Source organism: Dama dama, chromosome 13, assembly GCF_033118175.1.
Source record: "Dama dama isolate Ldn47 chromosome 13, ASM3311817v1, whole genome shotgun sequence".
NCBI lineage: Eukaryota > Metazoa > Chordata > Mammalia > Artiodactyla > Cervidae > Dama > Dama dama.
Window position 1 is genome coordinate 22709872 of NC_083693.1, and position 121896 is coordinate 22831767.

Consider the following 121896-nt stretch of genomic DNA (forward strand, 5'->3'; position numbering starts at 1 on the left):
CAGAGAACAAACAGGTGGTTGCTGGGGGGTGGCGAGTGAAATAGGTGGCAGAGATTAAGAGGTAGAGATATCCAGTCGCAAAATAAATGCGAACGTTCACAACAAGGGCAGAAACTCATAAGAGGAGATTTGCAAGAAATGTGGGGAGGCTTTCACAGTGATATGACGGCAGCGCCCCAGGGATGGCATTCAGTGGCAGGGAGACAGGGGCGCCAGGTGTCTCCGTGCAGAGACAGTTGTGCAGAATAAAGAATGACCCTGCGTCCTGTACAGTTTTCTAATGTACTTAGAGATAGTCGCAGAGGTGAAAAGTCTGCACACAGTATCAGAGCTTGAAACCTAACTCCACTTTAGATACAAAAACAAGGAATTTTTTTTTACATAGTTTTCCAGGAATGCAACTACTATTTGAAAAAAAATGATTTGCCTCATTTATTAAGCAACTGTGCCAAAAGTTGTTCACCATTTCGGAAAATCCTGTTCCCTACAGTATCATAGGATCCTGCTTGCCAGTAAACACACCTGAATAGGTGTGCATCTAAAGAAATTGTGTTCATGGTAATCCTACCAATGTGCATGAATATAAAAGCCCTGATTTTAAAAGGTCAAGTATTGTTAAAGTTTCAAAATTACTCAGTTGAATATTATGTTACATCTTAAAAACTTGAATTCATTCACTGAAACTCTTCTACTTCATTATTCAATATAAAATATTTTCTTATAAATATTTCTTGCTATTTCTCCCTTATACAACAGTGACGCTTTATTCTTTTAGTTAGTGGGTGGGTAGGTTATATAAACTACAAGTTTCCATTCAGAAGAGTAGACAGGACACAACTATATACTTGCCCTGGGAAGGGGGCAGGTCTGGTACGTACCAGCCACCACCACCTCATGTAGATCACTGCAGGGCCTAGATGGTTAGTTTTTGTCTCTCTCTACATTACAGGAATATTATAAAAAGAAACAAGATGGTCAGTAAGTTCTGTAGCAGATTCACTGTACAAGAATTCGGTGAAACGATCTTTTATTAGCTCTTTTTACAAATGAAGAAACAGAGGCTTTGAGAAGCCAGGCCAGGCATCACCTAGTGCATCCCTGGTAGCCCCATCTCCATCCTCAGCATCCTGGCCCAACTGCTTATGGCCCACCCAGGACCGCCCTGGTTTGGGATAAATCCCAAGAGAGGTAAACAGCATCACAACAACACAGCTCCCGGGCTAGGGACAGATCATTCATTCTCTACTACTAGTCAGAGTTCCCCAGAGAACAGAACCAATAGATGATCCCATGGGCTGTAGCCCAGCAGGCTCTTCTGTCCCTGGAATTCTCCAGGCAAGAATACTAGAGTGGGTATTCTTCTAGTATTTCCTTCTCCAGAGGATCTTCCCAACCTAGGGATCGAACAGAGTTTTCCCTCATTCTGAGCAGATTTTATACCGCCTGAGCCACCAAGGAAGCCCAATAGATACATGGATAAATAATAGAGATAGACCGATTAGACAGATGACAGGTAGATAACAGGTAAGACCGAGAGAGACAGATTATACAGATTTTTGTTCTTGTTGTCATTCAGGTGCTGAGAGTGTTCCACTCTGCCACCCCAAAGCTCCTCTGTCCTCCACTGTCTTCTGGAGTCATGCTCAGATTCATGCTCACTGAGTCGGTGATGCTATCTCACCATCTCATCCTCTGCCACCCTCTTCTCCTTTTGCCTTCAATCTTTCCCAGCATCAGGGTCTTTTCCAGTTCTTTGCACCAGGTGGCCACAGTATTGGAGCATCAGCTTCAGCAACAGTCCTTCCAACGAAGATTCGGGACTGATTTCCTTTAGGATGGACTGGTTTGATCACCTTACTGTCTGAGGGGTTCTCAAGAGTCTTTTCCAACACCACAATTCGAATTATAGGGATTGGTTTATACAGTTACAGATGCTGAGAAGCCCCAAAATCTACCTGCAAGCTGGAGAAGCAGGAAAGCCTGTGGTGCAATCCAGCCCAAGTTCAAGGGACTGAGAATCAAGGGCCGACGGTGAAAGTTCCGGTCAGGATCCAAAGGCAGAAAAACCAAGAGTGCCAGCGTCTAAGGGCAAGAGAAGTTGGATGTTTCGCCTCCAGCAGAGAGCAAATTTGCTCTTCTCCAACCTTTTCATTCTGTTCAGGTCCTCACCAGATAGGAAAGTGCCCACCAGCACTGGTGAGGGGCGTCTTCTTACCCAGCCCACTGACTCTCACCCTTCTCTTCTGGAAACACCGTCACAGACACACCCAGAGAGACCATTTTCCCAGCGACCTGGGCATCCCTTAGCTCAGTCAAGTTGACAGGAAAGTCACCCATCATACACTTACTTAGTCATTCAACAGTCATCTGTCGATTCTGACTCTTCCTCACCAGCCAGGAGACTGAAGACTGGTCCAGAACACATACCCTACCCTCTGGGGTCAGTACATACCAGCAAAAGAGAGAAATAGATGGAAAAAAAAAAATAGATAACCAATAAGGACCTATTTATAGCACAGGGGACTATATTTAATATTTTGTAATAACTGGTAAGAGAAAAAATCTGATAAAGAATACATACATAAAACTGAATCACTTTTCTGTACATCTGAAACTAACAGAACATTGTAAATCAACTATATTTCAATTAAAAAAAAAAAAGTGACTCTCCAGTTTGAAAGCTTAACCAGCCATATGAACAAAGAATACTGAAGAGGAGTAATAAATGCTTACCTGGTTCACAGCAGGGACTCTATATGATCTCAGGCAGATGGACCAGTTCTCCTCTTCCAGGTAAGACAGCTACATCTGGGCACAGCTTGGGGATACAACATTTTGACCTCAGGTGCTTTGTCTGGGTCCATCCATGAGCCGGCTCATCAGGCAAGTTAGCAATGCTCCAGCCCAGAGCTTTGGGGCTCTGTTGACTTGGACTACAATGGGCTTGACGTCCTAAAGCCTGAGACAAATTTAGGGGAGGAAGTACCCCCTGCGAGCCCATCTCAGGCCAAGATATTGAGCATCAGAAACACATTTTTTTAATCTGAAGCTCCATGAAGCAAAAAAACCTGAGGCAGCATAAATCTCAGGGAGAGCAACTGTTAAACAAGATTAGCCAGGAGAAGTTAGGCTAATGATGCTACAGCAGGATCTTTTCATCCATGGTCCAAAAATAGATCCATGATCTCAACTGAATTGGATAGAGCTGGGGACAAAATAGTTCAAAAGGTCTTCAGCAGCAGCTTCTCAGAATGAGGGCAATCAGACTTTGGGAAGCAAGTTCTAAAATGGTGTTTGTTCCCTTGACAGCGGGCAGGTAAAGTCTTGGGGGAAGTGTAGCTTTCCGAACCCCAGGGAACAAACTGGAGGTCACTGTGGAATTATTTACACTTCATGGGTGGCTCTAGTAGTAAAGAACCCACCTGTCAACGCAGGAGACCCAGCAGACCGCAGGTTCGATTCCTGGGTCAGAAAGATTCCTTGGAGGAGGGCATGGCAACCCACTCCAGTGTTCTTGCCTGGAGAATCCCATGGACAGAAGCTGGTGGGCTACGGTCCATAGTGTTGCACAGAGTTGTGCACAACTGAAGCGGCTGAGCACGCATGCACAGTCACCAGGGCCAGTTTTAGCACAGATGATTTAAGCCTAGAGACAGCCCCAGCATCCATTCATCTCCATCTGCACCAACCTTCCCCTGGCACATTTCTCAGAAGAACCATTTACAGGTCACAAAGTGACCCAACATCAGTTGCATCTTTGGTCCAGCAAAAAGCTCTCTGCCCAAAACCCTTATTTAAATTTTGTCCCAAATATCTCACTTTCTGTTTAAAAAAAAAAAAAAAAAAGTTGTTTTAGTTAAGACAACTTGTAACTGAAACCACTATTTCTAATTTTTGCCAGAGAGTTATTGACTAATTGGTGCATCCAAAAGCTGGTTTTAGTCAGTTCTGGCCTCAGGGGGATGTGCCCCACCCCCACCCCCGCCTCACTTGTGTTCCAGGCACAGGACTGTTTCATGAGCAACCCCAGGCTCTCGAAAGCCAAGCCTTCCCTATAAATTCTGAAAGAAAAGACCGGCCTGGGTGACTGCATCACCCCAGCCCGTGTTCCCAGACAACCCACAGGCATCTTGTTCTGCATATGTCTCCGCAAAGGCTCAACACTGAGGACCTGCCAACAGCTGAAAGTTATAAATAGGACAGTTAGAGAGGCTGGGGGATGGAGGAGCAAACTCTAATAAGCCTTCAGATGCAAGGGGCCAAGAAGGCTCTTTGGAGGGACAAAGAAGGAAAATACCATGGTGTGCTTCTAAAACCAAACAGAACAGTACAAGCAAACTTCATCTATCGAATCTGTTGGTCTCAGGGAATTGAGTGTTACAGAGGGATTTCTCTAATGTAGTGATGTCACTTGGGGAATGTCACTTCCTCAAGTAAGATCCTATTTGGCTAAGTGGCTGGGGTGGGGGGTGGGTACACCAGTAAGCCCTGTAGAACAGGAGTTCTACAGGAAACTTGAACCTCAGCTTGAAGCGGGACCTTAAGGTGGTATGCGCACGGTAGGGCCAGTGATTAACACTGGGGTGACCGGTAAACATCTATTATGATGCTAATCTCCCCACCTAGGTCCCAGCTCCATCTCCACCCTTCATGCTACCCAATCCCCGGTGCCAACTACAGCGCCTGGTGTGTCGTTGGCGCTCACCATTTCATGCACTTCCTCACTCCATCGTGTGCGCTTTCCTGGTGGCTCAGAAGGTAAAGAGTCTGCCTGCAATGCAGGAGACATGAGTTCAATCCTTGAACTGGGAAGATGCCCTGGAGAAGGAAATGGCACCCCACTCCGGTATTCTTGCCTGGGAAGCCCCATGGACAAAGGAGCCTGGAGGGTTAGAGTCCGTGGGGTCGCAAAGAGTCAGACACGACTGAGCGACCAACATACACCCAGGCTCCACCACGCGTCCTTGTCACTCAGGGATTTCATGGTGCTGAGATTCTGTGTCCCCTTCTGTTCCTCTTAGGCATTTCAAAGGCCCATCTTAGCTTCATAGCCCAGCTCCTCGCAGACCACCTGGCTCGCTCATGGAACAACTGAATTGCTCCCCAAGAAAGACACACATAATTTAAAGATCCCCGTTATGATGCTCTTCTATTATGTACATTAACAATTGAGGATTTCTCTGTTTCTCCATGATGTCATATATTCCCTCCTTACCAGTATCTTCGGCTTGGGAAATATATGAGTCATCTATTCCCTTTTTAAAAGGACCCGGGAGAGCTGAACTACAGGAATAATGAGAAACTGTGTGAAGGAGAAGCAATCCTCTTGTATCTTTCTCAAATTGCTTCCTTAGGCATTGTTTCCTGACATGTCAGGGTTGGGGAGTTTTTCATGCTTGTAAGCGTCTCCACTCTGGGACCACCCCCCACTTCCTCTTACAAGAAGGTGAATCTCGGGATCTTAGGATCCACCTTGAAGCCTAGGAAGCAGATTCTTCCTTTTGTCCCCGATAGTAGTGAGGCTTATTCTTAGACTGTGAGTGGTCTCGGATTCCAGGCTTGCCCGCAATCCAGGGAGTCAGCGCCCTGGATGTCAGTTCCCCTCGCTCCACGTGGCCGACCCCGTGCCCCGGCGTGAAGCCAGAACATCCAAAACAAGAAAAGTAACACTGGCCTGCCAGCGTGTCCCCCAGGCCTGAAAAGACTAGAGGGTGGGACCAAAGAAAGGGGGGCAGATCTGAATGCATCCGCCCCCCAAACCGAGGGCAGGAGGACTCACGGATTTCACCTGTGTTCTTCACATTACATTTTACGGTAAGTTCAGCTTAATCACCATCCAGTATGTACTCACACTTATTCTGATACTTTCATGTGTCAGCTTGGCCAAGCTACAGTCCCCAGGGATTCAAACATAATCTAGGTGTCCCTGTGAGGGTTTTCTGGAAATGAGATTAAAGTCTATCATCCGTTTGTTTGGTTTTTTTTAAACTTTTGTTCACTTTATTTTTTTTCTCACTTAAATTAATTTATCTTAATTGGAGGCTAATTACTTTACAATATTGTGGTGGTTTTTGCCATCCATTGCCATGAATCAGCCATGGGTGTACATGTGTTCCCCATCCCAAACCCCCCTCCCTCACTGTATTTTTTAATGGAAGTATAATTGATTTACAACGTTGTGTTAGTTTCAGGTGTACACTAAAGTGATTCCGCTTTATATACATACATATTCTTTGTCTGGAGAAGGAAATGGCAACCCACTCCAGTATTCTTGCCAGGCAAATCCCATGTCAGGCTACAGTCCATGGGGTCACAAAGAGTCAGACCCAACTTAGTTACTAACCAACGAACAATCCCTTATAGGTTATTACAGAATATAGTTCCCTGGGATGTACAGTAGGTCTTTGCTGGTGATCTATTTTATATATAGTAGTGTGTGTCTGTTAGTCCCAAGCTCCTAATTTCTCCCTCCTCCCTTTCCACTTCGGTAACCATAAGATTGTTTTCTGTCTGTGGGTCTATCTCTGTATATAAATTCATTTGTATCATTTTTTTTAGATTCCAAATATAAGTGATGCCGTGTGACATCTGTCTTTGAATAAGTGGTCTGGATCCATCAATTGAAAGGCCTTAAGGGCAGAGCTCAGACTTCCCTTAAAGAAACCTACTGCTGTAGGGAGAAGTCAATTCTGACTCCACGTTGAAACTGTTTCCTTGACTTATTTTCCATTGCTCCTGTTAGTATAATCACGCATAAAGGATTATGTGTGATTATACTCAGAGGACCCCGCCCCTCTGCCTGCCTGTCACACTGAAGTGCCTTTGTTCAGAACCCTGTCCACCTGTAGATGGCAGGAAGGGAGAAACTAACAGGGCCCCTGCCTGAGACTTGCCATCCTAGGAGATGCTCGAGAGATGAATGGCCTTTTCTTCACTTTGTTTCCTCATCTCTGATCCATAAAAGAACTTGGCATCCAGATCCCAACACGATGGTTATTTTGAGAGGTCGTTAGTCTGCCATCTCCCTGGTCAGCTGGCTTTCTGAATGCAGTCGTATTCCTTGCTTCAGCACCCCGTCCATTGGGTTCATTGGCCTGTCATGCAGCAAGCAGAGTGAGCTTGGCCTCGGTAACACTGCCTGTATACAGAAGCTTCAGCTTGTGCCTGAGAGGTCCAGCCTGCTCCTCCTCCTGAGAACTCCCTAGGCAGCCCCTACAGTTCTGTCAACCAGTTCTCCAAAACCAATCAATCTGTTTATAAAGATGGCCTTCCCCAGCCGCTCAGTGGTATAGAATCCACCCACAAGGCAGGAGACACGGGTTTGATCCCTGGGTTGGGAAGATCCCCTGCAGGAGGGCATGGCAACCCACCCAGTATTCTTGCCTGGAGAATCCCATGGACAGAGGAGCCTGGTGAGCTACAGTCCATAGGGTCACAAAAGAGTCAGACATGACTTAGCAACTACACAACAAATATATAAAGATATATATATACACAGATATGTATTTTTATACAGATACCGTTATGAATGCTGTTTATAGATAGAAATCAATAGATAGACACACACATCTCCTACTGGTTTGATTTCTCTCATGGACCCCCGATTGCTACCCATGGTTCTTGTGTGTGTGTAATATCATTTCCTTCTGCCTCGGATCATTTAATGCATGCGTGCTAACTCAATTCAGTCATGTCCAACTCTTTGCAACCGTTTGGACTGTAGCCCACCAGGCTCTTCTGCCCATGGGTGTACATACTTACAAATAAGTGGATACTCAAGACACTACTTATTCTTCCTATTTATAATGAACTTCTATATATTCGATGTTGGTCCAGACCTCAAAATCAATTTTATACATTATTAAAGGATCATAAGTTGCCATTTGAAAAACTATACAATAGTGAGACTTCATACACCCCACTGGGAGGTCTGGGAATTAGAAAAGATAACTTCCTCAAAGGAGTTATTGAGGGAAAATGTACCCAGGCTATAGTGATGGTCCCACCCACATCACATGAGCAAGGCTCTGCAGGGCAGCCTCTGGGTAAAGGGGGATTCCTACCTCCAGGGGAGGGGTTACCCAAGAGACAGAGAGAAAGGCAGAGGCACTGAAGCGCTCCCAGGCCATTCTCCCCAGGAACGGAGACCAGGCCAATTGAATTCTCGACAGAAACACATGGAGACAGCATCCTGCAGCCAGGGGACAAGGCGTTGGCAGTGGAATGGCACTCTTCTTGGCGGCAGGCTTCCCACCGAGACAAGAACTCCAAGGACCTCACCGGCTGGGTGGCTGGCTCAGTGCAGGTAGGTTTAGTTGTTCACATACATCCAGGTGAAGGGTGCCAAAGAATAGTAATGGGGAAAGAAATCTGAGGGTTTCGTTTTTCATGGGCCCAATCTGAACCAATTGCGTTAAAAAGAAAAGAAAGCTGTCAGAAGTTGCAAATAACACAGACCACGCTACCTAGTTTACACAGAAAAGGAGTGAGGTCCTGACAAACTGATGGCGGGGCCGGAGGAGCAGACCCGGAGCCGAGCTTCTGGAATATACTCCGGACGGCCAGCTGCTGCCTGGGTTACGGCCAGGTAACGGGGACACCACGGTCCTGGCCACCTGTGCGGAGCCGCTTCCCATGCTGCTCGGGCTCCGGACCTCGGGCGCAGCCGTCACAGCCCACACCTCCCGCAATCACCCTCTCCTTCCCAGTCTCACGGGCTGCGACGTTTGGGGGCAGCCAGAGCCAAGCTGCAAGGACTGCGGGTGATGGAGCCCTCAGCTGGGCTGCCTCTAGGATGGGCCACAGCCGCTCACACCCCACTTCCTGCTTGGGAACCTAGGCACACACAGCAAAGCAAGATGACAAACAAAAACCCAGAAACTTTGGGCCTCATAGCCTACCTGCTGCAAAAATCTTAGAAGAAATGATATCAGATATAAGATCTATACACTGTATTTGGGGCACAGTCAGTAGAAGGAGGAAGGCAGAAGGCTTTGTTTTGTGTGAGAACTAAACATATGGATTAAAAGGAAATAAGGAGATGCTTCTTGGGGATCAGAAAATAATGCAACTATCTTGGACAGAGGGGTGCTGTTTTCAAAGACAACCAGAATTCTTTTTATTTTCACCTCCCAAACCTTCCCTCCAGCCGACCTGCAAATCATCAACACAGATGAATTTAATGACCCAGGCTGTGGAGGCAGATGGCCTGAGCTTGAATCCTGGCCTCACCACTTAAGCTGTGTGACTTTGGACAAATTCTTAACCTCTCTGTGCCTCTCTTTCCTTTTCTGGGGGCGGAGCGGGGGGAGGAAGAAATGAATAGAAAAGAAAAGAGCATTGCATTTATCTCCCGAAGTGAGTTAATATATGAAGCTCTTAGCAGAGTGCCCAGCCTCTAGTAACAATCAGTAATTATTAGTTGTTGCTATGATAGATTATATGGGCTTCCTAGGTGGTGCTAATGGTAAAGAACCCACCTGCCAATGCAGGAGACATCAGAGACACAGGTTGGACCCCTGGGTCCAGAAGATCCCCTGGAGGAGGGCTTGGCAACCCACTCCAGTATTCTCGCCTGGAGAATCCCATGGACAGAGGAGCCTGGCGGGCTATCGTCCGTAGGGTCACAAAGAGTCAGGCATGACTGAAGCTTCTTAGCACTCACACACGATAAATTACATAAATTACATAACCACTCCAAACTGAAACTCTCAGTCACAAAAGGGCAGGAACCCGAATCGGATGGGCCTGAGAAGGTGGCATCAGTCTTAATACATTTTCACTCATGCAAAGGATACACTCACCAGCACCATGTCAGGCAGATAGAAAATTGAGGTCCTCTGAGAACTTAGGAGCACACGTCGGTGTCCATGGGATCCCACACCCTCTTATCTCCAGCTTAGGCCAGGAATGGGCAACTGCACGCCCCACCCCAGAGTGAAGATCCTGGAGGAGAGATGACAGACAGCTTCGCTTGCTGATGGGTTGCTCCCTTTTAGCTATGATTGCTTCCTGGGGGCATGTACCTGGGTAACAAAGGCCACATTCATGACCAGCTCCGGGATTCAGTTCCACAGGCAAGTACCTCATGTGGGTGTGACATTAGTGGTCCAGTGCTGGGTGTCTGGGGCCGTGACCACATAGTTAAGTCATCAGCAACAGTCCACGCATCTGTGTAAAGGATTATTTCACCAAACTTGGGGGTCAGTGTATTTTATGGCCAGGGTCCCAATGTAGTCAGTGCATTGGGCAGAGTTTTCTCTGCCATGGGTCATCAGCAATTTAGCTCCATTAGAGTGGAGTGAGTGGGACATCCCAGGGGATTTTCCCATCTCAAGGAGGGCTGTTTCACCCATGCTCTCATCAGTGGCCAGTGTTACAGGAAGACCCTCCTCAAAGCATCGGTTTGAGTCAAGCAGTAGGTGAGCCTGTGTTGCAGGCTAACGTAGACAGCCACCTCTTCAGGATGGCTGAAGTCTCCAGGCCAGGTTTGGCCTTTAACTGGATGCCATTTCCATCTCACGGTGGAATATTCTAGAATTTGTGCCACCTTATGGGAATTGAGTTCCCCCAAGTGTTCCAGGAGAACGCAGGACAATGAAAGGCATGCTCGTTGCAAGAGGAGCCGACTGGAGGTATAAAGGAAGCAAACATACCTCAGGCATGCCCAAGGTCACTCATCAAGTGCAGTGGCAGCCACTCCAAAACAAGCAGATGGGTTTGCTGCAGCAGAAATCACTATGGAGGGGCTGCTGATCGGGAAGAGAAGGTTTGAGCTCTTCTAACTACAGGAAAAATCTGCAAGATTGTTACATTTTGTGGCTGAGAGCTGGAGGACTAAAAGAAAGGGACCACGCCGTCATCTGAGAATTGTCATAGATTTAAATATTCATATTATTTAAAAATACTAAATAAACATTCAACTGGAGAATTTTTAAGCCCAAGGATAGTAGATGAGAAGACATGATAAAACAGAACTCAGAGAAATTAACCACTGTAGAAATGAGCGGGAATTCCAAGACCAGGTTCTACAGACTTGCATTTGGGTAGAGAAACCTCTGAAAATCCTAATACCAAAAAGAGAGAGAGAGACCACAAAAAATATATAGGAATGAAAAACAAGACAGAAGAACAGATATGCAAGGGTTTTTTTTTAACTATAAGAGAGTAAGGTGGTACAACTCTATGTTAGTATATTTCACAGTCTCCAAGAAGTAGATCATTTTCTGGGAAAACACACATTACTAAATTTGTCTCAAAGAGAAGTGAAAAAATTGCAATGACCAGCAAGCATGGAAGAAAGCAAACAAGTTTCGAAAAACTGCCTCCCCAAAAAAGGCGTTGGGGTCAGACTGTTGTCACAGCTTGTTCTTTCAAATGTTCATGGAACAGATAATTCTCCCATTATGTAAACTGTTCCAAAGTAGAGAAAAAGAAGGAATATGCTCTCGTTTATTTTATAAATCTAACATGGCATTAAGAATAAAACCTACGAAAGGATATAGCAGAGAAGCGAATAAAGTCATTTCAACAATAAAGATGCGAAGCTTCTAATTAAATCCTAAGTAGACACGAGCACACACACTGAATTCAACAGCACAATGGAGGACAATGTCGGCTGCTGGGGAGACACGCAGATTGCACACACACTCCTGCCACGTGCCCCGCTAAGGATGCTGGCGCTTGTTGGGGGGCAAACAGCACCTGCTGGGAGGCGGGGGGTGCCTTACCCAAAAGAGCAGCCCACGGAGCAAGGACCGCCCACCCCGCCCCCAGCAAAGCGCAAAGCTGGGTCTGTGGGTGACCGGACAGGGGATAAAAAGAGCCGTGTCTCCAGCACCTGGGAAAGGGGTCGGGAAGCTCCACAGTCCCCCATATATCTCCTCTATGTGCCCGACAAGGTCCCCAGCATTCTCATGTCTGACACAGAGCGCCCACACCAGTCAGGACGGGAGCGGGGGCAGTCCCGGCGAGCGAAGGCCTTTCCGAGTGCCCACCCCAGGGCTCTGGAGAGGGAGGGGAGGACAAACAGGAGAACCAGAGACCCCAGCATGAGCAAAGAGGGAGGCAAAGAGACGGGATTTGTGCTGAATCTGAGACCAAAGAGTTAATGTGGGCTGAACTGAGTCACGGGGAGGAAGCTGAGTGCCCCAGAACCAGCAGAAGAGGCAATCCAGAGACAGTCTGGCTGAAAGAAGTGCCCAACAAGCTACTTATAATTGTCTTTTTTTTTAAGTCACGTCACATATACGGGATCTTAGTCCCCCAGCCAGGGATCAAACTCTCACCCTCTACATTGGAAGCATGGAATCTTAACCACTGGACCACGGGGGAAGTCCCTTGTCTTCTCTTCACCATCTGTGTTTTCCTGATTTGCTACGACAGGCATCTTATTTTTATAAACGGAAAAAAAATTTAAGATTGAAACTGACACTGTGGATTGTGTGGAAAGGAAAAGTATGCCATTTAGGGCATGTTTGAAGGAGTCTATGATATTGTGCCCCGAGAAGATTTAGAGGGTGTTTATCATCACATACCTACAGAGGTAGGCTTTGTAACTGTCAACTCCATAAAAATGCAAACTATAAATAACCATCATAAACCCTGAAGAAAATATAGGCTTACTCCAGGATCTTGCAGATGCCGGGACAATGGCCATTGATTTCGAACGTCAGGGAGACAGATCCCAGGTTCAAGGAAGGAAAACCTCGGTCCGCCGGGGCAGCCCAGCGTGGATCAGTCTCCAGGTTAGACAGCTACAACTCCATCTCCCCCCAGGCAGGTATGGGTGATGTGCGGACTCCTCAACGGGCAGAGACACCCCACCCTGGCCCCTGCTACCCACCCAGCCTCAGCACCCACGCCGTTCCTCTAGCTGCTGCCCACATTCTCAGTCTTCCGCCAGGTCCAGGATGGACCCAGAACCCCCTCGCCAAGCTCCCTGCATCACCACTCAAGAATCCCTTCCATTTTCCTGAATGCCTCCTTACCCGTCCAAGTCACATTTTGCCCTTCCCTCCCTGTTCTCTCCTAGTGGCCTGGGCACGCCTCCCTCCCAACCCTGTGACATTTTCTCGCCATTGGCTTCCACTAGGCTGTGAGTCCCCCGGGGGTTAGGACCTCTGATCTTTCAACTCTGAATCCCTAGGACCACGCCTGGCACACAGCAGGCTCTCAGCAAGCACTGGCTGGCTGACTGAATAACCACATCATCCAAGGTTCTTTTTTTTAATCCACACAGGGAACAATATCCTGAATGTGTTTGGCGGCAGCGAAAACCCTGCTTGCCCACTAACCCTCTTGCAATTCTCGATGCCCCATAAATCAATCGAGGTGGACATGATTATTGCGCACTTTGGTTAATTGCAAACCCAATCATTTCCCATTAAAAAGAATGGCATTTTACATAAAGTTGAAACGAGCCACTGGTTTTGAAAGTGCATGCAATGTGGTTTTCTGATGGGCAGAGGAACTTCAGGGAAATATTTATTGTGCTCACGGATGACATTCTAGCTATTGTCCACATTCCTCTTTATGGCAGCATAAAGATTACTTTTTACGGTCAGGATGGCTGACATCTTCATCAAATCCCCTAATGTGCGCATTCACCGAGGATCATTTGTGTCAATGAGTAACATTCAGCAACATTCAACAAAGGTTTATTGAGTGCCTGCTACGAGCTGGGCTCTGAGTACCGGGATTTGTCTCCAAAGCTTTCAAATCTGCTAAAAATATTCTCCATTTCACCAGCAGGCAGGCCAAAAAAAAAAAAACAAGTTTGCTCTCGTCTCCTCTCTGGGGCCCACTGGGTGAAAATGCGCCTAGAGCTGCCCAGAGAAATAAAACCTTCCTTCAAGGACCGTCCGGATCTCCTGAAGGGTTGTTTGCAGCTGGCTGCGGGGAACACAGGCTCAGTCTCTAAGCACCTGAGCTGTGGGGCATGCTGCAACCCTTCAGCCCTGGAGACCTGCCTGGCCCCCTCCCAGAGACAGACTGCCACCAGCCCTGGCCTGGCCCTGGGTCCACATTCAAGGTCACCTTCAAGGCAGGGAGACAACACACTTAACGCACACCTCTGAGGCGCATCTTCTTCATCAGCTGATGGGATAGTACCACCTTACCTCCCAAGAATGTGATGAAAGTCAAATATAAAATCTGTCTGACTTCCCTGGTGGTCCAGTGGTTAAGACTCCAAGCATCCCCTGCAGGGGGCACAGGTTCAATCCCTGGTTGGGGAACTAAGATTCCCCACGTGCCGAGGGGCACAGCCAAAAAAGCTTTTAAAAAGAAACAAATAAAAACTATGAAAAATAAACTACCTAGGTTACTGCAAGTCATCAAGGAGATGTCCGTAAAAGGTTCATCTCACCTAGCCCGGGGCTCTGTGATGACCGAGAGGAATGGGATGGAGGGAGGGGAGGGAGGCTCAGGAGTGAAGGGAGATATATGTATATACATAATTATGACTGACTCTCGTTGTTGTATGGCAGAAACCAACATAATGTTGTAAAGCAATTTTCCTCCAATTAAAATAATTTTTTAAAGGCTCATCTTTTTGTATTTCTCCCAACCATACAATGGCCAGATAAGACCTCACCCTCCCCCAACCTCAGGCTGTCACACCAAAGTGTCAGGGAAATGGAGAAAAGAGGACGGACAGAGGGGAAGCATATTAGAAGGAGACTCAGCTGGCCTTGGTGACAGGCCAAGCGTAGGAAGCGAGGGAAAGAGAAGGTTTGATGCTGGTGCCAAGGCTTTAGCTATCTGACCATGGAGATGGTGATACCAGGGACCCCAACCTGGGGAGGGCCAACCTGGCTCTGAGAGCTCTCAGCTCTGGCTTTTGCTGTTAACCTCTGTCCCACCTCACATCCTTCTTCATTCACCAGATCCATCCCCTTTGCAACCACGGTGTTTCCTCCTCCAGGAAGCCTTCCTTACCATCAAAGAGGGAAGGGAGCCTCTTTCCTATAGTATTGTGTTGGTTCACAACCTCAGATATGCAGATGATACCACTCAAATGGCAGAAAGTGAGGAGGAACTAAAGAGCCTATTGATGAGGGTGAAAGAGGAAAGTGAAAAAGCTGGCTTGAAACTCAACATTCAAAAAGCTAATATCTTGGCATCCAAGTCCATCACTTCATGGCAAATAGAAGGGGAAAAGTGGAAGCAATGACAGATTTTATTTTCTTGGCCTCCAAAATCACTGCAGACAGTGACTGCAGCCATGAATTTAAAAGACATTTGCTCCTTGGAAGAAAATCTTTGACAAACCTAGACAGCATATTAAAAAGCAGAGACATCACTTTGGTGACAAAGGTTTGTATAGTCAAAGCTATGGTTTCTCCAGATCAATTCAGTTCAGTCACTCAGTTTTGTCCGACTCTTTGCAACCCCATGGACTGCAGCACGCCAGGCTTCCCTGTCCATCACCAATTCCCAGAGCTTGCTCAAACTCATGTCCATCGAGTCGGTGATGACGTCCAACCATCTCCTCCTCTGTCGTCCCCTTCTCCTCCTGCCTTCAATCTTTCCCAGCATCAGGGTCTTTTCCAGTGAGTCAGTTCTTTGCATCAGGTGGCCAAAGTATTGGCGCTTCAGCTTCAGCATCAGTCCTTCCAGTGAATATTGAGGGTTGATTTCCTTTAGGACTAACTGGTTTGATCTCCTTACAGTCCAAGGGACTCTCAAGAGTCTTCTCCAACACCACAGTTCAAAAGCATCAATTCTTCGACACTCAGCTTTTTCCAACTCTCACATCCATACATGACTACTGGAAAAACCATAGCTTTAACTAGGAGGACAGTAGTCACCAAAGTAATGTCTCTGCTTTTTAATATGCTGTCTAGGTTGGTCATAGCTTTCTTCCAAGGAGCAAGCGTCTTTTAATTTCATGGCTGCAGTCACCAACTACAGTGATTTTGGAGCCCAAAAAAATAAAGTCTGTCACTGTTTCCATTGTTTCCCCATCTATTTGCCATGAAGTGATGGGACCAGATGCCATGATCTTAGTTTTTTAGGTTTCTCCAGTGAAAGTGAGTGAAGTCACTCAGTCATGTCCGACTCTTTGTGACCCCTTGGACTATAGCCCAACAGACTCCTCCATCCATGGGATGCTCCAGGCAAGAATACTGGAGTGGGTTGCCATTTCCTTCTCCAGGGGATCATCCTGAGCCAGGGGTTGAACCCAGGTCTCCCGCATTGCAGGCAGACGCTTTAACCTCTGAGCCACCAGGGAAGCCCAGTAGTCATGTACAAATGTGAGAGTTGGACCATAAAGAAGGCTGACTGATGTAGAATTGATGCTTTCAAATTGTGGAGAAGTCTCTTGAGAGTCCCTTGGACTGCAAAGAGATCAAACCAGTCAACCCTAAAGGAAATTAGTCCTCAATAGTCATTGGAAGGACTGATGCTGAAACTCCAATACTTCATCCACCTGATGTGAAGAGCTGACTCTTTGGAAAAGACCTTGATGTTCGGAAAGATTGAAGGCAAAAAGAGAAGGAAACAGCAGAGAATGAGATGGTCGGGTTAGCATCACCGACTCAATGGACATGAATTTGATCAAACTTCGGGAGATAGAGACGGATAGAGGAGCCTGGTGTGCGCCAGTCCAAGAGGTGGCAAAGAGTCAGACACGGCTCAGCAACTGAACAGCAACACTGTTCCATCAGCATGGATTCTGATCCCTCTCCACTGGGTAGAGGCAATATGCCTGGAGGTCTGGGACAAGCAAGTGGAAGACCGCCAGGGCTGAACAAACCACGAATGAACAAATCGTATCCAGCAGCTCCCCAGCAGGAACCGGAATCTATCTGGGGTGATTGAGATGGAGAGAGGACCAACAAAGGAGACCAAAGTGCCCAGGGGCCCATGCCAGGGAGGCAGGTGCCACCCTGCTGGTTGGGGAGCGATGTTACCAGAAGGAAGCAGTTTGGGGACAGATGCTAGGGCAGGAGGAAGGTGGAGCCAATGGTCCTCACTTCTCCACCACTCCCTCATCTCCAACTCTACCTCCTGCTGGCTGTGCTTAGGGACTGGGTTACGCCTTCCAAAATTCAAATGTTTAAGTCCTAACACCCAGCACTTCATAATGTGACTGTATTTGAAGATAGGGCCCTTAAAGAGGTAATTAAGGTGAAATGGGGTAGTTAGGGTGGGCCCTCATCCAATGTGACTGGCGTGTTTATGAGAAGAGGAGATTAGAATACAGACACACAGCTGGGGGCATGGGGCATGGATCGTGTGAAGACAGGGGAGGAGAAGGCAGTCTCTGCTGGTCAAGGAGAGGCCTCAGGAGGAACCCACCCAGCCAACAGCTTCACCTCAGATCTCCCGCCTCCAGAACTGTGAGAAAAGAATTTCCGTTGTCTAACCCAGATGCTGGGATGTGTTCTGGGGGCCTGAGGAAGCTAATACAGACACCCCACTGGAAGCCAGCATGCAGAGCGATGTGGCCACGTGATCCTTAGGGGTCAGCCTCCTGGAGCCCAGAGCAGAGCAGATAAGGCCACGGAGGGGGCCTGGGCAAGGGGCAAAGAAGAAGAATCTATGCCCAATGAATCATCAGTTCATTCTGAATGCTGAGTGCACAGCTGAGAGGAACCAGGTCTGCACTCAGAACTCAACACGTGCCTGGAAAGTTGGAACCGAGTCAGGGTGAAATGCCTTCCCCACCAAGAGTCAGGTGCTGCCCTCAAGGAGAAGGGAGGCCCAGGGCTGCGAGAGCCTGGGTAGAAGTGAAAACAGCTCACAGTGCAGGTTCCTAGAAGCAACAGGCAGGCCAGTTTACACCAGCAGGCCCAGTGGGCCTGATCCAGGGACCCTGGCTTTGGTGCCACGCAGAGCAATACCAGGACTGAGGTGCTGGCATTCTCTTTATCTCCCAAGGGCCAGACTGTGCACTGCATTTCACATACATGATCTCATGATCACGTCCCAAGATTTCATGATCCCAAGTTGTTCAGTCGCTAAGTCGTGTCTTCCTCTCTGCAACCCCATGAACTGCAGCATGCCAGTCTCCTCTGTCCTTCACTTTCTAAAGTGAATTTGCTAAATTCATGTCCGCTGAGTCAGTGATGCCATCTAGTCCTTTCATCCTCTCTTACCCCCTTCTCTGTTTCCCTTCATTCTTTCCCTGCATCAGGGTCTTTTCCAGTGGGTTGGCTCTTCACATCAAGTGGCCAAAATATTGGAGTTTCAGCATCAGTCCTTCCAAAGAATATTCAGGGTTGATTTCCTTCAGGATCGACTGGTTTGATCTCCTTGCAGACCAAGGGACTCTCAAGAGTCTTCTCCAACATCACTGTTCAAAAGCAGCAGTTCTTCGTCATTTGGCCTTCTTCATGGTCCAGCTCTCACATCCACCAGTGTCCACTGTCCATGGAATTCTCCAGGCAAGAATACTGGAGGGAATTGCCATTCCCTTCTCCAGGCAATCTTCCCAACCCAGGGATCAAACCCAGGTCCTCTGCATTGCATGCAGATTCTTTACCATCTGAGCCACCAGGAAAGCCCCAATAATCCTAAGATTTCTAAGCAAATTCTGGGTTCTAATTTGCAGCTAAAGAGACTGAAACTCAAAATAGTCCCTTTCTTGTACATGCCAGGAGGGAAACTTGACTTTGTTCTATAGCACTGGATCCCAAACTGGGGAAAGTAATAATCACTTGAGGAGTGCACTAAAATGCAGATTCCTGGGCCCCAGAACAGGAATTCTGATTCCGTGCATGTGCGGTGGAGCCCCATAATATGCACTTTAAATTAGAGCCCTGGGAGGCAGGCAGTCTCAGTGACGAGTCTAACGGGGCAGAGAACGCATCTCAGATGCGTTCAGATCAGCCAGGCCTGATGCCACGGGATGTGATGGCGTGACTGTGTTGTGGGCAGGAGGTAGGGAAAGCAACTACGAGGGAACTCAGGAGAGAGACGCCCATGATGATTACAGGAGCGGAGAAGTGTGAGGATGGAAAGCAGAATTGTCACACCTGGACGTGTTAATCAGAAGTGGGAGTGATGGAGGGGCCCGCCGTGATGGCTTGGTGGACGGCAGCACCAGTTACCAAGGCAGCAAGCATGGGATGGAGCTCAGGCAGGAGTGGGGTGAGGGGCTGCGGCCTCTCCAGGGGGTGCGTCCAGAGGCGAGGCCGGGCAGAGGTCTGGGCAGGGAGCTGATTGTGGAGGTGCCAGAGCGTGGCTGTGGGTGACCAGGAAGTGGGGGATGGACAGGAAGGAAAGGAGTTGCCATGAGGTATCAAGCAGAATACATAGGGCTTTCCAGGTGGCTAAGTGGTAAAGAATCTGCCTGCCAATTCAGGAAACAAGGGTTCGATCCCTGGGTCAGGAAGATCCCCTGGAGGAGGAAATAGCAACCCACTCCAGTATTCTTGCCTGGAAAATTCCATGGACAGAGGAGCCTGGCGGGCTACAATCCATGGGGCTGCAAAGAGTCAGACACGACTGAGCACACATGAATGCACACACGCACACACACACACACACACACAGACACACACACACACACAGAGAGACAAAGAGAAAGAAATAGGAGAGGAGCATTTAACCACATGCAGAAAGGCCAAGAATGAAAAAATATATACATTCAGCTAAAAGAGGTCAAATCCAAATAGCACCATGTAGAATGAACTTCTGGGATCCAAAACTAAATCTCAAAGTCCATAAACATTCATTGCAGTTACGTTTCTACTATAAATTTATTAATAGTAACCAAATTGTAAGAGATTGACAGTGTACATTGTAGGTAAATAATTACTTGCACACACACACACACACACACACACACACACACACTAGAGCCATTAGGAGGCTAGTTAATTATTGTCTAGTTCTGCCAGAATCGAGTGCTATTGATGGCGATGTTAACACAAGTTGGGACACAAGTCTCTTCTTCCTAATACACAGTGACCATCCACGGAACACCTGTACAGTGTCTGCCATTCTGCCATTGAGAAGACAGCATTTTTATTCCTTCCTTGCCCACGCTTTGCCTTGTGACTTTGCAGACCCTCCCTTTAGAGCCCCGCCCCAGCTGACTGAGCCCACCCACGTGATCTGCTTTGGCCAATCACACATCAGCAGACTTAACAGGTGCAGAGGCTCTACATGTGCTTGGGTGGCTTGGGTTGGTTTGGGTTGGCCTGGAAGCTGCTTCTACTTGCGTGAGAACTCACCCTGCAGAGCCACTGGTCCCAGTGACATAGCCACTGGGTTCACGGCTGCTCCACGTCTCCAGCTTCAGCAGACTGGAACTCAACCTGAAATCTGGGGTCCTAGCAGTATCCAGCCAAGCTCAAGTTCATCTAACAACACAGCAGTATACTAAACAACTCCGGAAAGACTAGAATTATGCTATGCATTACGTTCTATTATCTTTCCTTATATGTGTTAGTCGTGTCTGACTCTTTGCAACCCCATGGACTGTAGCCTTCCAGGTTCCCCTGTCCATGGGATTCTCCAGGCAAGAACACTGGAGTGGGTTGCCATTCCCTTTTCCAGGGGATCTTCCCCGCCCAGGGATTGAACCCAGGTCTCCTGCATTGCAGGCAGATTCTTTACCACCTGAATCCCCAGGGAAGCCCATCTTTTCTTACATCAGTTTAACTTGTTATTAACTTTTGTAGGCTTTAAAACAATATATTTTAATAAATAAAAACTAAAGTAAAAATAAAACTTAGATCAATTATCTATTGATCTATTGATCTATTTTCCTATTCAGTCATTTGAAAGTCCTTCATAATTGGGTTGCGCATGTAACAAATAACATTTACAGTCCTCAATGATTGCAATAGTCTGTGCTGCATTAATACACATTGACACAGTTAATAATAGTCGATTACATGACACACATAGGAGATCTTCATTTCAGATCCCATGCAAATCCCTGCCTATGTTTGAAAAGATTCTTTTGGTATCAACCACAAATCTCAGAGATCTCCTCCCATCCACTGGAAATATTCAGGCATCCTTCCTGCTATCCCAGACCCATCTAAAACCAGTCTCCTAACTGAACCCCAATAACTTGGCTGGACCCCAGAGGCCCCATCTGCCCCCAGCAAGCTCCCCACCCCATGACACTAGGGTCCTCTGTGAATGGAGTGATGGCCAGAATTATGATGCGACTCAAAGCTTTCTGCTACCAGACCCTTCCACATCCCATTGCAAGACTCCCACTTGTTTGGCTTTTACCCATTCAACTCATCCAGGGATCCACTATTCTTTGGGGGTACACCTCCCCCATTCTCATCCCCTTCCATATCATTGTGTTGGGGCTGCCTCCATCTCTCCTGATCTCAACAAGGAAACACCCAACTCAAGCCAGATCTATCCAAGTGTCCATCCTTGCAGCTATGGTGATTGGTTTGGGCAGGGACAAGAGGTCCTACCGACACAGATGAGATTCGGTGCTGGAACTTCAGCCAGAACTTTCAACTGATATCGTTGTAAAGCTGGACGAAAGAAGCTACAGCTGCCAGTAGCCACTATGTGTGAAAAACCTGTCCAACAGCAGAGTCATACAAAGGGAAGAAGAAAGAGGTGAGAGACAAAGTCTGCTAGACCTGAGTGTTGTATCCAGTCATGCCTGATGCTGGCCAGGCATCTCGGTAACGTGAACCAATGGCATTGCTTTACTTACCGGTTGGAGTTGGAGTTGACCATGATCCTCTTCGCAGCTGAACAGTGCCTGACCTTGCTTTGCCCCTTACTTGCCCAGACAACTTTCTGGCATGAAGTCCCAGCACCTTGCCTCCTGGTCACTGTCTACAGGGACATCCCCTGCCCTTTTCTCCTCCAAGAGCCGTTGTCACAAGGAAGCTCAAGCCTTCCTCGGCCCCACACTCATCTTGCGATCAACAATGGCACCTCTTTTAGTCCTGAACTCAGTAGGATTTGTCTTTGGTGACGGAAATAGTAATGAAACACTCCACTCAGAAGGAAAGAGCAACGTTCCACGTGTCTCTTTTCAGGGCCCATCACACTTAGCACTGAAGAGTAAGGGCATGTGAGATGGAGCAGATGGTGATGATAAAACTGGTGGGAAAAGCTATTGACTGTTGACATGCTGCTGGCTCCTTAGGTTTAGAATATCAATAGCTCATCAGTGCCTCCTTCTGAATATTTACCAACTTGCCTCATTCTCCACTCCTGACAAAACCAGTGCCGCTCCAACCTCGGAAAGAAGCAAGAGCTAAGCTATGCGGCAAGGGGAGCAGATCTTCTTTGATTTTAATGATTTGTTTCAAATAACCTGGGCCCCACGGGCTCAGGGTTTAGCCACCAGGGTCTCCTCAATTTAGATATTCATTCTCCTCTCAACCACTCTGAGACTGAATGCACTGAATTCAAACCCCTGTCCCTCTGCTGACAAACTGTGACCCTGCTTCCCCAGTGTCCTAAATATCACAGCAAGGCTTACATGCAGGTCCACGGCTGACCCCCAGAGTGGAACAGTTCCTCACCTGGTTACCAAGGATTCAGCTGCCTCTCCATGCCATCAGGGTGCTGGATGTGAGAAATTTAACATGCAAACCCTGTTGATTAATACGGGCCAGTGTCTGTAATCTCCCTGGGCAATCTCATCCATTATTGGTTTCCATTTCTGCCCTGAAGTTGATGTTCCCTAGGTCTGAACCTATGTCTAACAGGATAATGTTTTTGAGCCCCAAACTAGAGCACCCTACCTTCAGAGCACCCTCAGGTGACCTGCAGACACTTCAAACTCATGTGTCCAAAACTGAACCCTACCTTCTCCTGAAACCTGATCCTCTAACCACAGCCCCTGTCCCCATCTATATGGAACAAGCTATGTGCCATGTTCGTGAAAATTATTCTCAAAACTCTTCCTCTAACCAACCCACCACCACCTGCTGATCCTAAATGCTTGATACCTCTGTCATCCACTCCTCTGTACTCCACTGCAGCCTTGGCCAGGTTAGACCATCAGCCTTCTTTTTTTAACTTAATTTTGTATTTTATACCGAGGGTATAGTTGATTTATACTGTTGTGTTAGATTCAGGTGTACGGCAATGTGGTTCAGTTATACATACACATAGATCTACTCTTTTTCCCATTCTTTTCCCATGTAGTTTATTACAGAATATTGAGTATAGTTCCCTGTGCTATGCAGTAGGTCCTTGTTAATTATCTATTTTATGCAGTGTGTATATGTTAATCCCAAACTCTTAATTCATCCCTCCCCTATATTTCTCCTTCGGTAACCATAAATTCATTTTCAAAGTCTATGAATCTGTTTCTGTTTTGTAGATATGTTCATTTGTATTATCTTTTTAGATTCCACATGTAAGTGATACATGCAAAGAGTCACATCCAACTCTTTGCAACCCCATGGGCTGTAGCCCACCAGGCTCCTCTGTTTGCGGGATTTTCCAGGCAAGAATACTGAAGTGAGTTGCCATTTCCTCCTCCAGGGAAACTCCCCGACACAGGGATCGAACCCGTGTCTTCTGCATTGACAGATGGATTCTTTCCCACTCAGCCACTTGAGAAGCCCAGATATAAGTGGTATCATGTGGTTTTTGTCTTTGTCTGACATAATTCACTCAGTATGATAATCTCTAGGTCCATCCAAGTTGCTGCAGATGACGTTATTTCATCCTTTTATGGCTCAGCAGTTTCCATTGTTTGTGTGTGTGTGTATATATATATGTCATGCGAGTGTATGCTCCTCGGTTCTTTGTCTCATCACAACAAAGATTTGGAGTGACGGACATTAAAGCCCCTCGGCGGGTCACAGCTCTCGGAGGACAGACTGTGTTATAGTTCTCAGGTCTCGAACGGACCGTGTTGTAGCTCTTAAATAAATCACTGTTACAGCTCAGTGTTACAGCTCTCTTTATTTAGATGATAGCAGGAAAATCTATCTTCGAGGTGTGAGGGCACGTTGATCCAAAGACGCGAAGAGAAGATTGCCCCATCGCGTGGGAGAGAGAGAGAGAGAGAGAAGAGGGCTTTGGCTCCTCTTTTTATATGTTTTTTTGTTCCCCCTGGGCCTGTCCTAGGCAAATTGGGCTTAGGCAGGAGCGTTGTTTGTTTTACCTGAGGTTCTCACTCAGGTCCTCGGACCTTCCTTTGTTCTATTTTCGCGGGCTTTCCCCTTCCAGGTCTTTTAGCCACCGCGATTTTGGACTCCTTTTCCCTATTCTAACTACCTAACATATGTATACACACGCCACGTCTTCTGTATCCATTCCCCGGTTGATGGACGTGTAGGTCGCTTCCATGTCTCAGCTATTGTAAATAGTGCTGCAGCGAACACTGGGGATGAACATATCTTCTGAGCCCTCATTTCCTCTCCAATCTGCTTTTCACCCTGTGGCCAGAGTGATCTTTTCTAAAATGCAGACCCAACCCTGCACTGACCTGCCCAGCACTGACCTTCCAGGGTAAACTTTGCTTCCAAACCTGATGCTCCAGCCAGATGGATCTGTCTGCAGCTCCCCAAGACGCTTCACAGCCCCAGGCCCTGGCTCAGGCTGTCTACTCACCTGGGCCCCTCGCCTGACTCCTTTCCCTGCCCTCTGTGTTGATCTCCCCATCCTCTGTGTCCCTACCATTCGAGCTTTGCACTGACATGGCACTCATCAGATGCCTGGAGTCCTTCACTTATTAAGGACTTAAGTCAGGTCTCACTCATTAAGAGTATGAGCTCCCCGTTTTACCCTTGGCTGAATCCCCAGCATCTAAGCAGCTTTCAGAAAATCCCTTCTCACTAAGGATTTGAAGGAGAGTTCCTGCCTCAACAGCGATGTTTCCCTTCTGCCCAGGACGGTCCTCAGAACGCAGCAGGTCTGGGTGTGCGGAGCCCTGCGGACAAGAACCCAAGGGGCAGATCAGAAGGCTGGGCTAAAGGACCATCCCCCAAAAGTTTGCAACCCTGGAGCCTGCCCTTTAGGGGAAGGGGGAAATGTCACAGACCCCTTCCCTCCCTGATGAACCCACTGTGCCCCAAAAAGGTCTCTGGGTCCCCCCAGGCATTTTCTCTGGTCACCTAGGAACACTGATTGGTATTTATGAGTGCAGAGAATGCTGCTCTCACAGCTCTTTTTCCTTCCGTTTCATTAGCCAGGAGCGTTTTAATGGTTTGATGCTTACTCTTCTCAAATGCAGAAATGTTAGTGGCTTCCTACCGTGAAAAGCATTCTTCATTCCCAGGCTCGTTTCACCTACACGGGGTGGGGGTTTCTTCAAGAGCTGCAGCCTGACCTCTGGACAAAACACAGTATGTGGTCTTCAAAGCTCAAAGGACCCCGAATCAGAGGACAACAGAGCTTTCAGATGAAAATGAGCGATGGAGAGAAGGAGAAGAATCCACTCTTCCCAACATATTCCAAACTTTACCACATGATAGTTCCTCGGAGGGTATCATAACAGACATATGTTGAATTGATATTTTCAAATGAGTGTATTCATCACAAAAATCACTGCAGCACTATCAGCCTTTGATCTGAGCACTGGAATCCCAAGGTCAGTGATGGATCTCGGATCCAGTGTCAGACAAGGAAGCAAAAAGGCCGAGGCAGGAGTAGAACCAGTCAGACAGTCAATCAACAGTTACTCAGCTCCCACTGTGTGCCGGACACATGGGATCAGCGGCAGACAGGACAGAATAGTCCCTGCCTAGAGGACTCTTGTTCTCCTGAGAGGTGACAGACCTGTAAAAGACTGGGAAGTGCTTCACAGCCAAAAGGAGCCTGGATTTCATTCTAGGGGTCATCACGGGCATTTAAGGTAGAAAGTGACATTTTCTGGTTCATGCTTTGAATGGGTCATCTAGCAGTTAAGGAAAGAATGGGTTTTTAGGATACACTCAATCCTCCATAGAATTAAGCTAAGAGTTATTGTAGTAGATCCAGCAACTTAGGAAGAGCCTTAGACTGGGGTAGCTCTTGAGGGTGACAGTTTGGGAGTGTATTTCCAGCGTGCCTTTGGGGTCCACCAATGTGGGGGATGAAAGAAAGACGAGTGAGGGAGGTCTCCTTGATTCTTCACTTAGGCAGTGAAGGAACTGTGATGCCATTTATGGAAAAGGCTGAGCACAGGGAGGAACCATTGGTAGGAAATGGACAATCAGAGTCTTTTTTTTTTTATATATAGTTTTATTTTTGTGTACAGATTTGCTTAACAATCACTCAATCTCTAGGCCAGGTTCTCGTAACTGAAGAGCCTTTATAAGTAGTTTATATTGTCTAGACCCAAGGTATGCAGCAAACCCAGTCTGGAGCAAAATGGGAAATAACATCTTTCTAAAGACAGGCTTAGTAATCCTAATCCAGTAATTTAAGATGTTTCCTTTCTCTGGTAGCAGGGCTGAATTATACCTAGCTGCTAGGCCACCATTCACAGGGATAGCCAAAAAAACAGGGTACAGGCCACCGAAAACAAGACCAACCAATCCACCTCATATTATTGTGCAGGTTTCACAATGCAGATCACCTGTATTCAAAGGTAAACTTACAAAACCTTTATAAGATACATTTGCTGTCAAAAATGGGATCACTGCCATTGGTAAGCCAGCAGCTATACGAGCCTGTGTCACATGCAAGATGCGTCGAAAAAGACTATTTGCTATTAGGCCACAGAGAGCAGCATTAAGTCCAACATATGCTGATCCATTTTCAAGCAGATTCCTTTCTGCTTCTGGGAGTTGGTTAATTTTTCGGGCTATGATATCAGTTAAGTTCTCCTTGATGATAGCACCATCTGGTTCATGATTTTTCATCTTGAGCCTTAAACACGTCTCCATGCAGCCGCGGCCTCGGCAGGTCTCCTCCGGCCCCGCGAGGGCTCACGCCACGCTCCGCTAGAGTCGCCCAGGCGTGGCCATTTTTCCAATCAGAGTCTTATGTTGGACATTTTGTAACATCTGTGTAGTGATGTTAAGAAAGCAGGTGGTTTTGATTTCCGTTTCTCTAATAATTGGTGATGTTGAGCATCTTTTCATGTGTTTATTGGCCATCTGTATGTCCATCAACAGAGGAATGGATAAAGAAAATGTGGTACACATATTGTTGTTCAGTCACTAAGTCGCTTCCTACTCTTTGCATGGGACCCCATGGACTGCAGCACTCCAGGCTTCCCTGTCCTTCACCATCTCCCGGAGTTGGCTCAAACTCATGTCCATTGAGTCAGTGATGCCACCCAAACATCTGTTGTTCCCTTCTCCTCCTGCCTTCAATCTTTCCCAGCATCAGGGTCTTTTCCAGTGAGTCAGTTCTTTGCATCAGGTGGACAAAGTATTGGAGCTTCAGCTTCAGCATCAGTCCTTCCAACAAATATTCAGGGTTAGGATTGATTGGTTTGATCTCCTTGAAGTCCAAAGGGACTCTCAAGAGTCTTCTCCAGCACATGCATACAATGGAATATTAGCCATAAAAAGGAATGAAACTGTGCCATTTGTAGAGACACGGATGGACCTAGATTCTGTCATACAGAGGGAAGTAAGTCAGAAAGAGAAAAATAAGTATCGTATGTTAATATATATGTGGAATCTAGAAAAATAGTATAGAGAAACTTATTTGCAAAACAGAAAGAGAGATACAGAGGGAGAGAACAAACGTATGGATGCCGGGGGAAGGGGAGGAGTGTGGGATGGACTGGGAGATTGGAAGTGACACATAAACACTATTCTATACAAACAGATAACTAATGGGAAACCTACTCAGTGGTCTGTGTGACCTCAATGGGGAGGAAATCCGAGGAAGAGGGAATATATCATACATTCAGCTGATTTGCTTTGCTGTACAGTGAATGTACAGTGGTATCCAGCAACTAACACAACATTGTACAGCAGCTAGACTCCAATAATAAATTTTAAAAAATGACTCAAAGGAAAAAATAAAAATTAAGGTAAAATACAAGAAAAAAATGAAGCAGGCAGACGTGAGTCTGCAGCTCGAGGGCCGGAATTGGAGGTTGGGGTGGGGGAAGGGGGCGGTTCCCATCTGAGCTGGAACCAGAAAGAAACTTAAAGACTATGGAACAGATATGTGATGGCATCTATCCCAGAAGGGAATACACACAATGAAATGACTCCCCAGGTTTTCCACTTAGGTAGGCTTGTTTTGGAGTAAAAGTAAGAAATGGTATTGAAGGAAAGGAAGCAACCGCAATAAATTCGAAGTTTCCTATACATGGGAAGGTGGGCAAACCTTTCATCAGAAGAACCTGCCCCTCATCCCTGGTCCTGCCCGTATTCCCTGTGGCCTCAGACAAGTCACTGGACCTGTTTAAGCCTCAGGATCTCTGTCTGTGAAGTGAGTGTTCCTCCGGATGGTGCAGCTGTAGTCCCCTTAACGTCTCACCCTGGAGCCCAAATCACTCTTGTGCTTACACCCTTGGGCCGGCGCAGTGCTGGGTCTGGGGCCATACTCAGGTGTATTGAAAAGGTTCCTATATCAGGAAATTCATCCACAGGGGACCTCCCTGATGGTCCAGTGGTTTAAGACTCAGCGCTCCAAGTGCAGGGGGCTTGGGTTCAATCCCCGGTCAGGGAAATAGATCCCCCAGGCCACAACTAAGGATCTGCATGCCGCAATGAAGACCAAAGATCCTGTGTGCCACCACTAAGAACTGGCACAGCCAACTAAATAAATAAAAATAAATATTAAAAAAAGAAACACCCATAAGGTTGGAGAGGCCAGCATGAGTGAGGAGTGGCAGCGAGTGCACGGCGGAGGCCTTCAAAGGCGCATGATCCAAGTCACTGTCCCCCTCTCGATCCCCACCAAGGAGATCATGGACCCATGTTGCTCTGATGACATGCAGACTCCTCTGGGGGGAAAGGAAAATGTCTCTTTGTGATGGAGGCAGGTGAGATCCACAGAGCACTGTCTTGTGTGCTACAATCTGTGTTGCAGGCAAATGAAGTGAAAGTGATGGTCGCTCAGTCGTGTCTGACTCTGGGACCAAAGAACTGTAGCCCACCTCTGCCCATGGGATTCTCCAGGCAAGAATACTGGAGTGGGTTGCCATTCCCTTCTCCAAGGGATCTTTCCAACTCAGGGATGGAACCCAGGTCTCCTGCATTGTAGGCAGATTCTTTACCATCTGAGCCACAAGGGAAGCCCATGTTGTAGGCAAGAGGGAAACGCTTAACAAAGTCACTTGATAGGGCTTGGTTTCCTAAGCCCAGCAACAAGATTCAAACTGCTTGTGTCGTTTCTAGCATTAAACTCATCACCAATCTTCTCAGCATCAATGAACTAACTCAGTTCTAACTATTTTGTTACACAGTGATGTGACATTGTAATTTGCTTATGAATATTTTTTGCAGAAAAAAAAAATAAGAAGCTAAAAGAAAGCATGCTGCAAATTTCACAATGAATAGTAAATGCAACTTATTGCAGCAGAGTAAAATGACAATCTGCTATGTAACAAAAAATTAGGACAATTAAGTGGATACTATTAAGAGACATGTTCAACAAGTACACAGATAATTCTATAAGAGGTTTCTTGTCAATGGCCAGAAAAGAATCAAGAAAACTAGTCATCAGAAATCAGAATTATGTCTAACAAAGATTTTTAAACAACAGATTTTAAATCTGTTTAAACATATTTCGAACAAAGCTGAGTTTATAACTTCGGCCAGCTATAAAATCGTTTAGATTCCTGCACGCACACACAAAAAAATTTTAGATGGAAAGATGATAAAAGAAGTTGTTATTTCAGCTATAGAAGTTTTTCTTAAAATGATGAAGAGAAAAATTTTAAATGTATTCTGCAGGAGTGAAAGATCTCCAATTAAGATCCAAACCGTTGCCTGTAGAATATAAGACCTTTCAAATAATATGAAAGATGTGTTGATTCAAAATTTGAAAAATTGCAAGTGTGTATTTTTAACTTTAGATAAATAGTGCAATATGGGAGCTACCACCCAGTGAAAAAAATTTTGACAGTAAGCTTAATGAAATTCAAATGCAAGCCAAGTATTTCTAGTGCAGATTTTGAATTGAAATTGAGATGTGCTGTAAGTGTAAAATACACACTGGGATTTCAAAGATCTTGTATGAATAAAAGAATATAAAATATTAATAATTTGGAATATTGATTATAAGTTTAAATAATATTTTATGTATATTGAGTTAAATAAACTATGCTATCAAAATTACTTTCACTGCTCAAAAATCTCTCAGTGCAAGAATCTGATTCCCACCTCGGGGGAGAGAGGGGGGAAGAAGAAGGAGAAGCAGAGGAGAGAAAAAGGTGAAAGGATGCTGATGATGAAACTAAATGTAAATAACTCTTGATTCTCAAAAATAAACACACACACACAACAGTCTGGAGCTAAAATCCAACTTAAGAAGTGACAGGGTGAAGAGGAGGGAGTCAGGAAGGAAAACGGTCCTGAGATTCGGCCAAAAAGAAGGAATAAAGTACCGATTCACACTACAAGATGGATGAACATTACACTAAGGGAAATCAGCCATTTACAGAAGGCTGTATATTGAAGAAGCGCATTTACATGAAATAATTGAAATGTCTGGAATAGATAAATCCATAGAGACAGAAAGTGGATTCGTGGTTACCTAGGGCTACAGGGCAAGAGGGAATTGGGGGTGGGGATGATTAAGGGCTCAGAGTTTGTGTAGGGAAAGATGAAAATATTCTAAAACCGAGAGTAGCGATGGCTGCGTGACTCTCAGGATATCCTAAAAACCACTGAGCTGTGTACTTTGAGTCTCGTGCTCTACCTTCTGAGCTAGCTGGGTGGCTTAAAATGTATACTTTTCTCTCTTTTTTATTTCCTGGTTGCGCCACACAGCTTGTGGGATTTTAGTTCCTTGATCAGGGGTCGAACCTGGGCCCTTGGCAGTGAAGGCACTGAGTCGTAAGCACTGGCCGGCCGGGAAATTCCAAAGTATGTACTTTAAATGGGTAAGTTGTATGTTGTGTGAACGATATCTCACAAAAAGTGTTCTAGATATGTGTGTGTATTAAGTGTACTGAAGCTCTCTTATTCTTGTTGTAAAGAGGAGGGTAGGCTAAGATACTAATCAGTTCTAAATACTGCCTATTAATTCAATTATTGAAATAAGAGTCACTCCCCTGTCATAAGAAAGTAGAGACTAATCAAGAAATGCTTCTCCCAGAAACTGCTTGCTGAACTCATTCTATTCCTAGATTTGTTTGGGGGTTGGAAGGAATGTCATAGTTGGTTGTCGGGGAGATGCGATAAAGTGAAATACGTGTTTTATAATAAATGTCACTTCTGTCAATTCTGGCAGTTGCAATATGTGCAAAACCAGAACTCTCCCTGCGGGGTGTGAAAGTGAGAGCTCTGCTCACAGGAGCCGTGGAGCAGAGCCTGAGGGATGCAGGATGCTATGGTGGAGAGGATGCTGGGGTGACACATGGGAGGGGTGGACGGTGGGGGGGATCGGGGATGGGGAAGTCACATGCCTTGCAGCTCAAAATCTTGGGGACCACAGTACAGGACATTTGATGGATATTAAAACTAAACTCCAGTTACATTCTCTATTATCTTAACACTTGGTCTTGCCTGAGTCCAGTGGGCAAACTTCTCAAACTTGAATGGGTACCAGAACCATCTGGAAGGTTTGTTAGAACACAGCTAATGGGGCCCCCTCCCAGAGTCTCTGATTCAGTAGGTCTGGGGTGGGAAGGGCCTGAGAACTCACATTTCTAACACGGTCCAGATGATGCTGATGCTAAAACTGAAGCCACCAATGCCTGGACCACGCTTCCAGCAGCAACAGCAAAAAGAACCTGCCAAGTGCATCCCACAGCTGGATGAGGGCGCGGTGGGGACCCTTCGACACCCATCTCTTCAGACGCCTCTTGAGATGCTTCAGGGGCAGAAAGGGTTAATGGAGGGGCATTGTGCTGCCCCAGGAAAACTGGCTGGGTTCCTTAAGCAGTTTATATCAGATTCAAGGCTTCTTGCTTATTGATTGCAATCAGTCAAGTTAGCCCTGTAACAAATTGCCTTAAATTATTGAAATAGTAATAGGTGCAGCTGGGTAAATAATGCACGGGATGGTGAGGGTCTATATTCATTAAGAAGTTGCCCACATTGCATGTCTCCCACTGGGTCTGACTCAAAATGATTTGTTCCCGCCCGCCCAATATTTCGCAGTGCTTGCCCATCTGCACACTCTCCATCTGAGCCATTGATTGAAATCCCTCATGCATTTCTCAGAGGTTCCCCAAGCGGAGTCAAGGTTTCACCACGCATATCTGCAGAGTGGCCACACAGACACACGCCCTAAGTGTCTTTAAGACGCTTAACAGCGTGAGTGCTAAGCATTTAATCCGTCCTGATGATGAGGAAACTCATGATGAGAAGCAAGTTGCTCTCATTTACAGGCTGCATTGGAGGCAAATCAATGATCTTGAACCCAGGAAGCCTTTGTTTCCAAAATGCAAATTTTCTTCCCTCCCCCCGCTGCAGCTTTATGGAGCTACAATTAACAAAGAGAATTGTCTAGATTTAAGGTGTACCACGCGCTGATTTGATACACACACATATTGTGAAATGCTCATCACAACAGCTAACACATCCATCACTTCTCATAGTTACCACTGTCTGTGTGTGCCTATGAGAATGTCAAGAAGACTGAAAATCCGGTGCTTTCTCGGCAAACCTCAAGTATATGAATACAAGAGTGGTAACGATAATCGTCATGCTGTACATTGGAATTTTTGCCCCGGCCAAAGGAGCACGAAGAAATACAGTGTTTGCTCAAGGAAACTTTCCCTGTAATGAGATACGGCAGAGACTAGCCGTGGTAGGGCTGATGAAGATTAAGATAGGCTCCTTTGAAAGCTCATGAGGCAGAGCATACAAATCACCATGGAAACCAAGCCACGTTTTATTGTGTAATAGGTTAGCTAATTATCCTAAAAAGGTAAGAAAGCCCACAGCCTAACGGGAGATCAGGGTAGGTATTAATGAAAAATACGGCAGGATAACGGAGGAGCAGGGCAGCTTGGAGCATCCAGGACTCCCTGATCTGCCAGGCAGGACTGGGCAGAGAGTGTTTCGATGCCCTATTAGATGCAGGGATGAGAGGGTTGGCCATGGACTAAGATGCCCTGTCTCCCCAGCATCTGAGGCTCCCTGCTGACTCTCTGATGCTTCCAGTTCCCGTGGAGCTGAGCAGATTTGGAGGGAACAGACAAGTGGGAGCAGATGGTTTTGCTGCTGCCCCAACCCCAGAAGCCAGCCCAGTGCCGTGGAATACACCCTCCAGGTGAAAGGCTGGACGGGAACAGGAAGGCAGGGAAGGAGCATGTAAACCCATCCTGGGCGCCTGCCCTGGGAACTTTCACCCATGTTAGCTCATTGAATGGTCCCTAAAGCCTGGTGGTCCAGTGGTAAGAATCTGCCTGCCAGTAGAGGAGACGCTGGTTCGATCCCTGGTCCAGGAAGACCCCACATGCCAAGGGACAACTAAGCCCTGCGCCACGGCGACTGAGCCCCCACAGCTAGAGCCTGTGCTCTGCAACAAGAGAAGGCCCGATAATAAGCCCCAGCACCACAACAGAGTAGCCCCTGCTCACCTCAACTAGAGAAAGACTGTGCGCAGCCGTGAGCACCCAGCTTAGCCTAAAAGAATTTTAAATGAATTAAAAAAAATTTTTTTAGCTGGTCTGTACTAAACTAAATTTTTTTGTTTGCTAAATACTAATACAAGCCCAACACTGAGCCTCTTCTTTTTCATTCCAATAATCTCAAGCATAAAGGACTATGAAGTAAGGGATATGACAAGCCTCTCGGTAAACATAGACTATGTAGACTCGCCACATTTATTTCAGACTTTTTTATTTTTTAGCAAAATCTTTCTGATTTAAGTAACTTCTGAAACACAACAGTTGTGTAAATCCTTCCTACCATGTCTCTATGCTTTTACCTATCTAAGTGTTAATATGTATCCATAAAAACAAAAAGACTTGTGTGTTTTCCATTTCAGGTCATTGGTATCACATGATATTTATATTCTGCAGCTTCATGGCTTCACTTGACATTGAGTTTTCAAGAACTGTGAGTATTGACAGTGTAGATCAATAAGTGAGTTCAGCAACATTGCTGAGTTTATTCCATGAAGGCAAGGGCAGTCATAAGGAAAGTGACATACACCTTCGGTTTTGAGACTTTAGACCTGGAATGTGGTCAGTTTACAGAAATGTTCCATGTGGGCTTACGAAGGATGCCTCATCTCTGATATTTCTGATTCCATGTGTATCAGTTAGATTAAGCATGTAAGTGCCATGTGTGTGAGTGCATGCTCAGTCGCTCAGCCACACCTGACTCTTTACGACCTCATGGACTGTAGCCTGCCAGGCTCCTCTGTCCATGGGATTCTCCAGGCAAGAATACTGGAGTGGGCTGCCAGGCCCTCCTCCAGAAGTGCCATATACTTACTATTATAGACAAAATTATACTAGAGGCCTAAGAATACTGGAGTGGGCTGCCAGGCCCTCCTCCAGAAGTGCCATATACTTACTATTTTAGATAAAATTATACTAGAGGGCTTTACCTGTATCAACAATTTTGATCATCACAACTTTTCAAAAATATATATGATGTGGGTCTTACAGACAAAGAAACGGGAGTCTCAGAGCTGGGAAATGACAGGCTTGGCACCTGTCTGCTTTGAAAAGGAGTCAGTCTTCCAGAAGTCAGTATCTGCAACTGAAGAAATGATCCAGCCACCAAGGCAAGTAGATACACTTTAGTCTGTGTTTAAATCCAGATCGGTGAAGCTCTGAAATGACAGCTCTCAATCTCTAACCTACTGTGCAAAATCTTGCAAACAAAAGTCCGGCCTCTCTTAATTCTGTCGGGCTCCTCTGCACTTGACATTTGGGTTGACCTTCTCTGCTGACTTTGCAGTGTCTCCCTGACTTTCCCCAGTGTGGACTACCCACCATGGAAGTCCTAACACGCCCAGGTCCTCTGGGGTCATGCCCACCCTCTCCCACCTTTCAGGCCTCCCCTGACCATCAGGTGACCAAGCAATGGCAGGTTCACAGCTGAACAACCAAAACCCGATCCAATGTGTCTTTCCACCCTTTATGACTGCAATCTTTGGGCCTAACAGAACAGAAACTGAAAAGGCAGATTCATTATGATACTCAGGTAGCTTAGCTATCAGGCCTCCTCCCTTGCCAGAGCCCCTCTATTGACCTTAATTCTCTACGGGTAATTTTATCTTTTCCAGGAGGATTCCAAAAGTTGTATTAACCTCAAGCCACCCCGAACCTGGACCCACGGCTGCAGAAATGACTTCCTCTTCGCAGGGATCTCGACGTTGAGCCGCGAGCACTGTGGGAGAGTTCACAGGCCACGGTCTCAGGATCAGAGCTGAGATCCGAGCAGCAGGCAGGGACCTCGCATGCCCCTCCTTCCACCCGCGCGTCATGCAGGGCATCTTCCCCCACCCCGTGGGACGCACTGGCCTCATCAGTCCTGCTCCTCGGCGGCCTTCCAGCCAGCACCCCGCCTGGGCCCCGCCCGGCTCCAGCTGTGTCCGCTGGACTCTTGGGGAAGGGCCAGGCCCAGGCCAGATGATCTGACATGATGAAAAGGGAAATACTCCGCATTCCTTCTGCAGAACACATCTGCCAAATGCCATGCAGTGAGGAGAAGCAGGCTGGGGATTTCTCGAGCAGACCAATGCGGCTGCAACCCTAACAGGGTTCTGTGGGGGGGGGAAACTGGGTCACCTCTAATGCAGGCGAGCTTCACGGGGACACGAGCATCTGCCGCAGAAGGAGCAGGGGGTCAGGGAGTGTGGCCGCCAAGGAGAACGCGGGACCAGCATTAAGGTACTCTCCCAATGTATGCGGACTTCCAGTTTTGGAAAAACGTCTTCATATTCCCAGAAATGACCCAGTGGAACAATCAAATTACATTTATTTTCTCCAGTCATCAATGCATAGTGATGGTTCCAGACAGAAAGGGCCAAAATCCTCTTTTTAACTCTGTTTTGACTCACGCTCAGCCATCAGCCGGAGCTTCTCATGAAGGTCCTCCTTCGCCAAAGCTCAGCCTCTTTCTTCACCACCAACTAAGGTGGTTTGGCGGGGAAAACCTCAGAGTGTCAGTTTGAACTTGAGTCAAACTAGGCATCTTCTACCCAGGACATGTTTTTTAATTCATTTTTATTGGAGTACAGTTGCTTTATATAATGTTGTGTTAGCTTCTACTGTACAGCGAAGTGCATGCAGGTTATATATATATTTAGATATATATATATATATACATATAGCCACTTTTTTTTTTAATTTCCTTCCCATTTAGGTCATCCCAGAGCACTGATCAGCGTTCTCTGTGCTATATACAGTAGGTTTACATTATAAGCTATTTGATGTGTGCTTGCATGCTTCAGTCACTTCAGTCAAGTCCAACTCTTAGCCACCCCATGGACTGCAGCCCACCAGGCTCCTCTGTCCACTGGATTCTCCAGGCAAGAATACTGGAGTGGGTTGCCATGCCCCTCTCCAGGGGATCTTCCCGACCCAGGGATCGAACCTGCATCTCTTACATCTCCTGCATTTTATACATAGTGTCAATAGTGTATCCTGCAAACTAAAATGCCTACCGAGGCCAGGCAGGGACCGTGAATGGCTGAAGCAAGCCAGGTGGGGATGGTGGCCTACCTAAAAGAATGTGTCCACCTGAAGGCCCCAGGGTTAATTCAGAGCAGACAGACCGCTACCATGCAGGAACACAAGCCCAGAGTCATGCACTCTGATTGGTAGTTGGAAAATCTGGACTTTGATATAAAATCTCCAATATTTTTTTTTTTTGACAACTAATCCAAATGTTTTTTAAAAACAAACACTGAGGACCAAACAAATACATCTGCAAGCTGAACACAGCAGATTGTAAGCGCTGGTGCAGTCTCACTGCCGAGACCTGGGATCAACCAATGTAAATCTATCTAACCCAGCTCCAGGGCACCTGCTCACTCCACACAGCACCATCTTGCCAGGCGGAGACTGGGTGAAACATCCGATTTCCTGGCATGCTGCCTGCATCACTCTGGTTACTACCTCTCATGGAGGACTGGCGTTTCTGAGGATTGAAACCCAGAAATGGGGACTTCCCTGGAGATCCAGAAGCTAAGACTTTGTGCTCCCAAAGGAAGGGGCCAGGGTTCAATCCCTGGTCAGGGTACTAGAACCCACAGGCCACAGCTAAAAAAAGGTCCCACGTGCCACAGTGGAGATCAGATATCCCATGTGCCATAACTAACATTCAGGGCAACCAAATAAATAAATAAAATATTTTTTAAAAATAAAAATGATGCCCCCAACAACAAGGCTGCCTTCTTCAACCTTCCTGCTTTTCCATGGTTCCTTTCCCTCATAGCTCAGTTGGTAAAGAAACTGCCTGCAATGCAGGAGACCCCAGTTCGATTCCTGGGTCGATAAGATCCACTGGAGAAGGGATAGGCTACCCCCTCCAGTATTCTTGGGCTTCCCTTATGGCTCAGCTGATAAAGAATCCACCTGCAATGTGGGAAACCCGAGTTCAATCCCTGGGTTGAGAAGATCCCCTAGAGAAGGGAAAGTCTACCCACTCCAATATGCTGGCCTGGAGAATTCCATGGACTGTATAGGCCATGGGGTCACAAAGAGTCAGACATGACTGAGCGACTTTCATTTTACTTTCTCCTCAACTCACAGTAGAATAACCTTATCATTTTGCTCAGTCAATGGTATTAGTTAGCCTCCCAGAAGGAGACTTTTTTCATTTGCTTCAGATTTGGCTTTTTTTTTTTTTTTTTTTTTTTTTTTGCTCCCATCAGCCTTTTGACTATTTTCCTATAGGATCCCTTTAAGATTCTTCCTCAAAGATCCCACAAAGCCTCACACAGTGTTTGCACAATAGCGAGCATTTCACAGGTGTGAAATCAGAGAACAAAGGGCATCCCAAACCTTCAGCCCACTCTCTCCTCTCCGCCCCTGGGCAGGCATTTCTGCCTTAGACCAGCTGAAAGCCAGGCTTTCCATAATCTGATAAACTTCCAGCGCATCTACATTACTGAGTAATGCACCAGACCATGCTCCAGGTCCTATTCTTAATCAAACCCTCTCAGCTATCCTCTAAGACTGGTCCTAACTTGGTCCTGCACTACAGATGAGGAGAACAAGGGCCAGAGAAGGAAAAAAAAAACTCTTAAGCAGCAAAGTTAGGTTGTGAACCCAAGTCAAAGCAACGCCCAGGGAGATAGTGAAGGACAGGGAAGCCTGGCGTGCTGCAGTCCATGCGGTCGCAAAGAGTCGGACACGACTTAGCGATTGTACAACAGCTAAGCAAATCCAGAGCCTACACCCAAGGACACCAGCTGTACAAATTTCATGCAGTGCTATTATTTCCCCCATTTTACAGATGGAGGAAGACGCTCAGAGAGATAACAAAACTTCCTAGAAGTCACACCCAGCTGTTAAAAAAAAAAATTAAGCAGATTCACAATTTCCTCAGGATGATACTAGGCACAGATCCCAGGGGCAAGTCTAGATCCACTTCTAAATTTTAACACAAGCTTAGTGGAAATGAAAAAATGATTATAATAAGCATAAGAAAGAAGTCTGATGCTGGCTTTGCTATAATCCCCGCTAATCGTGTTTTTAATTAAAAAGCTAAAAATAAAAGCATACGTGAGATTGGCGTGCTGGCTCTTCCCCTACATTTGTGAGTCTGATTTCTTCCCTATTTACAAGCATGAGCTTGTCCCCCAGCCTTTCACCACTTCATGTGTGGTCCATGGAGCAGCAGCATCGACACCATCTGGGAGTTTCCCAGGAATGTGAAATCTCAGGCCCCACCCCAAGACCCACGAAATCAGAGTCTGCATGTCGACAGACTCTGCAGGTAACGTGCATACACAGGAAAGTCTGAGATGCACTGGACCCCAGAAGATCTCAAATATCAGCCATTTTATGGACAATTCTCTTTGGGGCATCCAAAAACAGAATCTGACTAGTGAGTGCCAGCTTTTAAATACAAAATACCCAGAGACATAGCTCCCAGACAAGACCAGCCTGAGGGGATCACCAGGGAATGTCTCAGAAATCTCAGTTTCCAGGCGAGGGAGCCCACTTTGGGGGACCCCAAATTATACCTGAATCCTCTGCTCCCGTGGCCCCCAGGCCCAGCATCTGCATCCAAGAGGCCCGCCCACCCCTCTCCAAGTATTCTAGGTCTGCTTTTCACAGAGCAGTAGGGAGGGCGTCATGGCTTTCAACCTCTTTGTTGAACAACCAGAAGAAAACTGATCTTTCGCCACATGGAAAAACGCACCCAAAAATGAAGTAATAGGGGAATAGCAATGAACCTTAGGGGCTGTCCATAAAGCAAGCCTAAGAAGATTGTTTTGAAAATGTCCTTATAAAGTCACATGGCGAGTCCTCGGTGGCCGAGCTGTGGGTGGTAAGGGGCTGAGACCAGAACCATGGAATCCTGGGTTATAAGAAGGTTGGAACTGCTTTGGTCAGAGGCCAGATCTACAATCAGTCCTTGGGGGAGGTGCCCAGGAAGGGACCCTTGGCCAGAAGGACCCAAGCCCGGGAAAGCCAAGACCCTTCATCCAGAAGGTGGTGCTCGGCCTTTCTCAGGGCCTGCTGGAATTTCATTATCCTGTTCACACTGTACAGATGGGAATTTAATAATTAATTAGGGAGTAGCTCACCCCAGAGCCCGTGCAGGGGGATTATGCAAATCAACCAAGATGTGTGGCAAGGGGCTGAATATTTCATGGTGTGTTTAATTTGCAAATACTACCCACTGAGAAGGCTTAGGCAGGAAACCTATCATCATAATAATTATTATTGCTCATGCAAAACCACTTGAGTTTCCATCAGACGTCTTTCCTTTCAACTGCTTTTGCCAAACATGTCTCCTGAGCAATGTGATATTTTTTTAAAAATGAAAGAAAAAGAAAAGTAACTGCCATGTAAAAGAATATTAGGAACAAAATAAACCTGTTTGGATACAATAAAAACTCACATAGACGCTACCTTTGCTCATCCTACAACTGTTAACGCTCAAAGAGCTTCTATCTTGTTCATTTTTCTCTTACATGCACTCAGGTTACCAAAAGAGCCTGGAAGGTGAATGAAAAGAATCCAAGGCATTACATCTTATGCAGTCCACATATGCATTAATTAAGCCACCCACGGATTCTGAATACCCCCAATATCCTTCCTATAAATTTCACCTCTGCTTAAATAAGTCCAGGGTAGTTTTCTATCTCCTCCCCACAAGAACGCTAAATGTTCTAGCTTGTGTGGATAACAAGATCTAGAGAACCACATACCCAGGGGCTTCTAGCTAATTCCATCTGTTCCACAACCATCACCACCAGCACTGGTTGCAAACTTGATCATCAAGAACAGGGTCAGCAAACTTTTCCTGTAAAAAGCCAGTAATAAATATTTCAGGCTTTGCTGGACTTACAGCCTCTGTTGGAATTTCTCAGTGCTGCGGCCATAGGGGAAAGCAGCCACAGACAATGTGTAAACAAAGGAGCATGGTTGTGTGCCAATAAAACTTTATTTATAAAATCAGGTGGCTGGCCAGATTTGGCTGCCATCCAAACTTCCTGGTACTTGAAGTCCAGCTATAGCATTTCTTAAGATCTCCTGCAACTTTATTTTAAAAAAACAAACAATGTAAATCCATGGCTAATTCAATGTATGACAAAAACCACTACAATATTGTAGAGTAATTAGCCTCCAACTAATAAAAATAAATGAAATAAATAAATAAATAAAAAACAAGCAAATTTTAAAAAATGATGGACTCTCTCTCTGTGACTCTGAACATGTGTCTATGCCGATCCAACTGTATTAGATTAAACCAGTGGTTGGTTCTCACATTGGGCAGCTTCTGGAGACCAAGATCAGCTTTGTGGGCCTGTAAATTGTATAGTGGAATGGGGTACCACACTTAGAATGGCCCCAGGCCCACACTTGATTTAATTTTCTGCTGTCACTCTCTTGAAATTCTTAATAATTTTTGTATAAGGGGCATTTTTATTTTGCCCTGGACCCCAAAATCATGTTGCTACTCCTGCTGGAGACATGGAAAATATCAAAGATTGTCACGACTTGAGGAGGTGCTGTTGGCATCTGGGGAATAGAGACAAAAGATGCCGCTACACAACCCATAACACACAAAACATCCCCCGACCAGCACCATACAATTATCAAAGTGTCGACAGTGCCAAGGTTCAAAAGCTCTGGGTTAACCCGTGTAAAGTTGCCAATATTACACCATGTCTGACCTATTGAATACCAATAAAGTCATTTTGCATAGTGCAACCTCCTTTAACTGTGTTTTACATCTTTACAGGACCTAACAAAACTATTTACAAACCAGGAAAAAAGCCCTCTCAGTCTATGCGTTTCTGATTTCCCTTTGTTCACCACGAATAAGCCTCTTTGAACCTGCCTCCAATTGATGTCCTCGTGGATTCATTTCCTGATTCCTCCAGAGAAGAATACTTCCAAATGGTAAAATTTTTTAAGATTCTAGAACATACTCAGCAAAAATGAATCTCTCACCTACCCCGCCCCCATCCCTGATACCCTTCTAGAGCAATCCTATTTAGAGTGTTCTCATTTGTCCTCTGCAGACACTGGGGACAGTCTGTTGTTGTTTAGTAGCTAAGTTGTGTCTGACTCTTTGGAACCCCATGGACTGTAGCCCTCCAGGCTCCTCTGCCCATGGAATTTTCCAGGCAAGAATACTGGAGTGGGATGCCATTTCCTTCTCCAGGGGATCTTCCTGACCCAGGAATCGAATACACATCTCCTACATCTCCTGCATTGGCAGACAGCTTCTTTATCGCTGAGCCATAGGCAAGCCCAGGGACATTCTATGAGCTCAATTTCCCTCTTGGTTCCTTTTAGGACATCCTTTATCCACCAGCCTGAAATGTACCGCAGAGATCTCCTGCACCAGGTCCCAGCCTTGCTTTTGTTTCCCATTTTTGCGGGGGCTGCTTACTTCCATAATAAGGATCCCAAACCTTCCAGAGCCTTCTCCTCCTGCAATCAGCTTATCAGACACCCCTACTCCCCCTTTTCTGAAGTCCTGGCTGAATAAAAAGCAGTGCTCCATTTTCCATTCTCTAATTTCTCTCCCTGGGTGCTCTTTGTCACAGCACGTACATCTATTTAAAGTCTGTCAGGACCCAGCGCCTGTCAAAGTCGTTGAACAGAATAAAAAGCTCTTGAGCCTGATCCAGGCCAGTTCTCTATACATAGACTTGACCCTCATTCCTGTTCCAAAAAGAGCAGGAAAGAGACAGCCTGAGGTTGGAGGCTGTAACTTCCCCAGTATTGATTCTGACTCGCAGAGTGACGGCGGGTCCTGGGTATATGTGACCACGGACATGCTCATACATTATTAATACCACTTCTGAATTAAAAAGAAAGACCAGCAGAAGCAACCAGAAAAGCATAAGCAGGCTGAGAACACCAGTTCAAGAGTGCGATTAATTATTTAGCACTGTTTAACCACAATCTTGATTCAAGGGCAACATTTGAGTTGGGAGAAGCATGTAGGAAAATGTGGCTCTGACCCCAAGCAGCAGCAGATGGCTGCTGGAGGAACAGCAGGTCCCTGGGAACCGGCCCTTCTCTTCCTTCTTGACCCTTCAACTCCCACGGCCACCGGACTTTGTCTCCCAGGAGGAAGGCTGCAGGCTCTCACTTCCCCTAACCCTCCGAGGAGGTGAGGCTGAGATGCCCCGGGTCAGTCATCCTGGCTGCTTGATGTCAGACGCTTAGTGATGGGGAGAAGGCTGAGCCAAGAGTGGCCCCTGGGACCTAGGCGGGTCTGGCGTTCGCCTCCCCCAAGCCCGCCTGTCCTCACGCTGCAAGCAGAACAGAGGTGGAGAGGATGGGACGGCAGCGATGGCGTGATTGTGGCTTGACAGGAATCCCTCCACAGCTCCTCCAGCTGAGCCTTCCTGCCTCCCAGCACAGGCACCCGGCTCAGCTGCATCCTTATCTAAATGGGTGCCTTGGTGGCGATGCCCGGAGCGAGGGTGCAGGATAAACTGGGTAAGAGAACAGAAAGGAAGCCATGTGGAATGGCAAAGGACTCTTAGTTTTTACTTCCCAGACTCATTGTGATAGAAAAGCCTGTGCTGCCTGTGAATGTGTGTGGTGAAATTCATGACATTAAATTTACCATTTTAAATAGTTTGAAGTGTACAGTTCAGTGGCCTCAAGCACTTTCATGCTTTTGTGCAACCATCACCACCATCCATCTCCAGAACTTTTTCACCATCATAATCTGTGCCCATTCAAAAGTAATCCCCCATTTCCTCTCCTTCCAACCCTTGGCAACCGTTTCCCTTTCCATCCGTAAGAATGTGATTATTCTAGGTACCTCATTTAAGTGGAATTATACGGTATCTGTCTTTTGTGACTGGCTTATTTCACTTAGCATAATGTCCTCAAGGTCCATCTAGGTTGTAGCAGGTGTCAAAATGCCCTTATTTTTTAAGGTTGAAGAATATTCTATTGTTTGTGTAAAATACATTCTGTTTCTTCCTTTCCTCTGTCCATGAACACTCTCATGGTTGTTTCCACCTTTTGGCTATTGTGAATAGTGCTGCTATGAATATGGGGTGTACAAATATCTGAGATTCTCCAGGCAAGAATACTGGAGTGGGTTGCCATTCCCTCACTCCAGGGGATCTTCCCAACCCAGAGATCAAACCTATGTCTCCAGCATCTCCTGCATTGGTAGGCGGGTTCTTTACCACTAGTGCCACCCAGGAAGCCCCTTTTTTATAAACACATATCCCCAACAGAGATTTTATTTCACTAGCTCTGAAGTGAGTCCTGGGAACCTACATTTTTAACAAGACCCTCCCCCTCAGCTGATTCCAATGCCAGACCAGGTCTGGGAAACAAGGAACTAGATCCCAAACAAATTGAGTTGATCCCAGCCTAGAGTCCTCTTTGCAGTTTCTCTGCAGTCAGATGGGTTCTGTAGTAAGCCCACCCCAGGGAAAGTAAAAATAGCTTCCATGCTGTAAATGCCAGCTCAGGGGACATCTGACTGTCCTCTTTAGAACAGGGAGACCAGAAACCAGGATTCAAGCTCATCTCTCTCAACCAAACACCATGCTATTAGGCTCATGGACTAAGCTGCTCTGACTCCTCTAAGCAGGTGGCAGCTCTCCTGGGTCACTCAAGATGCCATCCAACACCACAGGATAAGAGGACAGTAAGTATGAGCAAGTTCTATTCCGAGAGTGCATTCCTAAGTCCAATTTGTTATTAAGTCCAACATAGTTAACCTAGGTACCCAGCTAACACAGTCGGCTATATAGTACTGTACTGTAATAGGTTTATAATACTTTTCACACAAACACAACATAAAAACAAACACAAAAAAAATTAAGAAAGCATTTTTGATCTTGAACAGATCAACTAGATCTTGACTAGTACCTTGAATAGAACAGTACAACAGCTGGTACACAGGGGCTGGCACGGAGTGAACAGGCAAGAAGAGCTACTGATGAAGGCGGGAGAGGAGATGGGAGATGGTAGAGACCAAGGGTCGTCAGCAATAGGAGACGCTGGGGGGGCAAGCCGAGAATTCATTCACGCCTGACGCTGATGGCGAAGGTTCCGCTTCCTTGCTGGATTTAAGTCTATCTACCCTCTTGAAGAACCGATCCAGTGATATCTGGGTAGTAGCTCTTTTATTCTTGTCATAGATGACACAGTGGCACTAGATTGCGTTCTGAAGAGCTGCTGCAAACTTCATGCACCGTTCAGGTCTTGCACCTCAAAAACTGATAGTGTGTCCTCAAATAGAACTCACTTAGGTGATTGGACAGGCGAATACACATTCGCGTCTTTTCAAGTTTGCAGCTGGAAGGCTCGTATGGAGGGACTTAACTGTAACAGGAGAGAAAAGGGCTGCACCCCACGGGCAGTGCTGTAGAAAAGATCCTCAAACTATGAGACGCAGCATCGGTCAGAAGCCTGCCGCTTCATTTCCGGAATGGCGTCATCCAGTTTGGAAACAGGGCGCATGGCCCATGGTCGAGCTTTAAACCCGGAGGTCAGCTCCCCTCTGTCTTTAATGCAAAGTTGCAAAGAAGATGAACGGACCGGGAAAGGCCCGTCGCCTTTTGCTACATTCGCCCCACGGGATTCAAGAGCCTGTTGCCCAGGCGCAGGCGCACGGGAGGCAAGGTGGGCGCGGCCACCTAATGATCGGGAGCTGGCTGGGAAGAAAAAAGATCCAGTTCTTGGCATCCGACCGCGTGTGATCTTAGCGAGTCCTCTAATCGCCCTTCAAGGACAGATTCTCCCCACTTTACAAATACGAACGTGAGAGTTAGGGAAGCTGTGCGGTGTACCCATGGTCACCCAGCTGATGCCAGGGCGGAGACTGGTAACCAGATCCCCGTGTCCTGGCCGTGACGTCCTGTCCCTCTCTGCCTGCTCATTCTCCCTTCCCACCTCCCAGCTCCAAAACAGTCCCAAAGCCTTTTGGCCCCATCAAAGCATTTCACAGATTAAAAATGTTAGGAATTCCCTGGTGGTCCAATGGATAAGAATCTGCCTGCCAGTGCGGGGTACCTGAGATCTCATGAGCTGTGGAGCAAGTAAGCCCGTGGGCTAGAGCTGCTGAGCCCAAGGTCCGGAGCCCCAGGCTCTACAGCGAGAGAAGACACCGCAGGGAAAAGCCCGTGCTCCACAGTGGAGGTTATTCCCTGCTCACTGCAACTAGAGAAAGCCTAAGCACCGCAACAAAGACACAGCGCAGCAAAAAAGAAAGAAAGAAAGAAAGAAATTTAATGTTAAAAGTATCAGGATTTGAAGATGAGTGCCATCAAGAATCCAGGAGAAAAAGAAGGATCTTGTTTCGAAGAACATTCTGCTAACTTTCTCATCTTCCAGTCATTAAAGTTTAGACTCTAGAGGTCCCAGAAAAAAAGTTCTTTGTCAAACCAAACTAACATGCCTCTGAGCTCCTATAATAATTACTGGTGGTGCTGGTGGTTTAGTCACTAAGTCGTATCCGACTCTTTGTGACCCCAAGGACTGTAGCCCACCAGGTCCTCTGTCCATGGGATTTGCCAGGCAAGAATACTAGAGTGGGTTGCCATTCCCTTCTCCAGAGGATCATCCTGGACCAGGGATCAAACCCAAGACTCCTGCACTGGCAGGCGGATTCTTTACCAAATGAGCCACTAGGGAAGCCCTTAATAATTACTATTTTATTGTTTAATAAGATGCTGCTGCTGCTGCTAAGTCACTTCAGTCGTGTCTGACTCTGTGCGACCCCATAGATGGCAGCCCACCAGTCTCCCCCATCCTGGGATTCTCCAGGCAAGAACACTGGAGTGGGTTGCCATTTCCTTCTCCAATGCATGAAAGGAAAAGTGAAAGTGAAGTCGGTCAGTCGTGTCCGACTCAGCGACCCCATGGACTGCAGCCTACCAAGCTCCTCTGTCTATGGGATTCTCCAGGCGAGAGCACTGGAGTGAGTTGCCATTGCCTTCTCCAATAAGATGCTATTGGATATTTTCAGGAAACCACAGTGTGAGTCCATCAGACTTCCTGTTATATTTTCCAGAACATGTTCAATCCCCTTTATAGTGCCACATACATGCTTATCTCAATAACTTCTTACTGACTAGACGAAGAAATGAATGAATGCAAGCATACTTTGTATACATCTTGAGTTGACCTATTGGAGTGCTGTGTTAGTCTAGGTTCTCCAAAGAAACAGAATATATGTTTAAGATATATGTATAGACATATGATAGAGAGATCTTAAGTCTCTCTCCTCTCAGCTGACATGATTGTAGGGCTGGCAGAATATTTGTTGGGCAAGCCAGCAGGCTGGAAACTCTGGCAGGGTTTCAATTTTCTGATGTTGAAACATAATTCCCTCCTCTTTGTAAACCTCAGTCTTTGCTCTTAAGGCCTTCAACTGATTGGATGAGGCCCACCCACGTTATGGAAAATAAAATGCTTTATTTAGAGTCAGCTGATTGTAAGTGTTAATCATTTACATGGAAAGGCCTTCACAGCAACATCCAGACAAATGTTTGACCAAACAGGCACCATAACCTAACCAAGTTGACACATGAAGTTCACCATCGCAAACACGTACCTCCTAAATCTAGAGATTTATAAAAATGTAAGTTACTATGGATACTACTAAAGAGAAGAAAAATAAGGATGTTCAAGACTGACAACTGTTAGTAATAAGATGAGTATGAACTTGTAATCACAAAGTCTAGAGTTGGGATGCTGTTACTATTTTTATCCTGCTTGCTTACAGAAAATATTTGAAGAATCAGAGTCAAGAGCATGTATCCAGAGATTGTCAAGAGAACTAAAGTTATTGAGCTTCCATGAATGTTCACTCTAATGAGTAATACAATTACATATTACTGTGTCTCCACTAACTCATAGGATTTTAGAACTATGAGGAACTCCATGAGAGACTGCTGTTTTATGGGGAAACAAATTCAAGACCAGAAAGATCAATGCACTGAAGGCTGTAACCTGCTAAGCCATATGCCTCAGCCCTTCTCCACACGCAGGCCACTCAGTCATGTTAACCCAGCCTTTACCGAGTACCTACCACATGCCAGACTTTCTGCCAGACCCCTTGCTAGGTCCTGGGAACACATGCCAGGCTTTTTTAAAGCACTCCATGTATTGAAGTCATTTAATCCTCACAATGATACTTTACAGTGTATACTATTATCACCCCTGTTTTATAGAAGACAACACGGAGGCATTGGGAGCATAAGAAGTTTGCCTGAGGTCACAAGGCAACCAGGCCAGAGTGATGGAAACCCAGGTATCCTCGTGCCCAAGTATTGGATTGGCCAAAAAGTTCGTTCGGATTCTTCCAGAGGATAGCATGGAAAAAGATGAACAAATTTTTTGGCCAACTCAATATCTGCTCTTGTCTATTACATGATTGTCCTTCATGGTCAGGAAGATGAAACTATAAGCAAAGGGTTTTTTGGGTTTTGTTTTTTTTTAATGTTGGGAGGGATGATATTAGACAGGGGTCTTGTAATGTCCCAGGGAGTCATGCAACTAAGAGAGGTGAGGTGAGACCTGGGGTAGAGATAGAGCCAGATTTTGTGGGGCTAATGCAATCTGAGGGCTTTCCTTTAAAATATGAAGTTATGGGGAGGGAAGCGGCAGGGGGGGATCGGGATGGGGAATACATGTAAATCCATGGCTGATTCATGTCAATGTATGGCAAAAACCACTACAATATTGTAATTAGCCTCCAACTAATAAAAATAAATGGAAAAATAAATAAAATAAAATAAAATATGAAGTTATAAATACAAAATCAGGTACAAAAATGAATATTTACTTAGAATAAGAAAAAGATCAACAAACTGCAAATTTGCAAAACTGATCAACTATCACAAACATTACACTATGCAAAAACCTATATTTTTATTAACTGCCTAATCCACCTCAGCAATATCATCCCTACACATTTGTCCTGCACATTCTCTGATTGCTCTTCCTCTAATAATGTAATTTTTTCTGCAGGGAAAATAGATCATTTGGTTCTTCTCCTGACATGATTGATAGAAATTTTATTTTTATTCTTAACAGTTAGAAGGAATTCTTTCCAATTCCCAACTAACTTCTGGTTTGTTCACGGAAATTATAGGATTGTTGTCAAAACCAAGAGAACCTCTCAAGGTTTATATATGAGCTGAGAAATGTTCTGGGTATTTCAGATTTTCTTAGGCAGTGACGATGAGATTCTTCAAATTCTTTGATGGATGTCATTAACCAGTTTAGTGTTGATTTTCTTATTATAGTGTGTATTATAAGTTTAAATTGTGTTGTCAATGTCAGTATTCTGAGCAAATCAGCAAGAAACTTAAGCCTTTTCCCAATGTGTTCATATGATTCACTCCTCTTAATTAACTGGATTATCAAAAAAAATCCAAGGATTTAGTCATCCACTCTATTAGAAAAAGAATATCTCTTGTGAAGTGATTGGCCTCCAACTAATAAAAAAAAAAAAAGAAGAGAGAATATCTTTCTCTTGGTGAATTTCTGCCTTTGAAATATTGAAAAAATTTCTCTTACAATTTTTTAAAGTATGAGTAATTTGTATTTATTTCTTGGTTTATTTTAATGTTTTTTCATAGTCCATTAAGTTTATCTGTTGGCTCTCAAATAAACAAACTAATTTAAAGATGACAAAAATAGATTCACTTTCATCTACATCCAAATTAAGAGTCTGTAATTTCCCACTTCTTCTATTGAAATGTTCCAAAATCTCTTTCCAAATGCCAAGAAAAATGCATATTCAAGGTTTATCAACTTTTTCAATAAGCTTTTTCTTCTTAATTATGTTTAGGCTCTTCTCCCAAATCTTCAGAAATATATTTTATAGTACTCGACACATTCCATGTTGCAAGGCTCACGTGGTTTCATAATGGGCAGATCTTCTCATGACACTTAAATCCTTGAAAGAAAAATCCATGCTTGGCCAACCTGGGAAAAATCCATGGAACAGATGCAACATACCAAAATAGTCAACAACTTTAGGCACGGTAGAGGCAGCAGGGGGACCAGGAAAGAAAATGCCCAAGGTCATACCTGATTGCAGCTAAAATATTTTATTTTTGCAAATTCGGAGTTTGGGATTAACATATACACACTACTGGATATAAAATTAATTAACAAGGACTGTTAATGTGCTATACATGTGCTACTGTATAGCACATGGAACTATATCCAATATCTTATAATAATCTGCAATGGAAAAGAATCAGAAAAAATATGTATATGTATATATATGTGTGTGCCTGCCAAGTCACCGTCCAACTCTTTTCAACCCTGTGGATCATAGCCCACCAGGCTCCTCTGTTCATGGGATTTTCCAGACAAGAATACTGGAGCGCGTTGCGTAGTCTTCCTCCAGAGGATCTTCCCAACCCAGGAGTCAAACCCACATCTCTTATGTCTCCTGCACTGGCTGGAAGTTTCTTTACCACTAGTGCCACCTGGGAAACCCATACATACATAAACACACCTGAAACATTGTAAATCAACTATACTTGAATTTAAAAAAACTTACGGCCTTGTGAACACATTGCTAGTAGCCTTCCCAGGGCTTTGGAAGGAACCTAAAACTGAATCCACAAGACAGAGAGAAGTTGAGTGTCCTAACAAGGAGACAACAGCCACAAAACCCCCAGGGAATTGATAAGGCCAGACAAGATTCCCATGAGGGCCAGTACACCAGTCAGACCAGAACAAGGGCAGCCCAAGGACACGCAGAGAGCTTGCCCTGTAGTCAGTGAGATGCTCAGGATGTTATCGAAAGGAGCGTGTGTGTGTGAGCTCCGCCTGCTTGCTGCTCAAACGCCAATAAACAGCCCAGGTTGGTGGAAAGGAAAGTTTGCTTTATTTCAGATGCCAGCAACTGGGGGAGAGAGGGTGGCAGACATCTGTCCATAGGCCGACTCCCACGCCCCGACAAACAGGGGGTGAGAGCTGTTATAGACAGATTGAGTGGGGGAGATACATGCAGAAACCACAGTCAACTCTGACAGGCAGCTTCAGATTGGTCATCGGTGGTCTGACCAGCGTCATCTTGGTTGTTTTAGGTACAGTTCATCTTCAGTTCCAGGGTCGGTTTGCTTTCGTTCCTCTGAGGCCAGTTTTGGGAATTGTGGCAGCTCATGTCCTGGGCAGTCTGCTTATCACGCAATTAACTTCTTCCACCTGAGTTTCAGTATCCATAAGACAGCTCACCCGATATGGCTCAGAGTATGATCTACAGCCCTTGAAAAAGAACTAAAGGTCCTTGACTAAGCCAAATGGCTATATCATTATTATTTAGTCTCCTCTGACTGTTTTCCTTTGTTTCCACATTTCTCACTTCTCTGATTAAACTTATTCTTTGACTAAAGTTTTCCACAGACAAAGACCCAGCCGAGGACACGGTGGGGGGCAAGGCCCATAGGGTCCTGCTCTGTTTCAAGGAAGGTTGTTTGGTTGTTTTTTTTTTTTCCCCAGATTAAAAAAAGAAGTATGAAGGGAAGGGAGAATGGGGAGTTAAAGGTAATAGGTAATAAGTAATAGTTATAAGGAATAGGTACAGAGTTTGCATTGTTAAAGATGAAAAAGGTCTGGCAAAGAACAGGTGTGATGGTTTTACCATTAATTACAACCATTAATTACTTCTGTGGCATTAATGCCACAGAACTGAACATTCATAAATGGTAAGATGGTTAATTATGTTATGTATAGTTTACCACAAAATTTGTTAATAGAAATAAATTAAAATTTTTAACAGAAAGTATTGAAATCATTGCAGACTCACAGGCAGTTGTAAGAAATAATACAGAAAAATCTCTTATACTTTACCTAGTTTCTCCCATGGTAATATTTTGCAGTACAACTAGGATGCTAGACCTAATACAATCTACACCCATCTTATTCAGAGTTCTCAGTTTTATCATACTTGTGTGCGTGTATGCATGTGTTAAAGATAAACAATTTTGTCCCCTCTGGAAGTGTGGGTATCCACCATTGCAGTCAAACTACTCAACAGTTCCACCAAACTGTCCTTCATGGTGCCTTTTTATAATCACACCCACCTCCCTCCTGTTCTCCCCAACCCATCCCAAACCCCTGTCCCCCATGGACAATGATAAAAAATGAAACAAAATGTGATCACTTGAAGAATGTTATATAAATGGAATTGTACATTCCTGTCATCCATTCCTCCTTGGTTTGACCTTTTACCCTCAGTATCATTTCCTGGAGATTCATCTAATTTGTTACATCTCTCAATAGTTTGGTCCTTGTTGCTGCTGGATATTAATTCATGGTATAGATGTATCAGAGTTTGCTTAACCATTCACCTACTGAATGATATCTGGGGTATAGAAGGATAGTTTTGAGGTATTACAATAAAACTGCTGTGAACCTTCATGTATAGGTTTTTGCATGAACATAATTGCTCAGGAGTGTACTTACTGGTTCCATGGTAATTGCATGCTAGGTTTTTTTAAGACACCATCAAGCAATTTTCCAAAGTGTATTTTCCAGAGTTCAGTTCAGTTCAGTTCAGTTGCTTAGTCGTGACCAACTCTTTGTGACCCCATGGTCTGCAGCATGCCAGGCCTCCCTGTCCATCACCAACTTCCGAAGTTCACTCAAACTCATGTCCATTGAGTCGGTGATGCCATCCAACCATCTCATCTTCTGTCGTCCCCTTCTCCTCCCACCTTCAATCTTTCCCAGCATCAGGATCTTTTCACATAAGTCTGCTCTTCACATCAGGTGGCCAAAGTATTGGAGTCAGCTTCAACATCAGTCCTTCCAATGAATATTCAGGACTGATCTCCTTTAGAATGGACTGGTTGGATCTCCTTGCAGTCCAAGGGTTTCTCAAGAGTCTTCTCCAACACCACAGTTCAAAAGCATCAATTCTTTGGCGCTCAGCTTTCTTTATAGTCCAACTCTCACATCCATTGATGACTACTGGAAAAAACATACCTTTAACTAGATGGACCTTTATTGGCAAAGTAATGTCTCTGCTTTTAATATGCTGTCTAGGTTGGTCATAACTTTTCTTTCAAGGAGCAAGCATCATTTAATTTCATGGCTGCAGTCACCATCTGCAGTGATTTTGGAACCCAAAAAAATAAAGTCTGTCACTGTTTCTACTGTTTCCCCATCTATTTGCCATGAAGTGATGGGACCAGATGCCATTATCTTAGTTTTCTGAATGTTGAGTTTTAAACCAACTTTTTCACTCTCCTCTTCCACTTTCCTCAAGAGGCTCTTTAGTTCCTTTTCGCTTTCTGCCATAAGGGTTTCCAGAGTTGGACCATCTTAAATTCCCACCAGCAATGGATGAATGATACAATTTGCCCACATCATCACCAGCATTTGGTGTTGTCACTATTTTTTATTTTAGCTACTCCGATTGGTGTGTAGTGGTGTCTCCGAGTGATTGCATTTCTCTCATGACTACTCATATTGACCATCTTCACGGGGTGAATTGTTAAGCGTGGTGTGGCAAATAGGCAGTTTTGAAAAGTTTTTGTGGAAATGGTTTCTATTGAACCTAATAAGGACCACTGCCGGCCTGAGCCAGGCCAGGAGCATCAAGAGACAGAGATGGGTGGAGTAGGGGATTACAGAAGAGCTTTAGGAAGCAAAGTTGGCCAAATATGGCCCCCGGTGAAACAGGGCCCGGCATCACTGAAAGAGACGGAGGAATCCAGTATAACTTCTAGGCTTCTAACTCAGACGGAGGAAAATTCAATCCGGAAATGAGTTTTGCCTGCAAGATATCCATGTAGCCCAACGTATATGGCTATGAGCGCTCAAAGTCAGGGTCCAATTTGGGCTGAAGATACAGAATTGGAAACTCGGCGACCCCCCATCACTAAGATTACTGGGGGAGGGGCCTGATGTTTTAAGACGCTCTTCTACGGGTCCCCTGTAGGCCACGCCCCCAGGTGTCTGGGGCGCTGCAGGGGCCCCTGTAGACAAGCACTTTCCATACCACGCGACACGCCTCACGCACCTCAGCTTTTAACTTGTATTAATATATAGGTTCGGTCATGATTTCACACCTTCATTAACGAATTTTTATTTATAGATTTTTTTTTTTCTCCCAGTATGAGTACTTTTCAACCATATAATGAAAGTGCTAAACCCGGTGTGAAAGCGTGCAAAATGTTTAATCACGGAGAAGTGGCCGTGACTTCCGGCCAGTTGGTCTTCCCGGGGTCAAGGGATCTGGGCTCCAAAGTGCTGGCTTTCGGGTCCCCTGGGCATTCTCTTCCTGAAGGCAATCTCCCACCTGCTCTCTTTCCGGGGACCCCACCCCCACCCCCCCCGCCGGCCCTTCTCGCCCGCCTCCAATTCCCCCGCAGGGAACAGGTGGCCCTTTGAACTCGAGAATTCCTCTCCCCAGCATGCCGGCTCGCGGAAAGCCACAGGCCCGAGGAAGGGCCGATCCCTTCCGAGCTGTGCCTGGACCACCTCCGGGGAGCTCTCCGCTGGGCTCTGCCCTGGGTTGAGGGCGTGGGGGGGCGGGTGGAGAGGGGACGACCCGCTCCCCGCTAGTGCTGCCCGGCGCCTCTCCTTCCGAGCTTCCACCCAGCTGCAAGCTCTCCTTTGCAACCTTTAAGAAGGTTTTTTTAAATTACATTTCCCAAGCCCTTCTCACCTCCAAGTGGACAACACCCACACACCCCCTACCCCTACCCCCACCCCCAGCTACGCAGTATGATAGCAAGCTAAGCCGCCCCGCCGGGATGAGTAGAAATGCAAACCAAACTGTCTCCGCGCCAGAAACGGAGCCTATTCATTTGTAAGACAGCTCTGGGGGGCGGGAGTCAGGGCCCCAAAACACATTGACGGTGGATTCCAGTTTCCCTCTGGCAACTCATAAGGTTGCTGCTTAAACATAATTCCAAAGAAACGGAGGTTATCCTTGGGAGGGAGGGAAGGATGGGGAGAGAAAGCCGAGCTCGTCCTGTTACCGAATCGCAACCACTGATCCTTCGAGACACAGAAGGCATAGGTCAAATCCAAGATCTTACTGCAGATTGCAAGCTGAGGGGGGAGGGGATCGTTCTCCCAGGAATCGGAGACTGCCTTCTTGTCGCCTAATCATGCCTCTAACGTCTCCCGCGCTGAGAATTAGCATGGATGCAGGCACCGACAGCGATAAGGGGACCCCACCTCCTGCCATGGCTCTGCATCCATGTAACTGATCATGCGTGCTTTCGGCTCTGAACGCCAAAAGCTCCTCCACGCACTTTTTATTTCTCCCGCCCCCCCAAAAAATAGGGGAAATCGTGAAGCTTTCTTTTTACTTACCTTTAGCCTCTTGCTTTGTTTTTGGAGTTTTCTAACTTAAAAATTCCATGTTCAGACCCTGGTTCTTTAAAAACAAGCAAGTTAACTTCCGCTGCATAAACTGTCCCCCTGAATAATATCCCTGGAGGCCCCGAGGTTCCTAAAATGAATCCGAGGAAGTCAGGAGATGAGGAGGAAGAGGAGAGAATTAGTAGTGGAGAAGATGTTGCCCACACGTTGCCTCAGTTTGCTTTCCAGAATCTTCTCAAGCCTATGTCAGAGGACCTTCCTTGGTGCCAAGGTAACTTCTCTCCTGGGCTGAGTATGCCCACCCCCACCACAGTTGTACCCGCCCTGTGGCCTAGAGGAGGCCCCCCTGTACTTGGCTGCACAGCCTCCTCTTTGGGGTGATGGCAGAGAAGCCTCAGTTTCCACTGTGGGTAAAGAAAGGCCTTCCTAGCATTTGAAGGGAGCCAGCGTCATTCTTCTGGGGCTCACTGCAAAAAGTGTAGCAAGCTTCCCCTTTAGACAGAATGCGTGCGTGCTAAGTCGCTTAAGTCGTGTCCCACTCTTTGTGACCCCATGGACTGTAGCCAACCAGGCTCCTCTGCCCATGGGATTCTTCAGGCAAGAATACTGGGGTGGGTTGCCATGCCCTCCTCCAGGGGATCTTCCCCACCCAGGCATGGAACACCGGTCTTGTGTCTCCTGCATTGGCAGGCAGGTTCTTTACCACTAGTGCTGCTTGGGAAGCCCTAAGACGGAACACATACCACAGTTACATGGAAAGCCTGTCACTAAAAGCAGCAGATCCAGTGATTCAGGGAGTTCACAGATATCAAAAAAAAAAGGGGGGGAAGAGGGGAAACAAATATGTATTTGCTAACTTTTTATTTTATCAAGAAAGGTTTTTTTTTTTTTAATTGACATATTGTTGATTTACAGTACTATGTTAATTTCAGGTATATAGCAAAGTGATTTAGTTATTTATTTTTTCAGATTATTTTCCATAATAGAATATTACAAGATATTGTTTTGTTGCCTGTGCTATATAGTAAATCCTGGTTTTATATCTATTTTATATATAGTAGTGTGTATCTGTTAATCCCCTCTTCCTAATTTATCCCTCCCCTGCCTCACTTTCCACTTTGGTAACCATCAGTTTGTTTTCTATGTCTGTGAGTCTGTTACTGTTCTGTAATAGATTCATTTGCATTTTTGTAGGTTCCACATAAAAGTGATATCATATAATAATTGTCTTTCTCTTACTTCACTCTAGGTCTAGCCATGTTGCTGCAAATGCAAGGTTTCATCCTTTCTGATGGCTGAGTAATGTTCCATGATATGTATATGTGTGTGTGTGTGTGTGTGTGTACAAATATATGTATATCCATTCAATTCAGTTCAGCTCAGTTCCTCAGTTGTGTCCGACTCTTTGCGACCCCATGGACGGCAGCACTCCAGGCCTCCCTGTCCATCACCAACTCCCAGAGTCCACCCAAACTCATGTCTATTGAGTCGGTGATGCCATCCAACTATCTCATCCTCTGTTGTCCCCTTTTCCTCCTGCCCTCAATCTTTCCCAGCATCAGGGTCTTTTCAAATGAGTCAGCTCTTCGCATCAGGTGGCCAAAGTATTGGAGTGTCAGCTTCAACATCAGTCCTTCCAATGAACACCCAGGAATGATCTCCTTTAGGATGGACTGGTTGGATCTCCTTGCTGTCCAAGGGACTCTCAAGAGTCTTCTCCAACACTACAGTTCAAAAGCATCAATTATTTGGTGCTCAGCTTTCTTTATAGTCCAACTCTCACATCCATACATGACCACTGGAAAAACCATAGCCTTGATTAGACCTTTGTTGGCAAAGTAATGTCTCTGTTTTTCAATGTGCTGTCTAGGTTGGTCATAAGTTTCCTTCCATACACACACACACACACACACACATATATGTCGTGGAATATATATATATGTGTGTGTGTATGTGTGTGTATATACATATATATATATACACATACAGTCCATAGGGTCACCTTTGGTCTGTAGCCCACCAGGCTCCTCTGTCCATGGGATTCTCCAGGCAAAAATACTGGAGTGGGTTGCCATGCCCTCCTCCAGGGGATCTTCCCAACCCAGGGATCGATCCTGAGTCTCCTATGTCTCTTGCATTGGTGGACAGGTTCTTTACCACTAGCACCACCTGGGAAGGCCTGGCTTTACATTGAACCTCAAAAACATGTGCATCCAGGGGAGATCCCTGACAGTCCTGCGGGAAGGACTCTACGCTTCCAGTGTAGGGGGTGCAGGTTCAATCCCTGGGAGGGGAACTGAGATCCCACATGCCGCAAGGCATGGCAAAAACATAAAATAAACCTGTAAAAAAAGTGTATCCTTTGATTCTATTATTGCACAAATGTGTTCCAGGAAATAATGGAGAACATGCAAAGACTTCACGCTCACTAAATATCCAACAGTAGGAAGTGGTTTAATACAGTTATGGTCTATGTAATGGAAGAATGGAAGTTTAAATGATATGGACTTTGTGTTGAAATAGACAGTGGTTCAAATTTTATTGTTTTAAAAGAGCTACAAACAATGAGCATACTTTTTTGTTTACTCATTGTTTTATTCAACAAATATTGCTAAACAAGAGGAATACATTAAAGATCAAGATAGTTCCTTGCTCTTACATTAATAGAATTGCATTTACTGGGGTGACAGAGTCTGGGGATTGGATAGCAATGCATAACTTAGTGAGAAAACTATCAAATTGTGATAAGTGCTATGAAGACAATTAAAGTTAATTAATGGGCTTCACTGGTGGCTCAAACGTTAAAGAATTCACCAGCAATGTAGAAGACCTAGGCTCGATCCTGGGATCAGGAAGATCCCCTGGAGAAGGGAATGGCTACCCACTCCAGTATTCTTGCCTGGACAATCCCATGGTCAGAGGAGCCGGGCGGGCTACAGTCTCCAGAGTCCCAATGAGTGGGACATGCAGGACTTCATAAATAGATGTTTCTGGCATTTTACACTGAGCTCTGAATAACAAAGAAGAGGAAGTGATGAGAGCACCCCAGGCATAGGAGGCAACTAACACAAAGGCCCTGAGGCAGAAGCAAGCTTTGGAAGACTTGAATTTAAGTTAATTAATTAGCAGCTGGGCCCTGCAGCTAAAGCAAAGTGTAAGAGGGCAGAGTAGTAGATGAGGTCAAAGACAGAGCAGGAGCTGGGTCATGTGGGTTTGGTAAACCAGGGTAAGGAGCTGGGATTTTATTCTGTGTGCTGTGGGAAAGACATTGCAGGTCTCCAGTAGGAGACACAATCTCATTACTGTAACTGCACTTCACTCTGACCCCTGTGTGAGAATGGATTTGAATGCAGGCGTAGAGGCGGAGAGACTAGTCACCGGCTGCTATGTGGTTCAGCCAAGGCGTGAGGGTGGCCTGGACTAGGCTAGGAGGTGGACAGGGAGAGAAGTGGGTGCAGTCAGGACTGATTTTGGAGTTAGTACCAAGAGGACTTGCTAATCAATGGATGACTCCTGTAATTTCCCCGTTTCCTCCTGTTCCCATCAAATGCTTCCAGCTCTGATTCTGGTCCTTCTCTACCAAGGTTTATCTATACTTCCTGCATTTGGGTTCTGTGGGATGACTTGGACCATAAACTAAATCTCCCTTTCCTCAAAGCTAGCTCAAGCTGGTTTTCATTCCTTGCGACCTTGACTGAGGCCATCGAGCAATAAGAGGGGCGCAGCAGTGGAAATAAGCAAAAGTCCGAGAGATAAGGCAGCCTGTCCAGTTCAGAACAGCAGAGCAAGGATTCAAACCCAGGTGTTCACAGCCCACAGCCTGCACTTCCTTCTTGGTGCCATGTGCCAGACAGATGTGATGCTGCTAGCTGTTCATGAAACACCACCGGTTGTCCACCAAAACTGAAGCCCCCTTGTTCCATGGAGACAGAACAGCAGCTGCCTAACTATATTAATTTCCCAGCCTCCCTTGCAGCTCGGAGTGGACCTGTGACTTCATCCAGTGGAATATTAGGAGAAATGATGATGCAAGCAGAACCCATTTATTTATGGCTTTGATTATGCAAATCACCAAAAGGCTCTGGGGGGGATGGAACAATGACTTGAAAATAACCTGCATCCCAGAATGAGCACATGGAGTCTGAAGTGCCCACCAGGACTGTTATGTGAGAGAAAAAGTATATAAACTTTATCCTTTAAGTCATATTATTGTTCAGTCTCTTGATTACAGCACTCTAACTGATCTATATGTTTTTAAATACCAGTGGCCTCTTCTGCTAAAAAATAATTTAACCCCATAAACTTAATTCCTCCAGACAATGGGAGATCCTTGAGGGTCCCTACTCCAATCTGTGATTGAATTTGTCTCATTCGTGGACTGGATTCAATACCTGATGCGCTCTCAGGAATACCTTTAAAACCCAGTTTGGAAAAAAAAAAAAAACAAACCCAGTTTGGGTTGGAAAACAAAATCAACAAGATCACCACGCATGAGGTAGGAGAATTTCTTCTTTTTTTTTTAATGTACTATTGTTTATTTGTAAAAATATTTGAATTAAGTATTGTATTCCTTGTTCTTTATAAATGCTTTACAAATGATATAGCAAAATTTAAAATCATGAAAGTGTTAGTCGCTCAGTTGTTTCCAACTCTTTGTGACCCCATGGACTGTAGCCCACCAGGCTCCTCTGTCCATGGAGTTCTCCAGGCAAGAGTACTGGAGTGGGTTGCCATTTCATTCTCCAGGGGATCTTCCCAACCCAGGGATTGAACCTGGGTCTCCTACACTGGCAGGCAGATTCTTTACCATCTGGGCCACCAGGGAAGCCCCAAACTGTGAAATCTAATACTAATTTGGCTGGAAAAGAAATAGATTTTTTAATTAGGTTTATTCTAGGAAGGCCAGGTTCTGGGGGTCAAGAGATCTGGCTTTCATATGTTAATGAATCACTTTACTAAAGATGTTGGTGAGTCAGGGAGCAAGGTGAAAACCCCAGTTGATCAATGAGAATTTATTTATATCAGTCAAGGAGCTTCTCTCCAAAGGGTCCAAATTTGAATACCATCCTAAGAGCCCCAGGGATGGCTGTAACTCAGTTACTTCCTGGGAAGCACATCCGGATATTTAAAAGAACCCAACAATCTCCCTGCCCTTCCCCTTGGTTCACAAACTAACAAAGCCTTCCAAAACCTACCAGGAAAACATCCCATCAGCAGATCTTGCTCTGTGGACATTGAGTGCATGTGGCTGGAGTGATACCACTACATATTATTCCACGAGCCTTGGCAGTGCTGCCAAAAGTAGGGCCCAAGCTTGCTCTGAAGAGCTGTGGGTATAGACATTTCCAGCTCATACCTGAGCAGGAGAGGTGGAGAAGGATGGTAAGGAAAAAGGGACACATGCTTAGCAGGAAATGCACTGTCTGGGGACTCAGACATGGATTCAAATCCTGACTATACCGTGTATTCATTCACTCATTGACTTCTCTGAATCTCAGTTGCTAATAAAGTGAAACTATTTGCACCCATCTCAGAGGGCTGCTATGACAAAAAGCTATGACAAACCTAGACAGTGTATTAAAAGGCAGGGACATCACTTTGCCAACAAAGGTCTGTATAGTCAAGGCTATGGTCTTTCTAGTAGTCATGTACGGATGTGAGATTTGTTGGACCATAAAGAAGGCTGAGCACCGAAGAACTGATGCTTTTGAACTGTGGTGCTGGAGAAGACTCTTGAGAGTCCCTTGGACTGCAAGGAAACCAAACCAGTCCATCCTAAAGCATATCAACACTGAGTGTGCATTGAAAGGACTGATGCTGAGGCTGAAACTCCAACACTTTGGCCACCTGATGCGAAGAGCCGACTCATTGGAAAGGACCCTGATGCTGGGAAGGATTGAAGGCTGGAGGAGAAGGGGACAACAGAGGATGAGATGATTGGATGGCATCACAGACTCAGTAGACATGTGTTTGAGCAAGCTCCAGGAGATAATGAAGGACAGGGAAGCCTGGTGTGCTGCAGTCCATAGGGTCGCAAAGAGTTGGACAGAACTTAGCGACCGAACAAAAGAGAGCACTCTGAGGAGGAAGGAAGCATCTATAACATAGAATGTTCTGGCACAGTCAACACTCAGTAAACAATAGCAAAACCGAACCCAAACTGATCCTGCCTTGAGACAAAGAAATCAGCAAGCCTTGCCCTTCTGGCCACGTCACCATGAGGAACGGCAGTGCCAGCTGCCCCCCACTTCCCCCATTTCTGAACTGTCAAAAACAGGCTTCTGTGGATGCTGTGGGGTGGGGGACTATGCTCGCCCACCACTTTCCAGCTGCTTTCCTGTAGCTGTGGCTGCCCAAACCCTCCAGCTCTCCTCCTCCTAATCAGTCAGAGAAGCCTCCTTTTTCCACTACCTTATTCTATTGTCCAAAGGCATGAAATGACAGTAAAGAGATGTTTTGTTTTTTTTCTATCCCTGAGCTGATGGTTTGCTTACCTAACCAAAGAAAGAAAAAACAACCTTCATTCTGCCTTACTTTGGTCCTTACAGTGGTGGCTCAGACGGTAAAGAATCTGCCTGCCAACGTAGGAGACCGGGGTTTGATCCCTGGGTCAGGAAGATACCCTGGAAAAGGAAATGGTTGCCCACATCAGTATTCTTGCCTGGAGAATGCCATGGACAGAGGAACCTGGTGGGCTGTAGTCCTTGGGATCGCACAGCGTCGGACATGACTGAGTGCCTAACACGACACGAGGCAGCGGTGACTGGCCTGTGGGGAGAAAAGCTGCAGAAAAACAGTGGACTAACTGCGTCTTCTTTTCTTATGATGAGCACAAGCACTGGGTTTTAGTTTAAACTTGCGTACATGCTGTCAAATATGCAAAACTGAGAGATTTTCTCTGTGGAATTTTGGGGCTCCCTCCCATGCAGAGACAATGCTGATTGGTCCAATCACTATCCACCCCCTTCCAAGCTTCTCGAACTTCCCAGTCTCTGTAATGAGAACTCACCCCATCTGACACCTACCTTGATACTCCTCTGTCGCCCACTTCTGCAAAGCATTTGGATCTTCTACAGCTCTGTACCTCCCAGTACAGTCTTAGCACCCTGGGTCATGTTCCTGACAATAATATGTCAAGATTAATGGACTCTTCTGGCTGGTGGCCCAACTCTTGTCTCCCCAAACCATCTTTCATCGACCTGCCTAAAGTGCAGCTTCACTTCCGTTATTTCTCTGCTCAGTAACCTTCAGTGGTTTCCTATTAGTCCTGCAACCGAGCTTCCCTACATGGTGGCCCTAACCTCCTTCTCCATCACATCTCTGTTCCAGCCCATGAACTGCAACCAGACTTAACCATTCCTTATTGAACTTCCCACATTTTGCTATCTCCAGGACTTTATCCATGGGACTCCTCCCACCCACCCCCGACACCTGGAATACTCTCCCTGCTCCCCTAACATCCGCAGATTAAAATCAAGTCCAGCCATCGGAGACCATCTCCAACGACACCTCTTCCACAAGGACTTGTTCCCAATCCTTCCAACTTCTAAATCCTATGACACTGTCTACCCCTCTACCTTGTAGTGTCAACTCCAGAGTCTATAGCGAGTTATGAGCAGCAGTCTGGTTGGAAGGGAAGGCCAGAGTCTGGCCTTAAACCTGCATTTACACAAACACTGTGTGTCACTATAATTATATGAGGACAGAGGCTGATGAAATGAAAAACTGGAGCTGTTCAGGCACCGCCCCCCCGCAAACCCCAGCTACTGAGACTTCACTGCTCCACCTTCCTTCCTCCCACTGGACTGCATGTGTCTTATGGGCAGAGGCTGTGTTCCTCAAGTAAGTGCCTGCTGCTGGGTCCAGCACAGCGCCAGCTATAGAATAACTGCTTGACACAAAACACGCTGGGTTTATTAGAGCAGGCGATGCCTCTGGGATGCCATCCACCCCACCTCATGGGGGTCTGTGCCAAACAAGTTAAGACCTCAGCATCTACTCCCTCCTTGTGTCTCGCTGAAGCCAGGTGTGGGACAGCCAGTCCCTCTCTCTTTAAGAGGCTCCTACGACAGCTCCTGACCTGCTTCTCCTTTAAGCCTAACTTTTACTTTTGAACCTGAATTTACCCCGGAAAGTCATGATGGAGTGGTACTCAATCCAAAGAGACAGTCCAGGTGCCAGCCCTCAGCGGAGAGTCGTGCCAGTTCACTTCACACTGCTTTGCCATCTGGGAAGAAGCCTTAATCAGTTTCATCGGGAATTTACTTTCGGAGAGTGTGCTCTCGCCTACAGGTGCCACCCCTCGCTAGAAACAGCTCCATGCTCCACACCCCAGGAACACAGGGCTCCCTGCACTGGGGGGTGGCACCAAAGGCTCCAGCCCCATCAGCCTCACCCACACTGCACACTTCCCAGCAGACTAAGGCTCACTGTGGAAACCAGAAACTTGCGCAAGGGACTTGGATTGAGCATCCAGGGCTGTACCTATCCCTTGCAAACAAGAGAAAAGAAAACAGCAGCCGAGAAAGGGTGGAAACCCCAGCCCTCTCGTTTTCCTCTATAAATGTAAAGCCAGATTTTAACCTCTCCCAGTAACTCTGTACACGGAACAAGAGAGAAACTTACAGATATTAGTCTCAGGCTGCATTAGACCTTCACTTCCCCCACCACCAGCCCTTTTTTCATAGTGGCTTTAATTTTTTTTTTAACTCTTGGACCCAGGTTAGCCCATTTCCTGTTCATCTTTTTTTTTTTTTTTAAGGAATTCAGGTCCTTTGCAGTAAAGAAAGACAAGCAATCCCTGGAACTTGATATTAGGAGTGTTTCTAGGTGGTTGGTTGAGAGCATGTACATTTGTTCATTTGCACCCTAAACACACCCCATGGCCTCATTTAAGTCTGACTGCTCATGTGTGCATTGCAACTGCCTTTGCCTGGTTCCAACTTAATCAAGCACTTTAATGAGTAACATTCATATTTGTTATCTCCTCCATGGGAGCCGGTGCTCATCAAGGTAAATAGCAGCTAGCTGTCTCCACGGCCTATGGTTAAGCTGAGAATCATCTGTCCTCATCTAGACAGTGAACTGTTTGTCCCCCAAGAAAGGAAAACCCTTCTGGGTCCTTTCCAAAGGTTTCATTTTAAAATGTTTCCACTTACAGATCTTTTTAAAATGACAAGGGAGTTGGACAAGCAGTAAGAAACTGTCTATTTGGGTGATAGTGATTCAGAGATTCTTGTGGCATGCCTATCAAGTGCTAGGCACTATACTAAATGCTGAGGATGCAATGAGGACCCCAAGTGGTCCAGACTCCTGCCTTCAATGTGCTTACAGTCTGACGGGAGAAGGACACACTAGATAAGGGTCATGCTAACCAGTGCCTAACTGCAAAGTGAGAATCACTATTAGGAAGGGAAACATGTGGTGCTGGAATAGCCATTCCCTACGGAGGAGAGGTTAGAGCTGAGTTGAAAGACAGAGGAAGGAAAAAATCAGTTTTCACCAACTGTTAGGGCTGGATCTCTCCCCCTCCCGCTCCCTCTCCCAACATCTAGTACAACTCCTCTATGTGAGGAAACTGAGGCCCAACAAAGCTAAAACTCTTGCCCAAGGTCAGACCTAATTATAGAAACCAGCGATCCCAATACCCAATCTCTTCCTGCTAAATCACATGGATTTTATTTATATCCCAGCTATAGACTATCTCAATGCCAATAAAACACAGAATATAGAGTTCAAACCACATCCCTCAGGACCACAAGCATAAACAACGATCGCGTTTTAATGGAGATAAAACCTTTTTATTGTGCAAATCCAAAGAGGTCTCATCACAGCCAAATCCAAAGACAGCTTGTTTTCCGTTAAAAAAAAAAACGCCAAGGGCATCACCCCGTCTGAAATGCGCTGGCCAATTTCTCCAGCCGCGCAGCGCTAACAGGGGCGTGAGGTGTGTGTTCAGGCTGACTTCAGGGCCCAGCTGCAGTTTCTGATTTGTGCGGGGCGATGGGGTGGCTCCTTGTCTGCCACTGCAGGGATCCGGATCTTTCTCCGGATTCCGGAAGCCTGGGGCATTTATCGCGGCTCAAGTGGCTGTGTTGTCGCCAGTGTGTGCGTGCGCCGCGCGGTGAAACAGTCTTTTGAAAAGCCCGTGAGAATCCACTTGCAATCCGCGCTTGTGCGGGTAAAAGGGCAGAGCAAGGACGAGAAAGACCCGCAGCGGAGCACACCCCGACCCGAGGTGACCGCTGAGGAGCGGCTGCAAGGTGGGGGGGACGTGATAAGGTCGTCTTTACCCTCTAGATATGCCTGAGCTTTGTACTATTGTATGCAACAGCGCATTCATGCATTACACGTTTAACGTACGTGTGTTAGTTTTCCAACAGAAGAGTCTTAAAACAAACATCTCAGTCTACAACAAAGGTGTATCTCTGGAGAGAGCAGCGGCGTTTCTCCTGGAAGCGAAGGTCTATTCCAGAAACCTCAGAGCAACTCCCCCCGACCCCGCCCCGGTCCCTGACCCTTGGACCACCTTGGAAAGGATGATGGAAACGTGCTCTCCAGGGCATCCCAGCGGGAGATTGGGAAAGTTGCAGGCGCCTCGAGGGTCGCCGCACTTGTCGCCCGCGCCCCCCGACCGGGGCGTTTAGGGAAGTATCGATTTGCATCGTGCGCAGCCCCAGCCCACCCCTCAACGGGTGCTGATGCGGGAAGGCGCGGCTGCGAAGGGCAGGGCAATCCGAGTCCGCACCGCCGCCTGCTCTCCCGCCCCCTCCCGCCGGCCCCGCCCGCCTCGCCCCCTGCTCGCGCCCGGGGCGCCCGGCCCGCCCCCTCCTCTCCGCGCGCAAACGAACCTCGAGACGCCGAGCGCTCGGCGGCGGCGGCGGCGGCGGCGGCGGCGGGCGGAGGCCGGGCGAGGGAGGGGGCTGGCCCTAGCAGCCCGACTCGGCAGTTGTCTCCGGAGCGCGGGCTGCGCCTCCCGAGCCTCTGGGCTGGGGAAGCACTCGCCGTTCGCTCTCGGGCCGGCTCCTCCAGGCGCTCGCAAGCATGCAGCCCGGGAGCAGGCGGCGCGCCCCGGGCCGCTGCTGAGCCGGCCGGGGCGGCGGGGACCAGCGCCTGCCGAGCCCCTCCCACCTTGCCCCGGGGCCGAGAGCGGCGCCCCGGCACCCCCTCTTCGCCCGCCGCCCGGCCAGCGCCACCCCCCGCGGGCTGCAGGGGCTCATGCAGCCGCCAAGGTAAGCGCGCGCCGGGAGCGGGACCGACCCGGCTCTGACAGCCCCGAGGCGCCGCCGCCGCCACTTGCCCGGGCCACTGCACCGCTTTGGTTCCCACCGAACCCCTCGCCCCCCCAACCCTGCGTCTCATCTTGCTTTCATCTTGCCCAGATTTGGAGCTTTGCTGCGCCTCGATCGCTTGAGCTCTTGGCAGCAGTAAAGTTTTTGTGGTTTGGTATTTGTTCTTTTTTTCCCCTAAAATGCTCTCCCCCGGCAGCCCGCAGCGCGCGCGGTTGGGCACACCCGGCGACCGTCTGTACCACTGTGCGCGTGCCGGGAGCTCCGTTTCTCCCGCGCTGCCACCTCCACCTCGGGCGGCCGTTCCGATCGGCCCGCGAGGCCTGGGACCGAGCGGGCCACCGGGCCGTCCCGCCGTGAGCCTTCACTGGCCCGACTCGCCCGGGCCGCGTCCCCCTGCCCTGCGCCAAGCTGCCTAGTTAGAGGGGGCGTCGACGCTGCGCTCTGTGTGGGCTCGGGTCCGAGCGGTCCCTTGCCTGGGAGGGCAGGTGCGCAGGAAGATGAGGGGCTTGGGCTGAGTGCTTAAGGGGTGGGACCCCGGGGGGTCCTGGTGTTCCTAAGCGGACAGGTGGACCCGGCGGGCTCCGCGCAGCGAAGGCTCCGCGCGTGACGCCAGCCGTGGCCCATCCCAGGGAAAGCGCTGGGGCAGGGGAACAGGTGTACCCAGGGGGAGGGCGATGAGGGGGGCGCCCCCGTGCAATTCTTGATTGCAGCCTGTTAATGTGATTGCGTTGGATTTGCTCGGACATAGAGTCAATTCCCCCAGATTTAGATTTTTTTTTTCTTTTCTTTTTTTTTTTTTTTTTTGATGGGCGCCCGCGAGCTGCTATTATGTGGTGTGGTTTCGGAAGGCGTCGGATTGTATTTATTTTTATAAATCGGGTGTCTTGCGGACGGATTAAGGGACATCGCGCCATCTAGCGGAAATGATGAGCCGCGCGTTTCTTTTAGGCCTTGAAGTTGGATGTTCTCAGAGTGGGAGATTGGGGCGTCTCTCCGGGAGGCAGGAGCTAACCCAGGGACGAGTTTTCCCCGCTGTATTTATTTACCTTCCGGCTAAGCTGAAGCGCAGCGACGACAGAGCTCCGCGCGCCCAGCTCACGGGTCAGAATTGCAGGTCGCACTGAGTGGCAGGCTTTCACCTGGAGAAGATCCGTCACCTTCTTCTTCTGACTTTAGGGTCCTCTCTCACAAGCATAGGGCTTCCCGGGTGGTTCAGTAGTAAAGAAGCCACCTGCCAATGCTGGAGACGCACTGAGACATGAGTTCCATCCCTAGGTGGGGAAGATCCCCTGGAGGAGGAAATGGCAACCCACTCCAGTATTCTTGCCTGGACAATCCCATGGGATACAGTCCATGGGGTCACAAAACGTGGGACATGACTTAGCGGCTGAGCACACACGGCACAAACATAACCTAGAATGTTACCAGCCACGGTGAGCCAGCGCCTGTTCTGGACACAGGTCGCAAAAACTGGCAAAACCTGTGCCAGGACTGTGCCCTTCTCCTGTGCATCACAGACACCAGTGATTTGTCAGGGGAGTCTTGAGCCCTGACCCTAGAAAAGAGATGGGCTGTGCTCTGGAGGGCAGCTGAAGGAGAACTGGAAAAGAGGCTGGCACAAATCCGTCCAAGAGAGGTATAATATACGAAAATGGCTTTTTTTTTTTTTTTTTTTTGCGCAGAGACTTCCTGCTGTTTCACTTCCAGGGCAGGCAACAAGCAGGCCTCCTTTATAGGGGACGTGATCCCCAATTAGCAACTGGGGCAGACTTTGTTGGATGGCAAACCCAGCGGACAAAGACTGTGGGTGGGGCACCCAGAGCCAGGCGGGCTCCACGGTCTCTCAGAGCCTGGGTTTTGCTCCCACCTTCCAGGCCAGATGATATTAGCAACGAGCTGGACTCTCCCTGTTCTGAAGGGTCGGCTGGTTCCTTGCAGAGCGGTGTGGTGCTCTCCTTGTGGGGAGGGTCCTTGCCCCCTTGAGAGCCTCTGAGCTGTGGAGGTGGTGAGGGAGGTCCCCAGCTGCCTTTTTTCAATAAGCCGGCTTCCGTCCTTTCCTTCCCAGGTGGTAGACAGGCACTTATGCTCCAGACAGACATTCCAAATGAGAGATGGCTTCTCCGCTCACTCCCCACGCTGTCGCAAACTGTGTCCCCCTTTGCGGGTGTTTATTTAATAACTAGATTTAGGACAGAAAGGGCCTTGCCGTAACGTGGCATCTTATTCAAAGAGGGCTTCTGTGACCTTCGCTAGGGAACCTCTGTCTGCTTTCTCTCCTTCCAGGCCTCTCTGAGGCCTGATTCGATCCTTCCCCACTGTGTGTAATAATACACAGTGGAGGATGAGAAGCCCCTAGTTCACACGCCCCTTGACTTGGCTTTTAAACCAGCCTGTGGGGGCCAGATAGAGGAATCCTTAGATGAGGAGATGTGAAATAAAATGATTAGGTACTGAGCATTCTAACACCAGGACGGGGAGGGGGGGCGCTGTTTCAAGTCATTCTCACAGTGATGCTCGCTGCTTCTAGGGAAGCGGTCGGGAAGAGGTTCTGGGATTTCCACTTCTCAAAACTGTTGCCCAGAGAGATGGAGAGGTGTGGCCAAGGTTTTCTGCAAGTTTACTGGGCTTTTTTCCTTCAGCCTTGCTACCAAGCAAATTAAACTCAAGCACTTGCTTTTCCAAGTATGGTCCCCAAATTAAGTCATGTCTTAGAGGGATACTCTCTCCCAAAGCCTGCCACCCACGAAGAGAGGCAGGATATACCCAAATGAAACTGATCCTAAACAGACAAAGTGCAGGCTTATTGGCATCTGTTCCGTGAAATGAAAGGGCACCCCTCCTTAAAGATCACTGTTCTAGAATTTGACTTATAACATTCCAAGACAACTTTTAAGTGTCTGCAGTGTCCCTATGGCTCTCAAGGAGAATGGCTTTGCTTTGCAAACAACATGCATTGTTTATTCATTGAACAAACTTAACAGAGACTTAACTTGAAGAGGGGAGATCAGGCCTTTCAGATGACGGGTCTCTCCTTTCCTCATTCTGACTGAGCGACAGTACAGTTTCAGCCTCCCTTCCTTTAGCAACGTTGCTCTGAAGAGTGATGAACAGGACGGTGGAAAAAATTAAGGACTGCCTTGCCCAAGTGTGCAGGCAAAGTTGGTCAGAAGTCAGTTTCCTTGGTGAAAAAATGAACATCTTTTAAAGGGATGACAGTTTCTTAGCCAGATCTGACCCATAAGGAGAAAGTGCTGTATCTCATTAGAGCCTAAGGATAAGGAGGCAAGAATGCCTACTGAGGTGTGAAACTTTATAATTCTAAGGGCTGGAAGAAAAAGAAATGTTGTGATTTGGGCAGAAATTGGAAAAAAAGGCCAAATGCAAATATCTTTTATAGCCCCCTTTGAAAGATTTAAGAATTTGTCTCTGCAGCTTAGAGGGTAAAGAATCTGCCCACAATGTGAGAGACTCAGGTTTGATCCCTGGGTCGGCAAGATCCTCTAGAGAAGGGAATGACTGCCCACTCCAGTATTCTTGCCTGGAGAATTCTACGGACAGAGGAGCCTGGGGGGCGACAGTCCACAGGGTCGCAGAGAGTCGGACATGACTGAATGGCTAACAGTTTCCATCAATTCTGCAACCATTTTGGAGAAGGAAATGACAACCCACTCCAGTATTCTTGCCTGGAAAATCCCATGGACAGAGGAGCCTGGTGGGCTCCTGTCCATGGAGTTGCAAGAGTTGGACACAACTTAACAACTAAACCACCACCACCAAAATATTAAAAGTCACTGCTACTTGAAAAACATAAATGTGTGTACATACCTTATAAAATTATTATATCCAGATTCACTACAGTAAAGAATGAAAGTGCTGCAGACACTGTTTATGCAGAAAACTATGATAAAATTGCCAGTTGAGTTTGCTTTTCTTTTTTCGATTGTTTTGTTTAAAGCAATGCTCCAAGATGGAGAGCTTTCAGGAATCAGGATCCTGGGTTTGTCAGAGTCTGAAAATCTGGCAGAAACTTGAAAACAAAAGATTCTGTCAACAATCTGGTAAAACACAGCTAAATCTTTTAGATTCTGTGTCCTTCACAAGACACATAGCAGAGATGAGCATAGAGATGAGCAGAGCCCTAAAGCTTGTTGATTTCTATTTCACTAGGGCATCTTTTTGGAGAAGGCAATGGCACCCCACTCCAGTACTCTTGCCTGGAAAATCCCATGGACGGAGGAGCCTGGTGGGCTGCAGTCCATGGGGTCGGGAAGAGTCGGACACGACTGACCGACTTCACTTTCACTTTTCACTTTCACACATTGGAGAAGGAAATGGCAACCCACTCCAGTGTTCTTGCCTGGAGAATCCCAGGGGCGGCGGAGCCTGGTAGGCTGCCATCTATGGGGTCGCACAGAGTCGGACACGACTGAAGTGAGTTAGCAGCAGCAGCAGGGCATCTTTTGGGCTTCCCAGATGGCGCTAGTGGTAAAGAACCCACCTGTCAATGCAGGAGACAAAAGAGACTCCAGTTCAATCCCTGGGTCGGGATGATTCCCTGGGGGAGGGCAAGGTAACCCACTCCAGTATTCTTGCCTGGAGAATCCCATGGACAGAGGAACCTGGCGAGCTACAATCCCTGGAGTTGCAAAGCGTGGGACATGACTGAGCAACTGAGCACACCCACACGCACAAGAACAAATCCACTGGGCTGCTGAGGGTTTAGCTAAGCTACCCCATTGGAAGGACTGATGCTGAAGCTGAAACTCCAATACTTTGGCCACCTCATGCGAAGAGCTGACTCATTGGAAAAGACCCTGATGCTGGGAGGGATTGGGGGCAGGAGAGAAGGGGATGACAGAGGATGAGATGGCTGGATGGCATCACCGACTCGATGGACATGAGTTTGGGTAAACTTTGGGAGTTGATGATGGACAGCGAGGCCTGGCGTGCTGCGATTCATGGGGTCACAAAGAGTCGGACATGACTGAGCGACTGAACTGAACTGAACTGAACCCCGTGGTATCACTGCCTCTGCATCCGTTTTGTTTGGCCAGGAGGGCTGTGGGGAGCTTAAATTGACACCAGCCCCCTCGTGCAAGTGCACGCCCTAGAAAGCAGCCAGGGGTCATGACCCACAGTCTCTCCTTCTCCCCAGGAGAAGGATCCACAGTCTCTCCTCTCAGCTTGTGCCCCCCTTAGCTGAGACCCACTTTAGGCTCAGCGGAAGCCCACATTTTTGGTTTGAATTGACCAATCTGGCCTTAGGTCAGGAACCCCGGCAGCCTCTACCCACGGCCCCTAAAGGTGTGTGTCTCTCTGTTCGCCCTTGGCCTTGGCCTCCCCGTGTGGCCCCTGAGGTACACCAGGCCCTTCCTGCAGTACCTGTGAGCAGCCCACGTCCTTCCTGGAGTTTGTCCCGTGGTTCACAGGTGAACCGTGACGTCCCGCCTGGCCGAGAGCGGGCGCACCCGCGTCAGGGTGGGGGTTTGACAGAGCCTCGCGCAGAGCCACGCAGAAAGGCACATTTCATCCACAGAGTTGTAACAGCTGCCAGCTTTCCTCAAAACAACGGGCACCTTGAAGAGAATAAGAATTCATGCTTGTTTGGAAGTTCGGGTACATGACTTTCATTTGCGTGCTGTGCTATGCTTAATCGCTGAGTCGTGTCTGACCCTTTGTGACCCCATGGACTGCAGCCCGCCAGGCTCCTCCGTCCATGGGATTCTCCAGGCATGGATACTGGAGTGGGTTGCCATGCCCTCCTCCAGGGGATCTTCCCAACCCAGGGATCGAACCCAGGTCTCCCGTATTGCAGGTGGATTCTTTACCGTCTGAGCCACATTTAATTTAACATCATTTATGGAAAAGAGGTAAAATATAAATAATAAATCGATTTTTAATACAACTGTGTTTTCTCAGATGGGCTTCCATTTATATAAGCACAAAGAAATACAGAGCTGATAGGAGTTCCCTGGTGGTCTTGCAGTTAGGATTTGGCATTTTCAGTGCTGTGGTCCAGGTTCAATCCCTGGTTGAGGAACTGAGATCCGGCAACCTTCGTGGTGTGGCCAAAATTTAAAAATTGGAACTGTAGAGCTTGAGGACTGGCTCACCTGTAGACGTGAGGAGGTCCATGATCACTTCCCTCACAGGTCCAGACTTGCTAATAATCCCTCACTGCTAGGTCTGGTAAGTCATTTCTGCCACAGAACAAGGAGTTCAGGGGAGTTTATGTTGTTTTACATCAGTCAGTACAGCTAAAATAGTTTGAAAGTCAAATTTCTGAATACCGATTTCAAAGTGCTCCCCTTGCTATCCTCGGTTTTGTGTCCTTGGGTATCGCAAGGTCATATGGTAACGAAAAGCTTGATGCAACGCTCTTCCATGCAGTGAGGTTTTACATTGCTTTGATTTTTCTCTGCTGAGAGCATTTTGAGAAAGGAGATTCCTCAACTCCAAGCATCTGGTTTCTTCATGAGCAAATAGATGCTACTGGCAGAGTCTGCTGACTTCAGGGGTGCATTGCTAGGGAACGTACGGCTCCCCACATATACACACCTGGGCCAAGAGTCAATGAGGGTAAAGCAAACCCAAGCCAAGATGACACCCAAACCAAACCAAGAAGGCGCCCAAGTCTTCCCTTTCTGGGTCAGTGACCAGTCTCTAGGGGTGGAAGCCCATCTGATTTTGAATTTAAGACAGGCTCTGAATGGCTTGAGGTCTGAAGGGACTGCAATGAATTGATACTGTAGCTAGCGTTCCCTAAACATCTTGTTGTGTAATATTTACCTGTCACTCAGAGGCTGTCAGCTTCCCAAGTGGCTCAAGTGGTAAAGAACCTTCCTGCCAATGCAGGAGATGAGGGTTCAATCCCTGGGTCAGGGAAGATTCCCCTGGAGGAGGACATAGCAACCCACTCCAGTCTTCTTGCCTGGAGAATTCCATGGACAGAGGAGCCTGGCGGGCAGCAGTCCAAAGGGTCTCAAAGAATCAGACACAACTTAGCAACTGAGCTAAGCCCAGGTAAGTGCTCAATGAAAACTCTATGAAAACTTGACCTAAAAATACCCAAAAGAAAGAAAAAAAAAAAATCTTTATTTCAACTTCCTAAGTTTTTATGGGGATAGAGTAGGAGAGATGGTTCGGGAAAATTTTTCTTTTCTTAAAACATTTTAATATTTTTGTTTGTTTATGGAAAACAGTATATCTCTAAACATATTCACATCTCTAATCATGAGCCATCTTTATATATATGGAGCATATTATTTGACTAACAGGAAAAAGTAAGCCCTGGTGAAAATGAGAAGTAGCTGTGATTTGGTGGGAAATGCACTGGACTTGGCCCCACAGACCTGGGTTTGATCCTCTCCCTGACATTTATATTCTCAGTGACCTTGGACAAATCACTTAATCTCCCCGAGTCTCGGTCTCCTCATTTTGAAACAGCTGTGTCCATCACATTGTTGAGATGAGCCTACAGCTATGCGGGAGACTTTGTCTTATAGCGGTTGCTCAACAAAACTTGAGTATAACTGATAATGCACTTAGAGCCCACCCAGAGGTCAAGGTTATCTAAAAGTCCTTGGGCACTAATTCAAAAAGATACATGTACCCCAATATTCACAGCAGCATTACTTACAATTGCCAAGATGTCAAAGCCTCATTTGCAGCAATATGGATAGACTTGGAGGGCATTATGCTAAACGAAGTAAGTCAGACAGAGAAAGACAAATACTGTATGATACCACTTGTATGTGGAAGTTTAACAATACAACAGACCAGTGACTATAACAAAATAAGAAGAAGTAGACTCACAGGTATAGAGAACAAACCTGTGGTTGTCAGTGGGGGTGGGGGAGTTGGGAGATACAAACCCCTGGGTGTGAGATAGGCTGTAAGGATGTATTTGTGCAACATGAGAAATGGAGCCAGTATTTTGTAATAATTGTAAATGGAGTGTGACCTTTAAAAATTATATAAAAAGTAATTTTTTAATTTAAAAACTAAAAGTCCTTGGGGGAATTCTGCGGATTTTCCCACAGTTCCCACACATCCAAAGGCTCCAGTGTATAGTAGATACGTTGTTACAATCAAAACAATGGTTCTTATTGGTAATGTAAGACTAACATTGGCAATTACTTATCAACACTTACTCTATTCCTAGCATCTGTTCTAAGTGGTCTATTACTGTGTTAACTCATTTAATCTTCACAATAACCCTATGAGGCAGCCAAAGTATATCCCCATTTTTCAGATGGGATAACTGAGGTTTAGAGTATCTGTTCAGACTTTATGTTCTTGGCCAGCATGCTATACTGACTCTCTAATATAAAAGTGAAGACATTCCCTCAGCCTCCAACAAATTAAAAAAAGAAAACCATGGTAGTAGAGAGAATGTCACATAAAGCAATGCATTGGTTTTGTCCTGGATTGGCACCCTTCCCCACCGCCCATCAGCTGGGGATCTTCTTTATTTCAGCTTTGCATTAGCCATTCTAAACAGTTTTGAATTTGATGAATAACTTGGTTATCTGTTCCTATTGCTAAATGCCTATGGTATTTGTGCTTGGCACCAACTTGTTCATTAATCCAAATACCATGGCCTTCTGCTGGTTGGGAGAGATGCAGACGCACTGTCAGTTGAAACAGTTGCCATTTGGTGGATAAATGGGTCCAAGCTGGTTCTTCTCCCAAGAACTTACTGGAATGTGAAGAGGAACATGCTGGGTGGTCTGTTCTCCATTGTAGGAACCTGGGGCATCTTAGTATAGGCACCCAAAAGTTGTTTTAAAACGAGGTTACTAATTGTTTTCAAGCTGTGTTTTCAGGTATACGGTCGTATTGCTGGGAATGATTGCTGAAGAATTTCATGCTGGCACTAAAACATAGAAATGTCACTTTTCAAATAACATTTCCTACTTGCTCATCAACATTTCACTTGGGGGAACCAGGAAATGGTCCAGATGGGGCCTGAAAGTGGCTCCTCAGACTCAGGTGTGGGCAAGGCCATTTAGTTACAGAACTAACACCTGGTCACTGAATCCCTAGAGACACCAGACTGTGAAGCTGGGAGACACCACCCCCCAGGGGTGTGGGGCACCCAGGTCATGATTCTGTAGATTGAGAAGCTGCGGGTCCAGAGAAAGGATGGGACAGGGGCTACACAGCTAGACGTAGACCTGTCCCAAACCCCAGGTCTCTCTCTTTGTCCATATCCACTTCAGTGTCTAAAAACTCTCAATCTCGGACTTCCCTGGCAGTCCAGTGGTTAAGACTCCGCACTTCCACTGCAGGGGGCGCAGGTTCGATCTCTAGTCTCAGGAAACTAAGATCCTGCATGCCGCACCCTGCCGCCAAAGAAAGAAAAGTAAATAAATAAATAAAAACTCAGTCTCAACCCTGACAAGTAAGCGATTCACAAATGCTATCCCTCCATACTGACCTTTGCAGGCAGAATTGGCAGCTGTAGACCAGCTGGTAGGTGTGCGCTGGAGTCATGGACAAGAACTGGAGAGGAAAGTGAGGAAGACTTTCATAAATGAAACTCCAGCTATATACTAGTGGATAATCCCATCTAGGGAGAAAGGGAAGATGTAGCGAAAGAAAGAATGAAGCCACTCCAGGAGCTTACTGACAGTCTCAGCGGTCAAGAAGGAGAGGTACAAATAGATGAAAGGAGGGGCTTACATTATGGAAATGAGACCCCAGAAACTGTTAGTAGATCATCTGAAGGCCTCCAGCGAGACTGGGGGTTCTCAAAGGGAATCCTTCCTTCTGTCCTGAGTAAGAAGATGAGCACGTATTAATAGATGGACAAGTGTCAGTAGAGGCAGACAGAAAACCCAATATCTCTGTGCCTGGGAAGGAGCCATTGAGCACATCAGAGGTCGCAGGTGACGGCTGGGAGTCACCCAGACCTGCCCAAACCCCACTCTGCCACTCAGCCAGCTGGATGACCTGACTCAGGTTACCTTCTACCGTGTAAGTTGGGGTAAATGTGGATTTACTAACTTACAGATGAGAGAAGACAGAATACGTGTTTTTGAAAGTGGGAATTAAGTCCAGGAGAAAAAGAGGATGTAATTTTTTAAAGGCAATTGGCATCCCTCACGTGGATTTCATTTATTTTTAAAGTGGGGTATAGCTGACTCTTCCAACAAAGGTCCATATAGTCAAGGCTATGGTCTTTCCGGTGGTCACGTACAGTTGTGAGAGCTGGACCATAAAGAAGGCTGAGCGCCGAAGAACTGATGTCTTCAAGCTGTGGTGCTGGAGAAGACTCCTGAAAGTCCCTTGAACAGAAAGGAGCTCAAACCAATCGATCTTAAAAGAAATCAACCCTGAATACTCATTGGAAGGAGACTGATGCTGAAGCTGAAGCTCCAGTATTTTGGTCACCTGATGCAAATAAGCAGCTCATCACTGATGCAATAGACATGAGTTTGGGCAAACTTTGAGAGATGGTGAGGGACAGGGAGGCCTAGCTTGCTACAGTCCATGGGGTCCCAAAGAGTCAGACACAACTGGGCAGCCAAACAACAATAGCAACATAGCTGGTGTACAATGTTATATGTTACAGATGCATAATATAGGGATTCACAATTTGTACAAGTTATTCCCCATTATTCTCCATCTATGGTTATTACAGAATATTGGCTATATCCCCCATGTTGTACAATATATCCTTGAAGTTTCTTTTATACTTAATAATTTGTATCTCTTAATTCCTCACCCCTACAGTGCCCCTCCCCACTCCCCTCTCCCCAGAAGTACCTTAGTCGGTTCTCTGTAAATCTGAGTCTGCTTCTTTGTTCACATGAACTGTTTTATATTTAAATATCTCTCTGCGGACATATATCCCCTTTGGCTGGGGAACCCAGTTCTTAGTCTCTTCAGCTCCTGCCATGAGTGGAGGGACTTACAGGGCTATTTCACTGAGAGACAGAGTGAAATCGGAAATACCCATTGGGGAGGGAGCAGTTGGGGGCTTGCTAATACTTTTTGGTAAAATGATAGCTAGCTAGCTAGAGAAATCGATTGCTTGATTGATTTTGCGTGTGCTTATATGCATAAGGAAATATCTAGAAAGATACACATGAAACTGTAAATAGTCACGACCTCCAGGGATAGTGAACTGATTTCATTTAACAGGAAATTGATTTTTTTTTAACGTGTGTATAATACTGTTTCAATTTCTTGAAATAAATTTGATGTTAGATTGAGGGAAACAAAAAGTCCAGGAAATTTGCTGTCTCTGTGTTTTCTTTAAAAAAAAAAAATCCCTTTTATATCTTTCCAGCACCATAAATATGCACATGTCTACCAGCAGGGGTGTGCTTCTGGGAGGTTCTGGGGCAGACACTCCACACAGACGTCCCATGCCAACCTGGTCCTTGGAAGTGGACCCCTGAGCAGGGATGCCACCCCACGGGGCAGTCTGATGTGGTTTGTCCACAAGGTGGAATTTTGACAGGTGGTGTTCCAGTCTTGAGGCCGATAGTGATGTAGCTGTCACCATAGCTGGTGCTAATGACGTCTTGCTCTGCAGTCAGTGGTCCAGTTCCTTAAAGAAGCTACTGACAGAGACCCCAGTTCTGAAAGGCTCCCCAGCCTTGTTAAGTCCCAAGTTGATTTGTGGCAACCGAATGGGAAATAAAGATGGGACTCCTGAGACACCACACAAACACCACGCTCAAGTGTCCTCAAAACTAGAATTCTTCATCTCCACATCTGACTGACGCCCTGGGGTTCCAGGAGTGGGGTGCAAAACTGTCTGCTGCTCATCTGAGAACCCTCAAAACCCGCTCAGAGCTGAGTACTCAGTGAATGTTTGTTGAATGAATGAAACAGAAAAGCTGATTAAAAGAATCTGCCTTGTAGCGGTGGAGGGATCTTACTAACCTGATCATAGACATTAAAAGACATGTGAAGAGTATTAGTTGCTCAGTTGTGTCCAACTCTTTGAGACCCCATGGACCGTAGCCCACCAGGCTCCTCTGTCCATGGGATTCTCCAGGCAAGAATACTGGAGTGGGTTGCCATTCCCTCCTCTGGGGCATCTTCCCAACCCAGAGATCAAACCAGGGTCTCCTGCACTGTAAGTGGATTCTTCACCATCTAAGCCATCAGGCAAGCAAAAGACATGGCCAAGAGCAAATAAAATCTGCTAATGTGTTTTAAATCTATTGAGAGGTTTCAAAGAGAAAGTGAAATATTTATTCAGTTTCTAAAGAGAGCCATTGGAATGTCAGGGAAAGGTGTGTTTCAAAAATCCATTAAAATATTGTAAAAAAAAAAAATCTGCATTTTTTTTTGCATGTTTTAATTAGTAAGAATAAGCGTCCCTCGGGGTAAGGGACAGAGCTCAGAACCGAGAAAGCAGTGTGCACACAGAGAGAAAAGAAGCCTGCAGCAAAGGAAAAAAACAAAAAAACCCAACAAGATAAGCCAAAATGGGAACGCAATGAAAGGCTTTCCAGAATCAATGGTAAAGAGGTTTCTTGATGCCAGAGTAAGGAGAGTGAGAACCATACTTGGGAAGAAGAGAAGCAGGGAGATTCCTAAGTCGTCATGGAAACAAGCAGGTCAAGGAAAGCCTGTGGCCCTCTACCCCGGGACCATCCGGAGGAAAGGGAGAAGTGGCAATTAAAGATGGCAGTCATATCTCGGTGGCCAAAAAAGGCAACTTTCCTTCCACACTGGCCCTGGCCCAAGGGCGTACATGCCGGGCCTTCTGCCCACAAAGGAAGCCCACCCATCCAGGAAGGGTCACATTTAATAGTCACTTTGGTGGAATAGATACTGAAAAAGTAGTGTCAGCAGGCACTTTGTAAAGTCCTAATTAACTGGCCAAAGCACAACACACTTTCTGAAAAGAGAACATGAAACTGGACCGATCATCTATTAGCATTCCTTGAGGAGGTAGAAATAGGCCTGGAGAAACACAGGGAAGAATTATGTTTAGACGTTCAAAATTCCTTCTGACAAAGTTCCACCCCAAAGGTCATTTCCAATAGTAAGTTCCTCCAGAATGCAGAGGGAAATCTCCATGGATCGGAATTGTCCTTAGAGATAGGAAACAAAAAATATGATAAACAGGTACTTTTCTAAATGAAGAATTATAAACAGTGGGGATCCCCAAGGATTGCCAGTGCTCCCAGACTTTGTTTAAATGCCCATAGATCATCTGGAGGAATGAATGATTCCAGGCCTGCAGATGAAATGGTTCCAGACTCTGTGGAGAGATGGCAAACAAATGGTGATTAACTGCAGGACCAGTTTATGAGTTTACAAGAAGATGCATATTAAGCTTTCACAGGGGCAAGTCTCATCCAATGCATTTAGGAAAACATAATCCAAATTACAAAAATAACGGACTGTGTCCACGCTGTTTATAGCTCCCAAGGAATCTTGAGGGTCTTTGCAAAATGTTTGTTTGCTAAAGGCCATGCAGGACCAAGTGTTCAGAAATGGTATCGGACACTAGCCAAAAATAGTGCTCTCCCTGGGCTACCCAAACCTGGCAGTTTTATGACCTTCTCCTAGAGGAAAATATCTCAGAACTGTAGGAAGGTGAGTAATCGCCCAAACAGAAGGCTTTCCCAAGAAGCTGAGTGCTTTGTTCTTGAAGGACATCAGCGTGGAAAGATGAAGCCAGAAAGGTGATATGATCAAAGTCTGTAAAACCTTAAAGGTTACGCAGAGATTGAGCAGTTCTGGTTTATCAAACCTGAGATGGCCAGACTCAGTGTAGCCCTTGAAGTCTGAAAGAGGAATTTGAGCTGTATGATGCAGGGAACTTAAATCTGGTGTTCTGTGACAACCTAGAGGGGTGGCATGGGGTGGGAGGTAAGAGGGAGGTTCAAGACGGAGGGGACCTATGTACACCCATGGCCAATTCATGTTGATGTATGGCAGAAACCAACACAATATTATAAAGTAGTTATCCTCCAATTAAAAATAAATTTTTAAAAAAGAGGAATTTGAGGGATAATTACAAAAGAGGATTGGGTCCCACTAAACAACTGAGTTCCTCAAAACGTGGTACAGGGAAAATTTTTTCAAATGTGAGGAGTGGAGGAGGCTCAAGAAATTTTGCCAGTGAGTGAGTTTTTCCAGCCAAAAAAAAAAAAAAAGAGTGCCATTTCCCACCCCAGGGGATCTTTCTGACCCAGAGATCTAACCCTCGTCTCTTGCATTTCCTACGTCTTCTGCATTGACAGGCAGATCCATTACCACTAGTGCCACCTGGAAGTCCGATGGATTAAGAGCCATTGACAACACAACAATGGAAACAGTGACAGACTTTATTTTCTTGGGCTCCAAAACCACTGCAGCCATGAAATTAAAAGGTGCTTGCTCCTTGGAAGAAAAGCTATGACCAAACTACACGGCATATTAAAAAGCAGAGACATTACTTTGCCAACAAAGGTACGTCTAGTCAAAACTATGGTTTTTCCAGTAGTCATGTATGGATGTGAGAGTTGGACTATAAAGAAAGTTGAGCAATAAAGAATTGATGCTTTTGAACTGTGGTGTTGGAGAAGACTCTTGAGAAACCCTTGGACTGCAAGGAGATCCAATCAGTCCATCCTGAAGGAGATCAGTCCTGGGTGTTCACTGGAAGGACTGATGCTGAAGCTGAAACTCCAATACATTGGCCACCTGTTGCAAAGAACTGACTCCTTGGAAAAGACTCTGAAAAGATTGAAGTCAGGAGGAGAAGGGGATGACAGAGGATGAGATGGTTGGATGGCATCACTGACTTGATGGACATGAGTTTGAGTAAGCTCTGGGAGTTGGTGAAGGACAGGGAGGCCTGGCGTGCTGCAGTCGATGGGGTCGCAAAGAGTCAGACACGACTGAGTGACTGAGCTGAACTGACAACACATCCCTGCACTTCTGAGGATGGCAAAAATACTTCCTGGGACCAGTATTGGACCTTAGCTTTCTCCTGATTGGTCGGAAATTTGCCTAGACATGAGAAGACCCAAAATCAAACCAGTTTCAGCAAAACTAGGACTTTGTTGGCTCCCATAGCTGGAACAGGCTCTTGGTTGACTCCGAGGAGCTAAGATGAAGCTTCAGGGAGAATCACAGGCTAGAGAGTGGCATGGGGATGGTTAGCCCTGAAAATTTCCATCAGTCTTTGAAAAGCTCACCAGACACAGTTCAACTTTAATAATAATAATAATATATATGCCAACTCTGCAGACACAGCTTCAACCCACAGCACTCTTCAACACTCGCCTTCCTGTCAGATTACTCCCCCCAGATCCATCCTATGGAGGAATCAGAGATCAGAACCAGGCGCTTCTTCATGGCAACAGTCTCAGGACAGGTTCTGATTGGTCAGCCTGGGTCACGTGCCAGTCTCTGCTTTAGTGAAAGCAATCATTGGGTCTCTGTCTCGCCTGGACTTCAAGTCCAAGAGGATGAACTGATAGACTCAACCTGGGTCTTATGTGCACCCAAGGTTGATGGAGGGTGACGGAGCTTAAAACCTACAAGCCCCTACACCTTTGTCACCTGGGAGAGCTCATTAAAAATGCAGACACCGAAGGCTCTACCTCCTGAGATTCAAATTCAGATGCTCCAAGTGGTGCCGGCCTGCTAAGTCACTTCAGTCCTGTCCAACTCTTTGCCACCCTATGGACTGTATCCTGCCAGGCCGCTCTATCCATGGGATTCTCCAGGCAGAATACTGGAGTGGGTTGCCATTCCCTCCTCCAGGGGATCTTCCCAGCCCAGGGATCGAAACCTGTGTCTCCTAAGTCTTCCTGCTTTGGCAGGCGGATTCTTTACCACTAGCACCACCTGGAAAGCCCTAAATGGCACCTGGGCATCTGTATTATTGTTAAGTCCCCTGAGATGGTCTCCCAAAGGAATAAATCTCTCTTCTTCAGGAGGCTTTGGGTGGGGCTCCTGAGTTCTAAAGATGCACACCCTAGCAGAGCATGTGCTGGCCTTGCAGAGGCTTTCCCAGGCTCTTACTGTCTCTGTAGCCTCACCTCTTTCTCCTATAGCCATCATCAAGATCTTCCAGCTCCTCAGACAAGCCACACCTTGGTAAATGGTATCTTTGGTGTTCCTTCTACCTGGAAGCCCTGCCCTGTGCCTCCTCCCTTGCCCACCATCTTCCCCTGGCGCACACCCACACTGGGAAAACTTCCCACGCTGCACCCTAGTCTGGGCTGGAGGCCCCCAGCGCCTATGTTCTGTGCCTCCCTGTCAGAGTCTGTTATTCCTTCTTGAAAGAGATTGTTAAGTTTATCTGTCTCGCCTTGCCTTTAAGCCCAGTGTGGACTTGCGTCATTGGCATGAAAGACACATACAGCATGTCAGGGATGGGGTTTGGTGTGCTTGGCTCTGCAGTTTATTAGCTGGTAATTGGGTGAGTACTTAAGTTCACCCAGCCTCAGTTTCCTCATCTGCAAAATGGGGATAATAATGGAAACTAACTTAGCTTAAAGTGTCTAGAAATGGAACGCACTTAGCCGGCACCTGACATAATGTGAGAGCACATTGAAGCATAAGCCATTATTATTATCATCCTTTTCCAAATTGTATTTATTTATTTGGCTGTCCTGGGTCTTTGCTGCTGCGTAGCCTCTTCTCCGGTTGTGGCAAGCAGGGGCTGGGTAGCGGCGCACAGGCCTCTCACTGCAGCAGCCTCTTGTTGCAGAGCGCAGGCTCTAGAGCGTAGGCTCAGTCGTTGTAGCTCGTGGGCTTAAAATTGTTCTGAGGCATGTGGGATCTTCTCAAATCAAGGATCGAACCTGTGTCTCCTGCACTGGCAGGCGGATTATTTACCACTGAACCACCAGGGAAGCCCCTATTACTATCATTCTTAGTGAAAATGAATCTACGAAGACACCTCGCAAGATTTTGGGTCAAGCCTTTCCCAGGTAGTAGCTGTTCACTTCTGACCTCTTCTTTTCCCCCTCACCTTCCTCTAATATCTATTTCTACCAGCAGTTCAGCAGACAGGAGTTGTCTTATTGATTTCTTCGTCCCCCAGGGACTAGCATGCACTAGTCCTAAATATGTATTTATTGACCGATGACTCAAGCCGTGGACTTGAGAACACGCCTGTTCATACCCCAGAGGCTGGGGAAGCCAGAAGTCCCTGCCCCTGGGAGGGCTTCAACCTTACGTAGACCTTGCTTTCCAGAAGCCCTCTGCCCCTTCATCACACAGCACCATCACCGCCCCCCAAGGTGGAAAGGGAGAGATGAGGGATGGTGGTTCAGTGCGGGCACCTCCACAGCCAGGACTGAGGGAAAGGGAGCCGAAGCATGACAAAGTCTCCAGGGAAAACGCACAAGTGGTCAGAAGGTAACGAGAGCTGTTAGTCTTAAGTCAGCTACACGCGGAGTTAGGTGAGTTTCTATGGCAAATGGAGTGCTGAGTTCCCAAACCCAACATTTCAAGAATTTTTTATTTTTGCAGAGAGCCGGGGAGTTGTCAGTAATAAGCTGGTTGGTTTGGCCAGTATAGACAGATTCCTCAAGGTCAACACAACCCCATATTGCTCTATTTGTGGCTGGGTTTCTCTTCATAGTCTTAGCTGTGTGAAAGCCAAATCTCTACTTTTACGATGTCCAAATCCAGCCTCACACATCTCTGCTGTGAGAAGGAAGCCCTTTGTGCCCCTGCCCAGATGATGCCCTTATGCTGTAGGAATTGGGTCTCCTCCCCAGAGGGCGGCCAGGCCCCAGCAGGAATGCTGGGGCGCGTCCATGGCCCAGTGTCCCTCCCAGATTGTATGGGCACACCTCGTAGTATTGCACTGCGCAGATACTGCTTTCTTTAAAACAAATCAAAGGTCTTTGGCCACCCTGCATCCAGTAAGTTTATCAATGCCATTTTTCCAACAGCGTTTGCCTCACAGACTTTGTGTCTCTGTGTCTCATTTTGGTAATTCTCTCAGTCCTTCAGCCTTTTTCTTCCCTGTTATATTTGTTAGGTGATCAGTGATCTTTGATGTGACTCTTGCAAAAAGATTCCTGACTCACTGAAGGCTCACTTGATGGTTAGCATTTTTTAGCAGCAAAGTATTTTTGTTTTCTTTTTTTTTTATTGGAGGTTAATTACAATATTGTGGTGGTTTTTGCCATGCATTCACATGAATCAGCCACGGGTGCACATGTGTTCCCCCTCCTGACCCTCCCTCCCACCTCCGTATCCCACTGCTAGCGCTGAGTCACTTCAGCTGTGTCTGACTCATTTCGAACCCGTGGACTGTAGCCCGCCAGGCTGCTCTGCCCATGGGATTCTGCAGGCAAGAATACTGGAGTGGGTTGCCATGCCCTCCTCCAGGGGATCTTCCCGACCCAGGGATCAAACCTGCGTCTTTTACATCTCCTGCATTGGCAGGCAGGTTCTTTACCACTAGCGCCACCTGGTATACATATTGTCTTTTTGACATAATACGATTGCATACTTAACAGAGTGCAGCATAGTGTAAACAACTTTGATATGCCTTGGGAAGCAAAAAAAAATTCATGTGACTTGCTCAGTTGCTTTGTTGCGGTAGTCTGGAACGGAACCCACATCTCCAAAGCACGTTTGTATTCAATTGTAGTCTTGGGGTGACAATATTATCAGCCTGCCCCTTAGATGAAGACACTGAAGTGTAAAGGCTCAAAGTCCTGCAAACAGAGACCTTAAGGTCCACAAGCTAAAAGGTCCTGCAGCCAAAGGCCCCCACTCTAGGGCAAGGACGCCTCCCTGCGGGGTCCCCGAGTCCCATTCTCTGACCTGGAGATGCTGCAGCTGTGTGGGGGTGGGGCTGCTGGGAATGCTAATAGATGCTTTCTCTCTCTCATTAGCAAGAAGCTTTAGAACTAACTTGTGAAAGGCAGGATCTAGCGGAGGGTGTTAATTGGTGGACCTCAAAGGTGTCTCTGTGCGGCCTGGTTCTGGGCCCGCCTCATTGTGCTGGGGCCATCCTGCGATTCTAGAGAATAAACTGTGGGTCTGGCTGCTGGTCGGGCCAAGCCTGAGAGGAATGCAATCTGAGACCTGGATTTTGAGATGGTGGCCTTTCCTCGGAGGAACCTCTAGCATTTTGCCAACAGGGGCTTAAAATAAATCCCCCCCCCTTTTTTTTTTGAGGGGAGAGGGGTTAATGATAATTAGACAGAGCCTGTTGGACTGAGACCTAAATTTCTGAGGGAAGTATGGTGGCACTCCAGATTGTCAAGGCCAGCAGTGGCCATCATGGCATTTTTCCCTGAGGAGACAACGGCTCGCTTTTGCCCGGTGGCCTGGCTGCTTGAGGTGTTAGTCGTCTTTCCCACCTGTTTTGTGGAAGCCAGGTTCAGCAGTTTGACTGCTTCTGGCAGGAAGGGTCCTCTTCCCCGAGCCCAGAGCTTTCTCCACCGGAGCTCCACTCCCTGGGAGGCCTGCAGCGTCCCGAAGGCAGACCCAGCCCTGCGGCCTCCGCGGCTCACAGCGAGTGACCGGCTGCCGCAGAGCTTAAGGGAAACATCGGAGTGGGATAAAAACGCAGAAGTCTTTTCCAAAGAACCAGATGAGTAGGCTTGCAAGTGAGGTGAGGGGGTCCCCGAAAGAGGGAGGGGTCTGACTAAAACCACTTGCTCCGGCCTATTTGTGTTCCATCCAAAAGGCCTTTCTCAAGGGACCTTGCCAGTCTCTCTTAAATAGCCCAACAGCCGCAAGACAGCTGCGAGGCCTCGGCAATCTTGAGGAGGAGACATTTTACTCCTGGAAAAATAAGTGACCGAGTTAAAGGAAGTCACCACCCTGATGCCCTCCCAGGAGCCGCCTTGGTGGCCTTGCCCTGGAGTCCGGGCCGTACTCACGGGGGGACCGCAGCATCCGCGCCTCGGGGTGGGGGGACGGGTGGGAGGCGGGGGTCGCCACCCGCCGCCTCCCTTGGGCTCGGGGGCCCCCAGCCCGGGGTCCACGGGGTCGGGGGTGGGAGATCCGGGGGGCCACCCCGCCCCACCCGGACGCATCCGAGGTGGATCTTTCAGCCTCCTGCACCCGGGACACATCGGAGCGAGAGAAGAGCCTGGGTGTCAGTGGCGACTTCGGGACTGCGGTCTGGTTGTAAAGGGGTCCTGGGTGGTTTTTGTTTTTTTTGAAGCTCAGTTTCTACTTAGCTTGGCCACTTGTAGGGAAGATGGGGGGGGGGGGGGCGCCGCGCGGCCGTCCTTGCACCCTGCGGGCCTCGGCCGTCTCGGGGGATTGGGGCCTTTCCTGGGTGTACGGCCGCGGGGTTCGGGGCGCCGCGGCGCGCCCACAGTCCCCGGCTTCCCCGGGCCCCCGAGGCCAGCGCCGCGGCGCGGTCCCCGCCCAGCTCCTCTCCGCCCGCCCCCCGCCGGCCGCGCTGAAACCCGAGCTCGAGGGGGCGGGCCGCGCGGCGGCGGGGGCCGCGGGGCCGCGCCGACATTGGCGGGGAGCCGGGCGATGGGCGGCGCGGGAGGGGCGCGCGGGGCGGGGGGCGCGCCGGGCGCCCGCGGCCGAGGGGGGCCGAGCCTCCCGGCTCGCAGCTCCCGCCGGCGGAGCGAGGCCGCCCTTTCTCGGCAGCGTGATTTACCTGCTTCTTCTTTCTCTCCTGAACTCTTCTTCCAGGGAGAGGCTAGTGGTAACAGGCCGAGCTGGATGGATGGGTATGGGGAGAGGGGCAGATCGTCCAGCCCTGGGATTCTGGCCGACCCTCGCCTTCCTCCTCTGCAGCTTCCCCGCAGGTAAGGCACCGCCCCAGCCCGGGGACGGCCGCTCCCCGCGTCTCCTCGCGGCGCCGGGCCACAGGTCTGCGGGCGAGTCGGAGCTCAGGCTCGCCGGGCGCCCTCGGGCCCCCGCCTCGCGTTTCCACGCGCCTTTGTTTCTCCCGCGTCCAGCCGAAGGCGCGATGGATGCGCGTGGGGATCTGGGGGTGAGGGGGGCACCCTCTCGGGCTGAAATGAGAAAGAGCCAGGCGGGGAGATCGCAGGCGCCGGGGACGTCTCCCAACTTCCCAGAAAAGGGGGTACCCGGGACGCTCCACTTAGGGGCCCCGGAGAAGGGGGAGAAAGGGTGGCACGGACTCGGACCCGGGGGGCACTTTCTCTAGCTTCTCGTCGCGCAGTTTGCAGACCTGTCCGGTGCCCAGGGGTGGAGCCGGGGCGCCCCTGAGGTCCCGGCCGAGCCCCGGACCGCCCCCTCCCGCGGGACCGCGTCCCGCCCCCACGGGCATGCCCACGCGGGGAAGCCTACGGACTGGGCACCGCCGGCCCCTTGTTCCTGTGTGATAACATCCCGCGTCGCCCCCTGTTTATTTTTATTGTGTCAGAAAGGGAGAGAATTTCAGAATTAAAGCTGAAAAAGCCCATCTGTTTCCAATGAATCCCCCATAGTTTTTCACAATGTTTTTGGCAGATCGCTGCTTTCAAATTCCTCCGAGCCGGGACCTCTTGTTTTTGTTGGGGGAAGGGAGACCAACTCCACAGAGAAGCATTTGTTCCTTCCCAAACGCTCCAGTTTCTTTACTTTTTTTTTTTTTTTTCCTTTCGGGGGGAGGGGGAAGGCACGAAACATAAATCCCGGGTCTGTTTTCTTTATAATGTTTCATTAAAGTTTTTATTCCATTTTTGCCATATGCTACTCACAGCCTGGAAACGCCAGTTAAACCCTTTATATCCATTTTCCCCTTGCTAAAAAAAATACAAATAAACCCAACGTCACGGACCAAATGGTCCCCGATGCAAGGCGGGATTTCCCGGCCCCTTCCATTGTGCTGCGGGGTTCCGAGGTGTCTTTTTGCAAAACTGAGAGCTTGCTTCGCTCCGCAGCCGGAACGAATCCGCAGCCCCCGCGCTCTCCCGAGCTTTGCAAGAAAGGACTTGAGTTAGACCGGGGATTGGGTTGTTTTGTTTTGCTCCTCAGCCAACTGGGTTTCAGGAACTGGCAGAACTGGGCAGTCCGGGCCCGGCCTGGCTGCAAGTTGGGGCTCCGGGTGGGAGGACCGTGCCGCAGCGGTAAGGGAGAAAGGATCCGTTTACCTTCCCGCCCCAGCCCTGCTTCGGGGCGGGGGACCCCCCTCCCCGGAACCCACCCGGCCCCGCGCGCCCCAAGGGCGTCCCGGGTGAGCCGCAACCTGCTCGTACCCCATGATTCCATTGGGGAGGCCCCGGCCAAAGACAGGATGGAGGGTGTCAATGCCTCAAAGAGTTCGGACCCATCCGTTGCACCCTCGCCGTGGAATATTACAACCTCCACACCAGGTCAAGCAGCAGGGAGTCCTTCTCCTCTTCCTTTTTTTTTTTTTTTTAAAGGCAGTTTCCACCCTTCCACCCCCCTGCCTCCCCCCATAGGAGGGTCTGGTTGATTTGGTTCCCTCCCAAGAACTAGGAAAATAAAATTTGAAGTGACCCTCTTCTTTAAAAAAGAAAAGAAATCCCTCCTTTTGGAGAAGCAGGAGTTTGCAGTGTGTGTGCATCTCGATTTGGTTCAGATAAAGATCCAGCCCATTGGAGGTTTTATCAGATAGGCTGATAAATGGCTTTTGTCCCTTGGCTGCCATGGGGGATGTGATCTCAGCTTGGAGCTGAAATTGAGAAGGGGGGCTTAGAGGCCCTTAAAACAACACCTTCCCACTCTTAAAGCGGCAGCACTTGTTAGCTTCTTGGGCTGGAGGGAGAGGAAAGGAAAGGCTGGCAGGAGGTACTCAGAGGTAGGAGGGAGCTGCCAGGGTGGTGGGGGGATTTGCTGTTTTCATTTCTCCATCTTAGAAAACTTTAAACGTCTCCCCCATAGTCTGAGGAAAGCTGGTGGGTTATATAATTCACAGCCCGAATTCCATCACTTGTTTCCAAGAAGCCCATTTCTTTTTGGCTTCAAGGCTGGTAACTAAACCCTGGCAGATAGAACAGATAGCTGTTGCACTGTCATGCCAACTGGCTAATGTTTCTTCTAATTTGAGGCCTTGACAGGCGCATTTAGTCAAAATTGCCCACCTTGCTGAAAACTGAGCTTCCAGTATGCCCGCATGGGATACACTGGGGGGCTCTGAGAACGCGTGGGCTCCGAAATCCTGGGTCAAGAAGAGAGGCTCTTAAGAGGTGAAATGGATCATTTCCACCACAAAGAGATGGACTATCGAATTCCTGACCTGTCGGCAGAGGGGCTGCTTGGGGATAAAGTCAGAGAACCTGCGGGTCTGGTGGGGAGTGGGGTGGGCGTTTGAGAAAAAAGAAAAGAAAGCTCTGGAGACAGTCAGGGGCCCTGTGTGCCAGCCTCTCCCTCCAAAGACAGGTGGAATCCGCTGGAACAGCCGCATGAAAGCATAGACTTGTTCCGTGCTAGTCGACTTGAATGGCGTCCAGGAGTAAACCCATAGGAGTGCAAATTAAATTGGACATAGTTATGTGGAGAAAGATGCCTTAACCTCTTGCTAGACCGAGAGGGCTTGTGTCTTTTGAGAGTGCTGACATGTTCTCAGCATGCACGGCACATCTCCTGCGGTCCTGACACAGGGACCGCATAGGGGGCCATCATCTGAGCAAGGCTGGCGTCCACCTCCGAGGCCTGGTGGAAGGACCAGGGCCCTTCCGTGTCCCTCGGGTCGTCAGGGTGTCCGTGGGCACGATGCTGCACTTTCAGCCAAGGGACAGGGTGGCCACGTCTAGTTGGGAGGGGGACGCGTGGCGGGAGGCCAAGAAAGGCTTCTTAGGAGAGTCTGCCACTAATAACATCCACTTCAAAAGACAATTAATAGATAACTTTTTAAAACTTTGAAACCACTTTGACTTAATAAAACAGATTTCCAAGAGGAACTCATCAAAGTCATATGTTGTAGACATGTTGTCACGCTTCCCTTTGGCTACATATGGATGCTGTCCTCCAGCTCCAGTGGTTCTCAAAGTGTGGTCCTTGGACCAGCAGCACCAGCCTCCCCGGGGACATGTTAGGAACTGACTGAAGCTGATGCTCTGGGAGTGGAACATGCAGTCTGTACTCAACTGTGAGGATCGATGTTCTAAAAATTATTGCCCTGGGCCTTTCATGTTTCCTCCTGTCTTTCCTTTTCCTTTTAAACTGCAGTTGTTTTAGAAATGAATCCTCGTGGGGGAACTAAGGCTTGCAGAGACTCAGGCCCTGTGCAGTATCCAAGGACATCCATGCCATTCTAGAGTTGAGAACATTTATCTGAGAGCTGCCATTCAAAAATGTGCAAGCAAGTCAACCCGCTTATCACATCATTGTCCTCCCAGTAAGGAGACAATGTGTCCCAGAGGGAGAGACTGTAATGAGTCCCATTGCCAGAGCCAGATGGACAGTAGCGTCAGCCTGCAGGCTGGTGTGTGACATGCCAGGGGATCTGCAGGGCAGAGCCCTGGCTCCCAGGGAGGGTGGGATGTAAAGTCCTGCAGATGGTTGGCCCCTTTGGCCCTGAGGATGAGCTGGGGCATAAGGAGAGGATCTCTGGTCGTCAGGTTTAAGAAGGGAAACTGCTGCAAGCTTGGAGGAATCCCAGTGCCAGAGGAGAACTGGGCAGAGACGATCAACAGGCTCAGATAAGGATGCTCCGTGAGATGGGGCAGTCAGGTCCAGATCTCTGTGGAGGTGAGGGAGCCGCATGGGGACCACTTTATGTGTTGGAGGTCATACGGTTCCTGCTAAAATGTCCTTCTTGGGTGCAATGTGCAAGGCCCTCAGAACTGGTTAGAGGATCCAGATTTTATGTTTGGTTGAGGGGTTGGGGTGTCATACTGTTTTAATTCCTGGCTGCATTCAACATGCCTAAAATTGAAGGCCCTGTTTCTTTAGGGTGACTAACTCATTCCAGTGGAGCCTGGACTTCCTAGTTTTAAAGTTGGGAGTCCCATGTTTTTAGAAGCCCCCTCAGTCCTGGGTACCACAGGATGGTAGGTCTCCCTGGACGCTCTCTGTCCTGGGACCAGGGCTTGGCCTGTGTCTGTTAATCCTGCCGCCGCAGACCGTTCAGTCCTGGGTGTAAAGGGGCCTCTCCCTTCTGTCCGTTTACCTGGGGCTGGGCCTCCTTCCTGCGCCCTGTCCTGCCTGTCCCCAATGTCACCTGCCAGGAGCAGCCGAGCCGCCCTAGGACCTGCCTCTGGGGCGATCCCCCCCCACCCCACTTTCCAATTTGCTCAGGAACTCAGGGCTCTGCGTGACCCTCCTCGGAGCACCCAGAAGGGAGAGCCCGCTGACACCGGGTTCCACACTCCTCTCCAGCCTCATTCCCGTGGCCTCTGGCACGCCCCTGGGCTCCAGGTCCCTGCTGGTCTCCGTACCTGCCACCACCCACCTGCCTTATGGATGGGCGGCCCCCAGGCCTTGCCCATGCCATGCCCGGTTTGGAAAGGGAACGCCCACTGGCAAAGCCCAAGGTCAGTGCATCTGTCGGGGCCCAGCGCCATCCCTCCGATGACCCGAGGACCGGCCACCTTGGCTGCTAACACCTGTGCTTCCTCATGTCCTCACTGCTTCCCGAGTCTTGGGTTTTTAATCTTCTTCTAAATCACTGGATCTGTTTGTAACGGCAGGAGCCCCACTTCCTATTTCTCCGTGTGCTTTTCTTTGACATGCACCCCAACACACCTGGCACAATCCCAGAAATTACAGGACCGTTGCGTTTCTTTGTATTTCTGTTTTTTTGCTCCACGGACCGAGATTGCAGGTTTGGGGAGGGGGGTTGTCCAGATATCCCAATCATTCTTCCCAAAAGATGTTTTTCTGTTTATAAAGATAGTACTCATTTTTAAACCTAAAGATCGAAAAGGATAGATAAGAAAATGAAAATAACCGAAATGCCAACCTCCCACAGGCTGCCATCACTAGTTAACATTCATGAACAGCCTTCAAGATATGATACTGTCATATTCCCCACAATATGATCATTTGAAGGAAAACAACAATTTTTTTTAATTTATTAATTTGGATTGGAATAGAGCCTATTAACAATGTTGTGATAGTTTCAAGTGAATGGCAAAGGGACTCAGCCATACATACCCAGATATCCATTCTCCCCCAAAACCCACCTCCCATCCAGGCTACCACATAGCACTGAGCAGAGTCCATGTGCTGTACAATAGGTCCTTGAGGAAAACAACATTTAAAATATATATATATTTATTTATTTGGCTGCATCAGCCTTAGTTGTGGCCCTTGGGCTCAGCAGTTGTGGCAAATAAGCTTAGTTGCCCCAAGGCATGTGGGATCTTAGTTCCCTGACCAGGGATCGAACCTGCGTCCTCTGCATGGCAAGGTGGATGGATTCTTAACCACCGGACCACTGGGGAAATCCCCAAACAGCAATTTTTAAAGCTCTCCCATTTATTCTGTGGCCAGAGCATCCGAGGTATTCTGCCAAACGTTTGAAATATGTCACCTCATGAGATGGTCACCCCGCCCCCCTGAGCATCATTACTCCCACTGTATCGATGAGGAGATGGAGGGTCAGAGAGGTTCCTGACATCACGCAGCATCGTCAGCGGCAGAGCCAAGAGGAGAACTCAGACCCCTGTCCTTTTCCACACGCCAGATTTTGGATAAACATACTCATTAAACGTGCCCTGTAGCATTTCAGACTCTGAGCTGTGTAGCATACAGGGCTTTACGATGAGGGGGAAAAAATAAGAAACTTTGGAGATGTGATTGGATGGCAGAATGAAGAGTGACCACACTTTCCCACGGCGCTCATGTTGTTGCCTCTTCCCAGAGGCCCTCTCTGCTCCCTGTCCATCCCCACCTTAGCGTTTCAAAGCAGATGCCACCCTGCCATAGGTCGGGAAAACAACTTTGGCAGAGCTGTCATGGTGCAGATTTTTCCAAGTCAGATTTATGTCTTTGGGGTTTTTGCTTATTTATTCATTTCATGCACCATTTCGCCCGGGCAGTCGGAATACCGAAACGCCTATTAAAGTGATCCCTCTGCGCCCAGGTCCCCGCAGAAAGAAGCCGTTATTGCTCCCCGTGCTAAGGAATGTTCCAGGAACACAGGCTCACACACGTGTGTGCACCAGCCGGGCCCGTGCCCTCCCAGTGCATGAGGAAGGTGGAAGAAGGGTCTGCCTGTGGAGGGAGGTGGGGGAGCAAAGCCACTTCCAATGGATTTTGACCTGGGACAGCTCAGCAGAGGAGCGCAAGGCTCCTGGAGGCAGGGCCAGAATGGAAAATTATCATCTCTGAAGCCAGCCTTACTTAGACTTGCACAAGAGACGCAGGTTCAATCCCTGGGTGGGGAAGATCCCCTGGAGGAGGGCATGGCAACCCACTCCAGTATTCTTGCCTGGAGAATCCCATGGACAGGGGAGCCTGGGGGGCTACAGTCCGTGGGGTCACAAAGAGTTGGACACGACTGGCGCAGCAGCAGCTACCTAGACTCAGGAAAAGGGAGTGTGCCTCAAAGCAGGAAGCCCAAACTGCCCACCTGCAAGCTTCGTTTATGCCTGAAAAGTGACGCTTTTGCCCCCAAACCGTCCTCCCTGTGGAACCCAGGCTTGCTCAGCTCTCTGCCCTCCTAGCAGGGTGGTCTTGGCATGGGATCCCGTGCCCGGCTCCTGCCTGCTGTGGGCCCTTCTGACCCAGAGGAGCCCTGCTGACAGGCCCGCCGTGGCCTTGGGCCTGACGGTGAGCGCATGTGCTTTTTAACGCCCTCTTGGCTGCAGATCCGGCTGCGTGTGGCTCCAAGGGGAGCCAGCAGGGAGGGTGTCCAGTTGGGAAAGCTGAGGTGTGCCCTTTTCCTTGGCACTCGGCGTGGTTTCCTGCAGCGACTTGGCATGTGTGGAAGCTGGGACAGAGAAGCCTGGCTGGGTGTGACAAGGGGGCAGTGCCGCCTGCTCTGCTCGGCGAGTGGCATTCAGCCACCTCTGCCCACACTTAGCAGTGAGTTAACCCCCAGCTCCCCTAGGGCTCAGCCAGTAAAGAATTCACCTGCAATGCAGCAGACACAGGAGCCGGGAAGACCCCCACCCTGGAGGAGGAAATGGCAACCCGCTCCAGTATTCTTGCCTGAAAAATGCCAGAGACAGGAGCCTGGCAGGCTGCAGTCCCTGGGGTCGCAGGGTCGGACACGACTGAAGCAATTTAGCACAAGAACACACGTCCCCCTCCTGCCTTCCCTCAGCCGGGACCGATTCTCTGAGAGGCTTCCCCCTGCCTTCATCTTTCTCAGGTCAGCCGGTCCCCAGAGGAAGCCCCTGAGACATCTCCCGGTGCTCTCAGGGGGGCAAGAGACCACTGGAGTCACGGGCGAGGGCGGTTCCTTGGACCGTTCTCTGGCTGAGCTGGGAGGAGTGCCTTTGAGGGAAGGGGATCATTCCAGCTGCTTGCGGGTTAAGTAAGGCAGGGTCCTCTGCACCTGGTGAAAAGCCCAGTCCCTTACCTGGGTGTGTGCCTCTTCGGTATCTGACGCCAGACACCTGCGTGTTTATGCCAGGGCGATGGAGCAACAAACCTGGCGGCCCCAGGCATCTCTCAAGCTAGGAGACTCCGGAACACTGCCCAGCTAGGGCCTGCCAAATTCTGGCGCTATATCCGTCCCCTGTCCCCTCCCAGCTGCGGGGCCAGAGGACGGGTGAGGCTGGGGAGTGGCCCGCTGTGCCTGCCTGGTACCACGGTGTCGTACTCCCTGCATGCCCAGAGAATGGGAGCAGGTTTCCCACCTTCTCTAGGATCCACATCCCAACTTGTTGCTAAGAGACGAGCCTTAGCATCAGTGCTGCCCCAGGGTAGGGGGGCATGGGGGTTGGGGGGCTGTCAACCCCTTCCACTGAGTTCTCCTTGAAGCTGTTCTCCCTCTGCTCTGCCTGCTTCTATGCTAATTAAAGCCATCCTCTCTTATGTTATGCCACTTCCGAAAATAGCCTTCTCATCATGCCAAGTGCATACTGAAACTTACTCGGTGGGCTTCCCGCTTTCAGCGGGATCTGACCTGAAATCCTTGGGCTGGCTTATCAGGGTCCAGTCAGGGAAACAGAAACCACAGAGGGTGTTGCCACAGAGGCAAGCTATCGCAGTGGACTGTGTCTAGATGGGCAGGGAAGGGCGGGCAAGGCCACGAGGGACCACGGAGGCAGACACAGCATTGCAGGAGGGGACTTCCACTCCTGGGACTGAGGGGACGAAGGGAAGAGGACCTTGGGGGCGCAGGACTCTGAGGAGGGTGGCTGCTGCCCGGCTGATCTCGGTACTTGGAACAGCAGCAGCTGGGGGGGAAGAAGGGGCAGGACTGGGTTGTGATGGCCAGGTCAACCTGGCTGGGCCTCGTCTAGTGCCGCCTTGTGGTGGAATCGGGCAACAGGGAGCTGGGTGAATGGGGGACACAGGGTTTGCACCATCCCAGCCCCACCCGGAGCAGAGCAAAGCAGTTTGAAGCTGTATCACATTCGCTTCATCCCCAGCTTTCACTCAGGGCTTCCGTGTCTGGCTCCAAACTCCCAGCGCACTCTCGCCATCCGGCATTTCGCCTTCAGGCCCGTCCCAGCTGTTTTGGAGCCCCTTGGACTTCTGTACCTCTGCCCCACATCACCTGGCAAATCCCACTGCCCTTCCAGGCCCCATGGAACAGCTGCTTCCCCGGTATTATCTGTGCCTCCATCCTTCAATCTGTGTAACGTGAACCTTCTCCCCGGCACCCCAGTGGTTTTTGTAGCCGACTTCACCTGAGCGTGTTCCAGGAATGGCAGGAAGCACCTTGCCTGCACACAGTGGACTGAGTCCAGAACCTTCAGCTAGTATACGAATCCAGGCAGTTACCCTGCAGACCACAGAGCTGGGCAGAATCAACGTGATGGGCGGCTTGCCTTCCAACAAGCCTTACTCCTTTAAGAAGAGGCAGGTTTTCTCTCTTTCCTGGCTCACCCCACCCCTCCTACACCACCACTGAAACCTGACCTAATCCCTTTGCATGAGGGTAATTTATTGGTCTGTTGGGCTTTTCTCGGTGGCAAATTGCATTGTCTTTATTCCCGGGTTCAGGCGCAGGAGCGGCTCCGCATTCCTAAGACTCCTTTCTTGGGGCCCGGCCTTCGCACCCCTCGGCACTCGGCGAACTGAGTTTTATTGGGCTTCTTTGTTATGCAAACAAGGCGGTAATAATCAGGCTATTATTCTGAAAGATTGGGCTTGATTAACAGTTCAAAGGAGGTCTCCGAAAGCAGCTAATGCCACGGCAGTGCATAAATATCTCCATCCTGCCTGGGTCTGTACAGCTGCTGCTCCCAGATCCCGGCCCCCCGCCCCCGCCCCCCGCCTTTCTGTTCCAAGAGGCTCTGGGTTGCTATTTAAAGGAAAAGAATTAAGTCAGGCAAGCCGTGGGGCTGTGATTCTCTCGCTGCTGTGTCTCAGACCTCGAGGAAGGCAGACTGGAGCCCATGCGTGCACGCTCTGATGCTTCAGTCATGTTCGACTTTGCGACCCCATGGACTGTAGCCCTCCAGGCTCCTCTGTGCATGGGATTCTCCGCGCAGGAACACTGGAGTGGGTTGCCGTGCCCTCCTCCAGAGAATCTTCTCAACCCAGGGACCAAACCCACGGCTCCTGCATTGCAGGCATATATATATATATATATATATATTTTTTTTTTTTTTTTTAACCACCAAGCCACTGGGCTGGAACCCACCTCCCCACAAAGTGAAAGGTTACAGAGGTGGGGTGCCAGGGGAGGGGATACAGGTGCTTTGAGTGACGAGTGCGGGAGTCAGAGGGTCCTCAGGGGATCTGTGGGCACGAAGTGGCACCCCGGCTCGGGCGTGGATGGTTGACACAGTTCCGTGAGGCCCAAGGAAGGTGACCCAGGACAGCCGAAGGGCCATCTCCAGTATCTGCAGGGTTACTGTTGAGCCTTTTCCCTGTGGCTCTAGAGAAGGACCAGAGCCCCCACCCATCTCCCGTGAGCCGGCAGACGTGGGGTCCACAGCTGGAGCTGTCAGGAGCAGGAGGGGCCGGCCCGGCCCAGCAGAGCTCCTGCGGCAGTGGAGGCCGGGCTGCCGCTGGGCAGGGGGCTTTCCTGCCCCGGGGGCTGGCTGGAGGTGCAAACTGTTGACCTGTGTCTGCTCTCAGGCCCTGGGTTTTAAAATTCCATGCTACACGTCGGGAGACCGACCTGGAGTTTGCCCACCAAGCGATCCATAGTTACCGTGATCTCGATGAAGCCAGTTGCATGGACAAACAGAAGCCCTGGGCCTCACTGCACAAGTCAGGAGCGAATGGATCCCCGAGGTCCCCAAGTCCTGCTGTGGCAAGGGGGCCCTCCTCCAGGGCTGAGCGTGGGTTCTTGTCTAACTCTTACAAATGAATTGTGCAAGGAGACACACGTGCTGATAAAGCAAGAGACTTTATTGGGAAAGGTGGAGAGCAGGAGGGTGAGGGAACCCAGAACTGCTCTGCCACCTGGCTGGCAGTCCCAGGTCTTCCGGGGATGGGGTTAGTTTCCGGGTTGTCTCTGGCCCCTCATTCTGACTCAGAGTCCTTCCTGGTGGTACATGCGTCGAGAAGGATGGATTCCAACAAGGATTCTGGGAGGCTGGTAGGACATACGGACCAGTGTCTCCTGTCTCCTTTTTACCTTTCCCGAATTCTTGCGGTTGCTGGTAGCTTCTTAGTTCCTCGTTCCTTACCAGGACCTCCTGTTACTAAGATAACTCATGCAGGTGGCTACTGTCTTCCCTGGCCAGGGTGGGCAGTTTTGTTCAGTCATTGGTTCCCATAACAGTCCCAGCCTGCGTTGAGCCAAGTGTCCAGCATCATGGGGCACCAGACGGAATTCAGGGGTTTCCTAGTGGTGACCCTGGCTGGCCAGTGTCTTTGCAGCCCCTGGATTCTCATCTGTTTCCTAGTAGCTGATCCCCAAAGTCCTAAGTCCCAAGAGCCTTGAGTCAAACACAAAACAGGCGTCGTAGGCTTCCGAGAAGTGTAAAGTCTGTGCAGGGTCTTAGCCTTTTCCTGGGTGCCTGAGATGGAGCTTCAGGTACCCAGGGTCAGCACAGGCTCCCTGAGAGCTGCCCCAGCGGGGCCATCCGAGATGGCAACAGGAGCTCAGGAGAGCTTTGAGGCCCCAGCTCTGCACACTTCAGCTGCCGCCTGGCCGCACAGTGAGGTCTGCAGGAGCCAGGCCTGAGCAGAGAAGGCAACAAGAAGCCTCGCTCAGAAAAGCTCACCTCCTCCTCCCACTCACAATAAGATGTCTCAAACTCTCAGGCTTGCCTTCCTTCCTTCCTTGAACACTCACATCAGAAAAGGCTAAGGTTTACTGCCTGGAATTCAGGTGGTTTGGCTTTTTTTTTTTTTAGATAACGGCACATAAAAATCAGCCACTTTGGGCTGTCTCTGGCAGGTGACGCCCCAGTGCAGAGCTTTTCCTTTTGATGCTGGGCCAGATTACATCAAGTCTCTGACCTGGGGGGTGGCCGTGGGGAGAGCTTCCGCCTGTGATTTACAGAAGTAGACACAGGGTGGCAGGATGGCTCCAAGGGGGTCAGGACCCCTCGGCTCCCCACCCGTGGGGACTGTCCAGCTCTGGCATCCCCGACACCCTTCCCTGGGAGCCCCCCCCGCCCCCCAGGAAATGACGGCAGCCGGGCTGGGAAAGAGATGCACGACCTCCTGGAGAGAGGGCAGAGGGGGACGGGGTCCCCCACCTCTGGCCCCGGCTCTTGTTACTCTCAGTGGCCTCTTGTAAGCCTCTCCCCCACCCTGATCGGTAGCATCTCCATTATGAGGAGAGCTCCTGGGCTTCCTCTTAGACACCCAGGAAGATGTGCGAGGCCCGAGAAGACCCAGGACATCGGGGATGTGTGGCCACAGGCATCACAGTCCTGGCTTGATCCAGGTGGGGCTGGGCCTTCGGGTGTGAGTGGACCCAGGAAGAGCTGCCCAGACTCTGATCTGAGTCAAGGCGGAAGGGCGAGTTCCAGGGCCAGCCAGGGCCCTGACCTGAGCAGGAGGCAGCGGCGTGGAAGCTGCAGGCGGTCCCTGGGTTCCCGGGGGAGGAGGCAGTGGGAGGTGCTGGCTTCCTTCTAGTGCCCTTCCATCCCCGCCGTGGTGTGACTTTTAACCCGCGACCCCACGGGGGTTGTATGTGTCCCCCTCCAAGACTGTTGGCAGGGACTCTGATCTGGGGAGTGCCCACTGGTCCCAGGCACCCCCCGTCCACCTCCTCAGTCCCCAGCCGGCTCTGAGGCAGGTGCTGCCCCCACAGATGCAGAAACTGAGGCCAAGCCACTCCCCACAAGTGCTAGGAGGGGACAGAGCGGGACCTCAGGCCAGACCCCCGCCCAGCACCGCGCACACGCTACTAGCGGCTTCAGACTTCGCCCTCTTCGGCCCAGTCCCGGGTGACAGCATCGCGAATGTTCTCCGGAAGGTTGAGAGCTTCGAGCTCAGCCCCTTGAGCCTCCCCGCCCCCACCACCGCCGCCGCCCTGCTCGGATGGAGGCCTCTGGGTGCAGGGAAGGCAGGAGAGCATCCTCTGCCGCCACCTGGGGGGCGGGCGGGGCTGCCATCCCCCCTGTCGCTCCCCGTGACTGGGGGTCTGGGGGCTCAAGACAAGGCGCCCGGACGAGCAGGGATGAACAGATGAGAGCTGCCCGCCCCGGCCACTCCACGCTGGCCGCTGGGCTCCCTGCTGGGTTTGCTCCTCGCTGGCCCCCAGCCCAGACCAAGTGCCCCGGCACCGTCCAGACCTGTGCGTGTGGCGGTGGAAGTGGGGGGCGGGGGGGGGGACTTGGCCCCGCTGAGGCTGTGACTGCTGATGAGAAGAGAGGGCCTGGCGGAAATGCAGATTTCAGGTCCACCTGATGCGCAGTGACATCTGAGGAGCGGCCCTCTGAGCAGGCCCCCGAGCATTTGAGGGACTCCCTTTGGGGGGACGGATTTCGGCCATGGGTTCCAGACACCCCAGAGAGCTCTGAGACACTGCTCTGAGCCTAGTTTTCAAGGCGGTGGAGCTAGGACACCCCGCATTGCATGTTTGGGGGAAACAGAGCCACACATGACGGGGGTGAGGAGCCCACACCGTCTGAGTGCAGGCGGGCCCTGCCCTGGGCACCGTCCTGACCCCAGCCCACCGCCGGCTGCACCCTGAGAAACAGACCCTAGGAACCAGTGTGTAGATGCAATACCACAGAGAGTGTGTGGGCCTCCTGGTGGGTGGGGGTCTCTCAGGCGCGGTCATCCTGAAGCCCGCCTGTGGGGGGTGTGCCCCGAACCACCCAGTGGCCGCTGGAGATGGATCATGGAGGCCCCAAGGTTGTCTGAAATCTTGGCGCTGCTGAGGGCCTGGGCTCTTCTGGTCTGAGGCTGTGCTGTGCTGTCGTGTCCGACTCTGTGTGACCCCGTGGACTGTGGCCCCCCAAGGCTCCTCTGTCCCTGGGACGCCCGGGCAGGAGTACTGGAATGGGTTGCCATGCCCTTCTCAGGGGGATCTTCCCGACCCAGGGATCGAACCCACGTCTCTTGCGTCTGCTGCATTGGGAGGGGGGTTCTTTACCTGCAGGGCCGGATGCAATCCCTGCTTCTTCCTCACAGTGGAACCTCAGGCAAGAAAGCCAGCCTCCCTGAGCCTGGCTCTGCTCCTTCAGGAGATGGGGTGCTCTGGTGCCTGCCCATGGGGCTGCCCAGGGCCCTGGCCACCGAGCCTGGGACACAGTCAGTTGGCTGGGACTTCCGTCTCTACCGCCCCAGCAGGGCTCCGGAGGAGAGCTGAGGCCAGCGCAGGCCTGCGAGTGCTGCAGCGGTCTGGCTATAAAGGGACACACACTGTTTTTCATGTCCTTTGGGCGTGGTGAGGGCCAGAGGGGGGCCCAGGGCTGGTGGGCGGTGGACGGAGCCACAGCAGCCGCCATGCAGCACGAGGCTCAGTCCTTCTGGGATGGTTTCCTCCGAGATACCTCTTCCATAATTCTGAGAAGGCAGCAGGTCAGGGCAGTTCACCTGCTTCAGAATCATTGAGGCTACTGGAGTGGACATTATGCAGACCAGAAGTGGAGAGTTGGGAGCTGCAGAGGCCAGTTCCTCTGACCTGTGTTTCTCCACACGGCCTGTTCTACACAATCCCCTCCACACCTACCTCTCTGCCTCGAGGGTCTCCTTTACCGTCTCCCACACAGGCCACGGTAGCATCTGCAGTCTACAGGGAGGTTGGGCCCTTGGGCCTCTTCCACAGGTTGGAGAATCATGAAGATGGGAGGCCCAGAGATCTTCTAGCCACCTTTTTTTTTTTTTAAATTAAATTTATGACTGTCCTGGGTCTTCGTTGCTTTGCCCTGGCCTTCTGTAGTTGCGGAGAGCAGCCCCTGCTCTCTTGTTGGCGGTACACGGACTGCTTATTGCAGTGGCTTCTCTCGTTGCAGAGCACAGGTCTAGAACGTGCAGGCTCAGGAGTTGAGGCACACAGTCTTAGTTGCATGTGGAATCTTCCTGGACCGGGGATCAAACCCGTGTCCCTGCGCTGGCAGGAGGATTCTTACCACTGTACCACCAGGGAAGTCCCTTCTAGACGCCTTTTAAAGGAGCCCTGGGCCAGGAATGTGCCTTTCAGGAAGGGCAGCCGCACAGGGGGTCTCCCTGGCCAGGCAGCTGTTCACGGCCCTCGTCACCTGTCATTTACCAAGTCCGCTTCTTTAGGTCGGTATGCTTCTTCAACTTAAAATGGGAACTCTGTAGCTGTCCTATCAAATCTATTTTATTTTTCACAATACATCTTTAAGTAAATATGTAACTTCTCAAAAGAAGACTGCTCACCCAGATACCACCTGAAATGGCTTTGTTTACCAGCAGTGTGACAAATACAGGTCACGTTAGAGGAAAAGCCTGGATTTTAGGACGAGCATCTTGTTTCCTAGATGTGTGACTTAGGTGGGCCACATCTGCTCCAAGAGCGTGGTGTCTGCTCCTGCAGAGGTGAGCAAGCGCCTCAAGATAGGTCATCCAGGCATCCAGGTACGGGGCCAGGTGGCGGCCCACACAGTGCTTATGGAAGCCTGCCTTCATGGACTTCTGTCCCTGCTTTTAATCCCCGCTTGATTGTATAGGTAAAAAGCAAGTTGTTCAGTCGCTCAGTCGTGTCCAACTCTTTGCGACGCTATAGACTTCAGCACGCCAGGCTTCCCTGACCTTCACTATCTCCTGGAGTTTGTTCAAACTCATGTCTGTTGAGTCGGTGATGCCATCCAACTATCTCATCCTCTGTTGCCCCCTTCTCCTGCTGACCTCAATCTTTCCTAGGATCAGGGTCTTTTCCAATGAGTCGGCTCTTCGCATCAGGTAGCCAATATCAGAAGGTAAATAGACTTTTGCAAGGTTAACAGCCAGATTAGTGGCCCAGCCAGGGGTGGCTGGAGCCAGAGCCCCGCTTCTCCTCTGCTCACCAGGCTGAGACACCAAAGGCTGGGCCTCCGAGCTGCTCTGCTGCCCCTTTGCCCCTGGAAGCCTGTGTAGAAGCTTCCCTCCTGCTGCCATGTGTAGTCGTCATGAGCTGAACAGAAGAACCCAGGAGGCTGGGTGGGAAAGGGCAGCTTACGTGTGTGGGGGTGCAAGATTCAGGTGTGTTAAAGTCACAGTTCTCAGGCATGAGGTGGGGCGGTGGTGAAGACTCCACCTGCCAATGTAACAGACACGGGTTCAATCCCTGGGTGGGGAAGATCCCCTGGAAGAGGAAATGACAACCCAGTCCAGTCTTCTTGCTGGACAGTTCCACGGACGGAGGGGCCTGGCGGGCTATGGTCCATGGAGTGACAACAATGAAATTATCACTAAGGTCTCAAAGCTTGTGAGCACCCTTAAGGGAAAAAAGGCATGAATTAGAGCACATCCAAGGTTATCACTCTTAGTTGCATCCCAGCTTGCTGTCCAGAGCAGGAGAATAGTGTGTGGAGCTACGGTACCGAGAGGGAAGCTGCCCTTAGTCTCTAGAGGAAGCCAGGGAACCAGGGCTAAAAGAATAATCACAGTGGCCAACATTCACTGAGCTTCTGCTCTATGCCCCATGCAGGGGTAAGTCCTTCAGCACTTTGAGCAACCTCATAGGGTAGATAATATTATTACCCCATATTCTAGATAGATATATGAGGCAGGTGGCCTTCCCAAGTGGCTCAGTGGTAAAGAATCCATCTGCAATGCGGGAGACTGTGGGTTCAGTCCGTGGCTGGGGAAGATCTCCTGGCGAAGAGAATGGCTACCCACTCCAGTATTCTCACCAAGGAAACCCCATGGACAGAGGGGCCTGGGGAACTGTATAGTCCTTGGGATCGCAAAGAGTGGGACAGGCCTGAGCACCCACTGAGGCACAGAGAAGTTAAGTGATTCGTGCAGAGATTGGAACACATACTGAATATCGGGGCTTCATTCCCTGCCAGATTGCTGTTGATATGAATGTGTCAAAGGCACAAGGGTGGGGAGAGAGCTTGCGGGGCAGGGCGGGGGGTAGTGAAATGGGGGCGCTGCTCCACTCACCCTTTAAGCCTGCGGAGGGCTGGCCACTCAGGGTCATTAAGGAAGGTAGGCAGGACGATCTTGCACTGGACCGCCTATCACCTGCGGGACCTGGGATGAGGCCACCTTCCTCCCTTGCACGTGCCCGCCGCCCTGGCCCGTGGGAGGGTTCCGGAGGCCTAGGCTCACCATTTCCAACCTGAAGGCGCCCCCCTTCTGTCCCTGCAGCCTCCTTCTCGTGCAAGATCCTCAAGTGCAACTCTGAGTTCTGGAGCGCCACGGCTGGCAGCCACGCGCCGGCCGCGGACGACGCCCCCGAGTTCTGCGCGGCGCTGCGCACCTACGCCCTGTGCACGCGGCGCACGGCGCGCACCTGCCGGGGGGACCTGGCCTACCACTCGGCGGTCCATGGCATCGAGGACCTCATGAGCCAGCACAACTGCTCCAAGGATGGCCCCACGTCGCAGCCACACCTGCGCACACTGCCGCCGCCCGGGGACAGCCAGGAGCGCTCAGACAGCCCGGAGATCTGCCACTACGAGAAGAGCTTCCACAACCGCGCAGCCGCCCCCAACTACACGCACTGCGGCCTCTTCGGGGACCCGCACCTCCGGACTTTCACAGACCGTTTCCAGACCTGCAAGGTGCAGGGTGCCTGGCCGCTCATCGACAATAATTACCTGAACGTGCAGGTCACCAACACACCGGTGCTGCCCGGCTCGGCGGCCACCGCCACCAGCAAGGTATGGGGGACGCTGGGGTGGCAAGGCAGGGGGGAGACGGGGTGGCAGGGTGTCACAGCACCAGGCCCTAGGCTTAGGAGGGCCCAGACTTTCCCCCACCAGACCCAGACGCCTCCTGCACCCACCATGTTCTTATTGTCAGTCAATGAGCTGGTTATTTAGGCAGGAATTTTCTGGACATTCTTTGTCATCAGGTAAACCATCCTGGTAGCTCAGCTGGTAAAGAATCCGCCTGCAATGCAGGAGACCCAAGTTTGATTCCTGGGTGGGGAAGATCCCCTGGAGAAGGGATCGGCTACCCACTCTAGTATTCTTGGCCTCCCCTGGTGGCTCAGACAGTAAAGAATCTGCCTGCAATGCAGGAGACCTGCCGTTCGATCCCTGGGTTGGGAAGATGCCCTGGAGGAGGGCATGACAACCCACTCCAGTATTCTTGCGTGGAAAATCACATGGACAGAGGAGTCTGGTGGGCTACAGTCCATGGGGTCACAAAGAGTCTGACACCACTGAGTGACTAAGCGCAGCACCGCACAGCAAACCACCCTGGAGGGCTTCCCTGGTGGCTCAGTGGTCAAGAGTCCACCAGCCAATGCAGGAGACATGGGTTCAATCCCTGGGTTGGGAAGATCTCCTGGAGAATGAAATGGCTACCCACTCCAGTATTCTTGCCTGACGAATTTCACGGACAGAGGAGCGTGGCGGGTTACAGTCCATGGGGTCACAAAGAGTCAGAAACAATTTAGCGGCTAAACAACAAAATACCCTGGAACCACCTCTGCCCTTTGCCTAGAGTGGGATGTTTCTTTAACTGCCAGCCACCATCCACCAGGGGTCTTTGAAATCAGCACCCTGGGGTCACAAGCTAGCACATAGGCATAGATTTGTTGGGGGGGCAGAGTAGAACAAGATAGCAAAACCTAGCCTGCCTTAAAGGCAACTTGTGAATGCTTTCTAAGTGGGAGAGTAAACATTCAGGAAACTTAGTTGCTGTTGTTTATGTGCCTGCACATTGGGTATAGATGTAAGATGGATTTTTTTTCCTGGGGTTAATAGTCCGGAAAGTTTAGAAACACCCCAAGAGCATTCAGTTTCAAACTTTTGGAGTATTCTTCTCTTTTGCCTCAAACTGTATTTTGGTAGAAGTCCAGTGTCAAATCCTGATTAAGAGGAGCCTCTATGCAGGTATGTTTCCGCCATTGTCATCACTGCACTTCCTGCCAAGTAGGGGTCAAACCCCACCCCAGACAAGTGGGCCTGACAGCCTCCTGGGGGTGACAGCCCTACCAGGGATTCTCATTGCGGCTGCGCATTTACAAACTGAGCAGATTTTAGATGACAGTGGTTCTGGAGCCCCAAGCTGGTCTGACCCCAGATATCTGGGTGGGGATCAGATGCGTTCTTTGTTTAAAGCTCCCAGTTAAAGCTCTGGGGCATGACAGGCATTACAGATGCTGGCTGGAGGACAGGGCTGCAGGATGCCAGGGGGCACTGGGAAGAGGGAACAAGTGAGGACAGGGCATCAGCCCCCTGGACACCCCAGGGGCCACCCAGGCAGCCTCCCCAGCCGGGGCACCTCCATTTGACACATCCAGAACTGAGACTTTAAGAGGGAAAGTGGCCTCCCCACCCAAGTGCATTTGGCTGGAAACCATGCTAGGATTTCACCCGGGCCAGGGGACTCCAGAGCCCAGCAGGTTCTCGGTGTCAGGAGAGGCAGTTCCCACCTGGAAGCCCCCAAGGCTACCAAGAGCCAGTCATCTTCTGACCCAGGGAGGCTTCAGGGTCTGGGTGGCAGGACTCAAGTGCTGCTCTCAGAGCCCCACCCAGAGGCAGCCCAGATGTGGCCGGGGCCCAGGCGATGGGACATTCCAGTCCCCTCCAGACTCTTCCCCCCGCCCCGTTTGCAGGGAGGGTCTCCCGTGACCTCACATTCTGACTCAGCCAGAGGACATGGTCTCAAGTCCAGGAGGCCCAGGGTGATCGGAGCCCAGGCGACAGGGATATCTCTGCCTTCCCAGGGCCTGGCCCTCAGAGTCCCTGGGGCTTCCGATCTGGCAGTGGGTCTGTTTTGCCAAGAAGAGCACGTTGCAGGGCAGTGTGTGGAGCAGCGCCAGGCTGGCCCACAAGGGTGTTTCTGTTCCTTCTCATCCCTCCACACCCCAGGGTAGGACACTGAGGTGACCTGGCCGCCAGGAAAATTCCTGCCACCTCCCTCTGCTCCGGTGGCCCCTGCCTGCCCACAGGGATCTCTCCAGGGACCAGCGGCTGGGTAGAAAACAAGCAGGCCGTGGCCCCGTGGGTGCTCTTACAGGCTTCTGGCCCCAGGCCATGAAGGCTGGTGGGTGGCGAGTTGTGGGCTCACGTCTTCCCCATGCCCAGCCCTCTGCAGACCCAGGGGGGCCCGCGGCAAGGTCCCGGCTGCGCTCTCTGCGGCCCCTTCCCCTACCCGCCTTTCTCCCAGGAGCCAAGATAAATGAGTGTCGGGAGCCTGAGGCTGTGGCTTCTAAATCCAGCAGCAAACATGCCGTGGAGGGGGACCCCGCCTCCCCGTCCCCTCCTGGCAGGGAGCAGAGGGAGGCTCCCGAGGGTGTGAGAGGACTCTGGGCCTCGGGGGACCTGACCCAGAGTGGCGTCGGGATCAGGGGTGATGCCAGACCTGGGCGGGGCTGTGGCCCCTTAGACTGGGGGGACGAGGTAGAGAAAGAGCTTTTAGGTCACGTATCCGGGAGTCCTACAGGCCAGGGCAAGGTGCCTGGCTGTAGAACACCTCCATGCCACCCTGGGCTCTCTGGACACTCGGAGGGACCCTTAGTTCAGCGGCGGTTCATTCCTTCATTCATTCGTTCTTGGGTTCCATTCATTCGTTCATCTGACCCACATGCTTCAGATGCTTGCCCTGTGGCCGGCTTACTGGGGGGCACCGTGGTCGGCAGAGCTGCCTAAGCAGACAGGGAGCACCTCCCTTCCTCTCGCGGCGTGAACCCTCCAGATGGGCCTGGCACTCTGCCGCAGAGCCCCCTAATCAAGGCAGCCCCCTTCTGCCGTGACCCAGGGCCGCCTCCGTCTTCCCGGCGGGAGAAGCGCTTGAGCAGCGCCCTCTCTGGTCTCCCCGTCAGCCAGAAGGCAGCGCGGGCTCTGCTGGAGGCTGGACGGCAGGCTCCCTAGTCTGTGGCCAAGCCCGGCCCGGGCCGCAGGGCGGAGACCAGGGCTGTGTGTGCCCAGGGGAGAGACACCAGTGGCTGCTTTCCAGCGCCCTCGGCCTGCCTCGGCCTGTTCCGTGGGCCTTCAGCCTCAGGTGTGTTTGTTCCTCCGCCGATGCAGACGGCTCTTCTGTGCCAGCCTCTGTGCTAGGCAACGCCGCCCACCCAGCAGCCCCTGCGTTAATGATGGACGGCAGAGATCAGCCCGGGGCGCCCGTGACGGGGGCTGGGGCAGCGGGATGCTGAGGGTCTCGGGGTCCGGGGGAGGGCGGGTGGCTCCACCCGGAGCCCTGGGGAAGGCCTCCTGCAAGTCCTGGCCCTGAGCTCACCCCCGAAGCAGGCGGAGTACGGGCTTTTATCTCCAAGGTAGTGGAGCCCCGGCTTCACAATCCCCAATTCCCAGGTGGCGCTAGTGGTAAAGAACCTGCCTGCCCACGCAGGAGAGGTAGGAGACGTGGGTTCGATCCCTGGGTCGGGAAGATCCCCCGGAGGAGGGCATGGCAGCCCACTCCAGTGTTCTTGCCTGGAGAATCCCATGGACGGGGGAGCCTGGCGGGCTACAGTCCATAGGGTCGCACAGAGTCGGACAGGACGGAAGCACCTTAGCCCGCACGCACTCCCCAGCCACGGTGCCTCACCCAGAAGCATGACATCCTCGCTGCCCAGCCCTGCTCAGCGCCGCTCCCCGTTCTCGTGGAGAGCCCGGATCTAGAGTTTACCAGCCCAGGCTGACAGTTCAGCTTCCTATTCCCGTGGGGCCTGCCTCCTGGTCCTGCCCACCCCCCCTTGCTCTCTCCTGCCTTGCTGGGGGCACCCCGTTTTGAACCTCAGGGAGGAACTCGGGTCTCCGTGCCCCCGCCCCGTGCAGGTTCCCCGAGCACTCGCATTCCCAGCATCTTTCACCCGCTGGGCCCGTGACATCACCCCCGCCCCCGCAGTGTGGGCCCGTGAGGACGGGGGTCGTGGACTGCTTCCTCCCAGCGTGTGGACACAGCCCCCAGCCCCAGGCCTGGCCCTGGGTCGTCTGATGACACGGGGCTCCGCCCGCCACCCGGTGGTGGGGGACCGGGGAGCGCGGGCCCCGGGGGAGGGGGCAGGCGAGGCGGGAGCGGCAGCCGCGCCCGTGGCCGCGTTGGCAGCCGGCCGCCCCGCTTTCGACAGGCCCCCTTCATGCTGTTACTTGTGGTTGAGTCCCAGGCCCCGGTGCCAAGAGGAGGCGAGCAGCCTGTCAGCCTTCCAGCAGACTGTCTCCGCGAGCGACGGTGGGGAGAGTGAAACCAGCCTTTCCTGTTCCAGGGAGGCCGATGGCAGCGGGGAGGCTGGCCCGCTCCCCACCCGCAGCCTCCGTGTGTCTGTGTGGCCCTGCGCAGGGACCCCAGCCCCGAAGCCCACGGCCCGCCCCCCCCAACCCCCGAAGGACCACCCACTGCCCGGACCACCCTGGCTGCTCCCCCCCACCGCCCCCCACAGGCAGGCGGCCTCCGCATGGGGTGAGAGTCTCTGGGCAGGTCTGGGTGGTGGGGGAGTGACCGCGCCATGGGCTTCGGCGAGGCGCAGGCCCCTGGCGGAGTGGCGGGGCTGCAGCCCTCCTGGACATCCCTCAGTGAACCAGAGGACCGCCTCCCGGACCAGCTATGACCTCCCGGGCGGAGATGGGGAAACGGAACCCCCGGGCCCTGGGAGCTAGGCACGTGGGGGCCCCCCCATCCGACGTCGCCCTCTGTGGCTGGGACAGTGCCTCCAGCCTCAGCTTCTGAGCACCAGTCCCATGAGGACTAGACGGTGCTCCCCCTTCCCACCCGCCTAGTCACCCGCCGGCCCTGCAGCCCCAGCGCCTCCGCCCCCAGACGTCGACGGCCCATGAAAAGGGTTGCCTTCCTTAGAGTCCGAAGCAGAAAACCAGCGTGAGCCAGCCTGGACTGTATCAGTCTTTACACCCATGCAGTTACACGAGGTGGTTTTTAATGTTTTTTTTTTTTTTAATATTTATTTTTATTTATCAGTTTGGCTGCGTTGGGTCTTTGTCTTTGCACGCGGGATCTTCGGTCTTTGTTGCGGCATGTGGGATCTCATTCCCTGACCAGGGATTGAATCCGGGCCCCCCTGGCGTTGGGAGCGTGAGTGATAGCCCCTGGGCCACCAGGGAAGTCCCTAATGTTTACTGTTTCTGATGGAGGCAGGGACACAGGAAGGCCCAAGGGCCTGGAGTTCCCCCAAAGTGGTACTGTGGCCGGCCTCTCTGAGACCTCTCCCTCATCTTCACATTTCTCAGGAACAGGGTGAGAAGGGCCAGGGTCTTGTCTGTGTTCCCCCTGAGGGCCCTCATCCACCGCTGGTCACCCCGGGCTTTACACTATGTGAGGGGACCTGCGGAGCAGCCGCAAAACGCAGCGGGGGACACCTCCCTTGGGCTCTCGATCTTTCCACCCTGTTGGTTTGCTCAGCCCGGAACCTTCTTTAGCCGCTAGGCTGCCCCCTCCAGTCCTCGGGGCTCTCAGCCCCTGCTCCCAAGGCCCCCAGCCAGGGCCAGCTCCCCCTGGGCTCCGGGCCGTGCCCCTGGCCACCCCAGAACTGCAGGCAGATGCAGGCCCCAGCCTGTGCCCACCACACGCCCGCAGTCCTGGCTGCCCCTCCCCAAACCTGCTGCCCTCGCTGCCCCATCACCGCCATTCTGGGTTTCTCCTTGGCGTCCGGCAGGTCTGGGCCCTTGCTCTGTCTCACGCCCACTCTTAGGCCAGACACTCTTCTTGTTCATTGCTGCGTTGCCCTTAGCCTGGAGAGCCGTGCAGACCACTTTTATGGCCTTCAGCTGCCACACGGCCCCCGGAACCCAGCAGCCCCCTGCCCTTCAGCCTCCAGACACCACGGGGAGGCGGGGTGCCCCAGGTGGTGAGGCTCTTCCTCTGCAGGCTTGGTGGTGGGGGTGATGGGGCAAGGCCTGAGAACGGGGGCTGGGGGTCCTGCAGAGGTTGAGGAGTGGGCTTTTAGCTGGGGACCCAAAAGGCCTGGGCACCATCTTGCCCTCATCACCCCTCCTCCCTGCCTGGCTTCAGGCTGCAAGTCCACGTTCCGGCTGCCCTTGGTCCGGGCGGTGCCGTGGCTGTCAAGGCACCCAGAGACACCAGTGGCAAAACAGCGGGCCCCGGACAACAGGAACGGGGTGGGGGGTTCCAGCTTCACTCACGTCTCCGCCCCCTTCAGTCTTCCCTGTTACATCGGGAAGGAAGGCACAGCTACGCATCTCACCCTTGATGATGGGAGACAGGTCACTCCGCGGGCTGCTTGTCTCTTGTCCTTCCCCCAAGCCACCCACCCTATTACTTTTTTGGCCAGAAATGCCCAGCGGCTCCAAACCAAGAGCCCAGTCCCAGCTCTGCCTCCTGCTGGCTGTGTGACCTTGGGCCAGTCACTTTACTGTCTGAACGAAAATGTCCTCATCTGTAAATTGGGGGTATTGTCCCCTCCCCTGCAGCACCGCCTGGGCCCGTTAGTAATAAATGTGGCCAGTGAGCTGGTGTCTGTGTTCTCAGGAGGAGAGTTTCTGATGGAGCTACTTGGCCTTCTGCTTCTCCAGCAGCTCAGGGCAGCCCCTGCATGGATGCAGGCTCAGCGGAAATGGGCCTCCCTGCCCCCTGGCCGCAGCTGCCCTTTCCGCCTGGAGCCCCCCATCTCCCTTCTGCTGACCAGTACCTACCCCCCCCACCCCCCACCACCGCTTCCTCCCACTCCTGCCAAGGCCAGACTGGGAGAGCCCTTGGGCCAGCCCCGCCACCGTGGCCTCTGCTGGCCTCTGCCTCTCTGTGGACTTTGTCTGCTTGTTCTTTCTGTGAACATCAGTCTCTTCTGTTCTACCTGCTGTCTTGATTCAGCCCGGGGCTTACAGTCCTTTGGTTGTGGACCGTATCAGTTTCCTATCGCTGCTGTAACAAGTACCACAAACTAAGTGATTCAGACCGAAATTGAGCCCCTTATACTCCTGAAGGCAAAAAGTCTGAAACGAGTCTTTAAAAAGCTCAACGTGTTGGTTGGGCCAATCTTTCTGGGGGTTCCGGGGAGAGTCTCTTCATTGCTTATTCCAGGCTTCTGCTGGTTGCTGGGATCCTTCAACTTGTGGCCGCGTCCCTCTAGTCTGCTGCCGTGGAAACACCACCTTCTCTTCTGCGGTCAAGATCTCCTGCCTCTGTCTTACAAGGACACATGTGATTACACTTAGAGTCCATCAGGATCATGTCTCCATCTCAGTGTCCTTAACCTAATCCCACCTGTAAAATCCCATTTGCCATTGTTGTCCAGTCACCAAGTCGTGTACCAACTCTTTGCGGCATGGGATGCAGCACCGCAGGCCTCCCTGTCCGTCACCGTCTCCTGGGGTTTGCCCAAGTTCATGTCTATTGCATCAGTGGTGCCATCCAGCATCTCACCCTCTGTTGCCCCCTTCTCCTCCTGCCTCCAATCCTTCCCAGCATTTTTCCAGTGAGTTGGCTGTTCCCATCAGGTGGCCAAAGTATTGGAGTTTTAACAGGTTCCGGGGTTTAGGGCGTGATATCTTGGAGGCTATTATTCAACCTACCACAGTGGATAAAGACCTTTTATTTTTAATTAGCCCTGCTTGTCATTTTATGATTCCCCTCTGCATATAGTAAATGAGCTGCTTTTCTATTTAGAAAAGGACTTTCTAAAGTTCCGTTTATAAATAATTTTTTTTTTAATTTTAAGCAAATTGTCTTAAAGAAAAATATTAAATGCATAATAGCGCAGGTCTCCCCGAACATGGCCAAAACAGGGAAGGGGCAGTCTGGGGCGCCCTGGGGTCTCCTGCCTTCTGCTGCTCATGCAGGGCATCCGATGAGCCCAGGGCTGGGCCTGCCCCGCAGTCCCCAGCACCGTCTCACCCCTGCCTCTCTGCCCTCCCCCCGCAGCTCACCATCATCTTCAAGAACTTCCAGGAGTGCGTGGACCAGAAGGTGTACCAGGCTGAGATGGACGAGCTGCCGGCCGCCTTCGCCGACGGCTCCAAGAACGGCGGGGACAAGCACGGGGCCAACAGCCTGAAGATCACCGAGAAGGTGTCGGGCCAGCACGTGGAGATCCAGGCCAAGTACATCGGCACCACCATCGTGGTGCGCCAGGTGGGCCGCTACCTGACGTTCGCCGTGCGCATGCCCGAGGAGGTGGTCAACGCCGTGGAGGACCGCGACAGCCAGGGCCTCTACCTCTGCCTGCGGGGCTGCCCCCTCAACCAGCAGATCGACTTCCAGGCCTTCCGAGCCGGCGCGGCCGAGGGTCCTGGCGCCCCCCAGCCGCCGGCCGCCAGCCCCGCGCCCCCAGCCCCGGACACCTTCCCCTACGAGACGGCCGTGGCCAAGTGCAAGGAGAAGCTGCCCGTGGAGGACCTGTACTACCAGGCCTGCGTCTTCGACCTGCTCACCACAGGGGACGTGAACTTCACGCTGGCCGCCTACTACGCCCTGGAGGACGTCAAGATGCTTCACTCCAACAAGGACAAGCTGCACCTATACGCGAGGACTCGGGAGCCGCCAGGCCGGGCGGGGGCCGCCCCCGGGCCGCCCCTGGCCCCCTGGCCCCTCCTCGGCACCCTCCTGCTCCTGGCCTTGCTGCCCTCACTCCCGGGGGCCGCCTAGGATGGACCGCGGGGGCAGCCCCTCACTGCACCGGGGGCCGGTGGCTTCCTGGTGGCCCCACGGTCCCCGCAGGGCTCACCCGCGGGGGACGGTTACCTCCCCGCCGCCTTGGGCTGCCTGCTGGCGAGGGCTGGGGGGCGTGGGGTGTCCCCGCCTTGCCCTCCCCCCCGGGGGCCCGCGACCGGGTGGTGGCGACGGGTGCTGTGATGTGTGTGACCTCCAGCTGTGCAGAGAGCGAGCTGCACCCCCACCCCGGACCCGTCTCCGCGCGCCCCACCGTATGAATGTGCAGATCAGAGCCCCAGCCCCCACCCGAAGCCCCCCACCCCCGCGCCAGAGACCCTGAGCAGGGCAGCACCGTCAAGCTGCTCCCACCCCTGCAATGCACTGAGAGAGGCCCGGCTGACTGCTGCACACGCGCCGGGGCCGCCTGCGCCCACCGCACGCACACACTCTACACACTCGCACACACGAAGCCGCGGGCGGGGGCGGCCCAGGCTGGACCCCTGAGCAGGGCATCCCTTCCTGCTGGGCTTCTAGGACACGCCCCAGGGCGCTGCTTGGCGTCTGTAGAAAACTGAGGGAACTCTTTGGCCAAAACGTTGCACCCTCCCGGTGTCTTCCCACCTGTGGCCTCCCCGTGAGCCCAGGAGAGACCAGCAGGCGCCCCCCAGCTGGGCACAGGTTCGGCCCCGCACGTTGGCGCGCGCTCTGAGCAATGACCTGCTCTGGCCCCTGACCCCCACCGCCCGTCCTCCCGACCCCCTTCCCGTACACCTTCCTTAGGAGGTCGAACCTTTGTTTCTAAATTGTCCATACGGAGAACGACCCGCCTTGAAGTCTGGTGCTCCCCAGCAGGTGGTAAGAGCCGGCGGGCAGGGAAGCTGGGGCCGCAGGCTGTGGACCGGGGACCCAGCGGAGAGGGCTAGCTGGCCTGCCCTCATCCTCTGCTTTCTCCTCGCTTGCCCCCTCCCGCCCACAGCCCTGCTCCCCACCCTGCCCACCCACACGTCTGCCTTCCAGGGAGAGGAGCGGGAAGACGTCTCAGCCCTTAGCATCCGTGGTAGGGTCCCCTCCGGCTCAGACTTCGTTTTAAGCCCCGCGGCCACACGGAGACTTCCCCACCGTAGGTCAGCCAGGCTGTCCATCCGAGGAGCCCCAGATCAGTCCCGCCTCCGCTGCTGTTTCAGAGACCCCCCCCGCCCCCAGGGCTCCGCGGGCTGGGCTCCGCCCCCAAAGGCGTGGCCGTGCCCCCGGGGCCCCCCTTCCGCAAGCCCCACACCCCCCATCACTGTCCCCCCGCCGGCCGCCCTCTGCTGACCCCGGGGACCTCTCATACACTGGCCCAGGAGGCTGCGGACTGGTCCCCGCCTCCCCCTCCAAGAGGTCCCCTCGGAGCCCTGCCAAGCTGCGGGCTGGGCGGGCAGGCGGGCGGGAGTGTGGCCCCGGCCCCTCCCTGCTGGTTTTTAGATGGTCCTTATGTTGGAAGTAAAAAGTGAAGCACTTTATTTTGGTTGTGTTTGATCACGTTCTGCTTGGAAGTGGGGGCCCCTCACTGTGTCCAGCGTCTGCGACCTGTGTGGCGTGTCACCGCGTGTACATACTGTAAATTATTTATTAATGGCTAAATGCAAGTAAAGTTTGGGGGTTTTTTTGTTTTGTTATTTTCTTTTGGACTGTGTGTCAGAGTTTGTTTTCTCAACGGATGTTGCTTCCTTTGGGGGTGTTGGGTGTCCCCTTGGTGGGGGGAGTATCCCCAGGGTGTATATACCTGGGAGTGGGCAGCATATGGGTGTGTGTGTGTGAGCTGAGTGTTGTGAATGCCTGCAGAAGGGGAAGCAATTAAACAACCAAAGCCCCCTACTTCTCTGAAATCACTTTCCTTGCTATGAGCTGTCTTTGGGACTTGAGGGGTCCAGGTTCCCTTGCAAAGCTGGCATCATCCCAAAAACATGACCGCGTGCTGCAGGAACGTGCAGGGCGGTTGGGACCAGGTTGGGGTGGGCTGGCCTGAGATCTGGGAGGAGTCATCTCAGCTTCTCCCCTCAGTGTGGGACCCAGGAGCGGGGACTAGCTGCCTCCCTCCCCAGAGGTTCCCCCCCACACCTCACCTGCAGCCCAGGTAGAGGGTGATAGCGCTGCCAAGGGCCCAGCGGTGAGCAGAGAACCAGAGCTTGCCGGGGCCCGCTTCTGTACTGGCTGTGTGCAAGTTTCACCCAGGGACATCCCTGGGCTTCCCAGGTGGCGCTCTGGTAGGGAACCCGCCTCCCAGTGCAGGAGATATAAAAGACACAGGTTCGATCCCCGGGTCAGGAAAATCCCCTAGAGGAGGGTATGGCAACCCACTCCAGTATTCCTACCTGGAGAATCCCATGGACAGAGGAGCCTGGCGGGCTGTGGTCCATGGGGCCACACAGAGTCGGACACAACTGAGCAGCCAAGCACAGCACAGCGCAGTGACCTCCTGGCGGTCCAGTGGTCCAGCCTTCACCTTCCAGTGCGGGGAGTGTGGGTTTGATCCCCGGTTGGGAGCTAAAATCCCCGAAAACGAAACATCATAAAAAACATACAGCATCACCAAAAAACATAGAGGCAATATTGTAGCAAAATCAACAAAGATTTTTTAAATTATCCCTAGCGGAAAAAAAAAAATTCACACTTAGTATCATCCCACTTTAAAGCTGTCCAGTGAGTCAGGTGTGTAAAATGCACGCCCATTTTACAGACTCCAAAAGAGGCTCAGGAAGGTGGGCTGACTGGCCCGGGGTTCCTTAGCAAGGGCAGGGCCAACATGTACACCGAGGTGCGTTTTGCCCCCCAGATCCCTGCCAGTCCGTGACACCAAAGGCCAGGTGGCAGAGGAGCTGCACTGTGAGGCCAGGCCACGTCCTAGTCTTTCCACTTTCCCAACTCCATGACTTTGGACCAGTCACTCACCTCTCTGAGCCTCCATCAGCTCCCTTACAAAGTGGGGGGTGCCCATCCCATGGGGCTGTCTGAAGATTCAACAGGTTAATTCCTGGGAGGCACCGAGGACAGGGCCTGGCACCCAGCAAGTGCCCAGCGTTGGTGTCACTGCTGTGCTGATGCGAGAGGGGCTGAGTGAAATGGTGGGTGAGTGCAGGGGAGAGGGCCACAGGAACCCCGGAAGCTTGGGAGCGCGGTGAACCGAGAAACAGTGAGCATGCACAGCGCTCCAAAGCTGAAGTAGACGGGGAGCTCTTTCTAAGCCTCGTGCTTAATTAAGCAGGCTCCCAGAGAGGACCAAGGGCCTCCCAGGTGGCGCCAGTGGTTAAAAAACCCTCCTACCAAAGCAAGAGACTTAAGAGAGGCGGGTTCTATAGGGTACGTGGGGTCACAAAGAGTCGGACACGACTGAAGCGACTTAGCACACACATTGCTGGGGGTGGGGGGCTTCCCCAGTGGTTCAGCGGTAAAGAACTCACCTGCAATGCAGGAGCCACAGGAGATGTGGGTTCAACCCCTGGGTTGGGAAGATCCCCTGGAGGGGAGCACGGCAACCCACTCCAGTATTCTTGCCTGGAGAATCCCGTGGACAGAGGAACCTGGCGGGCTTCAGTCCATCGGGGCTGCAAAGAGTTGGACAAGACTAAAGCGATTTAGCACATGCACACCAGAGAAAACCAGGAGTCTGGGCTTTGGGAGGAAGAACCAGCTTAGAAGGGACACGAAAAAGCTGGGACATCCCCCACACACCTTACCCAGTTACCCAGTCGCCCAAATTGATAGGCCGCCCACCCTCACTAGAAACTGGGATGAAATGAACACCAATGGGGAGGGGGGTGGTGGGAGTACCACCAAGAGCTGTTGGCACTCAGCCAGCACAGAAGAACAGATTATTAAGAAGCCGGGGCACAGAGGAGAGAGGGGGAAAAAATCAGGCCATCAGATGAAAAGGCTATGGCACTCGCCAGATAAGAGGCTTGGTTTGGAACGTGTTCAGGACCTTAAACTCTACCAGCTGGAATTCTTTCCAAGTACCATGCCACTCGCTGCCCTCCTGAACATGGAAATTTGCATTTCATTGTGAATATGGAACACGGAGTCGTGAGTTAAATGATTCCCAAGAAGCGGCTTCCTCTGGCTCTGTGGGCTGCGTTTGGAGCAGAGAGGCCCCAAGGCCCCGAGCCTGGAGGTAAGTGCATTAGCAGACAGGGCTCCGGCCCTCTCCTCGCCGCATCCCCACTCACCGGGAACTTGGACATCTCGGCGAGGCAGAATTCCTAAGGAGGGAAGACAGGAGAGGAAGGGCCATTAAACACCAAGCAGCGTGGGTCATTCGTAACGAAGGGGGCAGATTCTGGGGTGAAAGCCGGTGGGGCCAGGCCAGAGGGGTCTCATCAGAGTCAGGCCAGCATGCAGGGTGGGGACGGGGTGGCACAGAGCGGGGATGGCTCTTGGTCCCGGGCGGCCGGCCGACTTGGCATCTAGATTGGCTCTGCCCGTCGCTGACTGTGTGGTCTCCCTTGGATTTTTTGAACCTTGGATTCCTTATTTGTAAAATGGAATTATGAGTACCTACCTCCCAAGGCCATTACAGAAATCCAGTGAGCTAACATTCATAAATCCCCTCGCACATGGGGCCCGACGCCCTGGCAGAACAGAGAGGCCACAAGACACGACCCTCATCCTGCCTTTGCCATTGTGCTTGTCCCTTGATTGATTGGGTTCCATGATCACGGGTGCTGGGGGATGCGGCCGAGACCACACACACTACCCGTGCGAGATGGGTCCCTAACCCAGCAGTTCGTAACCAGTGGCCAGGCTGTACTGGGCTTCCCTCATGGCTCCGGCAGTAAAGAATCTGCCCGAAATGCAAGAGACCAGGGTTCCATCCCTGGGTCAGGAAGATCCCCTGGAGAAGGGACCGGCTGGCCACTCTAATAGTCTTGCCTGGAGAATTCCGTGGACAGAAGAGCCTGGCGGGCTACAGTCCATGGGGCCGCAGAGCTGACTGAGTAACTCACACTTTCACTTTTTTCTTTTTTTCAGCTGTGTCTCACTATATGTTCATCCTTCAGTCATGTCTGACTCTCTGTGACCCCGTGTACTATAGCCCACCAGGCTATTAAAAAAAAATGGTCTCAGAAGGATGGGCTTAATGAAGAAACTGTGCCGGCCAGCAGGTGTGCAAGTCATGATGTGTGGGAGCAGGCGTGACCCCTGTCCCACCCCAGCCTCACCCAGAGTCGTGTTGCAAAGCCTCACGAATTCTTCTGCACTTGAACTCACTTCTGTCCCCTTCGTCCCTCCCTCCCACAGAAATCAGAGCCCCCTTCAGGCCACCCTCTGGAGCCAAAGCAAAGGAGTGTGGCCAAGCAGATCTGCCTGGGGAAGAACATGCTCAAATCGTCTGCTAGAAACAGGTCAGGGCCTGGGTCTCAGGTTCACTCCAGGCTCCTCTTGTGCACAAGCCCAGCATCAGCATCGGCTGTCTCTGGGGCTGGGGTGCTTTATGAACGTGGGTGAGCTGGCTCGGGCTGAGGGGGACCCACTGAAGGCAGGACTCGCAAGGGATTAAGACAATTGGAAGTTGGTAGAGAAGCAGTCCGCAGCTAGTCAGAAAGGAACCAGCAAGAGAGTTTGGTCGACTGGACCAGTCCCACCCGGCCCAGGGCCAGGCCTTAGCTCAGAGTGGGGACTGCGCCTTGGGTTTGGTGGGCCCGGATGGCACCCAGGCAGAGAGAAGAGCCCAGGCTCCAGGACCAGACCCGGCCCAGGGGCCCAGCCCTGTGTGATAGGCGACCTGTGACGGTTCTCGGCCTTGGCGCTGTCAGCCGTCAGGGAAGATGACTGCGTGTCCTCTGCAGACGAAATGCCGACCTCTGCACCTGCCCTGAACTCACAGTTGCTGTGACCGTTTTCACAAGAGCCCTAGAAAGCAGAGGCTGTCACTCTGGTTTCCAGGTAAACACCATGCCACTCGTCTGCCCCTCACTTGAGGGTCCCCAAAGCAGGGGTGGTGGCAAGCCAAGGTTCTCGTTGCTCTGGGGGTGGCAGGGAATGTGGCCAGACCCTCACCCGCAGGCTGGGTGGGTAGAGGGACGTCGATGGACCCTGGAGAGAAAGAGGAGGGCAAAGCGGGTCCCCCAGATCTGAAGTCTGAGAGTCTCGGGGTCAAAGGCACCTGTAGATCCTTGGTAGGGTCACCACTGTCCAGGGGCAGTCATCAGCCCCCCTCCTCAGCTGGGGGATGGCCTTGTTGCAGCTGCGGGTGCAGACCCCACTCCCAAATGCAGGGAGCCCAGAGCCCCCCACCTTGCCCTGGCTAGGGCCATCTGCTGACTGTTTGATCCAAGGACTGGTGGGTCACAAAGGAGCCCCATCCAGCTGCTTCCTTCCTGAGGCTCAGGTGACTGGACTCTTGGGCTCCATCAGACGGGCCTGGCGAGCAGGCAGCCCTCAAGTCAAGGCCGGGGGGGCCTGGACCCCCAGGGTCAATGCCAAGGCCTGCAGGACAGAGCAGCCCCAACATCTGCCTCCTTGAGTTGATGCATCCTTCCCGGGTGGGAGGAGGTGGGTGGTAAATGCCTCCAGGAAGTGCCCAGGCCCCTCCCTCTGGGGGGTCCAACCTTCCCTTCTTTCTCATCTGCACAGACACTGGTAGGCGTGCCCCTGGCACGTCTGATCGGGGACACTTCATTTAGTCCACACGGATTCAGTGAGGCCCTAAGACGTGTCTGGGGCTGGGCTCTCTGTTGGGGACACAGCAGGGATCCCAGGCCACTGCCCAGGACAGATCACAGAGGGTGGAACTGCAAGGAGGAGATGAGAACCGCTGGGGGAACGGCCCAGTGCCGGTCCTCCCATCGCTTGCCTTGTTCTCTGGCCTTGAGCCAGCACATGCTGGCCCTGAGCACCCATCTCTAGTCCTGGGGAAGGACCCAGACAGGGTCACAGGGCCATCAGGAGGATAAGACAGTACCCTACAGAGAAGTCCCTGGACGGGGCAGGGACCAGCTCTGCCTTTAGAGGCAGGAGAAGCTGGAACAGAATCTGAGCTCCTCCAATTCTCTGTGTGATCACGGGTGAGTCACTCCAAGTCTCTGCACCTCAGGATCTCCAGCTGGAAAATGGGGATAAGTCCGACCTCATGGCAATTTCATGAGGACTCAAGGAGAAAGCGCAATAAAGCAACAGGCCCACAGTCCGGCACCGGTAACCGACCCTCTGTAGATGGGGGCATCTGCCCACCTGCCTAACGCTCAGGCTGCTTCCTTCACTCATGAGTCAAGGCCACGACCAGCTCAGGGCTCCCAAACACACATGACATCCAGATGCTTTCTAGGGGCCAATATTTCCCCAGGCCCCTCCAGGGCTGGGAGTCCATTTGATAATTTATGAGGTAGGGATAGAATCTTTATAATTATAGCTTCTCTCAACTATAAAATCAAGACATTTATTAATTAAGCCCAAACAAAACTACAAGGCCAATAAAACACACAGGGATAGCATTAATTTAAGCAATGGGTGATGTTTCACAGACGCTAAATGGGCCTTCCCCATGCGATGGAAGTCGAGGTGGGGCCGCCTGGGCCAAGGTCTTGCCATGTCCACTGCCTGTCATCCGCCCCCCTGCCTTTGGCTCCGCCGACCCTAGGAAGCCTGTCGTGGTCATGAGTCCCCTCGACCACCGGAGAACCAACATGGATCCCTCAGCTCCAATACACCCCTCAAGTCCCAGCTTCTTTTCTCCCTCCTGCCCTTCCTAATGACTGGAAAGATGTTCATCGAAATGAAAACATAAAGAAATTTAAATTCTTCTAGAACTCTCAAGGCCTCCCCGGAGGCTCAGCAGTAAAGAATCCGCCTGTAATGCAGGAGCCACGGGTTTGATCCCTGGGTTGGGAAGATCCCCTGGAGACGGGCATGACAACCCACTCCGGTGTTCTTGCCTGGAGAATCCCATGGACAGAGGAGCCTGGCAGGTTACAGTCCATAGGGTTGCAAAGAGTCGGACACGACTGAAGTGACTTAGCACGCAGAGATCTCAGAGGACTACCCTCCACTCCCTGTATCTGTAGGCCCCAAATCCGGGAAACCCTGAATTAGGACCCAGCAGGACAGGAATTGGCTGATCTGATTCCCATCTGTGTCCGCTGTCCCAGGGAGTGAAGGGGCATTGGCTCTGTGCAGAGGATAGAGCGCCCAGGACAGGGTTCAGAGGAAGAGGCTGGGAGGCCCCGGGTGGGGGGCCGGGGGCCACAGGGGCCCAGAGCGGTGGGGGAAGAGGTGGCCCCCAAAGGAGACAGGGAGGCCCACGGAGCCTTCATCTCCAGCCTCCCCCAGGGCAGGGAGGGCAGAGAGTGGGCTGGACCTCAGGACAGGTCACCAGGCCCAGGCCACCTTGGTGGTGGCTCACCCTGCAAGGATGCCTGGCCCGGCCGGGCATTGCTTCCCATGAAACGGGTAACCCTGGTCCCCACCCTGCAGAGGTTAACACCGGGCTCAGGTTATGGCAATCAGGGAGCAACCTGATCTGAAGTTAGGTGGTCTCACCGGCACCCAAACTCTCAGCCCGGCTGCTTTGAGGACCCTGGGTCTCCTCCCCGCTCCGCAGGCCCTCCCGTGTGCGCCCACGGAGCTCCCCTCCCTGCTGCAGCCACTACCCGAGACCTCAACGCCTCTGCACCCTCCTGCCTGGCACAGCGAGCCTGGGGCCAGGACCTGGGT

At 50.2% G+C, this 121896-nt stretch overlaps 1 protein-coding gene and 1 pseudogene across 1 annotated transcript; one reads left to right on the forward strand and one right to left on the reverse strand.

Moving 5' to 3' along the window:
- Positions 1-26125: 26125 nt before the first annotated feature.
- Positions 26126-26761, reverse strand: LOC133068342 (transmembrane protein 126A-like; annotated as a pseudogene).
- A 39283-nt stretch (positions 26762-66044) lies between these two features.
- On the forward strand, positions 66045-114866 carry RGMA (repulsive guidance molecule BMP co-receptor a). The gene is made up of 4 exons (XM_061158621.1): positions 66045-66153; positions 86818-86933; positions 103846-104360; positions 112480-114866. The coding sequence occupies exons 1-4, from the start codon at positions 66140-66142 to the stop codon at positions 113200-113202; spliced, it is 1368 nt and encodes a 455-aa protein (XP_061014604.1). The 5' UTR covers positions 66045-66139; the 3' UTR covers positions 113203-114866.
- Positions 114867-121896: the final 7030 nt, after the last annotated feature.

Excerpts from the sequence above, each read along its gene's own strand:
- RGMA (XM_061158621.1), top strand. Across the intron at positions 86,934-103,845 it reads CCTCTGCAGCTTCCCCGCAG|CCTCCTTCTCGTGCAAGATC; the intron begins GTAAGGCACCGC and ends CTGTCCCTGCAG. Across the intron at positions 104,361-112,479 it reads CGGCCACCGCCACCAGCAAG|CTCACCATCATCTTCAAGAA; the intron begins GTATGGGGGACG and ends CTCCCCCCGCAG.